Here is a 144,179-nt window from a genome sequence, read left to right on the forward strand (position 1 = left end):
ACATTTCCCACTGCGAGAGATGCTTTCTAAATAAAGACAGTGAAATGCTATAACTGGTGGTGATATATTAAAGAGCCGGGGGCTTCTACCTTTCTACTGCTACGGTATTGACTTCATTTACATGCATGCAGACTTGGACGCACCGTTGATTAGTGGAATTGGTTCAGCACCTCGGACAGCGCCGAGCATCGATACCTGCACTGAGGACGTCAGAGCAGAGGTGGGGCTGGGGTGGTGGTGGGGAAGAGCAGCTCCATAAACTTTATTGAGCGGGACTTTTCGTCGAGTCGCGCTCTGAGCAAGAGCGGGTTGGCGTTTCTCTTCGAGGAGCGCCATTATCGCCCGATTGGTCGATGCTGCTGGATGCCCAACGCCGCTCCTTCCACCCACACACCCTCCCAGTCACCGAACGTCAGCTACCGGAGAGCGGGCCACGGTGATTTAAACACGGACAGAGAGAGAAGGTGTTTGCGTGAGAGACAGGAGCGTCTCCGGAAAGAGTGCGAGTGCACACTGTAGACATCCACACGGTGGAGCAAAGCCTACAAACTTTATTCCTTTTCTTTCTTTCATTTCTTTTTTAAGATATATTCCTGTTTACGAACACTCCCCTCCCCCTGAACAAAGACAAAGTTTTGACATCCCCACCAAAAAAAGAGCAAAAACAACAACTATTTATCACCCCACTTGTCCGCTTGGCTCTACTTGACGTTTCTTTTTAAAGCAACAAGTGTTGTCGGCTACGGTTCTTTTTCCACACAGGAGGAAAAAAAGAAATACCGATGATATATTAGCTACCGTGGTCACTCGGTGTGGCACCGCAGTGACACCAGGACTGCCATGATCGTGTCCAACGTGAGCCTGAGCGGCTGCGCGGATTTCAACAGCGCTCTGTGTGCCGGAGCCGGGGAAGGGCACCTGGGGGGCGGATCATACCGGACCGCTCTCACCCCGACTGGGAACCTGGTAGTGGCTGTGTGCCTGGGCTTTATCGGCACTTTCGGACTTATTAACAACCTGCTGGTGCTTGTTCTTTTCTGCCGCTACAAGATGCTGCGGTCGCCCATCAACCTGCTCCTGATGAACATTTCCATCAGCGACCTGCTGGTGTGCGTACTGGGGACTCCGTTCAGCTTCGCGGCCAGCACGCAAGGAAGGTGGCTCATAGGGGAACGGGGCTGCGTGTGGTACGGCTTCGCCAACTCGCTCTGTGGTGAGTACAAATGCGGGATCAGTTAGGTGGTGCTATAGGTTTCTGTACTGTATACAGGCTCTATATTCTTTATTTCACACGAGGTCGTGAGTGTTGCTGCGCGGAATGCGTGGATCCTCTCCAGAGCACTGCGCTTTGTAGACTGGATCGTGGTATGCTTTATTCGTACAGACGAAATGATGATTTTGAAAAAGAAAACGTAAAAATGTCCAACTGTCTCTCGTGCACTGAGTCATGTGTGAAGCCATATCAAACTTTCACAGAAAAGCTTAAAAATCTTCGGACTCCTAATGAATTAAATCTGGAGATAATGAGCAATGCTCGTGTGCCACTCTGGAGACAATAAGAGCCTGTTATTACAGCTGTTTGTTCGTTCTGCATGACTCGTCGCTGCTGGAACAAGGCATTTTGTTTATTGCAAGCTTTCTCTCGTTCGTTTCGTGCATTTTGGGTGGGATCATCCTGCAGTCTCCTACGTCATTAAGGTCTTTCATTAAGGTATCGCTTAAAGTGGAGGTTATCTTATTACGTTTTATTGTTTTAAAAAACAAACAAACAAGCAAATAAAAAACTCATTCTGCACGAGTCAACTGGTTCATGAATCCAATCCGTGATTCGAGTTGCACATCTCCTCTCATAATCCCGATGAAGCTTTCACATAAAGATGGGCAGGTTTGGTCCAGGTGCGGTACTGGTCATTATATCTGTGGATGTGGTCTGGATGGAGCTCCGTGACAGACCGTACCGTACCGGTCCCTTCTGCAGCTGTGTGCATCATTTTGACATTCTCCTTGTCATAAGACAGCTCCACGGTTTCACGAAAGTAATTTAGTCATTTAGAAATCGTTTGTTCGAATTCCATTATGAACTCTGCAGCATGTCACAGTACTGTCGGCTGGTGATTTTTGTGTGCAACCTGCTATTAAATGGCCGCTAAATGCTTATTACCGTTTAGTTGAGAGGCTGTACCTGAGGCGAATCAAACCTCCTCACTGTGCACTGTTCATTTAGCTGCTCCTGCAGGTCTGTAGCGGGCTGTGGCGACGCTGACTGCCTCCATGGCAGGTACATCTGCAGCATTTGTTGCAGAATAAAACATTTCCAAGGGGGAAAGCTGTGTAATGAGAAAACGGGATGCTGCTATACCTTTGCTCAGCAGTGCTGACATAAATAAATTGGGTATAATGATGCACACAATAGAGAATAATGCTGGTACGCACTTGCTTGATACTGGGCCAGACTGGATTGCGGAATTAAAGTAGAGCGATCAGACCAGGTGTGCTCTATACCAGCAGCAAACAAGGAGTTTCAATTAGCATTAAACACAGACTTACATTAATTGTCCTCTAAGAGTTGTATTAATTAAAACCGTCAGTGCACACATCCGAGTCACTTGGATGAAGTTCTCTTTTTTGCAAGCCTTATTTCTGTATAAAAGATGAAAATGTTCTTCTGTCAGCAGGAGTCCTTGGCCCAGTGCCTGATTTAAAGTGTTTAATGAACAGAGTCACAGACACTGAAAGGCAGGATGTCCCATCTTGAATCTTTATCACTGCTGTATATTATACCAGTTCCCTCTTGCTTTTAAATCAGTTCATATTTTAGTTGCTTGACAGGTAACAAGTTGAAAAAGAAGAATTCCTAAAGTTCACTTTTCAGTTGAATCAAAACACACAAGTCACCTTTGGGAAGACTTAAAAAAAACATTAGATGAAAACCTGAAAAACTTTGAGCTTTTCAGTTACAGAGACCACAAATTCTTTGTGCAGCTGCGAACGGACCGAGTGTTCATGCTGGATGTCTGCGGTCAGCGGTGGCAGCCTTTCACTGATGAAGTTTGCAAGGGCTGATAAATCTTTTCTAAAACTTCTCTCACTCACTTCAACACATCTAATCTTCTGATGTTTAAAGGCCTGCTTTAAGCTGAGAAATGGCCACTGGAGCCAAACATTAGGTCCTCTGATACCTGCTGCAACTAAAGATTTCGGGCGTTTGATCTTATCTCGAATAGGATTACAGCTTGTTAGCCACCTATGTGAGAGTCCAGTTGCTGTGAAGCAAAAATCCCTCCGAGATAAAAGTCTGATTTCTACTTGAGAAACATTTGTGTTACATAATTTCCCATCCTTACTTTATGGTCATTCTGTGGCCCTGAGGTCGTCACGCTTCTTTGTGGTCACTTTGTGCATTATGTGAGCACCGAAACCTTCCTATCCAGGCGACAAAGGAAGAGGCTAAACACGGAGCAAACAAGTCCAGCAGGGGTTTTAATCCCCTGCTTTTATCAGCTCTTTCACACCTTGATCTCTGGCTAACATTTACCCGCAGTGCACACTAACTAAATTGCATTTTACTTTCCACAAGAGCCTCGTGAATCTGTCAGCCTTTTAAATTCAAAACAGGCTCTCGACTGGTACACTCGCTTCCTCTGGGATAAGTTGGCAATTTCCAAAACTTTATTTCTGTCTTATCATGGTGCAAAAAAGGCAAACTTCCAATCATTTTACAGTATCTGAGCGAGCTTTGATCGCATCCACCGTCTCGCTAACTCGAGTGTTAGACCAAGATTAAGCACCATGTGAAAATATGTAACACTGACCTCCACAAAGAGCCAATTTATTAAACATCTGACAAAAAAACTGGGCTTCGACAAACGTAAATATTGTAGGGAGACAGTGTGTGTGTGTGAGGGAGAGAGAGAGAGAGAGAGAAATATCTCACAGACATCATTAGAGCCTCCACTGGTTATGGATGAGTAATTCCTCAATGGCCTCATAAAACCAGAATGAAAGAGTGAGGGAGGGCCAGAGAAAGGAAAAGTGAAATTGATTGTTTGGGTGAATTATGCCGGGTGCCGCTTTGACAAAGCGACAGTCTCTGTATTCATCGAATCTCCGCGAAGCTTTTCTGAGTGATCGATGTTCCTTCAAATTAGAGGGCATCACTGTCAGTGACAGAAGACATTGTTAGCGTGGCGTTAGCACGTCGTATTCCTGCTCTCTCTTCACATCGATTTCTTCTTTCTGCTCACAGTCTTAGATGTTTGAATGACTGAACAATTGAAGATGTATTGCATTGACTTTTGTGCCAAGAGCACCCACTGAACACAATTTGTGGAGACGCATGCATGTGCATGTGTGTGTGTCTTTATCTGGACCTCCTCACCCACTGCCATCAGCCTCCTGGCATCCATTTAGCTGCTTCACCTCTTCTACCCGCCTCTTTGCATTTTCTTCTCTGTCTTGCTGAACTTTTAGTGTCTTCCATTATACTGAAGATGAACAGGACAGGATCTTTTTTTTTCTGTCTCTGACAGCTCGTCTATGTCTTCCTGCATGCCTCCTTCTTCAAGCAGGCTCTGCACACAGTCGCTGGATTAACCTTGCACTGCTGGGGGCCACTCACCACATATTGGAGTCAGATTGCTTTCCGCATACACTCACTCGCTGACCTGTGCACAGCAGCATCACCGAAATAGGCGGGCAAACTGATGAGCGTGCACGTGGGGGGAAAGGAAAATGCACGAATATGTGCATCATGTTGGTGCGCACAACTTTTGGCCTGAGTGATGTTAATTTGTCAGGACGCTACGCAGAATTCTCAGTAGGGAGAAAGAAAGCAGAACAATGCTGCCCTGCTGTAAAGGTCATAGCAAGCAAGCCGACTAATGAGGCACGGTAATAAATACTGAATTAAAGGTCTTGCATAGCAGAGACCCAAAAATATGTTTAGGACGTGATGTGTGTCTGGTGTTCAGCATTCATTAGTGTGAATGATCATGTCCGTATGCTCTGACTTCTTATCCAAAGCGGGGAAAATCGAATAAGAGGTACGCACGTTTGATGTCTCTTAGTAGACTCGGTGCGTATCGCGCTGGTTTCGCGGGATCTTCTGAATAAACACAGCTTTACTCAATCCTGTGTTTTTCATTCAAACTGTCTTTTCCTGGATATACGGTATCAAAGGAGTGATGCAGAAGCAGATGGTTTCTAACAGAAAAGCAAGACAGAAGTGGCGAGTGAATGTCACACAGGCAGGAGAACAAAGACTGTTCCTTTATACATATATATATATATATATATATATATATATATTTCAGATGTTATCACATCATAAGATGTTTCATTTTGGAATATTACATTCAGCTGATACATTTGATCCTGCCAGAGCAGTAAAAGATTGATGCAGGGTGATGTTTGATTTCAGATGCTATCAAAGTTATATCCAAAGATGTGTGGGTGTCTTTCATGATGATATTACATGGCCTCTAATAATGGATTTATTCATACAAAGAACCTTGCAAAGCAGAGACAGTGTTGTACTCATCGGGTAGGTGAAAGTTGTAGGGGATCTGCTGCTATAATCTAGTTTTCCCATTAAAAGCAATGAATTAAATCAACTACAACAGTTTCCATGAGCCTGAGACCAGAAGACTTCAGCAACATGATGCCAGTATTCAATTTTGGGTTAATTTTGAGCCGTGGAAGAGATTTGCTAATTAGTTTTTAGTAAATGTGAAGTTTGATTTATTGTGACAGTTCTTAAAAACTGCTTAAGGGATATTGGAGAAATTTATATTCAGCTGTTGTCTGGAAGATATACAATATGCACATGCTCACCAACCTGACCCGAGACTCATGACCACAGCCAATAAAGTATGTTGTTTAAGATGAAATGCTCTTCTCTTCAGCAGTATATTATTTTCCTCATGCTATTAGGGATGCATCAGTACTGTACTCTGGATCAGGTTACAGTTATACTTCAGTCAATGAGCTCGTCAATAGCTTCAATGCTAAAATGTTAAATGTAATGGACACTATTGCTCCCATTAAGGTGAAGGTTATCTCTGGAAGGAAGAAGTCTCCATGGAGAAACTCCACACTGGTGAAAAATGAAAAAAGAGAGCGTAGGAAAGCTGAGCGCAGATGGAGAAAAACAAACCTCCAGGTTCATTATGACATCTATAAAGAGAAACTTCACAATTCTAATTTACAACTGAGGAGTGCAAGGAGGTCCTACTTCTCTGACATCATCACCAAAAACAGTCATAATGCTCGAGTCTTATTTGCTACAGTTGACAGGCTAACAAACCCTCCTGTGTCAGTGGCAGCTGAACTTCATTCAACCATGGCCTGCAATGACTTTGCCAAATTCTTCAAAGACAAAATCCAAAAGATTAGACAAACAATTGGTACATCAACAGCAGATTCAGGATATGTACTGTGTCCACCAAAAAACAGTTTAAACACCATGAAACAGTTTCACCCTATGTGGGATACACCAGGCACAAATACACGCACACGCAGGTATGTACTGCCAACTTCCACATTTATTTGTCACTGTTAGTTTTGACAGCTGAATCAGTCGCACAGCCTGACAGCTCACGAGCCCAGCTGATCTCTCCTGGCCGCTCCTCCCCGTCTCACTATAAACACAGCGGAGGGAGACCATCATCAGTACATAAACACCATCAGCTGTTCTTACCGGCCTCGCGGCGCCGCCCTGTTGAGCCTTCTGCTCCACTCCTCCCCTGCAGCTGCGCCCGGGGCCACGCCTCCGCCACACACCCCCACCGCCCGTTCGAGGCCGGGGAGCCATCCGGCCAAGCCAACTCCCCCTCCCGCGAGCGAGAGAGGAAATCGGCCACCGCCATCTGCGCCCCCGGCCTATGGATCACCTTGAACTTAAAGGGCTGCAACGCCAGATACCACCGGGTGATCCGGGCGTTGGCATCCTTCATGCGGTGGAGCCACTGCAGCGGGGCATGGTCCGAACAGAGGGTGAATGAGCGTCCCAGGAGGCAATAGCGCAGGGAGCCGACCGCCCACCGGATGGCCAGGCACTCCTTCTCCACGGTGCTGTACCGGCGCTCGCGCTCCGCCAGCTTCTGGCTGATGTACAGGACAGGGCGGTCAGCCCCCCTCACCTGCTGAGACAAAACGGCTCCCAGCCCTCTGTCCGAGGTGTCAGTCTGCAGAACAAACGGGAGGGAAAAGTTAGGAGTGTGAAGCAGCGGCTCCCCACAGAGAGCATTTTTCACTCGCACAAACGCCGCCTGGCACGGCCCCGTCCACTGGACCAGATCCGGGGAACCCTTTCGAGTGAGATCGGTCAGGGGGCTGGTTAGCTGCGCACAGTGTTGGGAAGGTTACTTTTAAAATGTATTCCGTTACAGAATACAGAATACATGCCCCAAAATGTATTCTGTAACGTATTCCGTTACGTTACTCAATGAGAGTAACGTATTCTGAATACTTTGGATTACTTAATATATTATCGTGCTTTTTACAACAACGTGAATGTACTATTGCTGTGTGATTTATTACTATTACTGAAGGTCCGTGACTCCGAACTGTAGTAAAGGGACCTCTGACTAATACGGCGGGGTCCCTGTCGGCTCATAGCCGAAAAATAGCTTTACTTTGTTGTGTGGGTCAATTTTTCTTGCCAGAGACAGAGAGAGGCGTTGAAAGACTGCTCCAACGGAACTTATTGTTTTCGGAGGAAAACACGAACACGGTGTACAGTCGAGTCTTAATAGCTTACTTACAACTGGGCTCGTCAGGCACTCTTCTTGGCTGCAGTGGTTATTATTATATTTACATGCTTCCAGCTCCCGTTTTTCCACGACGACAACTCGTACCTTTCCACTCGCCTTTTTCTCCCTCCTCGCGCTCACAGACACATAACGTGTATGGCAGTGCATTCTCCCTGCAACACGGACTATACTGCCCATGATGCTACATTCTTTAGAGCTATGCTTGTAGCATTCTGCCTGTTAGCTTAGCACAACAACGAAAAGGCGCTCTCTCTCACCCAGGAAACACACAGTCGCAGAGAGAGAGAGCGTCGCCCTGTAACCATGGCAACCGTAACGCTGCCGCCTGGAACGAAAGAACGTAGCTGTCAAACAAAACCCAAACAGTTCTGACCCGCGACTAAATGAAACAGGAAAGTACCGCAGTGTAATCCATTTATTTCAACAAAGTAACTGTATTCTGAATACCACCTTTTAAAACGGTAACTGTAACGGAATACAGTTACTCATATTTTGTATTCTAAATACGTAACGGCGGTACATGTATTCCGTTACTCCCCAACACTGGCTGCGTAACCCGCCAACCCCAAGAACCGTCTCACCTCCTTTTTCGTCCTGGGGCGCGGGCAGGATGCGATAGCCGCCGTCTTCTCCACCTGTGGACGCACCTGCCCGCCCCCCAGGTGGTACCCCAGATACTGCACCTCCCTCCGTCCAACCGCGCACTTCCTCGGATTGGCCGTGAGCCCCGCCCCCCTCAGGGACTCCAGGACCGCGGCCACCCGCAGCACATGCTCCGCCCAGGTGTCGCTGTGGATGATCACGTCATCCAGGTAGGCGGCAGCATACGTCGCGTGCGGACGCAGCACCCGGTCCATGAGACGCTGGAAAGTGGCCGGGGCCCCGAACAGGCCGAACGGGAGTGTCACGAACTGGTACAAACCGTACGGAGTGGAGAAGGCCGTTTTCTCCCTGGCCTCGGCAGACAAGGGAATCTGCCAATAGCCCTTGGTTAAGTCCAGCGTCGTGAAAAAGCGGGCCGTGCCTAACCGGTCCAGGAGCTCGTCGACCCGAGGCATGGGGTAGGCATCAAAGCGTGACACTTCGTTCACCCTGCGATAGACCCATCCTTCTTCGCCACCAGAACGATGGGGCTACACCAGGCGCTGTGCGACTCTTCTATTACTCCCATCCTCAGCATTTCCGCTAATTCCCTCTGCACGATTTTTCGCTTATGCTCCGGGAGCCTGTAGGGCCGTGAACGCACCGTCACGCCGGGCTGCGTCTCGAAATGGTGCTCGATGAGGGACGTCCGGCCGGGCAGGGGGGGAGAACACGTCCGCAAAACGCTGTTGCAACGCGACAACATCCGCTCTCTGGGCCTGTGTGAGATGGTCATCACAAGGGAGGGAGGTTGGAATGATAGAATTTGGCACCTCAGGCCCCAACTCATCTCTCTCCTTCACCAGGCTCACCAGAGAAGCGGTTTCGACCTCTCGCCACTGTTTGAGGAGATTGAGGTGATAAATCTGTGTGGCTCCTCCCCTGTCCGACCGAGCGACCTCATAGTCCACGTCCCCGACTCGCCGTGTGACCACAAAGGGACCTTGCCACTTGGCGAGCAACTTCGAGCTGGAAGAAGGGAGTAACACAAGCACTTTATCTCCCGGTGAAAATTGCCTGAGTCTAGCCCCTCTGTCATACAGGCGTTGCTGACGCTGCTGAGCCTGGAGCAAATTCTCCCGTGACAACCTCCCCAAAGTGTGGAGTTTTGCTCTCAGGTCCAACACGTACTGAATCTCATTTTTGGCGGGGCTCGGACCGTCCTCCCAGCTTTCTTTAATCAGGTCGAGCACCCCACGTGGCTTCCTGCCAAACAGCAGTTCAAAGGGAGAAAATCCCGTGGAGGCCTGGGGCACCTCCCGCACTGCGAATAACAGAGGGTCTAGCCAGTGATCCCAATTGCGTTCATCCTCGTTAATGAACTTCCGAATCATGGACTTTAAGGTCTTATTCAGCCGCTCCACCAGCCCGTCAGTCTGAGGGTGGTAGACGCTGGTCCGAATAGATTTAATGCCCAGTAATTCGTACAGTTCCCGCAGTGTACGAGACATAAACAACGTGCCCTGGTCAGTCAGTATCTCTTTCGGGATTCCGACTCGGGAGATGACCTGAAACAGTGCCTGCGCCACACTCTTAGCCGAGATGGTGCGCAGCGGAACTGCTTCCGGGTACCGCGTTGCGTAATCCACCAGGACTAACACAAAGCGGTAACCGCGTGCACTCCGGTGAAACGGCCCGATGAGGTCCATGCCGATGCGCTCAAACGGGACCTCAATGAGGGGGAGAGGGCGCAGAGGCGCTCTCAGTATGGCCGGCTGGTTAACAAGCTGGCAGTCCGGGCAGGACGCGCACCAGCGGCGCACATCCGCTCGGATGCCCGGCCAATAAAATCGTGCCGTTATTCGCTCCAGAGTTTTCTCGTAGCCCATATGCCCTGCCATGGGGTTATAGTGGGCCGCCTGGAAAAGTGTTTCCCGGCGGCCCTGCGGCACCAACAACTGGGTGTGTGTTTCCTCAGTCTGAGTGTCACGACTCACTCGATATAATCGGTCATTTAATAAGACGAAACGCGGGTAGGTCTGCGCGGCCTCAGGGCGCACCACGTGACCATCAATAGCCATCACTTGGTCAAAGGCTGAGCGTAGGGTGCCGTCACGAGACTGCTCCAGTGGGAAATCACCCATGGGGGACACTTCCGGGGCCGGCGGGACGTCCCGTGAGGGACCCGCCGGCTCCTCCCCCCCGGAGTCGGTGTCGGACGACCCCGCGTCACCGCTGAATGCTGCGCACACGCTACACCCCGCTTCCGGTCGTGATCGCACCCCCGCGTACTGCCCCAGTAGCTGATGAAACCCCGGCCAATTGGTACCCAGAATCAGGGGGTGCGACAGGCGCGGGCTAACCGCCGCCGTTACCCTATGTGTATGGCCCTTGTATTTTAGCAGCAGCGGCACTATGAGGTACCGGTGCACATCACCATGAACACACCTCACCTCCACCCATTCTGCCTCCAATAATGCCCCGGGGCGAACCAAGCCTTGGTGCACGAGGGTCTGTGTGCAGCCCGTGTCCACCAACGCTTGGCGTATACCCCCTCGAGTCCTTACCGGAATACTGTATGTCCCTCCTGGACCGGGGGAGGGTGCTGGGGCGCCAACAACGCGGAACACCTGCCCCACTTCCATAAGCGGACACTCCCTCCTCAGGTGTCCCGGCTGCCCGCACTTCCAACACTCCGGCCCCGGCGTCTGTGCTGCCCTCCGTGGCTCGGGGGCGGCTCCACTCGGCTCGGTTCCCCTGGACGGCACCAATGCCGCGAAAGGGTTAGTGGGGCTCAGCGCCGGCGGCCGCTCTGCCTGCCCTGGTGCCGGCACACGGCGTCTCGGGGCCGGCACTGGGGCCTGTTTGTTCGGCCTCCGTCCGGCGTCCCCGGGCTCCCCTGCTCCAGCGGCAAGGTGGTCCTCCGCCAGCGTCACCGCTACCTCCAAGCTTGCGGGCCGGTGGCACCGGACCCATCTCGCCGTCTCCGCTGGCAATCCCTCCGTGAACTGCTCCAGCACCACCTTGTCCACCAGCCAGCGCACCGCCGCGTCGCGCAGCTGCCGGGCCCAGGCGAATGGTCGGTCCGTTGCAGCCAGCCGACAGGCCCGGAACCGCCGGCGATGGTCTTCGGCGGTGAGCCCCAGCCTGTCCACCACCGCCCGGCTCACATCCGGGAAGCTGCTCCTCGACGCCGGAGGCAGACTCAGGGCCGCTGTTTGTGCCTCCCCAGACAGCAGGGGGAGCAGCCGCAGAGCCCACTCCTCCCGTGGCCATTGGCAAGCCTCCACCATGGCACGGAAGGTCTCCAAAAAAACCTGTGGGTCGTCCCCGTCCCCCATCCGGGGCACCGCCACCGACAGTGGCGAGGGCTTCGGCGTGGCAGCGGCCCCGACCAGCCGCTCCAGAACTTGCGTCTGTCGGTCCATTTGCTCCCACAGCGCGGCCAGGTGGGCACGCTGGTCGGCCGCCTGATCCCGGCTCATCGTCGCCATCTCCGATAGCATCTGCGCCAAGAATTGCAGGGGCTGGGTGGGTGGCGCGGCCTGTGGGTCGGACATTCCCCCACCAGCACTTTCCTGGGTTTCGGCACCACTTGTGGGATACACCAGGCACAAATACACGCACACGCAGGTATGTACTGCCAACTTCCACATTTATTTGTCACTGTTAGTTTTGACAGCTGAATCAGTCGCACAGCCTGACAGCTCACGAGCCCAGCTGATCTCTCCTGGCCGCTCCTCCCCGTCTCACTATAAACACAGCGGAGGGAGACCATCATCAGTACATAAACACCATCAGCTGTTCTTACCGGCCTCGCGGCGCCGCCCTGTTGAGCCTTCTGCTCCACTCCTCCCCTGCAGCTGCGCCCGGGGCCACGCCTCCGCCACACCCTATTAACAGCAAAGACCTGGAGGACATCTTGGGTCAACTGAACTCCTCCTCTTGCTGTTTAGACGTCCTGCCAACAAGTTTTTTCAAAAAGGTCTCAAAGACTTTGGAGTCAGACCTGTTACAGATCATCAACCTTTCTTTAATGTCAGGTGTGTTTCCAGAACCACTAAAAACTGCTGTAATAAAACCTATACTGAAAAAGGACAATCTTGACAAGACACAAATGAACAACTACAGGCCGATCTCAAATCTCCCATTTTTAAGTAAGATCATTGAAAAAGCAGTTTCTCAACAGCTGAGTTACTTCTTAAAACAGAATAACTGCTATGATGCCTTCCAGTCAGGTTTTAGACAGAACCACAGCACTGAAACCGCTCTGACCAAAGTGTTCAATGACATATGTCTGAATACAGACAGTGGAAAAATGTCAGTCTTAGTTTTACTGGATCTCAGTGCAGCATTTGACACAGTTGACCACAATATATTACTCAAACGACTGGAGAACTGGGCAGGTCTTTCAGGAACTGTACTAAACTGGTTCAAAACATACTTAGAAAAAAGGAAATACTTTGTATCAATAGGTAACTTCACATCTGAGCAGACAAGTATCACATGTGGAGTTCCCCAAGGTTCCATCTTGGGACCCCTTCTGTTTAACATTTACATGCTCCCACTGGCACAGATTATAAAGAACAACAAAATAAACTACCACAGCTATGCAGATGACACACAAATATATATCACAATGTCACCAGGAGACCAAGGCCCTGTACAGGCTCTTGGTAAATGCATTGAGGAAATTAATGACTGGTTGTGCCACAATTTTCTCCAGCTAAACAAAAACAAAACTGAAGTAATAGTCTTTGGAGCCAAAGAAAAATGATTACAGGTCACCAGAGAACTTCAATATACCTAAAAACCACAAACCAGTAGTGGTGATGGATGCAGACCTAAACTTAGAAAAACACATTAAGACAATAACAAAATTAGCTTACTATCATCTCAAGAATATTTCAAGGATAAAAGATCTGATGTCTCAACAGGACCTGGAAAAACTAGTCCATGCATTCATCTTTAGTAGGCTTGATTACTGTAACAGCATCTTTACAGGTCTACCTAAAAAATCAGTCAGACAACTGCAGTCATTCAGAACTCTGCTGCTCGAGTCCTCACTAAGACCAAAAAAGTGGACCACATCAGTCCAGCTCTGAGGTCTTTACACTGGCTGCCTGTTCGTCAGAGGATAGACTTTAAAGTTCTGATGCTGGTCTATAAAGCTCTGAATGGTTTAGGACCAAAATACATCAGTGACCTCCTGACCCAGTATGAACCTTCCAGATCCCTCAGGTCATCTGGATCCGGTTTTTTATCTGTTCCCAGAGTCAGAACCAGACACGGAGAAGCTGCATTCAGCTTTTATGCTCCATATATCTGGAACAAACTCCCGGAAAGCCTCAGATCAGCTGAAACACTCAGTTTATTTAAATCCAGGTTGAAGACTCCCCTATTCTCGGCTGCATTTGAATAAAACACCAAATCCACACGTTTAAGCTTAAATTTCAAAATGTACTCTTTCTTTTTCATTTTAAATCATGGTTTTTATTTGTTTCTGTTTTTTAATGTCTCTGTAAAGCACTTTGAATCACCTTGCTGTTGATTGTGCTATATAAAGAAACTTGCCTTGCCTTATACTGCTACATCAGGCTGCCAGCTCAGCTTTTAGTCCTGCCGCAGTCTCAGGTACATTCAAAACTAAAGACATTTCTTAAAGGTGACCCATTCTGCTGATTTACATTTTCATATTATTACTGTCAGACTCTATTGTATTTTAAACTTCACAGTTTAAAATTATTAATCTCATACTGGGTCTTTGTGAAGCACGTCAGCTCATCTAGTTTATTTTTTCGTTTCTCTCCCTTTAAGCCAACTTTTTTCTAATTGGCTATCCTTCACTAATAGAAGGTTTGAACAGCAGATGGGCGGGGCTGCTGTTCCTGAGATGACTGTATTCATCACACCCCCTATCTTTGGCATCATACAGAGAAAAGAACAGAATAAAACCATTTAAAGCAGAGTGCTTAAAGACATCTGAAGCCTGCACATATGCTGCACCAAACTCTAGCGATGGTTATCCAACCATTAACCATCCAAAACTGTAATGCTGTTTCGTTGTGGCTGTTCTTCTGTCATCTGTTCCCTTTATGTGGGGTTGCCACAGTGGATCATCTGCCTCCATCTCATCCTCTCCCTAGCATTTGTCTGTCACACCAACCTTCTGCACGTCCTCCTTCACTACATCTAAGAATCTTCTCTGAGGTCTTTCTCTTTTCCTGCCGCTTGGTAGCTCCATTTTCAACATCCTTTTGCCAATTTATCCACTCCCCCTCCTCTGCACATGTCCAAACCAGCTTAACGTTGCCTTTCTCCACACTGATCAAACTGAGCTCTCCCTGTGATGCACTCATTTCCAATCATGTCCATCATGGTCACTCATAATGAAAATATTAATATGATCGACTCTGCCACCCCCCGTCTTTTGTCAGTGCCACCATTTTCAAATCTCATATCACAGCAGGTCTCACTGCCATCTTGTAAACTTTCCTGACACTCTCGCCCACTCACTCCACCCTGCCTGCGCACTCTTATTCACCCCTCTTGTGCAATGTCTGTTTTCTTGGGTGGTTGATTCCATGTATTTTGCTGCCTTTGCTTGTTGCAGCTTCACTGTTACACCTGCTTCTCTCTCATTCTACTTTCCTCTTTTCTCCAGTGCATATCTCACAACTGAGAATACGCTTTTTTTTTTAGCTGCATGGCCACCAGCTGGCAGAATTAAAAAGAAATTGCAATCTTGCTCAGTGAGAGTTTGTTTATTTGAAATAAACTCCTCTGCCGAAAATATGGAAGCCTTTACAATCACTATAATCACTATAATCACAAAAATTACATCTATTATATTGTTTCTCCTAAGCTGATGACTTGGTAGTCCGTGGTCCACAGCAGCAGAGAAAACACTATAACAGAATTTGATGTGCAAACAACAATAAAATGAACCACATGAGTTCAAAAAACTTTTGTATTATCAGATTCTGCTTAACTGAAGTATCTTCTTTGCACATTTCATGGTCACTAAAACACGAAGTTTCATCTTTTTTTCATTGCCTTAAATAACGAGAGATGTTTATTTTCTTATCAGCAGTGAGAAAATTATTTTTCTCACTGTCTTTAAAAATGTTTTGCACGTGATTATTACAAAAACACTCATCAGATATCACTATGATGTGTAATGCTTAAGATTTGGGAACTTTGCAGAGAATTCAGAAAATGCTTCCCTCTCATGTCACTGAATCATTCCTCACAGGAAAGGTCAAACATCTGAGGATGCCTGAGGAAAGACCGATTTAAACACATAATGGAGTAGAAAAGGAGTTTTTTGAAAGCGTTGCTACTGGATTACAGCAGATTTTACAGATCATACCCAGCTATAAACACGACCGCTTTAGATCTCAGCTGAAAAATGACAGTAGCCCGTCCACCTGCTGTGGGAGGACGGTGTTACCAGGCTTTCATGTCAAAACTCACAGAAAAAAAGGGGGAGAGAGAGTAACAGATTTGGCTTAAATTAAAAAAACAACTGGAATTTTTTTTTTAGGTTTGGTTCTTATGAGCCAGCCCAGATCAAACAGAAACATAAGTGGACTGTTGTAAAACTGTGTTGACTTTAGAATATTGCTGTAACAGAGCTCATAAAAGCCCTGAGCTAACAGTCTGTGCAGGACAAACCACATTGAGTTTAATATCTGGGGGTAAACAGACAAGCACAACACACTGTACCACAGAAACTGTGTAGTCAAGTCAATGTATTTGGATAAACAAGACAAAAATACTCAAGTTTTCAACTACAGAACTAAACTTTGTTTCTATTCTGCTGACTTAGTTTTCTCTACCTAACCTCATGCACAGTTTATTTTTTAAAATACAGTAAAATAACAATAATAATTAAAAGTGGTCATTAAGCATGGCCCAGTGAACAGGATGACAAGACTAAAATTATGTTGTGTATTGAACAGTTACATACATATATATGAAAATGGTTTCTGAGATTTCTGTCTTGTGCTGCACTGAGACGCCGTGGGTAGTGCCGCTGTTTATAATGTGCAGTGTGGGTTTGCTGCAGGCTCCAGACTATAAATATAAGATGATTTCTTTTGCTATAGTTTTCTACGCTATGATAAACTTTAAAGCTCACTTTAGCTGCACTTGTGATGCCAGGACGTCTTTGGGAGGCTTTATATCACAGTGACTGTGCATGTTTTTCTCACTAGAGAAGAAAAACATTTGGACAGGCGGTACATTTCAGTCTGTATTTTATGATCCCATTAAAGGTGAAATATTATATTCAAGCTTACAACAGGAGCACACTGAACAAGCAGTCTGTAGTCTTGCTGTATGTCTGTGCATGTGTCACACTTACGTTTCAGATCATGAAATATAATTTAATATTTGACAAATAGAAGATGAGTACGTACACTCGGAATACAGGAAATACCCTGCAGGAACGAGCAGGAAACAAACAAGCAGACTACACAGTACAACAAACAGAAGCAAACTGAAGATTTAAATACACAAGAGCTAATGAAGGAAAAGGAAAGAAGTCACTGCCGTCTATCAGTCTGGAAAGGGTTACAAAGCCATTTCTAAAATTTGGGACTCCATTGGACCACGGTCCACAAATGGAGAAAACTCAGAAAAGTACTGAACCTTCTGAACTTTCCCAACCTACCAAAAGTACTCCAAGAGTGCATCGACGACTCATCCATGAGGCCACAAAAGAATCCAGAACAACATCTAAACTTCTGTAGGGCTCACTTCACTCAGTTAAGGCCAGAGTTCATGATTCAACAAAAAGAAAGAGACTGGGCAAAAATGGCATCCATGGAGAGTTTAAAGGAGAAAACCACTGTTGACCAAAAAGGACACAAAGGCTCGTCTCACATTTGCACAAACGTCTTGATGATCCCCAAAACTTTCTGGAAAATATTCTGTGGACTGGGGAGAAAAAAGTTGAACTTTCACCATCTGGTGTAAAACTAGCACAGCATTTCATTAAAAAAAAAACACCATCTGAAAAGTCAAGCATGGTGATGCTAGTGTGATGGTCTGGGGCTGCTTCTGGGTGACTTGCTCTAAATGATGGGACCATGAATTCTGCTCACTGCAAAGAAATTCCGGATGGAGAATATCCAGCCATCGGTTCATTTCCTGAAGCTCAAGAGCAGTTGGTTTATACAGCAGAGTAATGATCCGAAACACAGCAGCAAGTCCACCTTTGAATGTCTCAAAAAAAGAAAAAGAGAAAACAAAGAACAAAAGCAAAATGAAGGTTGTGAAGTGGCCTTGTCAAAATCCCAACTCAAGTCAGATTCAGATGCTTATGGATGACCTTAAACACGCTGTTAAAAAAAGTCTCCAGTGTGGCTGAACCGAAGAACAGTGGATCAAAATTCTTCCACAGCGATGTGGAAGACTCACTCCCAGTTATCACAAACTCTTGATTGCAGTTCTTGCTGCCGTGGGTGGCACAACCATTTACTAGATTACGTTTCACACAGGGTCGGGTAGGATTGGAAACTTTTTCCCTTACTAAACGAAATCCTAATTTAAAAACTGCATTATATATTTACTCTGGTTATCTTTCTTTAATTAACATCAAACTAACTAAAAAGACTTTAATGATCTGAATAGTAAGGGGGAAATACCATATGTGTCTGTACCACATGTGCATATAATGCCTACCTTTGTATTTCTGTGCTCTAGGCATTGTGTCCCTCATCTCTCTGGCTGTCCTCTCCTATGAGCGCTACAGCACTATGATGGCTCCCACTGAGGCGGACTCCTCCAACTACCGTAAAATCTCCCTTGGCATCATCATGTCCTGGGCGTACTCACTTATCTGGACCCTGCCGCCGCTCTTCGGCTGGAGCCACTACGGCCCAGAGGGACCTGGGACCACCTGCTCTGTTGATTGGACAGCCAAGACAGCAAATAACATCTCTTACATCATCTGTCTGTTTATATTCTGCCTCATCGTGCCCTTCCTGGTGATTGTGTTCTGCTACGGAAAGCTACTGTCCGCCATCAGACAGGTGAGTCAATATGGGGATGGAGGAGACTTTCAGTCACCTTGCAGGACTTGCAGAGGAGAGCCTGTCCTTTCTGTGTGGGAAAATCCCCTCAGATCAGCTGCAATACTCAGACAGCCTCGCTGGCACCTGCAAACATACCATGTTCTGAATCACATATGATTGGCTGACTTAAATAAGCAAGCTGTTGAACAGCTGGACCTAATAAAGTGGCTGGTGGGTGTATATCAGCTGAACATTTAGGCGAATGTTTTTCTAACATATGTCAGTGTTGTGCTTGCAGCTTATAGAGTGGTAACATTACTCATATGTGACTCAGCAGATGCTCTCAGTGTAAAGAGTGAAATTAAATCCTGTCTACACCTCAAGACACTCAATATTCTAGTAAATCAAACAGGCAATGTGAAAAAGCACAAAGCAAAAACAGAGATTCAAAGTCTTCCCAGCTTTACTTAGAACAGCAAAATCACAGGTCACTGATTCAGAATCATTTCCAGAGCTGCATATATGCACATCAGAACTACTTTAACAGTGAATGAAAAAGAAAGAAAAAATCTTTGAAAACCATACAGAACAGTGATTCAACCATTTCTGTTTTCTGGCAGTTAAAGCAATAGTTTTCAGTTTGAATAACTTTCCTCCAGTGATGTGAACCAGTGAACCAAAACCTAAAGCTGGTTTATATACTCATTTCTATAGCAGAGCTAATTATGGTTTGGAACCTCAAACTGGTGAAACGTTACACTGAAATGACCATCGGTAAGTGCGTGTCTGTCTTTGGGCCACAGGACAGCTGCACACACACCAAACGTACACACACACATCTTTTAGTTTCCGCCGTTATCTGAATCAGCCTAAAAGCACAGAGACTTTTAAAGTAATGGTCTCTACACGGGGTTTGTGTATCACATTATTTTGCTTGTCTTTCCAGCTAGTTTGAATTAGCATCCTGAGTAATGTTTTCAGTTGCTGGTAGCAATAAAGAGCCTAATTTACATAACGTGAATTTACATAAGTGCTTAACAACTGAAAATAAGGTGTACAATGCTGCGGTAGCCCGAGCATAACAGATTAGTTATTACTATAAAATGACTTTAGGTGAACAATGTCTTTGAATGATAGCACGATCCGCTTGTTCCTGTTTGTTTTTGCTTCGTTTTGTCTGTGCTGAAGAAAGTCTCTGGGCCTCAGTCTTCGTTATTCTATGGAGACAAGTTGAAATGTTGTCTGACATGCGACAGGTAATCCTGCTCTTTCTACGACTACATACACTCATACTTGTATTGATTAGTGTCCCTGACACTGACAGTTTCTTAATGAAATCACAAGTGGTGATTGTGGACTAAGTGTTTTTCAGGAAGAAACATGTCCTTCCATGCAACAGGCCACTTCTTCACACTGCCCTCCCTTCTATAGATAGTCAATATCACTTTGCTGTGAATTACACTGGACATGTCTTTGGTCACCACATTTACACAGTGACACATCGCGAAAAGATGCTTGTAGTGGACCTGCTGGTGTCACACTGACACACACTTGTTAAGTGAATAGACTGTATATAAAAGATGGCCTTGGCTTAACTGCTCTGCATTGGGTTACCTGGTAGCCATTAGAAATGGTAATAATAATCATCATCATCATCATCATCATCATCTTACTCTAATAGTTATAGTGTATATACACGTGTCTATTCCTATTATTCATTCTGCATTAAACCAAACAAATGATTAATAAATAGATGTATTTATTTTATATATTAATTATTTTCTTTGGTGTTTATTAATGTACAGTCATATAATGATGATCGAAAGAATATGATAAATTAACATAAATGTCTTTCTTTTAATACATAAGTGAAGAACCACAGGTCTGACAAAAACCGCCCATAGGGTGTTTTTTTTGCAAGGAACACCACCACTACTACTAATAATAATAAAAAGAATGATAATACGTGTGAATGTGAGTGTGAATGGTTGCCTGTCTCTATGTGTTAGCCCTGCAACAGACTGGTGACCTGTCCAGGGTGTACTCTGCCTCTTGCCCCCCTCCTCCCTCGCGACCCTGACAAGGATAAGCAGAAGAGAAGAGAGGGGAAGAGAGAAGAGAATGGATGGATGAAGATAACAATGACAATGAAACCAAGAATGGCCACCAGGGGGCAACTCTTGCCCTTAGCACCATTGCACTAAGTTCATTGTAAAGTTTCTGTTTCCTTATTCTTTCTTATCATTTTCGGTTATAACACCAAGAATGAAATATGAAAATGCTTCACAAAATGAGTTTGTTCATCAGTTGGTGACATCACAGTGGCTATTTCCATCACATATTTTTTCAATATCCACTGATCAATGCCAGTCGGTTAAATCACTAAATGAAAGGAAATTTTACAAAATGAAACAAATCAGAATGAAAGCTGAACAAAACAAAGATCAAAACATAATACGCATGTAACTAAAATATGATCTCTGGCACCACCTTCTTGTGACACCAACCTCTTAACGTGGACTTTGCTCCTCTTTGAATCATTTTGCTATCATTGGTGCATCAAGGCTCACATTCCAAAGTCCATCCCACGCATAATTTGAAGAAGCCCGCAGCACCCTGGGATGGCAACATACTGAATTAGCCTACAAGCCCTGCTCTGTTGGGCAAGTTTCAACACAACAAGGAAATCTAAAATACTGGTATGAAAATTTGGTCCTGATCACAGTAATGAATATTTAACAGCAGTTCCCTGCTGTGGGCGTGAGAAGGACAACAGATGATCCAAACTTTCTGTGTTTTCTGGGATTTGCTCCTTTTTCTCCCCTCGGCTGAGAACTGTGATGTGAGCCAACCGACGTTTGCTTTTCCACATTCTGTTCCACGCTGACTGAATCAAACAGTATGTGCAGAGACAGTGTGGAAGGCAGCGCTTCCTCCTCTCACTCCAGGAAAGCCAAACAAGTGTGTCTGCACGCGTGCACGCACGCGTGCACACACGCGTGCACGCACGCACACACACACACACACACACACACACACACACACACACACACACACACACACACACACACAGAAACAGAGAGAGCAAGACAGAACAGCAAGAACAGGTCCCTGAGCAATTTTGTGTGTGTGTGTATCCTGATAAATTCCAGTGTGAGACAGAGACACACTGGTCACCTAAGATGCATAACAATGAATCTAATGGCAACAACTTGGTAGTTTTCCTCTATTTTTATGACTTTGCAGAATAAAAAAAGCATGCTTCTTTCCTTTTCAAGTGCACACAGTTCTTTGTATGAATGAAGAAGAGAAAGTAACAATATAAAGGTCCCTTTCTCAGTTTGTCTTTATCCCATTTCTCCTACTTTTCTTTCTTGCTCATATATCCATGTGCCAGCTGGAGCTTCTTTCTTTCTTTTCGTCACCCTCGTCTTTGGTGATCACATGTGCTTTCTTTATCTTTGCTTGTTTTAATGGCTGCTCTGAGTTCTTCTCCCACTGACGGTGCAATGTAAAACAAAGCTTCTCCCGTCACGGTCACTTGGGACAACTGTGACAGATAAAAGCAGCTAAGCCACTTCTTCAGCAAAAGCTAAAAGACCTGAACCTCCTCAATCTGATAATGTGGAGCTGGAGCAGTCAACGTGGAAAACATTGATTCAGCTTTGGGTTTAGTCCAGGTTGGTGTAAATCACCACCTGTAGACAGGGAGATTTTTCCAGCTTATGACTGAAAGACTAATTTTATGTATTGCAATATAGATCACACAGATCGGTCTTTGAGGCTGCCGGTTTTAATAGTGTTTACTTTTATAAACCAAACTGTAAATGGGCTCAAATATGTAAAGACAGATCTGAGATTTCCCATTAAGAATGAGAATTTCTGTTTTTTACAAGGTTTAGAATTTATGTTCATAGCATCCACACCGAGGGGCAGACACTCAGAAGAAAGGAGCATTTTAGTGGGCTGATTGGCTTGCAGAAGGCAGGGAAGAAAACGATTGGACCAGAGTGATGATAACAGAATTTCGCTTGACAGCGTGGAAACGAGGAAGTGATGTAAAGAGCCTGCAGCAGCCCGAGCAACCAGGAATGCAGGGGTTGGATCAGTGAAGGCTAATACAAGATGTCCTAATCAAATTTACTCATAAGATTCACTATGAAAGAAATAAGGATTGTTTGAATTGTGAACCAGGCAAAGCTTCTCTAGTTGGAAATGAACACAACAGGCCCCAGTAAAAAGGAAACTAAACTTCAAGGTTTCCATCAAATCCTCTCAAAATTTTAAGAAAAAAAAATGAAAACGGGCAGGCAGCCAAATGGGTGCAGCCTGTCTCTACTTGTTTGATCATAGCTGGCAGTGTTGCCATCTTTTTTTATTTCTCCTGCTCTCTTCTTATAATGTGAAACGGCGGTCTTTATCACTGCAGGAAACAGATGCTGTCTGTCCTTTCTCGGGTACTTGAGTGATAGAACATTGATTTTTAAATTTTAGCTTCAATTCTATGAGGTTCTGCCTGGAATATGATTCTAAGTAGTTTATATGATTTTCTACTTAATGTGAATTTCTGTGTATTTAAATGGTAACATATTTGCAACAAATGGCTGATTTATCACAGTTAATTTTGTATTATCGCAAAGAGATTGCATGTAATTGGCTGACTGATCACATTCAGTCACAACCTGTTTTACTGCTGTTTCATCTGCATCGAGACACACTGAGGTAACTTTGAACACAGCAGCTGACTAAGTGGTCACAGACCTGCTCCCTGACTACAATGTTTCAAAGGCACCAAGACTGAAAGTTCATTGTCCATGGTTACAAGGATTATGGCATAACTGATTATATTAGATTAACCGATTATAATCTTGTAATCACTTGCCCTTGTATCCTCTTAAGTAAAGGGCTGCATATCACAGAGTTGTAACCAAGCAATGCTTCCCTTTTTTATTGTGTTACCAAACGGTCCACCCTTGGCTCCCATCAGCCATTATATTTCCCAGTCCAAAGACTTTCTGACTTTTTGCCTTCCACGACAGGTAAACAACGCCAGAAAGCAAGAACAGCAGTTTCAACAGAGACACGTGAATGAACTTTATCTATGACAAATAGTTAGGTTTTTAATAGAACACACACACACACACACACACTAAGCGGTCTTTGGTTAGATAACCAGTTGTCTTCTCCCTTTTTTTTTTTTTTTTTTTTTTTTTTTAAAGGGATGTCAAATGCTGTCATTTTTCTGTAAAGCAAATTTACCTTGCCTTTAGGTATAAATAAAGTTACCTTACCTTACCTTACCTTATCTTTACCTTTGGTCTGAATTCATTATGTGTCCCTGTGGAAAAATACGTCTTAAGCTTTTTCTGGGCTGTATGGCACTGAGGTCACTTTGGAGATAGGCAAGGAAATGAAGATTTCAAGAGGAAGTGCAGGAGGAAGAGATGACGGAATAACAAGCAGTGCTGGTGGTGATTATGGTGGGGCGGCTCTCAGACTTTGACTACTGGGGTCCTAATTTTGTACTGGCCTACATCATGTAGTGACCTTGTGCGGATCGTGTGTTAATTCAATGGCCACGAGGAGAGTTTTTTCCCCGTACCTTAACCCAATTGGTAATTTTGTGACCTACTATTTCACAAAAACAGCCAGGCAGTGCACTACAGGGGAACGTCTGTGCAAATTAGCTGGTGAAGCTTCAATTGAGAAATTACACTCCACATCACACACAGCACTGGTATTGAGGGATCATGTGTATGTTGCACTAGTATAATGCATAAAAAGCTACAATGCAAACAGCATTTTTCATATTGTAAATAATAAAGTTGATCAACAGAGGGAAATGTTTTTATGTAGAATTCATATTTTGGCTCCCAACTTATCAAATGTCGGGTTTCTTTATTACTGTACATTAAATATATTTGGATATATTAGTCAGACAAAACTAGCTGCACCCTATTATTGTGAAGAGAATGGCAAAAGAGAAGCAGAGGGTTTCAGACAAGCTATATTGTCTTGTAATCACACTAGGCACAGTTATCTTACGAGGCCATGATTTGTCCCCACTCTCCTGCAGACCTGTGCTCTGCTGGGCTTAACCTTCTGGACCTGATTGGGCTTCACTTTATCTCCTTTGCTCCTCATAGTTTCACTCCATCACTTATCTCTCTGTCTTTTCTTTCTACCAAACCTAAAGGAGGATCTCAACTCCTTTTGGTCACTCTCTCACATAACACAGTTTTTTTGGGAAAAAAATAATACAGTGAAAGTCCTGTGAAAACCTATGTACACCCTGTGGTTAAACAGCTTTTTGAACCATATTTAGCAGCAATAACTTGCTTTCCATATGACTCTCTTAACAACATTGCTTCAGTCTATTGACATTTAATAACAGCTCTCTTAGGGTCCCATGTTTTCTTGTTCAGTCATTCTTTTGTAAATTTGCTGCTGCGCTTGGGATCATTGTCCTGTTGCATGACCTGGTTTGGACCAACCTTTATCTGCCAGGCAGACACCCTCACATTTGACTCTGTTGTAGTTTGGTATACAGAGGAATCCTTTGTTAACTCAATGACTGCAAGCTGCTCTGTGGCTGCAAAACAAGCCCAAATCATTAACCCTGCACCACCATGCCTGACACTTAGTATTAGGTGTTTGTGCTTTTATTTGTAGTTTGTCTGAGGATTGCATTTTCTGACCTTGGGGTGAATTTGCTTGGACTTCCACTCCTGGGAAGATTGTGGCATCGTATTAAAACACCTGAATGCTCCAGACCAGCAAACTGCTAAAACCTTTGCTATTTTATGCAGTCACATTTGCTGATGATCAGTTAATTAAGTGCATTTGATTAACAGCACTTAATTACCCTTAAACCTTAAATCCCGTGGAAGCAGTAGTAAGGGTGTACTTAGTTTCTCACAGACACAGACGACACAGATTCACGTTATTGGGACCCTTTTGTAAGTGGTGAATGCCAGTCTGTCACATTTCCTAGAGACTTATTAGTCATTTAGTCACACTGTTGAGATCATGTTGGAGTTCTGTGCTTGGTCAGCAAACACACCATATGTATACTTTAATCAGTGTTGGGACTAACGCGTTATTAAGTAACGTGTTACAGTAACTACGTTATTATTGTGGTAACGAGCACGGTAACTAGTTATTATGCCAAAATCAGGAACGCATTAGTCATTACTGGGATTTAGATAGGCTCGTTATTCGTTACTTCGTGTGGTGGCCATCACGGAGCTTCCACAGATTCAATAACATTAGCAAGTGTTGGAGGCCAGCAGGTGGATGAAGGAAAAGGGAGGCAAGAGGAGAGACCCGAAGCGGCCGCCGGTCCGAGAGTGTCAGGTGAACTGAACTTCAGGTAAGAAGTTATGACCTGCAGTCCATCTGGGTCAGACATAAACCAAGTTTAGGTGGAGTTTATTTTCGCTATGCTGACTTTTTCGTACTGCGTGCTAGCTAGCATGACGGAGTTTCTATACAGCTGGGTGGTGCTATGAAGTTAATGATGTTGAACTTTATTTTGTTCATAAGGTTAAGAGTTGCCAACCCTCCCGTAAAAAACGGAATCGTCTCGTATTCAGAGAAAATATTACGGGTTTCCTATTGAGCTGAAAAGGAACATTTTGTCCCGGACTTCAGCTACAATGAAAAAGACACAAAGCTGGAGTTATTCTGTGTTTACGCCGCACAGCTGCCTCTTCTTCTCTCATCCTCTCACCCCTCCCTCTCCTGTTTCTACTTCAATCATGAAACTGATCAGTGATCAGCTGATCGGCTTTTCTCTCTTGTTTGTTTATCGCCCACTTTGCGCCAGAAAGAGGAAACCAGCGGATGTCGCGCTAAACAACAGCAGCACGTTTAAGCTTGGTCAGCTGTTGTTAGAATTTATTTAATATTAATTTCAAGTATCAGCTGATGTTTGCTGGAGCCACAGCTGTAAACCTGCTGGTCATGATATGGTTTGGTTATCTGGTGAGAGGGAAACATGAAGATGAAACCAGGAGATGTCCTTACTGAATCATCAGAGCTGAACAGGTGATGGAGAAACAGGTTTACCTTTTAGGTGACATGAATGATTTGAAGGGAAGTTATGAACTGTTTCTGAGAGACAAATAACCCCAGGATCCTTTTCTAAGTAGCTGACAGCTGGTAACTGTGCAGGGGCGGGTCTAGCAAAGTGTTGCCAGGGGTCCATGTAGGGCATTAAAAGGGAAAGGGGGGCACAAGGAAATACTTTTCTTTCTTATTCTCATTTAAAGTGTCTCACTCAAAAAATAATTATCTGAGTCTTACAACAAACAATTGATAGATTGATGCATATATACCATCAGAACAGTGCACATCACTGTCACAACAGTGTTTATTTTCATTCAAAGGCTTTATGATTTTTCCTATAATGGTGGGCCAGTCTCTAGTCAAAATGCCCAGGACGATTTTCTGTCCCAGTCCAGCCCTGTATGCAGCTCATCTGCAGTCTGGTGTTGCCTACATCTTCCTATTCAGAAGGAAGAATTTCCGAGTTCTGAGTACAATCGAAAGCACCACGACTGCAGTTTTTGTGTTGGATGTAAAAAGCAGGCTAGAATCATGGCAGCAGTCAATGACGGTCCAGGTGTGGGATTTCTCTCGTGGAAATATGCACATTATCTTTTCCTTTCTATTGGTAGGTGGCACAGTGCACTTGCGGCAAGTAAGCAAGCTAGAAGACTGGCAGTCTTGCTGGGTATCCAGTTACGGAAGCAACACATTAACAAGAGAATTCTGAGTAAAACCAAAGTTACTTTCCCTAGTAACTAGGTACTCTGAAAGTAACGAGTAACTTGAAGTAACTGAGTTACTTTTGATAGAAGTAACTAGTAATGTAACTAAGTTACTAATTTAAAGTAACTTACCCAACACTGACTTTAATATACCAACACCACTAATGACTACTTTTTCTGTGTAAAGCAGGAAGATATAGGATCTTATATGCATGTTGCTGTATGTTGTGAAAAGCTTAACTTGAGAATCTAATTCCACAGTATTTGACAAGAAAGACTCAACAGTGAACAGCTGAGTGTTGTGTTATTTGCAAACACAACCTCCCCATTTTAGTGCCATTGAAGGTAACTCTCCCCAGGGTAACAGCATCAAAAAGTCAAAGGAAAACAGAAATCTGTTGGAATGAACAGACAAAATACAATTCATAACAAAACTTCAGGGACAGTTTAATGCCTGCTCCTCGTCTCTTCTCACGTTTCATAAAGAACATGCCGCTCATGTCCAAGTGTGCTTTGGGCACAAAACCCGTATCCGTGTTTACTTCTTTGGTTCATATTAGGACTCCTGATGTTTTTCACACTAAAAAATCACCATGTGTATAAACACAATACACTCAAACATCAGAAGGAGGAGACACAGCTGTGAAAATATTTCTTGGCAACACTCAGAAGGAAATTTGCTTCTGCTTGATATGAACTTTGTTTGGCAGAATACTTGACACTAGAATGCACAATTAAAACATACAATACTCCTGGATGTCCGATTGGATTAAACTTATGCTGTTTATGTGTGTGCTACAAGTGCCTTGTCTCAGTCTCGCTGGTCCCTTGTTTTTATTGCATGCTTTACCGGCAACCCCTCTGCTCTCTACGCATCCAACTTTAACCCAGTGTCTGCTCTGTTGGCATGTCTGGACTCTTATCTTAGTTGTGCGCTCTTCTTTCTTATTCTTATTTTCCACACATTCACACTCTGTGCATCTCAGCAACTTACATTTCCAATCTTTGCGCACACATATATCATATATAAGAGTGGCTCATTTCATCTTTTTGCAGTACCTACTTCAGTCTCTATTTTCTTGCTAGCTCTTTCACATTGTTTCTCCGTCTCCATGTGCCCTGCTCCTATATTCTTTCCCTTATTCTGTGCCATTATCATCCGTCTTCTTCACCTTGGTTGTCTCACTTGCCATTATTGTTTCCATTCAGTTCATACCACCTCGCCATAAAGCACCCCAAAAAGTGTTGTTTGTGTAACAATGGGCCAGATGTTAACGCCTGAAAGCAAAACTTGTAAAACAGAAGGTGGGAAGCCCGTGTTCTGAATGATGTGCATATGCCTGATGTTTTATTTTGCTTTGTTGTGTTCCCAGCTGATGCAAATACTGCATAAAATTTAATTTATTGACAAAAAAGTTACATGAATGCAAACAAACAAGAATAAATAGATGCTGTAAAGTTTGTCCTGTCAACAATTAAAAATACGCAGAACGTCATTGCATATGGGGCGATGATTTGGATCCATTCTATTGCAACTTTTAATTAAGCCACTAAGCGCTGTTACAAAGTGAAAACTACGATTAATTAAATGAAAGTGTAATGAACAGGACTCAGAGCATAAAGAGACTCACGAAGAAAGAACTTTTCCTACTACGGCTGAATGTTATCTCCAGTAATTCCTATAACTGTGAGATCTTCAGATTTTTATTTTTAACTTGTTAATTTGCTATTATGCTATTTAATGGTGTCATTAAACAAATAACACAAATGGATAGCTGGCTTTTCCATCTGATGGTGCAGCAGTTCTGAGGGGCATTTAGAGAGGAACAGCCACGCTCATAGGTGAGAAGACTGTCATTCAAAGCATCATTCACAAACACATTTATTGTTGCCAGACCAAGATGCTGTATAATATTTCAGATCTGAGATATTGACTCTCAAATTCTAGCGATGATCCAGGTAAATGTAATAAACTTTTCAGTCTCTCAGAATTTAAGGTTTGGTTTGATTTTTCTTTTCTTAACAAATCAAATACACTAAATGTCTTCTGGGAAACACTCTTACAGGAGGTTGGTTCTGTCTTTGCAGCTCTTGATGATGACAGTGGTCACTTTCTTTATAATGTATTTGTAATTTTTTTTAAAGGCTGTGTAAAGACTTCCTCTCCTTACACCCTTCCACAGTTTTAGTCTCAGTATAGCTGAGCACAACGGTTCAGTGATGATGCTGTGAATTAGGACCTTTATGGATTTGGCTTGTGATACATCTGCAAATAGGATCTGGGGAATTGGGAAGCTAAGTCAGTGCTATCTTGTTTGGGCCTTTCCTGGGTGCTTTTTGCAGTTTGATGGAGTTTATTTTATTCCTGGAGGAGCCCATCATGGAAAATCATCACCAGTAGTACTGGACTTGGTCTCAAACAATGTTTAGGTGATCAATAGCATTTACCTACCCATTATTTGGTTTACATGTGTCGGCTAATTGGTGTCAGTTCTTGACCATTAAAGACATTTAAGACATAGAAACTTGATAACCCAGTGCTGAAAATCTTAGGCTCAGAGAACTCTGGCTTCACTCATTACTGGAGGTGGAGCCAACAGTGGAAACAGGAACAGGACAGTGGTTCTAAACCGTCGGGGGATTATTGAGGGTCTTAGTCCTTCCATCCCAATGAACCCTTTGCGACAAAGGTGCCATTCTGTGTCGCTGTCCCAGCCTATACTCTGCCTCTGTTAGCCCCTCGGACAATTCAATTTCAAAATGTGGTGCAGTGGGCGGAGTTAGTGTCAGAGCTGTGGGCAAGGTTACAACTTAAATTGCATCAGTAATAAACCATAAGTCTTTATTTCATATCCCATGTCGACCTCCCTCATTACTTTTTAATGACGCCCTGTGAAATCTACATAATGAAAGAATATTAATAAGTGGCAATATTTAAGAATACTGTAATCATAATGCCATTCCCAGTGTCCTTAAGGCTTTTATTTAATTTAGCAATATAATTGTTTTAAACGTTAATTCATCCTTTGTTTAAGAAACTAATGTGAGATGTAGATTTAACTTGGATTCTAATATTATGTAAATTCTGTTAGTGTAAACTGTGCCATGATCTGAGTGAGCATCTGCTGTTTTTGTGCGTTTTTCCATGCTGGCTCTGGTACTCTGGTATCCACCTATGTGGGCTCATTTTCACACCGGCATCGTCCACCTGTGATCCATCAGTGGCAATCAGCAGACAAATTGGCCACACGGTGAAAGTTTCAACATGGAAAAAGCTACTTTATTGACCCACAAATCTCCAATGTCCACATTATTTGAACTGAAAGGATTTCCTGTGTGTATTACTGACCCAATAACTCAAACCAGTTGCACCACATGGGGAGAAAATTATTCAATTATTCATTCTTACTGCATTAATTATTGACACTTGCGCCATGGCCCTCTGTTAGGAGACAAGGTTCGGATGACTGTCACTAAAATACCAAATAGTGTAAACTTGCATCCTGATAATTCCCATTACGTTTGTCTCCAAACCAAACTGGGACAGGAAAATCTGTAAATATCAGCCCCAATTCTCCTTGTGCTGAAAGCTTTCAAGTTGGCATCCCAAAGAGGAAATCAGAACACAGGCAACAAAGTAAAACTGAAACACTGTAAATCTCAAGGCTCTTCCGTCATCGAATTAACTACAGTGCTTTACTTTCTAGACTCCCAGTCTTTACTGGTAAATGTAATTGGATGGTTCTGTGGGAAATATAATTAATGTTTATTGGCAACATGTGGAGGCATGGGTTGTTGCCCTATTATTCCTGAAAATGATTTAATTTGATTAGATCAAAACTTAATACTTAGTATATATTGTGGAGCTTCCAAGGCAAACCAAAGTGAACCACACTGTTGGTCTTTCTGAAATCACAGTCAGCTTTTTGTTTTGTCAGAACAGAAAGTCACACCCTGATGTGTCTTTGGCAGACTGACAGTCACATGCAGACAACTCTGTAATTCCTCAATGAGTGAATATTAAAAAACAAAATAAAACAAGCAGAGAAGCAAAAAGCGGAAAAAAATCAACAAATAAAAAACAACAACATTTCTTTTTGTGTATTTTTGTAGAACAAAAAAAGTGAGTGATGTACAATCTAAAAAACTATGAGGTTTACACAACAGCCGCCCTAAATTAAAACCATTAGTAATTACCAAAACGTGTTTTTTTTTTTAATTGTTAATCAGTCAGTTTTAAAAAGCTATCTAACTAAAATTATAGCTTGGATGGAAAAATATTATTGTTGTTATTATATTCATAAATTTTCAAATTTACAGTTTTACATATTTTTACTTTTTTGGGTGGAAATGCCAGATTACAGTTATTTACTAATATTTTGAAACAGAAAAAATACAAATAATAAAAGGTTAAAATTAATTAAGTATGAAATTTGCTTGTTTAATTTCTGACTTGATTAATTTCTGACTTTGAGCATGACTGTGCCGGCTCCAATTCAGTAGTTTGCCTTATAAATAGCAATGCAATTTTTATATTTACAAAGTTTTGACAGACTTCTAACATATTTGTGTTTCCTTGTTTTTGTGACAGGTGGTCTAATAAAGTTGTTAATCGCTGTACCTGTATGGCGTTTCACTCTCTGCCTGTCTTGACCTAGGAAGCTGTGTCCTAATTGAACTATTTGAATGTCAGGCAGCCTCTTCTGTGGTATTTCCAGCCTCTGCAGCCATCTGTCTGTACGATGTATCGTCATTTCATTTTTGGCTAAAACACACACCTGCACTCACACTTATTAACTCAACAATGCAGCCGAACTCAAATGGGCTCTTGGGAATTATAGCGGTGCTTTTTTGAAATATTTTTCGAGCTGCATGTTCATTGACGATGCCTGCCTGCTATTGTCACAGTGTGTGCTTGCCTGGCTCTGCTGTCTCTTCCTAAGGACAGACCTCTTGAGAATTCTGCATTGAAAATGGAACAGCGGCCAGACGTGTTATTGCTTTGATTGGGTCCTTCCTGACCTACATCTGTGTACTCTCTTATTCCCTGGCCTTCCTTCATAAGGTTGGTAAGCTTAAGGGAATGCTGAATTCTGTCATAGATTGATATTCCTAACTTGGCAATTATTCGTTTTTTTGTTGTTGTTTTTTTTGAAAATCAAGGTCTGTAATTGGATGCTCTATAATTCTCCTTCTGCTTTTCCAGCTTTTTGTAGATGTCCTCTTCTTCTATACAACACTTCAGTCTCCATTTGTAATGTGTTTCTTTTTTCTTTTAATGCCCTAACGTTCTTCACTGGCAATAGAACAATTAAGTTTTAGTGAACCGAGTTGCCTTTAAAGATTCCTACTCCAGAGCTTAACAGTGGAAAGAAACCATACTTTGTTGAAAGGAAGCTCTAACAACAATCCTTTTAGGCTTATTGTGGGATTATATAATGTTTACCTGCATCATTACTGGCTTTTATGTGTTTTCTGATTGGCTCCCTGCAGTCCGTCTTCTTTTTGCCTCAAATTAAATTTAAAATCTTGAAACACAATCTGCTTAAAGAAGCACTTCTTAGGACTGTCAGCATATCAGTTTTTCTATACATGGTTAAAAGAATTCACTTTAATGATTTTACTGGCTGAACTGATATAACTAAATAGAAAATGATATTGTAAATGGTGCCACATTTGTAAGGAAAATTATTTTGTGAGGAGTCACTGTGGAGGCTCTCTACAAATAACGCTGTAACTTGATTTTACTGTTACCATGTTAGAAGTTGCCTTACGGCTCAGGCCGTGTCCAGATCAGTTAAACATAGCAGGCTTGGAGCAGACGCCAACTAACCGCTGTAGCAGTGTCCATGCTCACATACCCGAGTACCAGCAGCTCAAAACAAGAGTCAGTAGCTGAACAAGCTGTATGGCACAGGCAGAGAAGATCTGACAAGGTTTTCATGGGAGCAACCCACACACTCAACTCTCCTACTCAACCCACAAACGCATTTTCCTTACAAATGTGAACCATCTAAGTGGAAATAAAGAGGCTTTCCAAAAGCATAAAATGTAATACCAAGAAGCATTGTTACAACAAAGACATAATGCACCAAACTCAAATTACCCGCTATAATACAAAGACTAACTATACTGTGTATTTTTTCTCCTTTCGGAAAACGAATTTCACTCAAAACATGAGTGAAGGGAGGTGGAGAACTTCAAAGAAAGAAAAAGTGAACCAGATTATGTACGTAGAAAGGTTTGGACTGTTAGACAAGTCTATTTAGGAACCTGAGCCTTCAGGAACACAACAATGTGAGCTCACACTGATGTGTTTTAAAGAGAAACGTAGAAGCTTTGACATGCAGAGTGAGATGAAACTTCCAAATTATTATCTTTATATTCAACCATCGAGTAACTGAAAACTTCATGCACACTTAAACTGATCCTAAGCTGCAACCATATAAAGAGAATAAGTGCATTTCTTTAGTGATTTTTCCTGACCTGCTACCCAGCTGGTACTGTGCTTCAGCATTTGGCTACATCTTTTTAAAAATTTGTTCCTCCTCTCTACCAACTTTCTATTGACAGGTACAATTGGACAGGTTGTTATGTGTGCATTGATGTTTGTCTTTGGGGTGCACACCTGCATGTTATGGACCCGATAGATGCTGTGGTGAGAGCATACAGTCTTTAAGTGAGTGTGACAGAGTTGCACCTGATGCATTTATTATGAGCCCTTCGTCAGCTCATTACGCATTTTATATTATAAATGACTCAACTTATGAAAGGCTGTCCACATTTTTTGCACTCATTGCAAGTTTGACCACATGACTGCCTCTGACCCATGATACATGTGACAGAAGAAGGATTGCTGCAATATGTGGGGTCAGGTTTGCAATAAACAGGGCATCAAACATACTAATGGAGCCTAAAAACACAGAAAACCTTTCTAGCCCTAAGCTCTGTAGTGTTGCACTTTCTAATTGCTTTTCCCTCCACTATAACAAATTGAATATTCATGTAGCTCATTAATTTTCTGCTTTCAGTTTTATGTCCCCCTGATGTATTAAACTGGAGCCTTACTGGGGCAATCTATAATTTTCATACTAAATGTGTTTAAAATCATACAGAGAGAAATCTTTCTGGCAAGGTGTTGGTGTGTGAGTGCACGTGTGTGCACGTGCTAGTTTTAGGCAGTTTCAGGACACACTGAGAGATGAGCTGTTAGCTCCCTGCTGGTAACTGATGAAACACAAGGACATAACACAGCCATTCTCTTTGACTATGACTGTATTTGTGTACACGTCAGTGAGCATGTCTGAGGGAGTAACACATAAAATTGCTTTCCATGGGGAACACTATTTGTTTAAAGGCTTTTTCCTGTCTTTTTAAAACTTAGGTCTGAGCCTTTTTTAAAGGGCCTGTGGCAAATGACCTGGAAAAAAAAGAAAGAAGAAATCGTAAGTTTATACAGCATCATATTTGGCCTAGTTCTAAACTGCAGTGATTAAGTATGTAGTCAAACCCTTTAGCATAGCAGACTGCTTCAGGTTTGACGGGATACTATTGTAGTTTTTAACTAATGCCTTATATACTCATTCAGATAGTCAAACTACTCCCTAGACCACAATTAAAATTTCCAGTTGGAATAACAAAACTGTTTCTTTTTATATATCTCGTGAAACAAACCAAATCTGCCAATTTTCTGTGTAACACATAATAGAAAAACTGTTCATTTGCTGTGAAAAACTTAACTTTAGAACTACTGTGATGGTGATGGCCACAAACTATGTAAAAACAATTAAGGTTTTTAGTCAAATTACTTACAATTTTCCTGCTGGAGGAACCCCAGATCATCTGGCTTCATCCTATGATGCTAATTCTAATCTTTAATTAAAGATGCTGTGCAATTGAACTATATAAATTGTGATGATAATATTCATTTTATGGACTACAGGTCAAGACATCTGCTTTAATTTTGGATTTTGTCTGTAGTACAAAGCAAAATTGCAGTAAATCCCCATCAGCATCCCTTATTGGTTCAAAAACTCATTGAAAGAGTCCAAAAAAAATTGGATAAGTAACCTTTTACTGTTTGAATATTATTGCCTTGATGCAGAAAACACATTATGTTTATTGCATAAATAAAGGGTGCGACCGCTGAAGTGAACTGGACTTCTTTAAAGATGTCTCTTTGAAATTTCAAACTTCCTGTTATGGCAAGGTACTGATGTGCATCTATAATATGTGACACTGGGAAAATGTGTCTGGATATAGATGTAACGAACTATTTCAGGCCCACACTAGTGAAGCCAGCCATGTCTATCACATGGTAGATTGTTGCCTTTCATTGTTATTCATTCATTTCATGCCACGGTTTGGTTTAGCCATTGCCAACAGCGATTGTTTGCCATCCTTCCAAATGTGGTTGCAAAGTTCTGAGTGAAGCAGTTTTAAACCTGTCTTTTTGTCAGTTACCGCTACACTTGGGAGTCAATTTGATTGAGCCAGCAAGCTATCGACACACAGACAGACCCGTCAAATGAGTTGGAATAAAACACTCGGTCTTTCACAATGCCTGTCACAAATAAAAGCCTTCAAGCGTCCAATTTAGTTCATTGAAGTGACAATTTCCCTGTAGACTTCCACCTTAAATCCAGTTCATTTTTTTCCTTTCTTCAATTTACAATGAGTTCTAAGCTAAAGATTTCAGGAGCTGGATTTAAGGCATTTTTAATGTCAAAATTGTAATTTGTGTTTGGCATGGAAGGCATGTGCATGAACTGCTATAAATGTGTCTTTGAAACCTTCCTCACTCCCAGCAGATATGAATCATTTCGTTTTCTGTAGCTAGTGAGCTCTATAAAGACTTTTGACATCAAGGAAGCATCAGTCACTCAATTCCCCCCCCACCTCCTCAATTTAAAGTCCATTTAGAGCTGCAGGAAACAGGACATGAGGCAGGATCTCCAGAAATTACCAAAAGCAATCTAACAGTGAGAAAAGCCCTTTAGGTATACAATTCAACAACTCAATTCTACATCTCTGGTACAGTGCTCTGCTCTCCTTATGGTTCTCAGAGTGTTATTACTCTGAATGAAAATGAATGGCCTCCACTTCAGCATACGCACGCTTGCAGCTCCCATCCATTTACCACATCTGAATTTCTGCAGCAGCCAGACAGAACGTCACCTTCAATGCGATTCTGATTTCTACGCTTAAAAAGTTGTTTGTCCGACAAAGCGGCTGGCGATGCTCGTTCCCCTACGCTCGACAGATTTACTCGACTCCCCCCGATTCAATTCAAGCTACAATCAGTCTTTTTTGCACGACCGTACAGACACCTCGATGTGACGGCTGAGGGGGGTGCGGGTGGAGGGATGAGAAAAGGCAGCAGCGAGTGTTTGTAAAGTGACTCAGTGGAGCGTTAGGGATTCTTGCTGAGAGAGACCCTTTGATGGGGCGACAGGCGGGCGCAGTGTTTGGCAGACCAGGAGACTGGTGGTGTACAGGACTAATACAGCAGACACAAATCCTGCGATCAATCATGTTTAGCAGCCAACAACTGTGTTGGCAGAACACCCGGGCAGACTCAGGAGCTGAAATGCTGAGGCAAAACAAGCCATTTGAAAGTGCTGCGCCTATGTCTTTTCCCCTCCTGGGTTTTGTCTACGTGTGTATATCTGTGTTTGTGTGTGCGTACAGTTTGGTATCTGCGACCAGGTGTGTGTTTAAATATAAAACTATATTTCAGATAGATCTGCTTTATATTTTTGTTTTCAAATGCTGGAACATCTTTGTGAAGTTCTTGAGGTTATATTTGCAGAGTACATACACGGATGATTCTGAGTGTATATTTTTGTACGTTATGTATGTACATCTGAGTGAGTGTAGAAGCCACACACACACACATGCACAGAAAAAAAAGAAATTGTCAGCATAAGACTGGAGTTATGCACAGCTGATTGGCTGCAAGAACCATTTCCCCTCTCTCGCCAACATCAAGCATTTGCTTTAAGAAGAGAAATGTCTCATACGATCACTGATGTGTTTTCATGTGACTCTCAGCATTAATTGCACGTCTTGTTTCAGTCACTGCTCTTTCCCTCCCCCCCCTCTGGCACATTGGGGATATGATGGAAGGGCGAAAAAGTGTGATTAGATTGGTGAGGATGTATCTTTCTGAAGTGTTCATGTTCTGGTGCCAGAATTTTGACTTTGCTTTGATATCCTGGTGCAGTTTTAACTGTCAGAATCCCGCCAACGGGGGCTGAACACAAGTCATACGAGGGAATTTTCCTAACAAGTACCGACAAGATTTAACTGTTTAATGTGTAGATTTTCAATATAACGATGGTGTCTGAACCCGGTGAGCCACTTTTATTACATTTGCAATCCCAGTTGGCCCTGATCATCCAGAAGTTGAGAGTTTTGGTAGTTACACGTGATACGCTTGCGTTTAATAAATGATACGATTGAAAGCTACGAGGAATCGCTGTGTTTGTGAGGGTGAGGTGAGCTGTGGCATTAGGGGTTCAAATTGCAACTCATTAAATGAACAGAAGAGGAACCCCTGCAACAAGCACGCATGTCTCCACATAACTGCACTGACACTCAAAAGTCGCGACATCAGTTTTTGACTTGCACCATTTCTTTTTTTCTTTTTTTTTAGAGTGGCTATTTTACAGACTTGAGAGTGTGAAAAAATGGTTTCTTTGAAAGACAGTAGGAGATGTGGTTGTAAAGCACTTCAGAAAATTGCTTCTAATCTTTCCTTCCTGGCTGAGGAGGTGTAGCTTCGCAAAGCTGTTCCAGCTCAACTCTCTCCTGAGTTTTCTTCCAGGTGTTGACAGTGCGTTCTGGGGTGCATTCAGGCATGTTAGACACTAATTATTTTGAGCAATCTGGCTTAGGTCTCAGTTTCCCAGAGGGTCTCTGAGGGTGTGCGCACTCAGAGAAGGGTCAGGGAGGGTTATTTGCGCCTGCGTGACAGCCACGTCTCTAAAGGTTGAGCACATGTTTGCGTAATCAGCGACTCAAACATGGTGCGGCCACAAATTTTTCTCTGGCTTGGTAGATCTTGGTAGATCTGGCACAATGCCAGCCCATAATGAGGACAGAAAGACGAGGGCAGCGGAGGGAAGCCTCATAAACGGCAGCACTTTAGTCTCTGCTAATTTGGCTTTAAAATTGGACTCACAGGAGGAGAACTCAGCTATAAATCTACCTGCATGCAGCTACGCCTTCTATCTCTTCATTTCAACCCCTCTGAGAAATTCACTGCTTTCTCATTTCTCCCTTCTGAACCCATCCACCCCCGGCCACAACCACCATACGTTTACCTCTCAAACAACCTCTCTCCAAGTTATCTCGCTCTATCCTCTTCGCCTCTTCTTCCTCTGCCTGTTTTCACCCCGATGTCTTGCTCACACTGCTTGCTTTCCATTGCTGCACCGCTTCCAATCTCCCAAGCTAATAGCTAGTGTCTGCTGCTGATTCTGCTGTGCTGGCGGGTGTGAAGGAAAGCAGCAGCAGCTGGGGAAGGCACAGGTGGTATAGTGGCTGTCTAGGGCCTCCCATGGCTTCAGAAGCCAGTCTGCCAACCACCTCCATCCGTGTGATCAAGTTAGCCAGCCAGAAGACTCCAAATTAACTGATTATGTGGATTAATTAAGAACATTTAGGGTATGCAAGTACTGTTGCATGTGTAGGGCGACAGAGGAGTTGGAAGCATCTGGTATAAGCGTGGGGAAATTCTCGGTCACCAGAAGTCATTATGAACAAGATTTTATTCTCTACTGGTAACTCTGTTAGTTAGGACACAATTGTAAATAGCAGTGAATGGAGAGAAAGAGAGAGACGAGGAATATCTGAACACAAGAAGTTGTGAGAAACAAAATTAAAGCGGAGAGCTGATAAGAAGCGTTAAATGCAATGACTCTTCTGTTCTTGTGTTGATTTATTTCTGCCTTCCTTGAGCACTGCGCCAAGATGATTATCAGATTCTCTCCTCCGTCCACCTGCAGACCAGTTTTATGTTTGTTTGGGACGTGCTGGAGGTGACTTACCCTAACGCCAGGGGCACACCGTCTCACCTGGCATCAGTCTTAACCTATACATGACCACCAAACTCCCAGTGTTTTAGCAATAAACCAGCGCAGCTGGTTAATTAAGAAAGCAACTGTGATCTCAGAGTCATCTTGGCTCATTTGTCTATTTGATTACAGTGCTGTAAAAAAAGCAGCTAATCCCATCAGTATAAGGCACAGAAATACACAAATGGCTGCCGTGCTTGAAGTTGCACCCTCCTTATTACATGCAAGCCCATAATTTTCAGAGTTTTTCATGCATGCTTTGAAATAACCTGCTGTTTGTTTTCCTTTTGCCACATGCCTCCAAATCGGGATTATCTGGTGCTGAAACCTGAAAAATTCATTTCTAAACCATGACAGGATATCGTGACAGAAATACAGATTTGGAAGTTAATTTGGCACAATGCGGGACTTTGTTGTCAAACTTCTGAATGCAGCTTTTTTGCTTTATTTTACTCTGAAGAAAATGTGCGCAATATAGCAGAGCTGACAGTCAGAAAACAAAGTGGGAGTTCTGAACGCTTCAGATGTGTGCACAGCACAGAAAGAAGCTCCAGTGTTTAAATGTTTGAAGTGTAAAATAAGATGTGTGAGGTGGAATCAGTGACAGCAGCTGATATATAATCAGTGAAAGGAGTTTAACTAATGGCTAAACCAATCAAGTGTCAAAGATGAGTGTAAAGTCTGACTCGGAAACAGAGTCATGAAAGAACGACATTGTGCAGACTTTTTATTTTATCTATAGAAGACAATATTTGAGTTTTAGATAAGATGTTTTTCTTTTAAATTAAAATATTTAATCTAATGACCTAACCTTTCCTCGTGTCAAGTTCAAGTGCTAATTTGTGGCCCAGTCTGCACAGCAACGGAAATATCCTATTGAGTCAACATGTCCTGGAAAATAAACGAATTTGCCTTGATTGAAAAAAAAAAACAACATACAATTATTTGGGAATAAAAATAAATGTGTGCTACTTGGGCACTGCTGAATGAAGCAAGAACAGAGGATAAATTTCCGCTTGTAAAGCATCCAAAGCTTTTAATATCTCCACATCAAGTTGTGCGTGCAGTGTATAAACTATACCGAAATAAGCAAACAACAGGTTGTGAAATATTCTCCTTGAAAACTAGCACTAAAAAATGGATAGGATGGAGTGTACCGAGCTTTTCCCCTCCAGACTCTTCCATCACCACTGACAGTACTATAATGACTCCTGTCTGAGCCCTGCAGGAGTCCTGACTTGCTTCTAGACAAGGAACTGTCATACAAAGCCCACATAGCAGCGGCAACTGGAGCATGGGGATGTCTCTCCCCAAAATCCATCAAATCTCCTCCATCTCTCCTCATCCCAGCTCTGCCCAGCTCTTTACTGAAACTTTAATCATCCTCCACCTTGACCACTGCAACACCTACTGGAGCCACGCTGCTGAAATATTGGTTTGAAATGAAAATCATCCCCAAGTTTTCCAAGCTCTGTATGTTCTACTACTTTCACCTTGAAATAGTAGAATATTAGACTAGTAGATGTTCATCCCCTCCAGCTTTATCAGGACAGCTTGATTTCAGAGTTGTCCCAAATATTTGATACCTTTGACGACATCCACCTCAAGGCTTAATCTGCCTCTGATATTATTTTTAAAGTGACACAGAAACTCTGGTCTATCGCTTATAATGCTCCAAATTTTAAATTGGCTGATTTTAATTGCACTGTAAAAAGTACTAGGTCTAGGCGATGTCTGCGATTCTCCAATCATAGATACATACACATATGTGACACCTTTTTCCTGTGTATGGATCTCAGCTGAGAGGAGGGAGACGAAGACGGAAAAAGAAGGTCGATGTCCTGAAGTGAGAACATGTCTTCTGCCCTTCAGCAATGTTTTAAGTGCTCTTCTTGTCAGTGTTTCAGCAGAACTCTGCTGATAACGAATGATACAACATCTTCCACACGAGTGTTTGTATGTTAAAAGGGAGTTTTTCCTTCCCACTGATGCAAAAGTGCTTGCTCATAGGGGGTCATATGATTGTTGGATTTTTCTCTGTATGTATTATTGTGGGGTCTACCGTACAATATGAAGCGCTTTTGGAAACTTTTGTTGTGATTTGGTGCTGTATAAATAAAACTGAAGTGAACTGAATTGAAAGTTGTGATAGCACACCTTTTTTAAAGAAGTAAATAACAACTTACCAAACACATTAAAGCTATGTTAATATAAACGTGCCTGAATAACAATGAAAAAAAATATTATTGAAAAAAATCAAGGTTGGCATGATGGCATCGTGGGTAACACTGTAACCTCACTGGGTTCAAAACCATCAGCTGACTGAGGCCTTTCAGTCATTTTGCATATCCTCCCTGTACCTGTGTAGACTCTCTCTCTGGGTACTCTGGATTTCTTTCTATCTGCTTTTCTGCCTCTCTGTGTTAGCCTTGTGATAGACTAGCAGCCTGTCAGGTTATACCTCACCACGGGGTACCTTGTACTGTATGGCAGCTGGGATAGGATTCAACCACCCCCTTACTCCGAATTGGAGTTCGGAGTAAGGGGGTGGTTGAGTTTAATTGGAGTTTAATTGTAGTCGTGAGTGATATAAAAGCGCCCCCACCCCCCAAAAAAACCCACAAGAGTCTAGGTCATACCAGCATCTGTGGCCAGGAACTGAAAAACTATGGAGAGCAGCTGTGTGATATCTTAAAGTATATTTTTGCACAATCCCTTAAGCTGCAGAGGGTCCCCGAGCTCTGGAAACATTCCATTATTGTCCCGAATGTCAAAAGTAATCTACTAAGTTGTTAAACAAGTTCAGGCCCTTAGCTTTGACATCCATCCATCAATTCATCCATTCATCCATTCATCTCATCCAGCTAGAACTGTTACAGTTTGCATCTTGAGGGCCACAAACCTTATTCCAGATTCTTACTTATTGATTTTTCTTCAGCGCTCAATACCACCCCAGTCATTGCTGCTCACAGAGAGCCTCAATTATTGCTTTGAACTTGGTTTTGATCTTACCTTAATTGGGTGGATAGCTGACTTTTTAACCACTTTTTAACCAGCAGGTTAGAGAGTGTGCGACTTAATGGTGTTCTCTACTTACCCACTGGTTGCCCTCAAGGTTGCTGTGTCTCCCTTGGTTATTATATCAGCACAAATCAGTGTTGCAGCAACCACCATGACAGAGCCATTAGAGAGTTTGCAGAAGATTTGATTTGGTTGTTGTGTCAGAAACAAAAGATCTGATCAATCATTTCAGAAAGTCGCCACCAAATTACTTTTAATGGGGTTTAAAACATTTTTTTTACCTCTTATATTTTAGATCTACAATTTTTTGTTTTGAGTTTTGAATCCCGTATTGATGATACCTCTGAATTGTCACATTTCTTTCTGTGGAAGATTCATTTTCGACTCCCTCTCGCAGAAGTTTTAATCATTTGGTTAGGAAACTTAAATATGTGTCATACCTGGACATTAAAAAGGCCTGTAAGATCTCAGTGAGGACTCAGGCAAACACTTGATCATTTCTTATTTGCGCTAACCCTAATCTACACTACAGGGAGCTCGAGCTTTTGACCTCAGGTCACCCATTTAAGGTGCTCGTAAGGAGGACTAAAATTTTCTATGTCTTTCTGATCTTGAGTTACACTCTTAAAAGCAGTTCACAAGGTTATTATCGTTAACGAAAACTAACAAAATAACGAAAACTAGAAGTGAAAAAACATTTTCGTTAACGGAAATAAAAATAAAAACAAAAAAAGGAAAACTAACTAAAACTGTAATGAGTGTTCACAAAACTAACTAAAATTAACTGAATTTATAGCAAAAATGTGTTTAGCTTTCGTAGATGTGTGTGTGTCATACAATAGTCAAGGGTGAAAATGAAGTTTAGTTTCCAGATTTTTTTCTTGCTGTCTCATTATGCCAGCAGGTGGTCAGTACATTAGTCGAGTCGTCTGTGTTGCTGATCTGTCCACGCGCAGAATCATGTCAGGAAAAGTCGGGAGAAAGCACCAGAGTCCAATTTGGGATTACTTTGAATATGACTGTGTTTTGGATAAAGCAAGTGTCTTGTAGTGGAAAGAGACAAATTATGAGGGACATTTCTAAAGGGAAAAAAATCCCACAAACCTTAAAGTGCACTTGAAAAGCTCACACAAGAAGGCTAACCTAGCTTACCTTGAGAAGGGAGCACACTCAACCCTCATCCCCAGAAAACAGAAGCTAACCCCAGGCAAGGCAGCGTGATGCATCCCGAGACAACAGGACTGGGATATCTACATAACTGTGTGAGTCAATTGCCTTCAAAAAGTTTATCAATTCACTTGAACCAAAATTACGAACACCCGGTGCTGGAAGAGTTAATAGTCTCATTGGGACCAAGATATACATTTTGTAGTTTCCTGGAATCAATGGTTGTTCATCTGCCTTTATTTATTTATTTAAAGAACCCATAGGTGGGAATGTGAGTTGTCTGTCTCTGCGTGTTAGCCCTGCGACAGACAGGCGACCTGTCCAGGGTGCAGGGTATGGTAGCTGGAATAGCAACATACCCAAGGATAAGCAGAAGAGCATGACTGATATGATGAAACTGGGATTTTGCTACACTTAATTATTGCAAACACAATTAAAACTATAACTGAAACTAATCAAAACTAAACTGAAACAAAAGATTTTGAAAAACAAAAAACTAAACTAAACTAGCAAACAATTGGTAAAAACTAATTAAAACTGATATAAAATTGAAAATCTGAAGTCAAAACTAAATAAAAATAAAAACTAATGAAAATTGCAAAACTATTAAAACCCTGGCAGTTCACATCCTGGCTACCTGGTTAACTTTCACTATGCTGACGCATTGGCATATTTGTACTTGGTATTGATTTCCATTTTCCTTCATTAGCTTGGTGATTTATTGTTGTTGTCTCTTTGGACTGATTGTTGTTATGACGATCACTGCCGCTAAACAATAGAAATATGCCTGAACCTTACAATGTCATGGTCTGGTTGGGCACCTGCAGGTCTCAGACAGCGGCTCCTCCTCCTTTAGGCGGAGTCCGGTTGCCCCTCCCTGGCTGACCACCTGTGAGCAATCGTGCCAGCGGTATATCAGACCTGCGCTCTCAACCACTCATCGCCTGAGTATCTGCTATTCCCATCGATAGCACCCGGAGTGGAGATCTTGTTCCCCTCGCTCCCGTCCTCCTGGACCTGGGCCGCCAGCTGCTCACACAACGTGGCCTGCCGACCCACTGCTCACCTGCCTGCCTCCCCACGCCTCGACCGCTTCCGGGTTTTCCGCTCCACCTGTCCCCTCCATCTGAAACCAATGCCCCGGCCCCTACCTAGTCCTGTTTCTACCTCCCCGCTGTTCAGCCGTCTCCTAGAGGTGTCTAGGTCGCCCTCATTATCACAGACGAATCCTACGCGCCACTAGTGTGGTGGCGTCGCTTTGTGTTTCACCTTTGTTTTCCTGTGGGCGGAAATAAATCATTTGTTTTCTGTCACCTCGCTTCCGGGTTGGTTTCTGCGCCTGTGTCCATCCCTGTTCCCTCGTGCCGTTGAGCCGTGACAGTATACTCAGGCCAGTTATATGGACACAGCGGACCCAGCCCGCGTAGCGATCAGTAAGCAGGGGGCTATTATCGGTAGCCACGAACAGACGCTGCAGTACCTACTGGCTCAAGTGCACACACTCACAGACGAGCAGGCTAAAATGCAATCCGACATTCAGTCCCTTCAACCCTCGGCGGAGTCGGAACCCGCCGCCGGTAGCTCAGCGCTGCCCGCCCCGACCGCGCCGTTGCCTCAGCCCGCAGCGGATCCCGAGCCCCAGCGGGGTCACCTGTTTCGCGACGCGGCCTCCCCGGAGCCGGAGCCGTATGCGGGTGACCCAGGGGCCTGTAGCGGTTTTCTGTTACAGTGCGAGCTGGCGTTCGGACGTTCGCCCCGCTCTTTCGTTTCGGACACGGTTCGAGTTTCTTATATAATCGGGAAACTGCGCGACCGAGCCCTGAATTGGGCCGAGGCTTACCTGAGCACACACCCGTTGCCGTCCTGTAGCTACGATGCTTTTCTCGGCGAATTCAAAAGGACTTTTGCCCACCCCGTCTCGGTGGGCAGTGTGGTTCGCCGGCTGTTAAATCTCCGCCAGGGCCGCCGTAGCATCGCGGACTACTTGATCGACTTCCGCACCGCCGCAGCGGCAGTCGGCTGGCCCGATAAAGCCCTTCAGGGAGTCTACTCGCAGTCGCTTAACGAGGACATGAAGGATCAGCTAGCGTCCCGTGACGAACCGGTTACCTTCGAGGAGTTAGCCACGCTCTCGCTTCGCATTGACAACAGACTGCGGGAGCGAGAGCGGGAGAGGAACTCCAGTACCCGTCGGCCAGTGCGGCGTGCGTCACCTGTTTACATTCCCCCGTCGCCGCTTCCGGTTCAGCCATCAGCCCCAGTCGCTGGGGAGAGGGCTGACCCGGAACCGGAACCCATGCAGCTCGGGCGATCCCGGTTGTCTCCGCAAGAGAGAGAGAGACGTCGCCGCGCTCGTTCGTGTTTTTACTGCGGTTCCGCGGAGCATTTCATTGCCGCCTGTCCGGAGAAGGGAAAAGGGGACGCCCGCCGGTAAGTCCGGGGATACGGGTGGGCGGTACCTATAGTGATTCTAAGCCCCGCTTCCTGTTGCCGGTCACGCTCTTGCTCGGCTCCGCAACCCACACGTCCCGGGCGTTAATCGATTCGGGCGCTGAGCAGAGTCTCATTGATATGAAACTAGCCAAGCAACTGAATATTCCCCTGTTCGAGTTGGAGTCTAGCCTCCCAGTTAAAGCACTGGATAACCAAGTTTTCTCCCACATCACTCACCGTATCGCTCCTGTTACTGTAGTCGCCTCAGGCAACCATAGGGAAAGGCTCCCCTTCCTGACGTTCCATTCCTCCAGCATCCCCATCGTCCTTGGTTTCACCTGGCTAAAGCTACATAACCCACATCTGGATTGGGCTGGGCAAAAAGTAATAAGTTGGAGCCCGTTTTGCCATGCCAATTGTCTCGTCTCAGCCCCGCCGTCAGCTGTTGCCGAGCCCGCACGTGACGCGAGTGCTGCCGTGGACCTTTCTGTCGTACCGTCAGTGTACCACGATTTGAGGGAGGTGTTTAACAAGGACAAAGCCCAAGCACTGCCCCCGCACAGGCCATATGACTGTTCCATTACGTTGTTACCGGGCTCCCCCCTACCCACGAGCCGCCTTTACAATCTGTCTCATCCTGAGAAGGCAGCCATGGAAAAGTACATAAAGGACTCCCTGGCGGCCGGCATCATCAGACCCTCCTCTTCGCCTGTCGGGGCCGGATTCTTCTTTGTCGGTAAGAAGGACGGCTCGCTCCGTCCCTGTATTGATTACAGGAGGCTTAATGACATAACAGTAAAAAACAAATACCCATTGCCGCTGATCAGTTCCGCCTTTGAGCCGCTTCACGGTGCCACCATTTTTACCAAGTTAGACCTCAGGAATGCATATCACCTCGTCAGAATCAGGGAGGGCGACGAGTGGAAAACCGCTTTTAACACTCACTTGGGGCACTTCGAATATTTAGTGATGCCCTTCGGTCTCACAAACGCCCCGGCGGTCTTTCAAAACCTGGTGAACGACGTCCTGCGAGATTTCCTGGACCGCTTCGTCTTCGTTTATCTCGACGATATTCTGATTTTTTCCAAAGACGTGGTGGAACATCGGGCGCACGTCAGAGCCGTGCTGCAGCGGTTGCTGGAAAACAAATTGTACGTAAAGGCGGAGAAATGCGTGTTCCACTCACCTTCCGTCTCCTTCCTGGGCTACGTCCTCGCGGGGGGGCAGGTGAAGACTGACCCGGCTAAGGTTACGGCAGTCGTGCAGTGGCCCGTACCTGCGTCCCGGCGGCATCTGCAGCGCTTCTTGGGCTTCGCAAACTTCTACCGGCGCTTCGTCAGGAACTACAGCCAGGTAGCAGCGCCGCTGACCCGGCTGACGTCACCGAAGCTCCCTTTTATTTGGAGCCAGGAGGCCGGAGCAGCGTTTACCAAGTTAAAGGCACTGTTTACCTCGGCGCCGGTTTTGGTTCACCCCGACCCCGGGAGACAGTTTATTCTCGAGGTGGATGCATCTGACATCGGGGTGGGGGCGGTGTTATCCCAGCGCTCCGGCACAGCGTCCAAGCTCCATCCGTGCGCCTTTTTCTCCCGTCGTTTATCACCTGCTGAGCGGAATTACGACGTGGGGGATAGGGAACTGTTGGCTGTGAAGCTGGCCTTGGAGGAGTGGCGGCACTATCTCGAGGGGGCGGAGCACCCATTCATAGTGTGGACAGATCACAAGAACTTGACGTACATTCGTGCAGCCAAGAGACTGAACTCACGTCAGGCACGCTGGTCCATGTTTTTCAGTCGCTTTAACTTTTCAATCTCTTACCGCCCAGGGTCCCGCAACGTGAAACCGGATGCCCTTTCCCGGCAGTTTGACGCCGCGGGGGAGTCGTCCGCCGTGCCCACCATCCTCCCTGCGAGCGTCAAGGTTGGTTCCCTCACGTGGGAGGTGGAGGAGGACATCCGTCGGGCACTGGAGACCGAGCCGGACCCCGGCACAGGGCCCCCTGACCGCCGCTTTGTCCCTAAGGCGGCCCGCTCCAAAGTGATCGACTGGGTCCACAAGGGGAGATTCTCCTGCCATCCAGGAGGCGCGCGGACGAGTGCCCTTATTAAAAGGTATTTCTGGTGGGGGTCTATTGATAAAGATGTCAAGGAGTATGTGGCCGCCTGCTGTGTTTGTGCTAGGGGCAAATCTAACACGCAACGCCCGGCTGGGTTGCTGCAGCCTCTCTCTATTCCACGGCGCCCCTGGTCGCATATTTCTTTGGATTTCGTTACTGGTCTACCTGTTTCTTCTGGCAAGACCGCGATCCTCACTGTGGTCGACAGGTTTTCCAAAGCAGCTCACTTTGTCGCCCTCGAGAGACTCCCCACATCCACTGAAACCGCTAATCTGCTAGTCGACCATGTGTTTAGGCTGCACGGGATACCCTCGGAGGTCGTCTCAGACAGGGGACCGCAATTTACATCGCAGGTCTGGAAGGCGTTCTGTACATCCCTGGGAGCGAAGCCATGTTTGAGCTCTGGACACCACCCTCAGACTAATGGTCAGACTGAACGCCTCAACCAGGAATTGGAGGCCACTCTCCGCTGCGTCGCTGCCTCCAACCCGGCTTCCTGGTCATCGTTATTGCCGTGGGCGGAGTACGCACACAACTCCCTCACCTCGTCAGCGACGGGTCTCTCGCCTTTTGAGGCCTCTCTCGGCTACCAGCCACCCCTTTTTCCGGAGCGCGAGACCGACCTTGAGGTCCCCTCCGTCCAGCACCATCTGCAACGCTGCCGACGGGTGTGGTCGCGCACCCGCCGGGCCTTGGGCCTGTCCGTCGCCCGCCAGCGCCGCTACGCGGATCGCCGCCGCAAGGCGGCACCTGCCTACGCCCGGGGACAGAAGGTGTGGCTATCCGCCAGAGACATTCCCCTCAGGACGGACTCCCGCAAGTTGGCCCCACGCTTCATCGGCCCTTTTGAGGTGGAGCGGGTGGTTGGCCGCTCCGCGGTCAGGCTAAAGTTGCCCTCCTCGTTACGGGTCCACCCGACCTTCCACGTCTCCCAAGTCAAGCCGGTTGTTGTGAGTCCGTTGTGCCCGCCTCCTGCTGCCCCGCCGCCCGCCCGGCTCATCGGTGGGCATCCTGCCTTCATGGTCCGCCGCATCCTGGATGTACGCCGCCGGGGAAGGGGCAGGCAGTTCCTGGTCGACTGGGAGGGGTACGGGCCGGAGGAGAGGTCCTGGGTTCCCCGGTCCCGGATTCTCGACCCCGCCTTGCTTTCGGCATTCTACAGAGGCCGGTCGCCGAGAGGCGACCCTTGAGGGGGGGGTGGTGTCATGGTCTGGTTGGGCACCTGCAGATCTCAGACAGCGGCTCCTCCTCCTTTAGGCGGAGTCCGGTTGCCCCTCCCTGGCTGACCACCTGTGAGCAATCGTGCCAGCGGTATATCAGACCTGCGCTCTCAACCACTCATCGCCTGAGTATCTCCTATTCCCATCGATAGCACCCGGAGTGGAGATCTTGTTCCCCTCGCTCCCGTCCTCCTGGACCTGGGCCGCCAGCTGCTCACACAACGTGGCCTGCCGACCCACTGCTCACCTGCCTGCCTCCCCACGCCTCGACCGCTTCCGGGTTTTCCGCTCCACCTGTCCCCTCCATCTGAAACCAATGCCCCGGCCCCTACCTAGTCCTGTTTCTACCTCCCCGCTGTTCAGCCGTCTCCTAGAGGTGTCTAGGTCGCCCTCATTATCACAGACGAATCCTACGCGCCACTAGTGTGGTGGCGTCGCTTTGTGTTTCACCTTTGTTTTCCTGTGGGCAGAAATAAATCATTTGTTTTCTGTCACCTCGCTTCCGGGTTGGTTTCTGCGCCTGTGTCCATCCCTGTTCCCTCGTGCCGTTGAGCCGTGACATACAAAGGCTAATGATTCGTGCTGCTGTGACACAACCTGGTCATCACTCCTCTTGCTTTGGAATGATCGCTACACTGAGCAGAAGAAAGAAGGTTATTTTTCTATGAAAGTACATCGTGTTCAGTATGTGTTCACTTGTTTTTGTGTTTTTGCCCAGTGGTTTATAATCACATGAGAAGGAACAGGTTCTACCATTCACTCATTTGAAGATCTTTTTGTGAACATGATGTGTGAATGGCTAAATGACAGTAAAGCATTAACTGTCATATATCACAAGTAACAATGTATTCAGCGTGTCTTCCTCACTTCGCACACCGTCTTCATCTTTTTGCATGTGGCACATTGATATTAGAATAGATCTCTTTGCCTACTGATGTCAGTGTGACCCAAAAGAGCGAATATCTTCCGCCACAGAAAAACAGAACATAGCTGAGACTGAAAACAGGTTCTAATGTCAACTAGGGCTGCCACAAACGATTATTTTGATAGTCGACTAGTCACCGATTATTTTTGCGATTAGTCGACTAATCAGATCATGCATCCATTGGACATAAAACGTACAGCTTCTTGCACCAGCAGCATCTGCTCTTATATAGCTATCATTAGCTTACAGCTTTAAGTGTTTAAGGTATGTGCTAACTAAAAATAAAGACAAGATGATAGTTTGTTAAATTTTAATGAAATTTTCAGATTGTTTCGGTGAAGTTTTCCTTGCTATCTAAAATATAACGGGACACCGGAGTATATTCTCCAGCATCTAACACTTCTGATAATCAGTTGTCTGCTTGACGTTTATTCAGCTGTGTAAAAACTATAACTTTTATCTCAGCCAAACCGATTTACTCAGGAACAAATAAAATACTAAAAAAAAAAAGCCAACAATAACATTTTGAAGTTATCTAAGTGACTTATATATGTTTAACCTGAGTAGCGAAAGACAGCGGTGGGTTTGAAAACGATTTTCCGAGAGTTCACGGGTTCTAGTGAGCCTTGCCCCCGGCTAGCTATCGAGCTAGAGGGTAACAGACGTCTCCGAAAACGTCAGAGCGCTTTTGAAAATATGTGGTGTCTTGATAAACTGAGCAGATATTTGAGGTTTACACGGTTACATTCTCGCCTGAAAATATGTTAAAAGTTTATTTTGTGATCCAGAAAGAATAATAAGAGCAATATTAAAACTAACTAGCTGCCGCCATTGTTGGAAACTGAGCAGGGCTGCGCTATGAATTCTGAGACACAGCTTCTTCTTCTTCAGGGTTTAACCGTCATGTCATCCTTTAACGGCAGCTGGCATCCTTGTACATGCAGTGCTGCCATCTTCTGTTTCAGTCCGTTATTACACTCTTAAATACTACTACTTATTCCTGCGTCTTTTGTGATCTTACAAAGCTTCAAACGACGCGTTGACTATTAAATCAGTAGTCGACGATTTTGATAGTCGATGTAATCGTGACTGGTCGACTAATCGTGGCAGCCCTAATGTCTACTTAGTTACTTAATTGACAAAATCTGTTCAGCAGAATGCACACATATGGATACATATGTAGAGGCAGGTAGGTATAATAAAGTTAATTCCACAAAACAGGTATTCTCTGTTGTGCATACTGCCATATTTACATATATGTATTCTAATATAAGTAACCGCAAATAGTAAACTCAAGTAGTAAGCAATGGAAGATAAAAAAAATAGCTTCTTTTTCTTTCTTTTTAAAAAAAAAAATTGCATGAAAGCACAGTAACATCTTGGTTAAAAGTAAAGCTTTTGTGTATAATGCCACTGTTAGGAATGGGATTTGTGTTTGTTTGTAAATGTTATCCAAACATGGTACAATACAGACACTTTTTCCTAACATACTACATATCGCACTGCTTTTTCATTGTCGGCAGCTTAACTGGCAGTGCACTGTTGTTTTCTTACTCTTAACAGTCTGTCTGAATCCATCTTCTAGGTGTGAATTTCTGAGTTTGTTGACTTTGGCCTTTTTATATTCAGTAGTTTGCATGCACACAACAGCTTCTTCTGCTGCTGAGCCCAGCTACAGCGATGCCAACACTTCTAATAATTTAGCATGTTTGTCTTCTCTGATCAAAAACCTTTCACTCTCTGAGAATTCAACAGAAAGAATTCAACAAGGACATCCCTGATTTTTGGCACACAATACACTGGGCTTCAAAGCCTCAGTGCTAATCATAACACAGATTTACTTTAGAAGATATTCGGTCATACAGCATCAATAGAGAGCACATGCAAGAAGTGAATCAAAATTTGGCAGATGAGTGAAAAGCTCTGATTAGAATGAAATGACTGTGTAAACAGCATTGTTGACTAAACAAAGGGCTTCAGATTGGGATGACTACACAAAAGGCCACATCTTATTTTTTGCATATAGTGTTAATATTTCTGTATTATCATATTATCATTTATATTGATGAGCTTAAGAAAGTTCCTCAACTGACCCAACAAATTACCATGTGTAGCTTACCAACATAGCCAGTATGAGTGTCGTCTAATCTGATCTAATCTTAGAAAAATTATCTCGAGTCTTTTCTTTTCTTTTCTTTTTAAATTTTGCTGTAAATTTGCTGCTGTGCTTGGGATCATTGTCCTGTTGTATGACCCAATTTCCTAAGAGAGAAGAGTTCAATTTCCTAAGGCAGACAGACCTTCGTAATTTGTCTACACACATAGTTTGAGATGTTCGAAATTTGTTCACAAAGTATGAACAAATTCAAACATGACAATATGGATGAATCACTCGTTTGTGCAGGGAATGTTCATATGCACAGTTTATGTGCAGCTTTGTAAAGAAGAGGTCTATTGTTCCAGAAGTCTTTGTTCAGACACAATTTCCCTTCTGAACTTTTTAAGACAGAAAAGACTTCCTCCTCGTAACCTTTCCAAACAAGCCATACTTCAAACTTAAACACTCTTTATCTAATTGTACTGTCATGAAATTTACCATTTAACATCCAAACTGAGGCCTGTAGATTCTGAAACGTAGCTCTTGCAGTTTCACAGTTCTGATCTCCTTGGAAGACGGGCAGCTGTCCTGAATATTGCCCACTTGTGAATAATCTTTCCCACTGCAGAGTTTCTTCAAATTGTTTGGAAATGGCCTTTCCTGGAGCAATCTCTTCTCAGAGATCATTGTTGATGTATTTCCTTCTTGGCATTGTGTCAACACACACCTGAATCCCCCAGACCAGTAAACTGACAAAACCTCTGCTTTCACGGAGGTGCTCACACATGATCAGTTCATCAAGAGCATTTGATTTTCAGCACCTGGCTGCTACCTACCCTCTTAATTCTTATAGAAACATTTCAGACATTGCGTCGACATTTTGTTCATTTTTGTTAAATAAATACAAATATCACGTGTTGATCACTCGGAGTTATATCTGTCTAATTTTAAATCCTGCTGAGGATCAGATCAGCATTGTTTATTATCAGTGTTGGTCAAGTTACTTGAAAAAAGTAATCAGTAACTAATTACTGATTACTTCCCCAAAAAAGTAATCCTGTTACTTTACTGATTACTTATTTTCAAAAGTAATTAATTACTTAGTTACTTAGTTACTTTTTAAAAACACGATTTACAACCTGAAGAGGTGATAAAGCGATAGATCTTTCAGCCCAATTCTACTTTTTCTACATAATCCATCATACAAAATGTAATCAAATGGAAAAGTCTCTTTTTAAAACTTGTTTTATTAGTTTTAATCTTTTAACTTTATGCATCAAGCAAAAATGTAATTATATGCAACATTCTCTGAGTTGAATAAATTAGTTTAACATTTAAAGCTATTTTCTACACATTCCAGCACATAAAATAAAATATTTTTTGTGTTTACACTCACTCTTTCAAATAGATGCAAGTAAAACACAGCAGAAAATAAATAAAGTCAAAGACTCAGCGGTCCTGTTGCTCTATTTTCACCTGTAAAGCAGGGGTTGGGTAGGCGGAGGTTTACCCTGGTGCAGGTGTGCCGCGGTCAGTGGAAGAATCTGCGACTTTCTCTGTGAATTTCCCATTACATCATAGCGCACTCGGTGCTTGCTTGGAAGTTTAGGGGGGTTTTTTCGCTGCAAAAAGAAGTTTTCTTCCCACGCATGATGGACACTAATGTTTTTGTCACTTTTTATGGAATCAAACTCAAAGTAAGGTCAGTACTTCCACGCTTTAAACACTGCACGCTCATACTCTCTCCCACAATCGATATGTGATCCATTGTTGATCTTCACACAGCTGTTGTCACTAACGGCGCACTCGCTTACGTCACTGTCGTGAGACATTCTCGCAAAAAATCACGGTTTTAGTAACGCAGTAACGCAGCATTCCTACGGGAAAGTAACGGTAATCTAATTACCGTTTTTGCAATAGTAATCCCTTACTTTACTCGTTACTCGAAAAAAGTAATCAGATTACAGTAACTAGGTAATTAATTACTTTTGAAAATGAGTAATCAGTAAAGTAACGGGATTACTTTTTTGGGGAAGTAATCAGTAATTAGTTACTGATTACTTTTTTCAAGTAACTTGACCAACACTGGAGACTGAATGCAAATAACAGTACTCGTTGACTCTATAGATGCTTTAAATAGTATCCACTCAAATGTTACACTTTGGCTTCATAATTGTATCCTGAGATGTCCTGTGTTTGTTATATTTTAGTTTTAAGTTGATAAGTTAAAAAAAAAAGGCATAAGGGAAATTATTTGTGCTAAAGTTTTTTTTTCTTTTTACAAAGATGATTTACAGATGATGAAAGCAAAAAGTTGTTTCATGCGCCCTGCAGTTCCTTTTAGTTAGAAACCTAGCATTAAAATCACAGCTCACTGGCCAGATGATTTGTGTGAATAAGCGACAGCCGCCAGGGACGCAAAAGGAGACAGCGCTCCTTCTGCCGTCACAGGGGAAAATTAGCCATGGGATATTTAATTAAGTTGACAAAGGCTGTAAAGATATTCTTTCTGGACAAGAATATCTCTCGTTTCTTTCCCACCTGTCTAACTATATGCTGTTAAATATCAATACCATACTGGACCGTTGCCATTAATCTACAGCTCTATTTCCAACTGTCATGATGCTGAGCGAAAAGGAGAGAAGCAAATGTTCTTGTTTCACTGACTGCCTTCTTATATCAACATCATGTTGTCCTTTGTCAGAATCATCTATTATTTTTGAGGCTCGTTATAAAGCTTGTACTTATCAACAATTTGACAAAAGGCTGTAACATTTGGGCCGTCACATGGACTCAAAATATAAATATTAATTCCACTGCTTTGGGGATCGCTGTTTAGCATATGAAACAGTTCTCTGTTGGGGCAGTCAATTTGTCAGTCAGCTTCTTTCAAAAGCCACTCAGCCTTTGATTGCAATCATTCTACACTTACTCTTCATTTCCTCAATTTGCCTGTGATCTCTGGCATTTCATTTATTTAATCAGAGCCAAGACTGAAGCTATTAGCCACCTATTCTGCAGCGCTGACAAAGTGGGAGCAGAGTGAAACTACAAGTAAAGCTGAAAAAACGTCCAGGGACCTTAAAAATACACAAGACGAGACAGTAAAAAAGCAAAAATGTGTGTGTTCAAGTAAGCAATGTGGCAAAATATGACCTATAACCTTTCCAAATCAAAACTACACAAGCAACAGTTTGACTCTAATGTAAGCACAGTAGTATAAAACAGGTGTGAACGGGTGTGCCTAATAAAATGAACAAGTTTATCATATAACAAGCAGGTTTAAGGCATAAATAAATTATAAATATAAAGTAAATAGAGAGTACTTTGTTTGCAAAGGAAGACTTCAGAACAAAACCATGATAGCTTCTTGTGGCTTAAGTATAATGGGCGTTATTACACTCAAAAAGCAACACAAATACAGACAATGTTATTAAATGATATCAACTGCAAGGCATCAGCTCCAAATCCCAACCAGTCTGTGAGCGTATACAGGCTTCAGGCGTACATGTCTGGGTGTGCTTGTATGCAAGAACAAAGGAAGAGAGAAATGAGCAGCCACAGACCGTCAGAAGTGGGAATGAAACAGTGCAGGTGTAAGTGGACGGGGTTTTAGAGCTAAGTGGAAAAGTTTGGATTCCTGTGAGACTGTTTTTTTATCTCCTTTCAACAAGAGTCAAAATACCAAAGCAGCGATCCATGACTTGTTAGTAAAAGGAAAGATAGACAAGCATACCAAATCTGATGTGAAACCACTTCACAGCGAGAAGAAAAGAAAACACTCAAAAGTTTGATTTAGACGCTAAATCGTTAATCAAAATTGCATTGAAGATACAATATTGAAAATCTAATAGCACAAAGTACTAATGCTCTTTTTCTCTATATGCCATGTCTTTGTTAGTTTTCACTTGATCAGGCTTTGAAAATACTATACTAAGCACTGATAAAAGTAATTAAAAGTACAGGTGTGGCAGTTTGGCAGTTTTGTAAGTAACAAAATAATTAGAAATACCCCAAATTAAAAGCTAATGTTCAACTCTATTTTTAATATATAGCGTCCTGTTTGTTTAAAAGAAAATCAGCCACACAGTGTTTTCCATCATCTTGCAGACCACAACTGTTCAAATCGGCTAGCGACTGGTGCCATATTGAACAGCAGCATTGACGTCTGTCTGCTGCAATAAAAATGCAAAACTTGTTTTCCCTTCTTTTTTTTCTTTTTTTTTCTTTTTGGCCTGTCCCGTTTGGCTCTTTTGCCATCAGAATTGTTGTCTAAAGGCAAAGAAAGATGCCCAACGGATTTACTTTACCAAATTGACCATCCCAGCCTTGCCATAATGGTCCATTTGATTCACCTTTTATTGTTTATTTTATTTTCACTTACTGAATATGGGACGGACTTGACTGGGGGAAAGAAGGGGAGAAAGAAAGAGGGAAAGAGAAACAGCTGAGAAGAGGGACGGGGGAGAAGGGCAAAAGACAAAAACCAACAGAACGGGCAGAGAAAAAAAAATGCATATATCAATCACCTGGATCACCTGCTGAGAAAGAAAAAAGAAAACAAGCAGAAGAGAACAAGAGTAATAGAATAAACAACATCACAATGATATATGGGAATATGACAGTAAATACTAAATGTTAAACATTATTGTGCAGCACATAAGATCAACAGAACAGTGTGCTTTGAGGTAGGAGCCAAAAAAAGGGTGTAGTTTGTGGGTGTGATCACCCGTGTGTACACCTGTGAGCATGGACGCATTTGTTTTTTGTTTTTTAAAAGGTTCCTTCATGTAATGATCTGCTAGAGGGTGTGGGGGGGCCACAGCCCCGTCCTCCAGGGCATGAAGCAGGTATGGAGGAGATCAAAACTCCAGACATCCAGAGGCCCCCAGAACACAAGAGACCAAGGAAGACCAACAGAGGGGCAGCCGCGCTACTGTCCCAGAAAGAGCTGAGGAGAGTCCCAGATGACGCGCCCGTGAGCTCCGCCGGCAGCCAGCCGTGCCTGAGTGACCGAGCCCCAGGCCGAGAGGCCGGGGGCACCCCACCTCCGAAGTGGCCGGAGCAAGCCCCAGGCTCCAGGCCCCGATAAGCGGCCGCCAAGGAGTGAGCCGGTGTGTACCTGGACGCCCATCCCCGGACACAAAGAACCACCAACGCACCGATGTCTGAGGGAGTCCGCCACTGGCAGGGGAAGTGGTGGTAGGGGGAGATAGGCCTCCATACCTTGGAGGGCCTAAGATGTCCTCAGAGAGGTGGCGCCTGACACCCAACCTGACATATAGACACAGACATACAGGCACACACAGACACAAACATCCATTCCCACCCTCATGCTCTCATATACACTTACTCCACACTCAACCAACGTGGAGACAGACATAAAGAGACGCTGTACACACGATCACACTCCCCAAGCGTACTCTAAGCCCCGGGTCTAGGTACCCTTGCCCCTGGAGGGGGGGAACTGCCCCCAGACCCAGGTGGTGTTACCCTTTTCCCTGCGGTGGGGGGAGGCAGACCGCCCCGACTCCGCAGCAGCAGGGAGGCCCCACACTCCAGACCGCAGTCGGACGGCCAACTCCTCCTCCTAGCCCCCCCGCTCCAGCAGGTCGCAGAGAATGGGGGTGAGAGAAGACTCCAAACCTCCCTCCACCCGCTCATTGTAGTGTTGATGCATGTGTGTTCTAAGGTGCATTTAAAACCCAGGAGGGCATGGAGCTACCTGCCAGAGAGCAGCAGGTAAGCGCATGGTCCCTCCTGCTGGCCCTCAATGTCTACGTGTATTTAACATTGAGAGGTGGGCAACGACGCCAGGGGTGGGGTGTACACCCTGATGGTACTTTGGATTCCGTGTATCGTGCCCACCCCCAAGATCCTATATGTATGTGTAATGAGAGTGTGAGTAATGTGAATGTCTAAGTTGTGGGATAAAATTGAGGCAGAGGCAGCCAGAAGGGGACAGAGGGGGGGGGGGGGGGGGGTAGCCTCCTCTGCACCCTGGTGACATACCCCTACTCCAAGGTCCTGCATGTGTGGGTGGTTGTGGTGGAGCGGGAAGAGGGAGGCAGCTGGAGATGGGGAGGGAAGGAAGGGAGGGGCAAGTGACCCCTCCCTGGGGCCAGCTCGTTTGTTTTCCAGCTTGTTTTCCCTTCTTAAAACTATCGACCCATTGTTTCACGAATTACAAAGCCTTTCTTTCAGGGAAATTGTGTTTTCGATGAAGACGGTCCAAACAGGCTTGTGTGAACACAGTTCCCCTTTGCACATTTGCAGCCGTCTCGTGGGGGTAAAGGTAACGAGACTGTCAGTCACTGGCTTGGCTTGATTAGATGTATAAGCACACCTGTCTGGTGAAAGCATACTGTACTTCTATACTGATGTGTATATATGAATACAAATGGCATATGAGCGGCGGCCCAGGGAGTCCACGAGACTGTGAGTTGACAGCCTGCCTGAATAATGCTAATCATGCTTCGCCATATTGTTTAAACCCTCACAGCATACATAAACATGTTCAGGCCGTACACCAAGAATAAAACACTGAGAATCAGCAGCAATGAAATTCATAGTAAAATAATATAGCTGCAAATCTGGAGTGAGGGTTAAAGGATATTAGAGTGATCAGATGTCACAATGGCGACGATGACTGATCACTGGGGTCAGGAAGTTTTGAATGTTTACATCATCTTTTTCTTTTCACTAGTGTGTGTATGTGTGTAAAAACAAAAAAACAAAAAAAAAATCCCAACACTGCTGGAGTCTTTCTTAAAAGAGGCTCCCTGCCAGAGTGCGTCTCCGCCGCCATGAAACTGAGTGACAGCAGCAGACATGTGGCCATTGGGTAGCAAAACAAATCTCGACAGTTTGGGTTTGGGGAGCGCGAAGATGCTTGTCAAGTGCGTGCATGTCCGTGCGGGAGGATGCATTATACTTGCTAGATTCAACCCGATACTTTGATATTTTAACAAACAAAAAACTTCAGTTTATTCAAACTTGATTCTTCTTTGTATTTCATTTATTTATTTTTATAATTTTCAGTTAATGTCTCACCAATGAACTTTCTGAAATCTGAGAAATATGCAAGATTTCTATCAAAGACTTTCATCAGGTCATAAAGATGTAGTCGTAAATGTAGTCAACACTTTCATTTATCTTTGCACAGAAATTACTAATTAACTCAAAGTTATCTGTCAGTTTTAGTAGTGTTTACATATTACAATTTGACATTTTTGGGACATGTGCTGATTGACCTTTTGCAGAAACTCAGACTATCCCCAGGATACAAACCAAGGCAGTCCAAAGAAAAAACAGAATATGCCTCCCAGAACTTCTTATGCTCACTTATAAGAATGATGCACTTGGTTTATTATTAAGCAGACAACTGTGCAGCTCCCAGCAAAGGGACTCTCTGCTACATAAGTTCAGTTAAACTTATCTCAGGGACTGCTGGCTATAATTATATTAACAAAGAGGCCTAAGAATAGTACTGACCTTCTAATTTAACTCTACGTAAAGACACTGGTAAGTTAATTTTCCCAAAATGTCAATCAATTGCTTTAACTTGCTGAGTGTAATGTTATTACAGATGGGAATGTAGGCTTATGTTACAAAAATGAAACCCAGAAGTAGATGTATTGACTATACAGTGAGCATTTTATCCCCCAGAATCCTCCTCTTCCAACAGCAAAAGGAGGGAAAATGTCCGACCACAATGTCTCATCACAGGAAATCGCCGGCTTATTAAGGTCTTTCTTTTCCACGTCTTTTCTCCCATTGTCTCCAGGTAAGCGGGATCAATGCGTCGATGAGCAGGAAACGTGAGCAGCGCGTGCTATTCATGGTGGTGATTATGGTGATGTGCTACCTAATATGCTGGCTGCCTTATGGCATCATGGCCCTACTGGCCACCTTCGGCCCACCGGGCCTGGTCACACCGGAGGCGAGCATCATCCCCTCAGTCCTTGCCAAAACGAGCACGGTCATCAACCCAGTCATCTACGTCTTCATGAATAAACAGGTAAGAGGAGGGAGGGCTGAGGCTGGGGTCAGTACCTTTTTCTATTTCGCTGTCAAAAAGTGGCAGCCGGAGGTCTTCCTGCCCACTGAGGCGAATGATTATTTCAAGGTGGATTAAAATAATAGAAATTACTCCTTGTTTTCTATTCCTGTCAGGTGAGTCAGTGGCTTCTTGACACTGAATAAACTAAATTATGTACTTGTGTGTGCATGGTGAATAAGAAGGTCTTTGAATCTACCTTTTTTTCTAACATATTTGACGAACTCTGCCAACTCGGCTTGTTCGTCTAAATAAATAACGTCTAAATAAATAATAGACATTGTGATGAGCTAATGAAAACCGAGTGCTTACATGTCTGTTTGTCACGTCAGAGGGGGGTATTTGCAGTGTCGTGCAAGTACCCGTTTTATCAGGTGTTCGTCATTAAAATTGTAAAAGATCTCATTTAATCTTGGCCCACGCTCACGTGAGGCAATATGATGAGACCCTTTGGGTGTTAACTGGGAGCAATTATTTGGAGCTTGCTGTCTTGGTCTTATTTGCTTTTATACTTTAATTACTGTTAAGTTGCCCGTGAGAAGAATTAATAAAGCTCACCTCAGGAGCCTACAGTGTGTCATATGACCCTCATAGCTCATTTCCTTTTACTGTGTTTTCTATTTGTGCTGCGCTAAAGTTCCAATCGGCTGTAACCTCTTCTATCCCGGCTTACTTTTTGCAAAGCAAGAAGTACATAATGCATGGAGACTACCCAACAAAATAACATTTTTAAACAGTCAATACCTGAGCTGGTCTGCTTCAGTGTGATTGTTCTGGTGTGATTTTGTCAACTTTTTGATGCAATATGAAAAATTTTGTTTTGACCAAAACAATAAATAAACTGTCAGCGATCAGTGGTGTGTGAAATTATAGAAAATCACTTAGTTCTAATGGCATCACTCCAAAGAACAAAAGAAAATTGGGAAATATATTCTAACCTAAATGTGTTTGTTTTTATTTTATTTTGTTTTATTTAGGATCCGATTACTGAGAGTAGAAAAACTGGCTGAGAAGCATTCAGGACCGTTACAGTTGTGGTCACATACAGTACATTTGTCAAATTTAAGTGGAAGCAGGAGAGCAAAACTCATAACTATTCATCTGTCAGGAACTGACAGGAATACAGAAACTTTGCCGGCGTCAGCGTGGGCTCTGCTCGTACTTTTTGACTGGAGGGCCAAAGACATAGGGGGAAAGGATGAAAGACAGAAGACACTGAGGACTGAGAAGAGAACCAAAGATCAGAAATGTTTGTTTTCCGTGTGTCAGTGGCCCAACATTCAGAGAATCTCTTCTGATTATAAACTAGCTGTACATATTCAATGATTAAATACTATGGCACACAAAGAAGTTTACATCCAAATAAATAATCAAAGTAAACCTTAAAAGTAGTTTCACATTTGTCATGCAGCTGTTGTTGTTTTGTGTTATTTAATTAAACCCACAGACCAACAGTAAATGCTTATGTTATTGTTGAGTGATGCAGTACTACTTTTTTATCGAGCAGTGTCATCCCGGGCATGACCGAGCTCAGAGCCCAGTGCAATAGTTGAACTGGATCTTAGATTCTTCTTCCTTAAGTGAAACTTTTTGACCAGTAGGAACCAATACTGACACAGTTTACCCCGACGAATGTGACTGGTGGGGATGTTTTTGTCAGCTGATCATTTCTGGGTGCTTGGCTTGGCCTTGTTTGCTGGTGTGTTCTATTGTTTGTGCTAAAATCACACTCAAGTTTTAAATGTTTAATTCATTGGTTGTATAAATGGTTGAGGCATAGAGCTATAGAGACATTCCAAAGCATCGCGATGGCTCACTTGTTCATAGTGTTGGTTAATCTAAATAACAATTTAGTTTTACCTCATTTTAATAAATTGGACACTGACAGATTGATTTGTGTTGCTCTTGGTAGATTACATGAGTCAATACTGAAATTAGCTGATTCTGACAGAGCTGTTTTAATGTGTACATTAATGGCAGGGTTAGTTCCATAAATAGTTGGACTATTTATGAAAACTTTTTGTAGTTTTGCCTCTGCATACCAGTACAGGGGGTTTTAAATCAAATAATTAATTACTAGCTATATTTTTAAAAGACTAACATTTTTGTAGTTTTAGAGTTAAACCTGGCAGTCTTCTTACCAAAGAACATTTGGATTGTTTGACAATCCACTGTGGTGGTGTACAGAGGCAAACTACAACAAACTACCAGCTATGGAACAATACTTTCCACAATCACTGGTGCATTTTTGCATTTGTGGTCTCTCCCTAATTTCCCCCGTTAGGTGAGCGGTCATGTCAAAGTAACATCCACACGAATAGATACGCCAGAATGCCTCGTATTTTTATTCACCTCACATTAGTTATATTTTTACTGTGCTCCCAAAGTTAACTCTAAATTTCAAGTTTACTTTATTCTCCACCTTCCTTATCAGGGTTCTCTCTCAACTCAAGCTCTCTGTGCAAACAATACATTTAAACTCAAGATTTAAGATGTTTTGTTCGTTTCTGAAACATAGTTCATCATCGTGAGCATAAATAGGAGAAGATAAGCGAGACTGTCTCACTGAAGCAGACTGATAAAACTTATTTTTCTTTCTAATCTTTATCATCTCATTCTGGTCTATTAAGTAAAGCTCAATGAAAAGCATTATGCTATGTAAGGCTTTAGCCCTCTCAGGATATCTATGTGCAGTAGATCCTGAGATGTACTATACAAAGAATTATATGCAGTGCAGTATATTGGAGAGCCTTTCAAAGTGCAATACTTTTTCTCAGGCTTAAACTTTCCTTACTGGAAAGTTACTGTGTTACTGCCAAGACTTATTTTACTGTGGAGTTGGAAATCTACTGAAAAAGCATACAAACTCAATATGCTGCTGTCATCTGGAGATACTGCATGCTTCTCCTTACATGTTACATCAGATGCTGAGGCCACCGCCACAGCTAACTGACCTTACAGGGACATTTTAGCCGACACGTCATCAACTTCAACTTCCCCTGGGAGGGAGCCAGTGGGAGAGAATGAAACCAAATGTCCTGTATGTCATTTTCAGTCTTCAATTCCTCCCAGCCCATTACTATGGAAACTGTGAGTTGAGGCGAGTTGAAGACTAAAAATGCTGTACAGATACAAGGATCAGCTGGTTTGTCCCGTCAACGATCAGCTCTGCTCACAGCCGAGACCCCCGGGGTGGTTTAAAAAACAGGGATTATGGGTAAGTTTAATCATCTGTTTATTTTTTAATCACTACTTGAAAATAAACTTGTGAATACTCGTGAATACACTGCTTTATATATAGACCAATCCAAAAATATCTGTATATTGTCACAATTGTCACGTTTTCAAAACTAAAACCTGAGTATGATTTTATTTGACTGACATAAAAATAAAAACTAGGCATTTTTAAAAAGTGAACTAATGACACCAGACTGTGTACTTGGAAAAATATACTAAAACAAAATAAAGATATACAGGAACTGTCACTTGTGTAGCATCTTGTACATGTTACAGCGCTTTAATGCAAAGAGAAAATACATACATTTTCAATGTTAAACATGAAAAACTGAAAAGATGGTGACTGAAACAACTAATAGATCATTGCAGTCTTTGAAGTCCTTACCTCATCTCTTAATCCAACAATAAGTTGTGTAAAGACCTAACCTTGTCATTGTAGACAGGGATTGCATGCATCCATCCATCCATTCGCTTCCGCTTATCCTTTTCAGGGTCACGGGGGGCGCTGGAGCCTATCCCAGCTGTCTGAGGGCGAGAGGCAGGGTACACCCTGGCCAGGTCGGCAGTCTGTCGCAGGGCTAATCATAGACACAAACAACCATTCGCACTCATAATCACTCACTATGGGAAATTTAGAGTTTCCAATTAACCTAACCCCACTAACAGCATGTCTTTGGACTGTGGGAGGAAGCCAGAGAACCCAGATAGAACCCACACAAACACAGGGAGAACATGCATGTATGTTAGGGTAAATTATATGTGTAATGGTGTTATTGCCTCAGTCCAGCCCCATAAGTACCAAGTCACACTTCTTGATGTTAATTTTAAAACAATCAAGAAAGACAACAAGGACCAACTAGGCTCAAAATTCAAAACAACTGTAGAGGTTTGTTTCCTGGTTATGAATATTTTGCTGATCTCCTGGGAAGAATTCATTCAGTGACGCTCTACACAAACTCTACACAAACTGATTTCCTGCAAAATTGAATTTGCAGGAAATCTAAAATGTTCCTACCTTTTCACCTCAGAGTGAGGATATGACTGATTTACAATATAAACCAAGATCAGCCTCTGCTGAATTGGTGATGTGCCAAAAATGTTTTCCCAAATATCATTCTATTCACAAGTTCTTATGTGAATGAATCATTGTTTTTCCAGCTCCAACCCTCTGATTTTTTAATACAATCTATGGTCTGCATTGTAATTCATAGCACTGGGGAGTTTCCTGGATTAAGTCAAGCAAATGTCAAATGAAGCAGAAGGTATCTGCTGATGGCTATCGAAGAAGCTTCCTGACATTCACTCACCTCATACAAGTCCCTTAAACTACAAGACTGTCTTCTGTAATGTAGAAGAATGACTGACTGCAGTTTAACTCTTCTGAAACTGTGGAGAGAGCACTGCAAATGTTTTGATGTATGTCATACAGAGAATTCAGTTAAAATCTATCTATTTGGGTCTATCCATTTTCCATCTAATCCTCCAATAAGAATGTCATTCAATACAAATGCCACATATTTTTGGAATGTGCTGGACCTTTACAAACACAGACAATAAAGATCTGTCCTTTAGGAAAAAACTACTCTCATGTACAGTCACAGCAAAACTGAATAACATTAAACCCAAGACAAAGTCTGATGTTTTTAAGAGAAAGTTGAGCTCCTCTTTCCATATAATATCCGCTCAGTTCACAGGGTTCATCATCATCCACACCTGCTCTAACCAGTCTGAGATGACTCTTCATAAATTCTCTGCAGCCCTTTCTCTCTGAAATATTCTGTCAGTGCATCTTGTTCCTTCAATCTCCCTGTCATGCTTTATCTAGTTATCTGTCATTATCTTCACCTTTCTCCTGACCTCAACCTTGATGCCTCTGTGCCCTAATTGACTTCATACTTTAGCATTTGTTTGTTGTCTCCATCTTTCTCTCTCCCGTCCTTCTAGCCCTCATCAGTGTGGTGTTTGGACAGCTGAGGGAAGTGGGGAGTGTGCATCAACATTACAGAGAGGTGCTGATCATCTTGTTTCTTTACATCTCCTTGCTAGCTTTCACTCTCCGATGACCTAAAGGTTACTGAAATACTGACAATAGGGAGAAAAAACATGTTGCTTATAGACGCAGTGCGTGAAAGATCTTTTTGGTTATGTCCTGGGGCATTTTGCTCTTCTTCTCCTCAGCATCTGTTCATGCCCAGCAAGGTTTTGAGACATAGTGTGCGTGAGAAGTTCAATGACGAGTCAAATGATTACAGGCTCTCATGAGATGAGGTCACAGTGTGGTAAAAAAGTTTGAGATATGTTTTTAAGTCGAAGAATAAAAAGTCTTAAAAGACAACACTTCGCAACTTTGCCAACCTGTAAGGGGCTTTAAATCAGGAGATTGTTGATTAAACTGAAGCAGGTGGAGTACACAAACTACTTATTTAATGTTGTATTTAAGGAAGAGCGAGGGCCTACGGTGCCCGCTAGAGATGTACAAACTCCAAAACAGAACGGAAGTGCTCCAGGACGCTAGGGGCAGTGTTGAGCTCAATTTGCAAAATAAACGGCAAGTTTGTTGCAAACATGGAGTTGGATACCGGCGGAAAACACCTGCAAGGATAGAACAACCACGCTTTATAAGAAAGGTAATGTGCAAACTGTTGTTTGTTTGATTTTTTTAAAATTGCTATGAATGCTTAGTTTATGGTGGAGTCAAATCCTACGTTAGCTAACAGTCAGTGTGGTTGGCTTAGAGAGAAGCCCAACACTGCCCCTAGCATCCTGGAACACTTCCGTTATGTTTTGGAGTTTGTACATATTTTGGAGTTTGTACGTGCTTTGTCTCTAGGGGCCACCATAAGGGCCCCAGTGCAGACTCGTAACTTAAAACAACCTTTCACTAGAGGTAAATCATAACACATCAAAGAATGCAATTATAGTAAGGCTCGCAGGGATATAAGGGATACCAGAACTATTAAATGAAAGAGTCGCGTCATCTCCATTCACTTCATTAGACCATTTTTTACAGGAATGGTGGAGCCTCACAATAGTTGTCAAAGTTAGCAAAATGTACTAGATGTGCCATAGAGATATAGAAGAACACACATTCCAACTGCCCACTAAGCGCTTGCTGGAACTATTTGAAGGCTACATTAGTGATGTAGGAGGACAGGGACAGGTGCTGCTAGGGCAAGACAGACGTCTCTCACGAGTCCTTTAGTGCTGCAGGCAGGCAAAGTGTTCAAATAGGCACAACTTCAGTTTTTTTATTTCTATATGATGAACCCTGCATTATTAAGTGATAAGAACAAGTAATCTGATGCCCTGTAATCATTATGACGCTATAATTTGAGATACAATAAATAAAATACATTTTTGTACAAAGTATCGGTATCGGATCAGTATCGTCGATACCACCCTGAATATTACTTGGTATCGGATCGGAAAGGAAATCAGTGGTATCGCACATCACTAGGCTACATGACCCTGAATTCTGAACTCCCACTGAATAGGATGACGTAACCAAAGGCCACAGCGAGACAAGAACTATAAACGCACACCCAGTAATCAGGGAGATTAGACAAACCAGGAAAACCCACTGGGGGAAATCAAGACTGGGAAAATTAAAACTGAACACTAAACACACAGGACAAGGATTAGCAAAATAAAACAGGAAACACTAAAGCGGAGACAAGGACTCAAATATATGAACTTGACACAGAAAGACAATCATGGAGACTAGCACAAAGACGAGCCTGAGGGAAAAGGAAGGAAATACAAAGCGGAACTTATAAACCTATGTTCATCAATAACTAACCAAAAGATAAAAGACAAAAATAATAAAACAGGAAACTAGTAACAGGGGTCAGAATATTAATAAAATATAACAATAAAAATCACAAACACATGGAAACACAAAACACTATAAACCAAATTTAGGAATAGAATCTGGTCTCCAAACCAAAAGAAACCCACAAAATGTCAAAACTGTGATATTTAAGTAAAACAGCCGTCTACGTGCTGCAGTTAGAGATGTTTCTCCAAACTAAAGTAGACATTTGGTTGGAAATAGTGGTGAAAATCATTGAGTAACACACAGTATAATGCTATCATGATAGTTCCACAAAGTAACAATATTAAAAAATACTGTCAGACTAGATATTCACATGTAGTGGTAGCCTATTAATATAACAGTGCCTCATCCAACGTAGGCTTCAGTCACACTAGAGTATAAATAGGATGGCAATTTCCATCTGGTGAAGAAAAGCCATTAGTTGGTGAGTCATTCAGTTTTTTGCTGTCTGGGGTAGATTGCAAGTAGTCACGGCAACCAACGAGCATGCAGCACCCTCAGCCCGGGTGACCACTTTTGTCACAATGCGATTGGTGGAAAGCAACTTGTCTCTGTCCAATCTCAATCTCAGTCAGATTGGTGAAGGTTTACAGACGGAGTACATTCACCATCTAGTTTATAAATACAGACAGACTGTCAACATGTTCTAATCAGAGTCAGTCTGTGCTGATTGGTGCAAACGATCTGCTCCATCAAATACTGAACCACACAAACCTGAGCTGCAAATGTCTGACAGTATATAATGTTTTGTTTTCTTCTGCACATCACACATGTCAGCTGCTACAAAATGAAGCTTTCAGGGTTGCATGAAATAATAGTTTTTAATACAGCAACTCTGGATAAATCCACTCCTTCATTCTTTGCTCAGTTGTAAGAACCACACACACTCCTCAGTAAATCTTAAGAGAAAAGTTCACCCTTGTATCATAAACATATTGATTCTTCTTCAGCATCCTTCAGAATCTTTATCTAAACTGCCATGCTCTTGTCAGAGAGAAACACAGCATTAAACCTGCACTTTCACTGTGTTATTTTGTTAGTGCGTTACTGGCATTCTCATTTTTGAGCTGCAAATTTGCAATGCTCTTAAAAGAATGCAGGTTATTAATGAAATTAACTACTTTCTATTTGCTATTAAATCATTCAGCTGTGGACCAGTCTATGGCTGAGGGTATCATGCTTGATGTGTGAATTCTGCACACAGGTGGCGAGTCCAGCTCTAAGGTACGGATTTGCAGATTTGAGATTAATCACAGTTAATTGTGATGTTATTGCAAACTGGTGGCATGTAAGTGCCGACTTTCGGTAGCACAGCAGTCTTCCCCAACTCTTTTCTCTAGTGTGACTGCAGCATAACTTTACACAGCACCTCTGTTGACAGGCCGGCACTCAGCAGCTGAATACATCGACATGAGTGAATGTTAACATCACTGAAGAGAGGTCAGCTCCAGTTTCAACATTGAGGTTTTTAACAGTTATCATGCACGTTAACATGGCCACCATTTAACTAAAACTAGAGCAATAGAAATTATTGTGACATATTTCAGAGTGACTCTTCTCCCAACGCTGCCCCACTACAACCAGTCTCGGGGTTCCAACACCTGCTGAATCTCACTTTAACCCGTGACTGTGAGTGGAGACAGTCACTCATCTACATCTACAATGTAAGCAACAGGAAACAGATATTTCTTTTACATTTACTTTGTTTTCCTCTGCTTGTATTCTGCAAAACAGATGTTCAAGTTGTGTCCATTCATTCAGAATTAGAATTTAATTTGAAATAAAGTTTCTATTCTCTTATATTAATATTATTCTATTATCCACACAAAATAGCTACTTTTTAATTTTATATGAGTGGTTTTATATATACCACACACACACCTACATATATACAGTCTAGTTTGGACACACCACTGCACATTTAATGGTTTTTCTTTATTTTTACTACTTTCTACATTGTAGATACAAATTGAAGGCATCAAATAGATGAAGCAAGATATGTGGAATTATGTAGCAAAGAAAAAAATGATAAAAAACTCTAAATATGTCTTATATTTTAGATTCCTCAAAGTAGCCACCCTTTGCTTTGTTGACAAACCCTTGGCCTTCTATCAATGGGCTTCATGACGTGGTCACCTGAGATGGTTTTCACTTCACAGGTGTGCCTTATCAGGGTTCATTTGTGGAATTTCTTGCCTTCTTAATGGGGTTGAGACCATCAGTTGTGTTGTGCAGAAGTCAGTTTGGTACACAGCTGACAGCACTATTTGACAACTGTTAGAATTCATATTATGGCAAGAACCGACCAGCTAAGTCCAGAGAAACGACAGTACATCATTACTTTAAGAACTGAAGGTCAGTCAGTCAATAGTAATGTGCAGTTGCAAAACCCATCAAGCACTACGACGAAACTGGCTCACAGTCACCTGACCTAAACCCAATCAAGATGGTTTGGGATGAGCTGGCAAAAGGGCCAACAAGTGCTCAGCATCTCTGGGAACTCCTTCAAGACTGTTGGAAAACCGTCTCAAGTGACAACCTCATGAAGGTCATCGAGAGAATGCCAAGAGTGTGCAACGCAGTAATCAAAACAAAGGGTGGCCATTTTGAAGAATCTAAAATATAAAACATATTTGGATTTATTTCACACTTTTTTGTTTACGACATATGTGTTCATTCATAATTTTGATGCCCTCAGTGAGAATCTACAATGTAAAAATAGTCATGAAAGTAAAGGAAAACGATTAAATGAGAAGGTGTGTCCAAGCTTTGATTGGCAGTTGTGTCTGTGTATGATTGAGTTACACTATTGTGGCAGTTCATCTTAGCCGCCCTTGAGTAAGCTTTCGCTCATTCTTTCACCGTTTCCCCTGTGTCTGAATTTCTTCTTCTTTTCTGTAAAATAGTTGTAAACATTGATTCACTGTCCTCTCATTTGAAAAAGCAAATATATAAGGAGACATAAAGTAATCAGATTAGTGAGGGGAATCTTTTTAGAGCATCCATATAAGAATGACTGTCTCACAAGAGAGTCACATGATATTGATATATTATCCACCCTTATTTGAAAGTACCAACAACCAAAGGGCAGAATATTTAAAATCAATTTCAAAACAAATAAATAAACAGACTGTGGTACCTGCGCTAATTGTACTGGAGAAGTGCAGAATTCCCATTGTGGTTTATTTTTTCTTCATTTTAAGCAGCAATAGAGGTTTAGTGGAATAAGCCATTGCGTTTTGGCTCCACAAATAACACTTAACAGAAGCCATTTTTTGGTCTCTAATGATCAGTGGTTAAAAAATGGTCAAGATACAATCTGTGATATTCTGTACACATGCTTTCAATTACACAAACACATGTCTGGGTCACATAACATGCTACTGTCGTGAATCTAATTCAATCAATAAATGACTTTTGAACTAATTATCTGTGTACACTCGACCTTTTTGTCTCTTTCCAAATGCCACATGTGCGATTTCACTGCTGTGATGCCTTAAATCTAAGCACATGCTGCGAAAAAGTTTCACTGTATTTTGCACCCATGAGAAAATGTAGTAGACTATAAGTATACATGAAACTCAGAAAGTATACTAAGTATACTACGTTTACTCAAGAGTGGCATCTTCAGAGTCCACATTAACACGAACTCAGGAGGAGGACTAAATTGGAGTTTAATGCCAGCCGTTGTGTTGAGAATATGTTACAGACATGGATAGAAATGCATAGAATTGAAAATAAACCTGTATACCTTGAATCCATTGTTACATTTTTAACTTGCTGCTGAGGCCTTTAATTATTCAGAATCTTTCTATCCATCTATGTGCAAGAAATACCCAGGTTTATGCTGGATAACACTTTATTTTTCTTTCTTTCTTTTTTTGTTAAGAGATTGATATAAAACAGCTAAATCTGCATGAAATCACAATCTCGAGACTTCCAGTTCTGTTTCTTGGATTTAAAAATGTATCCAGAGGTCCACTGACTATTTATTATACCCTGACAGAAGGTGTATACATTTCAATGCTTTCCCTCTTTACCTTGGAGACAGCCTGTCCTTTCTTTTCACAAACTGTGATGTATTCTGACTCTTGGTGCTTGTGAGAATACAGTATTTGTGGAAGTGTAGACCAGTAATGGTTCAGAAAGATAATGTTATCAGTTAAAAGAGTTCTGTTTACTTTAAGGCAGTTTGCTGTTTGTTAGTTTAAAGCTAGTCTTACAGAATTCGGTCCAAAGGTACTTAACCTAACTTTATCTTTATTCATTTTTGTATTCATCTTGCAGATAATACAATTTACTGCATGATGTTACTGTTGATGAAGAGGCCATGATCAACTATAAGATTAAAATGCTTTTATCCATTTAAGTTATAGCTGATTTATTTCCTGCTTATTTGATTGGATCCACCAAGTGATGTTTAGAGACCAGCTGATTTAACAAAAGCTTTATGTCTTTATTTTGATTACAGAGAAATGCAGTTATGATTGCTTTTATATTGTAAAGCTCTTCTGCAACTTCAATCATGCATCCAGCTTTTTGCACAGTGCGTGTCTTTCATTGCCCATTAAGCTAATATGCTGAGAAGCACTGGAATGTACTGGTGATAATTCCGAAGCGTGAGCTCAGGTGAAGCCCTGCAATCATCCCATTTACCTGTGAAGAGCAGTGACACTATAGTGCAGAACCTAACAGTGCAAAATCCATGATTATGTTAAACAGTACTTTTGTTATTATTTCCCACTCTGAGTAGTTACTGGGAAATGAATGAAGAACTGAGAGGTCCTTCAAAATGTCCTAATCAAGGACTATCTGTTAATTAATTAGACTGAACAACACTCTGCAAAAATATTTCACTGTTTCAATGTTTTATGTATCTGTGGAATCTTAGGATTATCACATTTTTCAATAACTTATAAGTTTTTACATCCCATGTTACAACCTTTAAAGTGACTTTACTATATAAGTGATTTAGAGTTCAAAATAAACCTTATTTATCTCATATTAGGCCTTGGTGCAGTCCTACAATTCATCCACAGTCTGAATCAAGCTGTTTTAGTTCTTCTTTAAGGTCTTCCCCTCTCTAAATTAAGCCTTTAAGTCTTCTGACTGGCTCCTCCTGGCATTATGCAGAAGAAAGAATAGAAGTACATGTCTAAAACGTCCACCATATAAAACATCTGATGAGCATGTTAATTCCAGTTTTCAATAGTGCAAGTCTGGATCTCTCACACTCATATAGAAAGGTAACACTCCATTACCTCTCAAACTAAAGATATAAATCCACTGTCTCCTACTGTCTTCTACTCTAGGGCAGTGTATGGCAGCGAATATATGATATACATCATCAAATATGGATTTAGGATATTAGGTTTGTGGAATAAGAACAACGATGCTTATAGCCTTCACAAACAAGATGCTGAACATCTAAACTGCCTTTCCGGTGAAGTTGCAGTAATGGAGCTGGTAATAACAGAGTACTGCAGGAGCTGCAAAATTAAGAGGCAAAGGTGCTGAGATCTTTGCCTCCCACCACTTCAGAGACATTTTCATTTTGTCACAGCTCACATCAAACACATCTCTGTCACAAAATAGAAGAAACTTCTGATTAAAGCAGGCCCAAAAAAGTGATAAATGTATGTTATTAGGGTCCACCAGGTGGACACAACCCTGTCGTCACCATGTCAGAGTTTGTTGGGAGTTTTTGCAGCATTTCCCCAATGATTGTTTTGTTTCTTTACTAGCCTTGCACCTACATGATGAGTACATAATTGTACCCCTTCCTAATGCTAAAGACCAGCCATCATTTCTCCAGCAGTGGGACTGTAATTTTCCTGGTACAAGGAGGGCTCGGGTGTGTTCTGCTATGCCTGAAGTCCTTGTTTTTCTGTAGCAGCACACAGTAGGGGATCACCTCTGTTTGTAGATCTGCAGGGCAGGTCTCAGCCTAGAGTCAGCCTTTTTCTGGAACTAAAGTGCAGTAGCTTACCAATAGCCCAGTGAACGCAGCATGAACCCTAGCTTTGTTTTCTGCTTCATTAATTTAACACCATTCATGTTCAGAGTTACAGAGTCAGCGTCCTCTTCCCTTACAGCCTATTTTGTTATACAGAGACCGAGCGACACCACAGGTCCTCAATTTCTCGTCTCCAGAGGGTTGTTATGTTTATCCAAAGCTGACTCTGCAGCATTAAGAACAATGGAGATAATGATTGTGGATGCCAGTGCTGCTCCAAAACCAATGGGACATTATTCCTACATCGAATAAGGTTAATGCAAAAAGTCAGTTATTCAGAGCAGCATGATATAATTTTATTTTCCCTAAAACAAAAACAAAAAAATCAAATTCATTCTATTTGCTACACATTCACATTTTCCTCATTACATCAAACAGCCAACGCTTTCAGAAATGCAAGACAATGCCACAGTTTTTAAGGTAAACCCCAAAGGCTGGTGAACGGAAGCTAGACCACAAACACAAATGTAAGTGGTAAAAGCAGAATAAACTTAACAATGTGATTATTTGTGTGTGTGTGTGTGTGTGTGTGTGTGTGTGTGTGTGTGTGTGTGTGTGTGTGTGTGTGTGTGTGTGTGTGTGTGTGTGAATCTGAAAAAGAGGGCATTGGCTTCAGGAAGAAATCCATGGTTTTGAAAGGCCACTTGAATGAAGCCTTGTGCTGAAGGTTTTCTTTTTCTTCTTGTTTTGTCTTTTAGCACCTTTTGCTTCCCCTGCTGTACAAACTTTTAATGAAATGATTAAACTTTTTGGATTTGGCATTTAGCAGATTTGGCTTCAGCATGGAGTGCACTTTCTGTTTTAACTGGCACAACTTTCATGTTGTTAAAAGTGCTAAATGATTTGTGGCACTGCACAAAACACATTGAGAACCTAATTGGGAACATTTGGAATAACCACGTATGAGAATACATATACAAAATAAGCCCATTTTCTCACCCCTTTTTTGTGTGTGTGAACAGTAAGCACTGAACTCACATTTAAATTTAAACATTTCTTTTAAAATACAACACACCCCTTTTATTTCTTCATAATTTGCTTCCAATCAACCAGACTGGAAGCCAGAAGCTCAAGTAATAGTTCTCCTGGCTTTCTAGAGAAGTAATTTACTAAGTTTTAATCTATGAAAAATGCTAAAGATGATAGAGTTTCACAGGAATAAAATAGTATTTTTGCACTAACAAGGTAATTCTCAAAGCCAGAATACAATAAATCTAATATAGTGTTATATATTAGAGGAGTTGAACAAGTGGGGTGAAAGAAGAAATGGTAGCCCTAAAAAAAGAAGGTGGAAGGGTAGCTGTCAAGCCATTCCTAAGTAAGGATGAGGTATGGCAAATGACACAATAACTTGTGTGAGAATCAGTGGCAACAGGACTTATGGAGTGATGAATCCAAATTTGAAATTGTTAATGTAAATAAACAGCCATAAGTAGAGGTCAGGAGAGAGATCCAGCAGTGACAGTCTACAGCCATCTGTAAAACACGGTGGAGGCTTTGTTGGGGATCTTGTCAAATTCGACAGAATTAAAATACCACCAGACTGTAATCCATCATGCAAAGCCATCTGGAGAGCATCTGATTGGCAATAAAGTAATTTTTCACAGCACAGCAGAGGTAACACAGTAGAACCTGGATACACTCTCCACTTGCCATCCTTTGCAAGGGCGTAATCCCCCCCCCCCCCCCACCCCCCCCACCCCCCGACAGCAGGAGGTGTATAATTTTTCCACCAACACGAAAGCGGTGTTTTTTGTTTTTTCATTTCTTGCTCATAAGCAGAGAGTGCTTGCTAGCGCTGTCCTTAGACAGCAAACGTGATGAAACTATTCAGGAAAAAAACGCCGCGTATATATTGTTTATCATGACTCTGGCTTTACGTGCCCTATCAGCACAATTTAAAAACTGGTATATATCACCTTGTTTCTTTGTCATCTCGACGTGGTCATGTGATTGGCTTACCACGACTACTTTATTCTTTCTCAGTCAAACAGCAGCAGTCATGCGTTTGTTTTGCCCCCTTAGCTCCAGGTGTTGTGCCAAAAAGTGATCGTCAGGCAGAAAGTGATTGCTGTCTGCAAGACCGCGCGCAGCTGCTTATAGCTGTAGCGCCCAGATTACTTACATAGACAGCTACTTCCATGCAACTGAAGGTGCGGTAAGCTGAAGACAGCTTCAACCGTCTGTTTGCTGAAAAATAGTAACGCGACCACATTTTCTTGTTAGTAACTGTAACGACGTTGTAATGATAGAAATAGTAATTAGTTAGATTACTAATTACCATTATTCCCATCACTGGTTATTACCAGTAAAATAGTTGCATGTTTCATCATCTGGGAATTTACCCAGATTTATTTACTTATTTAGACAGAGATCTTGACACCCCCCCTGTCATGGTTGGCTGTGTGGCAGGTGGGCAAGCAGGAGTGGTGGATCCAAAATGCAGGACTCAGACACAGAAGTTCAACTTAAAGTGCAGCTTTATTGCTGTAAAACCTCTTACTAACTAAACTCACCAAAAGACAAACAAAAACGCTGGTGGACTAAAACACTGAAGCAGAAATACTGAACTGAAACTAGAGCTGGAAACAAAACACTGGTAACACGGAGGCAAAACACACACAGCTTGTTGAGGGTACGACGCAACACTGACTCAGAGAAACACAGGGTCTAAATACACTGGGAAGTAACGAGGAGAATGAGACACAGAAGGAGAGCACAGCTGGGGGAAATTAGAACTGACGAGACAAGCAAAGCAGGACACATTCACATAAGACACGGACCTACAAAGTAAAACAGGAAGGATCACACAGAGACGCGAACTTGACACAGTGGAGACAGCAACTAAGAAACACAGAGATATAAACCATAAGGCAGAGGACTCTAAGAACCGAGAGACACAGAGGGGAACCCAAACATGCAGACACAGACTTACACAGAACAGAGGGGACAGAGAAACATGAAGACAAGGGATCAAAACTAGAAACCATAGAAACTCACACCAAGTACAATAATACAAAAATCACAAAGAACTAAAACGCTGGGTCAGGAGACCCAGGACCCTGATACCCCCAATGTTCAACACAAAGTTACACCGATGATCCTTTGCACAAATAACCTACATCAGTTGAAAATACAGTGATGGCTCACACTCATAATTAAGAGAGAGAAGAGTGAGACTAAGAAAATAAAGATTATGAGTCACTATAAACTTCCCTGTTGAAGAAGCAGCAACTTTGCTAAAAATGCATCAGGCTGGTATTGTCCTTAAAGCAATATTAGAAAAAGGTATAAAATGCAGCCTAGAAACATTAGAACTAAGTGTTTAGTTCATAAAGTTTTGTCCTCTGTGGTCTCTTGCATATAACTGTGTAGTTTAAAAGAAGCTTGACCATATGTTTGTGCTGTATGCTTGCCTCAGTTTTACAGGTGCTTCCAAGCCCTGCTGCAGTGTGAAGCTCCTCGAAGAGGCTCCAGCTTAAAGAGTTCCTCCAAGGTCCCCACCAAGGCCATGAGGGGAATAGCAGGAACTGGTCCCCGCCGTACTAACGAATTCCTATTTATGGTAGCCTCATTGGGTCAACCAGCTGCTACAGTCCCCCGACTGGGGCTCTCATGTGAACCTACTATCGATATCACAAAAGCCCCTTCTTCAGACAATAAACCTGTTGTAGTCTCACTAGTGGCTCACCGTGAATGCTGACAATTGGTTATATAATCATAAAACCCTAAGGTCCCCATCCAGGAGATCAGTGAAAAAGAAAGAGGTGGTTTTACTGAGACTTGGAAAGCGGCGGTCTGCCAGTCCAGGTGGATTCAACGTGACTCCAGCATTAACTCTGGCCTGCCTAGTACAGATGATAGATCAGTAAGAAAGGGCTGTCTCTGGAAAATGTGAGCAACTATCAGAGATGACAGTAAATCTACAGAAGCTGGGAGTTTGTATATTTTACTGAGAAAAGAAACACTCATGATCCTTTCTTAGAAAGCACATTTAAAGGATGCTCTTATCAGAGCTCTGGAGTCAGACTGTAATAAAAGAGGAATTATAAGGATAATTTTGTGCAATATCTCATTCTCTTAAAATGTCATAACAATAGCGTGCTCAGGAGTGCTGGGGAAGGGCTATGATTGGTCTGTACTGATTGTTACTGACAGCAGTTACAAAGTGAAGTGAAATTGAAGAACACCAGCCACTTATGACTGCAAGCTTTTTGAAGTCCTTCAGAATGAGAAAACTTTAATAATCTGTGCAAGGGGAATGCTTTTGCAGCACTTGCACAAATAAAAGAAAGTTGTAAAATTACACAGAAACACAAGAAAGTGTAATGCAATAAAAGTACCTGAGAAACGACAGAGGTGCAAACTTAAATGGAAGTGGTGATAACTTTACCACCATAGAGTGGCAAATTCTATAGAAAACTATAGAGTTAAGTCTTCAAACCAGCAATAGTAGCGGCCATAACAGTTACAAGAAAAAAATCAAACGAGTGCAATAAGTCAAGATGTTAAATTGGGTAAAGAGAAGGAGTAGCATTCACAATTAAATGTCTTAATAAAAAGTTAATTGTACATTTAACATTGCTAGTATGCCGGGGGTGTTTGGATTTTTTTCAGGGAGATAGACTTTGGAAAGAAATACTGTAACTGCAAGTTGGAAATCACTGTACAGCCCATTCAGTAATGGCTGTGAATGTGCAGTCTAATGTAAAGGAGTTTGATGAAATGCAGCATCTAGCAATGTTAAATATTTAGCACTTGTATACCTCGAATTTTATATTCATGCTGTGTTTTGTTAGAGTTTTAAATGTGTATTCAGAGGAAAGAGGTAACATCCTAAAATGTTAGTAGAAGATTCAGATAACTACGAGTTTAGTTTATTGTTCATAAGCATGCTGTCTGCAAAGTTTGGGCACAAATCAGCTTAGCTCATAATCTTCACAGTAGCTGATATATTTATTTTCTCAAGAGTCATTCTGCAGAGTTTTGCAGTTCAATAATCAGTATCACATCTGACAATGTGCTCCAAAGTGTCTCCAAAGCACTCCATTGCAAGCAACTCATATAAGTTAAATGGAAAGAATTTGCTTTATCATATCATGTTTTCCATGTATTTGTCAGCATCTTGGTTTTTGGGGGTTTTTTTGCTAAGAAATTAAAAATCTCTCCCTTCTTGAAATGCAAAGATTACAGTAGAGTTTCTGAATGCATCAAAGCTGTGTTGTCAGTAAATGTTTAAACTGTATATGATGTGGAGCCACTTTTGCTACTGCATACAGCATACACCTGTTGGCTACAACAAGGACAGCAATGGCAGGTGAGGTGAAAAACATTGATTATATTATTACCAATCTGTCAGTGTGTAGGAATTATTGGGCAGCAAAAATCAACATTTTTTTAAGTCCAGCCTGGAAATAACTTACAAACAAGAGAAAATGGTAAGTGTGCCCATTTTTCTTGGTCAGCTTCTGATGGTTGGACAACTGGACTACTAGCATTTCCAAAATAGTGATTGTTGTGAATTTTTCCCAAAAGCGAGCTAAAGAAGGAAAACAAGTAAACCAGCAACAGGGTCATGAGCACCCAAGACTCACTGATGCACGATGATTCCTTGAAGGAGGGTTGAAGGCTGAAGAACACATTTTCTTTTCTATTATGTTGACAGCTGAGTGTATGTGCATTATTTACAAGAGGAAGAGATGGCAGCAGGATGCACTACTGGAAGTAGTTAGGCAGACCAAGGTAGTGTAATACTATGGGAAATGTTCTGCTGGGAAAGCTTTCCCATATGGAAAAGAAATGGAAAAAACTTATAAAAGACTTGCATAAGATGTGGTCTACATCATATAATGAATCCTATAAAACTTATATGATTTACTCATGAAAGTGGTCACTTTCTCATTACTTTCATATATTGTTTTAGTAAATATTGAACCCTGATTCTTTTATTCTTCTACTGGACTAGAGAACACAGACTATCCAAACCATACAAGTTTCATTCATATAATTTTTCAAGGGATCTTATATGTGTTTTCACTCTTTTATGCTTTTCATACAAGTTTCACACAAGACAGATACAAACTTTATAAGATTAATATAAATCTTTTTCATATGGGTTGGTTTTGGAGTTCATGTGACACATTAAGAGGTATCACATAAATATTGTTGCTCACCATGTATGTTTCATGGCAGGGTATTCTGAAATGACAATGGGCTCTTTCAGCAAACTATGCTACAATATCAACTGCAATGTTCGGGAAAGTTGACTAATATAAGAAAAATTTGATGGTTTTGATGTGGTCATTAAATTCCCTTGATTTGTGATTTGGGATGTGCCAGTTTAAAGTAAAACAAAAAACCAAAACAACTGTTAATGTCTTCATGCCTGACAACCCAGGAGGTCTCGTGGCGTTCATTCATCGACTGCTCAGAGCTGTTTTAGCAAGAGGGGAGCACAAAATTACACACTGTTGTGGCTGAATGGTATAAGTTTGTATTGGCAATTTTTGTAAATCACTTTTACCACAAAAGCTGTTTTGAGTAAAAACAAAACAAAACAATTTTGGAGGTGCATTGTTCAATATTTTTTTTACATCTAAATATACCTGCAGTGTGATTTTGGTTTTTTGTTGGGTTTTTTTAGAAAAATCTTTCTAAAGCAGAACGGTCAAAGATTTTAGATGTTTGACTTCGATGTGTTATGGGAAATGCAGATGGACTCAGACAGCAGAACGCACGGAGGCACAGAGCTGCAATGAAGCAAATTTATTTACAGTGAAGGGCGAATTTTCATGGACAGTGTATTTACAACAGAATGTGAATGGGAACGTGGAGCCAGGACGTGCAGGTGAAGAAACACACACTGGTAGCGCACTCGATTTGGTACTGTTTGCCAAAACCTCCAGAAGGAAACGAACCAGACGAGGCGACCCGAAGAAACAGAGAGGCGAAATCCTGGGGAGGAAACAAAACCCTGTACTGTCACCAGCAAAAATAATCCACAGGCTCCAACAGTAACGCAGGTGTCACTGCCCCTTTACACACTGAGGAAAGTTTCTGTTAAAGTTTCAAAACTGACTCACCCATAGTTTTCCTGACAGTAAAAATGGGTCTGAGCTCTTATAGGTTAAAGAAGACGGACATCAGTAATGTCTCATGTATGTATATGTTAAGCAATGATTTGTCATTAGCTGTTCAGGGGATGTTATGGGTGCATATAGAGCTATTTAGTGTAGTTTGAGGGCTGGCGTCATTTTTTGTTACTAGATCAAAACCCATATTCAAATGAAAATGTTGACTGTGAGCTCTCAGTCTAAAAAGCATATTGCCTGCATAACCCTGAGCCTAGAGGAGCTACATTCATTTTGTGGTGAAGCTCTTAGAGCACCACCAATGTATAGACATTTAAAAAGAAAAAAGCTAACAAGAGATGTTAATTATAGCTGATAAAACCTTCGGCTGCTTTAAAAAGTGTTTAAACAGTGATTCAAGAGATTTCAACACTTTTGGAACATCTCTATTCCGAGGGTTTTTCAGTGTTTAAACTATAAAATGACGAGCATAGAAAGATCGATTTTTTACAATAAATTATTATTATCTATTCTTTCCAAGCTGCAAATGTTGATCAGTGTGTAGAAAGTATTTTCCAATGCATCTTGTGTTCATAGTGCATGAACACAAGTGGTTACACTACAGCCCAAGTTTGATTCTTCTCTTCTTTTCTCTTCCTGGCTCTCAGTATCAAAAGCACAAAGACCAAAAAAGTAAATCTTAAAAATGCATGCTGTTATTAATACTGAATTTCAGACTATGTGTGTCAGATAGCAGAAGATGTTTTTTCATTACTTGAGGTCCTGGGAACTACTTCCAAGGACCTTTAATATCTCAAATCTGGGTAGAGTCAGGAGACAATCTGTCTCTGACATTATGATGATGGACTTCATTAAACCTGAGTCTCGGGGCATAATGTCTGATTATTTAACTGAATAGTCTCAAGGCTAGACTGAAGATGGGGTGAGTAGTATCCTTTGTTCTTTGATCTTATTTCAACAGTGATTATAACTGAGTAATATTGCATTGTTCCAGAAGCTGTGAGTAATAATGTAAAACAAATATGTGCCTATGAGTCAAGGAGTCTCATCAAATTTTCCTGACTGTAAGTCAGATTTGACAAAATAACTGTCTAAGATGATGTTTTAGGAGGTTTTGTTACTTACAAGTGATTAAAATGATTGTATTTCACATTGTAAAGTTAAAATATATTTCTGAATTCACTAATAAATTGAGTAAGACAAAAATAAAGAACTTATTAAAAACTGAGCACTCACTGAGAAATAATGTCCTCTTTTTATCCCACGTACCCCATAATTCACAGCATGATGAATATGCCTACAGTGGAACCCCGACTTACGAAATTAATTTGTTCCCGAGAGTCTTCGTAAAACAAAAATTTTCGTAAGACGAAGCACCCATCGCGCGTTTTGACTGAGGCGATGCTGAACGACAGGTTATAGGCTAATTGCTATCTAGAACAACAACCAAGGGGTTGTCACATGATTCGGAAGGCATTGTGGGCATTGTAGGCTCAGCCAATCAGAGCCAGCGGATTTCATTACTCGGGCATTTTGCCGTAACACGGGCAAAATATTGCTGTTCAGTGCCTTCCTAACTTGAATTTTTCGTGAAACTGGGTATTCGTAAGTCGGGGTTCTACTGTATTTTAGGGTAAGTCTTGAAATATGAGATGATGGGTGTTATTTGAACAGTTATATGATTGTTAAAATGCCAAAGGGTGAAAATGACTCTGTTGTGGTCACTACCACAAATCAGTAACATTCTAATGCAAAATATTGCCATTTTACTTCCAGCAGGTTATCATATTAGTACCGATATTATTATACAATTACTAATTGGTTTTGCCTCATGGGCATGCTTGTTACCACATTACCACTCCAAGCCTTTGACCTGTAATTATCCAGTTAAACAAACTGTTCATAAAAGACAGTCACTTGGATATTACTTTGGTAATTAGGTGGTAATACCTTCCTATTTCCACAATATTATCTTCTTGTTATCACCCCATAATTACCACATTATTACTGAACTGTGGTGGTATCCATTCACCCACCTAAATCCATGCATTCAATCTTTCTCTTTATTACTTTTTTAGTACCTCTCCACGCATCTCAGCCAAGTGTTTTGCCAAGGGCTCCTTAAGTTATAGTGCAAAGAGAAAACAGGATTGGAAAAAAGTTTTGCACTGCTCAAACACAGATTTGTCCCTTAATGTAATAAAACCATATGGCTTTATCTTCAAAAATAAAGTATGTCTTATTTGCCTATTAAAGGAAGCATGAATGAGATAGTAATAGGATGCTGGTTGATTTTGATGCATTCACTTAATAGGGTTCCCATCTGGTATAGACAAAGGCGTAGATTTGGCATGGACGGAAGGGACATGTCCCCACTAATATCCAGCGATTAATGAATTGTCCCCACCAATAATTTGATCTCTTCAAGTAAAGAAAAACAAACCCGATAGAGAGAAAAAAACGATCTTTCAACGTCTCATTCACCCAGCGGTGCAGAAAGAGATAAATTACGTTCTCTACTGGAGTCCTACCTCATGTGACAAATATGGCCAATGTTATTGGCTGTGCCTTTCAGGGAGTTCTGTTTAGTTTTAGCAGCGGCAAGCCTGCGCTGGAGGATGGCAGCACAAAGGAAGAACCTGGATATAAGAAAGTATTTTTCAAAGAAACCTGCAAGTCACTTAAAGCCAAGTAAACCCATGAAATGTGTCCGTCACAATAACGTTACAGGCTATGCTAGGCTTTGGCCCACATCAGTCTAAAATTGTATGTAACCATGAATAACGTGTTTTGGAAACTAACTGCACAACAGGCAGCACTATTAGTTCTCTCAGTCTCAGAGCAGCATTTCTAATCTTGATTCAAACTGTCAGAGAAAACGGAGCCTCGAGTAAGCCAGGATATTAGTTTACAGAGGCTGTTAAAATTATATGTCTAACGTTAAAATGTTGGGCACACAATAATTTCATCCTAATGGCACTGACATATTCATAGGGTTAATTTTTGAGACAAAATATCATGAGGTAGTCATGATTTTGCAAATGTTCCACCTTGTAGTGCAGTTTGCACAAATTGTTTTAAAAATGCACTCACCCTACAAACATTACTGATGAGTCAAGATCTGCACAAAGTGACAGAAACACTGAAGCAGCTCCACATTTTATTCTTATTGTCATGTATGTCCTATTTGTCAGGTGACAGAAGAACCAACACAAAGCTCAGAGAGCAACGGTGATACAAGATCACAGGTGAAATTGGATGATGACTTGGTGGTTCAATGACCGTATTTGAAGCACATGTGTGACTGCATGTATTTGGAATGTCTCACTGTTATTCATCAGGTGACAGAGGCAGCTCTGCCATGTTGTAGCTCAGACAGAAGTGAAGAGGCGAGGTCACAGGTGACTGACTCATGATTTGGTGCTATTGATTAACTAGTATTTATTGTCATGACAACTGTTTGGCTGCTGATGTAATTTTACAAAGAATCTGAATTGACATGTCTCACTTTTTATATGGAATATGGCTGAAGAAAACTAAAGTCTAAAATACTTGGTCATTTGTTTAATAGTAATTTAACATTATATAATTCACATATAAAACTATGAATTGTAATTTTAAATGGTTTAAAAGCATGTAGAATAGCATATGTAGACAAGTATATTTCTCCTTTTCTTTAATCAAGAAGCAAAGACAAAAAGGAAAAAAAATAAGAAGCAGGGCAGGGTTCGGTGGTTGAATCATCCGTCCCCACCAATGTCAAAACCAAATCTACGCCCTTGGGTATAGAGCATAAACATGTCAACATGTATTAATCTGTAAGTTAAAATGTTTTATTGTGTTTTTATTCAAGCAACTGAGAGTAAAAATGGGTAACCCCTTATTTCCAGTCCACCCTGTGCCAGTAGCAGCTCTAACAGCAGATACTCAGTTCGTCCTTTTAGTCTGTTATTATTCTCTTTCTCACTTGCAGTGGACTTTGTGACTCTGTTGCTAACAACACTATTGCAGTCTGATTAAAAACAGAGCATGTCATTATTCAGAAGCCTAATGTTTTCCTGAGAAAACTCCAATGTTCAATTTAGCTTTGAGTATAAGAAAGACCCAGTTAGGGCTACAGTTACCAGGAGGAAATACAGCTGTGAAGTTCAAATTAAGCATCAGAATGAGGGAGGAAGGTGATTTAAGTAATTTTGAACATGGCATGGAGAAGACCACATCAGGTGCCTTGGGATTTTTTTCTATTTTCTATGTCTTTGTCTATTTCCTGTCAGCTAAAAACAGGACACTGGCTAACTAACAGATGATTGGAAAAATGCTGGCTGGTCCAATGCCTTCAGTTTCTGCTGCAACAGATTCAGTCAGAATTTGGCATCCAAAACGTTAAAGTATGGATCCATTCTGCCTTGTACAATCAGTTCAGGTTGCACCAAAGGACTCTGTCGACTGCACATTCATGATGCATTTTATCTTTGTTCTTGCTAAATAAATTATTAGAGGGGACATGAAATGCTACACACATAAAGGCTAATATACACCATGGAGCCCCGCTCTGATGTCCTGATGTCATGTAGTTGGTCGGTTGATTGCAGCTAATAGACTTACATTAGTTTATGTTAGCTAACTAATGACAGAATCGATAACTCAGAGGAAAATAACTACAATAAAACTAAAAATCAGTTGAAAGGGATCACATTTATTCTGCCCCTGGATGCAACAATGAGTTTTATGTTAAGAAACCGAGGCTATACTGTCCACTTTTACTATCTGTCTCTTTAGCAGTAAGTAGCTGATCGCTGTTTAGCTAGCTGCACTCAAACGGGATAATCCTGCTGTTAGCCGTAATGTTTGGGTCTGTAAAGCACTTTATAAATAAGAACAGTGTGGACGAGTCGACACTCCAGCTTTTCCAGTTGTTCCTGATGTTTGCAAGATGCTATCAGCACTTTTTTATGAAATAAAATATTCTCTCTTTTCCCCAAAAAATCCTTCACTTACATTTGGCCTTCACTTTTCCTCACTTCTAATATGAAGTAATCCAGTCAGTGAGATGATGTTAGGGAAAAACAAAAGGTCTCAAAAAAGTGTGGTACCTCTTTCTTGGAGCCGCTACTTTCTTTTGTTCTTCCTTCGCACACATGACCTATTTTCCCTGTAGATGGGATTCCCGATGGTGCTTCGGTAAGAAACTTAGTTATGTTTGTGGTGTGATGTGCACATAGTGGCCTGTTATATTGTAAACTGTCTGATACTAATGGTTCCTGAAACACATGGAGTGTTTATCTTTGAGTCCTGCCAAACTAGCCAGACTAAGGCAGTTGTAGTATCTGGCAGGCTGCCCGGTAACCGGTGGGCCCAGCCAGCTCTCTGATGATAAAACACACTGTAAATGAGCGCAGACAGCTCAGGCGGTTCTATGGATAATTGATTAATAAAGTCCACTGTCACATGAAACCACCCACCATGACGTTTCTCGCAGGCTCCCCAAATTATATGTTTGACCACCCACAGGACAGGCTTAGAGCTCAACCCAATAACATTTAGACAGTATCAAAGAATATCCTTGCAGATTGTTGCTGTGGCTGTGAGGGTTTTGTTATGTTTTACCTGCTTGTAAATGATTATTTAAATAATTTATTCATTTTACAGCTTGATTGCCATTTAGCTTTAGATATTGTCACCTTGATTTTCTTTTATTTGATTTGTTAATACGTTTCATTGCATCTGCCAAGTTACACACATATTGTTACAGAGATGATTTCATATTTAATTTTTTCCCCATTTAGCTTTGTTATTTACATGTAACTGTATCTTGCGACATACTGCAGCATTTGGTCTATAACAAGCTGCTACAAACAAATTGCCCTTGAGATTAATGAAATAATTTGTACTGCATTGTATTCCATTGTTCTGTACTGTATTGTTTCCTTGCTGCAGTGGCCCCAATAGGAAAGAGTTAGCTCTCTTGCAAAAAATGTAATGCAGTATGTGTTGCATATACAGTGGCTGCCTCCTTCAAATTGCTTGTGCTACTGAGTGCATCATCCTTGGAATAGCAACTTTGTATAATGCAAGGTTATACTCAGTACATGCTGCATTTGGAGACTATACAGGTCGAGTGTTCAACAAGCCAGTGACTGAGGCTCGAAGATGATAGGAAAACAACAGGTTTCTATAAATAATCATATAAGCACCACTTCTTCCCAACTTTTCCTCTTTCTGAGAATCTCACTGAACCAGCCTTGGTCTTTCTAAAAGGTTCCCAATTAATTTCTGTCACAACCCCCACGACAGTTCCTTATTGGTTTGCTGTTCTTCTCCTGTTGATCCATGACCTCTGGATGCAAAGATTTATTGCATCTGGTGGTTCTGTATACTTAGTGAATGTAGGTAGGTTTTGTTCCCTGGCGCCTGTTCTTTTAGTTACAGGGTTTGTAGTATAGAAACCTTTGCAGTGATGTCACAAAGACAATCTTTGGAATCTCATTTTGCTGCACTTTTAACTGAAGATGCAAATTATTTAAAAATCAGCTAAATTACAAGCACGTTTTAAAATCTGGTGGTCTGCTCAACTCTGAATGCACCACTCTGCTTGGTGAGAATTTTCGACCCGACTTTGTCAAGGTTAATTAGTGTATTCAGCTTTAAAACTCGTTTGACAGTTTGGTCAAAATGAGATTCATTAATACAATAAAATATTTACCGATGGGGAATTTCTCTGCCAAAGTGGCTCACAATGGAAGCCCGTCTGGCAATAGAGTGCAAAAGGAAACAGTGGTAGGCGCTGGATTGATACACTTCATGGCAGATCACTGACTGTTTGGGGGATCTTGGGAGCATCAGATACACTGATTATTATTAAATGTTGGCATCACTGCAATGGCGGGCATGACAAACATGCCTATACATATTTTAAGCACCTAACAAAAAACCGAGGATGCCAGTGATTATTTTTTATAATTATTCATATAGTTAATACCCTGTTGCTAGCCACAGATCTTGTTCGCCCACTTTGTAAAGTGCTCTCAAGGCAAAGCTTAGTAAAAGTCTGTTGCTCTCTTATTCATCACTGAGACATTTTCCACTACATCTCCTGCAAACTTGAGAGATAATTTTTCTTTCATGTCCTTTTATAGCTGGTGGGTGTAACCTGAAGCAGTTCTTGGTTCTTGCTGCTATTGATAAGGGCCTATTCACTTTCCCATGATGGCTCAAACTGTCACTTCTTGCCAAAAGCTTTATTCAGAGAACATTTAAGCTTTTTGGAGCCTCCCATTCAGTTGTGCTTCAAGGTCATGAGCAAACATCCTCTTTTCGCTTTGTTGAGTTCTGCTTTATTAAAGACTCAATAAGTTATAGTGGGTAATTTATGAAAAGAGACCACTGCTTTATGAGACTAAGTCAAAAAAACACAGCCTACATTTATTTGATGCCTTAATTTCATGTATGTTTTGGGGGTTTTCAGAATAAAATTCACGTTTTGGGTGCACTGTGTTGACTCTTCTGCCCGGAGAAAGTAATTAACTGAAGGGTGAAATACAAACCGTCTGCTGAACAATGGGCACTCAACCAAGAAAAATCTGAACTCACAACATTAGATATTAAATCTCTGATCCCCTGTGGTGGTATAAGAACCACAGAAAATTATGTAGATGGCTAGTCATGCCTTTTACTGCAATATTAGATGATTTTCCACTTCAAACATGCAAAATGACATTTCAGTCCCTCATCCTGCTTAAAGTCCAAATCTTTAAGACTTTTAATACAATCAAAAATAATATTAGTTATTAAAAATAATAATAGCAATAACTGATGGGAAACATTACTGTTTCACCATAAAAGCATGACATAGAGCCCACTGCATGCCTCCCATCGTGCACATAGCTTTCAACAAGTCATGTGACATTAAAGAGCTGCTGTATGCTGCTAGTTTGACACACTTAAGCCCAATCATAAGGTTTTAATTGGAGCCTTGGGAGTCAGTAAGGAGGCCAAGTGGACAGTATCAGGTCATCTTTTCTGTGAAGTCAATGAGGACCATCTACAAATAGATCCACTCTGAGGTCTCTGATGTGAAAGAAATACTCAGTGTATAAAGAAACATATGCACATTGTTGTTTTGTTTGCTGTAATATAAACAGATGGGGAGGTGGACTTGACTAATGAATGTGCTTGTCTGAATTCAAAATCTTTGATTAAAGGGATCATTTGCTTCATATCACATTTTTGTGCATATCGAGCTTAGAATAGAATAGAATTCAACTTTATTGTCATTGCACATGCACAGGTACAGGGCAACGAAATGCAGTTTCCATCCATCCAGAAGTGCTTTAGTGATATAGATATATTACAATATCGAGCTTGCCATTGTTTTCATTTCCTCTCACACAACGGTAAACTTGTCTAGAGAAACAATTGCTCAGGCACTTGAAAGCAGTGAAAAATGTGTGTGCGCGGCCTTTCTATGCATGTCACAGTGATTTATGTTAGGGTTGCACTGTCTTTGTAATCATCCATCCAAGTGGAGACCACGCATGCGATTGAATTTAATTACTCAGTGACTAATACCAATTAACTGAGGAAAAGTGTCAACAATGTAAGGTTATTACACATAACCCTGCTGAAAATTTGCATACTGTGTTATAGAAATCCACAAGAACATGAGGGGAGAAAAATCCCAGAAATTGCAGATGGATAGGCACAAATCTTAGTGTGAAGACAGAAAAAACTAGAGCAGCACAAAAATGTATTTCTCACAAAGTAAGAAAATGAGGGGTTTTTTTCCCCTTGACCACAGATTTTTAGATATGACTTTTAGAATTTTATGAGTACACATCTAAAAATCAGACTCGACCAATGTGAGCTTTCATTAAAAAGCAAGCATTTTTGTGTTCTTTTGCTTTTATTATACAAACAATAAAATGTTAGACTCAAGCAACCACGTGCAATCAAATCTCCCAAAAAGTTGTCATTTTAAAAAATGTAAGTAAAAATAAATTATTTAGCTTTTTCATGATTTGTCAAACATTAGTCACCCTCGATCAGCTACAAACAATCTTTATGAAGCCATGCTGTTAGAAAGTAATCATACTTTTCTTAAAAGTACTGCAGTATGTTTTTTAATTACCCACTAGAGCAGAGGTGTCAAACTCAAATACACAGTGGGCCAAAATTAAAAACTGGAACAAAGTCGCGGGCTAACATTAATATTTATTGAAAAAAAAAATCTTCCTCTAGATATAAGAAGGAATCTTTTCTTATGGACTCAAATAAGTTTTGCTGAAAAACTGAATATGGAACAAGCAAAGCTTAATACTAAACAATATATATATTAGCTGTATAATACCAGTAGGCCAGCTCTAACAGTAATTTGTTATGGCTTCGCAGGCCAAATTTGGCCCGTGGGCCAGAGTTTGACACCTATGCACTAGAGGAAGTAATTTGTTACACTAGTCATTACATTACCTTCTCATTACTCTATAAAATGACCTGAAACACCTTACATAAATACCAGTTAACAATATAAACCTATAGTCTACGCTTTATCATTGCTCTTTTGCTCTTTTGTGCAATAAAAAGTTATTTCCATACCTTGGCTTCTGAAAATTTGTAGAAACTCCACCATCTCCCACCTCCTGCACACTAACTGAAATCAGCTGACTGGCACAAGAAGAAAGCATGTGTGTGTGTTTTTTTTTGTTTGTTTGTTTGTTTGGGGGTTTTTTTTTACCATCAACATAATTGTAATGTAATTACTGAATTTAGTACATTAAATAGATGCATTACTGCACTACTGAAAAATGTAATGTGACTACAGTAACGCATAACACCTGTTATGTAATACATACAAAGGGCGTTGTGGCATTGTCTTGCTGAAACAACAAGGCCTTCTGCAAAACAGATGTAATGCACATCAGCTGCATGCTGTTGTAAAGCTTGTACTTAAACTGCAATTTGATAGTACGCTTAACCTTCCTGCCTTCTTGGGACCTTTTTGTGCCACTGCTATGTGTTAAATGGCTGCCATTTCCACTGTGTTCAGTGGAATATAACCAAACTTGCCACAGGATAGTTTTTACCTGTCAATGTTAATATTCCAGTGTGAATTCCTTAAATCAGCCTAAAATGGCTGAGCAGCAGAAATCCCCACACCCATCACCCTGGGGACCATTTTCTGCCCATTGACTTCCATTATAAACGCTATTTTTCAACCCCAAATTATCATCATATGATTTTATTTTTTCTTCTTTTCTTGGATGTCAATGAAGACTCAGGGCCTTGAAGTTTTAATTTTTAAATTGCAAAAAAAATGCAAAAAAAATAATGGCAGGTCAAAATGTATGTTGGTGCCAATCTTTGGTCCATCTAAAGGCCTACTTATAATGACAATCACATATTACTTCAACTGGTTTTTTGTGGAAATATTTAGTTTCGTTTTTTGGTTTTTGGGGCTTATAACACAGGGCGCTCATGTAATAACACTGGGATTTGAAGGGTTAAAACAACGAAAATATAATTAAAACTTTACATGAATATTTCAGGGAGAAGTAGTTTTACAAGGTTGGCTAATTTAAAGTGGAATAAAATATGGATATATGGTCTTTTTATGGCGTGGCTGAGAATGGTCCCTAGGGTGATGGGTGTGAGTTTTTTAAAGGATGGCAGGAGGTCCCTCTCCTCTTTGCCAAAAGGATGCAGTGATTTCTAAAGTGCTGCTTATGTGCCAGTATCACAGTCTGGCTGAGGCAGATTATATGGAGTGAAGAAGGTGGACCCAAGGGCGGACACGCAAAATAACAAGACTTTATATTAACTGAAAACGAGCCGTTTATTGAAGGCTGATAGCAATAACAAACAAAAGCAAATACAAAACTAAATCATAACCTAAACTGGGTGAGCTAAACATAACAAAAGCCTGGCACATGGACAAAGACATAGACCTGGCATGAACGCATAATCTTGGAGACGAGGTGGGATAACAGACGCTCGGGCAAGGAATGAATGAACACACACAGACTAAGAGCACACAGGAGGTGATCAGGGGAAATGGAAACACATGGGGAAACAGCTGACACAAAGGAACATAATGACGTCACAGTGGAAGAGTAAAACTAAACACATGAACACATGACCTCTTCAAAATAAAAGGAAACATAATGAGACAGACATGGCAACATGAACTTGACAACAAATGACGTGCAGACATGAAACACATAAAGGAGAGGGGAGACTTAGCACAGGGGTTGAAAACACAAGGGGAAACTAATAAACAAAGAACTATAATGACAACCTAGGCATGACAGAAATGAACTTAGAAAACCTAAAGGACTTAAACATAAAAACAAACTAAAACTCAAAACGCTTGGTCGAAATGGCCCAGGATCATGACAGCCAGAAGATTAACCAGTCAATATATGTTAGTCCTTGTCCCGTGGTACGACAAATCCTGCCAGAACCTCTGAACATTTCATTTATATTATGCACTGTTGGTCGTTAAGCTCCAACATTTTTTGTATTTTTAAGTAGCATTAATCAGCTTCTCCACACTGGTACTGGTACTGGTACTAAAACAATAGTAGCACAATAGGACCAATACTTACTTAATGTCCTGTAAATTCAGTATGTGACCCAAAAATAGCAGTGATTTAGAATTGTGATTCAAATTTGCACATTTTGATGAGTCATCTCACAATCCACCCCTCACAACTCATCAGGAAACTGACAGACCTGGGCATCAGTTCCCTCATCTGCAAATGGTTACTGGACTTCCTGACCAACCGCCCCCAACATGTCCGGCTGGATAACCGCTGCTCATCTACAATCACAATGAACACCGGTGTACCACAAGGCTGTGTGATGAGCCTTTCCTCTACTTCCTCTACTCCCTCTTCACCCACGACTGCAGACCTGCTGATGGTTCCAACACCATCATTAAGTTTGCAGATGACACCACGGTGATTGGCCTCATCAGTGACAACGATGAGGCTGCCTACAGGGAGGAGGTGGATCGTCTGGCTGAGTGGTGCGACACAAACAACCTGCTGCTTAACACCGAGAAGACCAAGGAGCTCATCGTGGACTACAGGAGGAATGCTGACCCACATCCACCCATCCACATTAAAGTGACGGCTCTGGAGCGTGTGAGCAGCTTCAAGTTTCTGGGAGTCCACATCTCCGAGGATCTCACCTGGACGACCAACTGCTCCAAGCTGGTCAAGAAGGCTCACCAGCGCCTCTTCTTCTTGAGGACTCTGAGGAAGAACCACCTGTCCTCAGACATCCTGGTGAACTTCTATCGTTGCACCATCGAGAGCATCCTGACCAACTGTATAACAGTCTGGTACGGGAACTGCTCTGCCTCGGACTGGAAGGCGTTGCAGAGGGTCGTGAAAACTGCCCAGCGCATCGCCGGAGCACCACTTCCTGTCATAAAAGACATCTACAGGAAGCGGTGTCTGAAAAGGGCTGGGAAAATCATCAAAGACCCCAGTCACCCATCACATGGACTCTTCACCCTCCTGCCCTCTGGGAGGCGCTACAGGAGCCTCCGGACTAAGACCACCAGGTACCGGAACAGCTTCTTCCCCACAGCTGTCAGACTCCTGAACTCTGCCTCCTGACATCTGACCCACGTTAACACATGGACTGAACACACACACACACACACAATGGACAACTGTACCCTCAAACACACAATAATAACATGGACTGAACCACCACTCACAACCACCAGCACTTTATATAGCCTCTGTAGAAATCATCCACATATCTCACTTATCTTAACTGCACTACTGTATAGCTCTGTAAATAATCATTCTGCACACGATAATTTTTAATCCTACAACTGTTTACAACTTGCATAGTTCCCATTTCTGTATAACTGTATATCTCAGATTTCTGTAAAGTTATTTATTTCATATTCTGTATAGTTTTTCATATTTATATCCTGTTCATATCCTGTACATAGCTTGTACTCACTACAGCCTGTACATACTTATAGTTATAGAATATTCACAACATACTTCATACCGTGTACATTATAACATACCATAATAGACCCATTTCTGTAATATACTCACATATCTATATTATTGCTAATATATATTGTAATATATCTATATCACTAAAGCACTTCTGGATGGATGCAAACTGCATTTCGTTGCCCTGTACCTGTGCATGTGCAATGACAATAAAGTTGAATTCTATTCTATTCTATAAATTAGGTGTCACTGCTCTCCACTACATGAGCTGCCTTTATAAGTTACAGTGGGGCAAAAAAGTATTTAGTCAGCCACCGATTGTGCAAGTTCCCCCACTTAAAATGATGACAGAGGTCAGTAATTTGCACCAGAGGTACACTTCAACTGTGAGAGACAGAATGTGAAAAAAAAATATCCATGAATTCACATGGTAGGATTTGTAAAGAATTTATACGTAAATTAGGGTGGAAAATAAGTATTTGGTCATCTCAAACAAGGAAAATCTCTGGCTCTCACAGACCTGTAACGTCTTCTGTAAGAAGCTTTTCTGTCCCCCACTCGTTACCTGTATGAATGGCACCTGTTTGAACTCATCATCTGTATAAAAGACACCTGTCCACAGCCTCAAACAGTCAGACTCCAAACTCCGCCATGGCCAAGACCAAAGAGCTTTCGAAGGACACCAGGAAAAGTATTGTAGACCTGCACCAGACTGGGAAGAGTGAATCTACAATAGGCAAGCAGCTTGGTGTGAAAAAATCAACTGTGGGAGCAATCATCAGAAAATGGAAGACATACAAGACCACTGATAACCTCCCTCGATCTGGGGCTCCACGCAAGATCTCATCCCGTGGGGTCAAAATGATCATGAGAACGGTGAGCAAAGATCCCAGAACCACACGGGGGGACCTGGTGAATGACCTGCAGAGAGCTGGGACCAAAGTAACAAAGGTCACCATCAGTAACACACTACAACGGCAGGGAATCAAATCCCGCAGTGCCAGACGTGTTCCGCTGCTGAAGCCAGTGCATGTCCAGGCCCGTCTGAAGTTTGCCAGAGAGCACATGGATGATACAGCAGAGGATTGGGAGAATGTCATGTGGTCAGATGAAACCAAAGTAGAACTTTTTGGTATAAACTCAACTCGTCGTGTTTGGAGGAAGAAGAATACTGAGTTGCATCCCAAGAACACCATACCTACTGTGAAGCATGGGGGTGGAAACATCATGCTATGGGGCTGTTTTTCTGCCAAGGGGACAGGACGACTGATCCGTGTTAAGGACAGAATGAATGGGGCCATGTATCGTGAGATTTTGAGCCAAAACCTCCTTCCATCAGTGAGAACTTTGAAGATGAAACGAGGCTGGGTCTTCCAACATGACAATGATCCAAAACACACCGCCCGGGCAACAAAGGAGTGGCTCCGTAAGAAGCATTTGAAAGTCCTGGAGTGGCCTAGCCAGTCTCCAGACCTCAACCCCATAGAAAATCTGTGGCGGGAGTTGAAAGTCCGTGTTGCTCGGCGACAGCCCCAAAACATCACTGCTCTCGAGAAGATCTGCATGGAGGACTGGGCCAAAATACCAGCTACTGTGTGTGCAAACCTGGTAAAGACCTATAGTAAACGTTTGACCTCTGTTATTGCCAACAAAGGTTATGTTACAAAGTATTGAGTTGTATTTTTGTTATTGACCAAATACTTATTTTCCACCCTGATTTACGAATAAATTCTTTACAAATCCTACCATGTGAATTCATGGATTTTTTTTTTTCACATTCTGTCTCTCACAGTTGAAGTGTACCTCTGGTGCAAATTACTGACCTCTGTCATCATTTTAGGTGGGGGAACTTGCACAATCGGTGGCTGACTAAATACTTTTTTGCCCCACTGTATATGTATCAGGATCAGTACTGGTATCAGCAATACTGGCCCTGTATTTACTTGGTATTCAATCATTATCATAGAGCACTACTACTAAGTTTTCCTCTTTGCATTAAGTGAGCTACTAAAATAAAGGGTTGCTCTGTCTTTCTTAATTGGCTTGTGTGGCCACACCTTAACCCTATATGCTCGCTCAAGCTCAAATAGTAATGATGTGTTTTTTTAAAACATGTTACTGGGATTGCAAACTCTCCTCTCTCCACATGTCCAGTGTACATACTGGACATAAGCTTTAAGTCAGCTATACAGAAATAAAGGAAACAGGATGAAAGCTAGAACACAACCTTAAAAACCTCAGATCAGCTTGTGCAAAGTATATACAGGCAGGATGAGCAGAGTGCCTTCGGTGTCAGCTGGTGAGATCAGAAGCATTGAACGCACTGCTTCTGAAGTCTGATAGAGGTATGAAGACCTCGATGTCTTCAGTGTCATAATATCAACCTGTGAGGAAATCTGAGTCTAGCCGTACCCTGTTTAAACTGTGAGTTCTTGCCGGAAGGTAAGATTGTGAAGGAGAACACTCGCACTTCAAGCAAGGCCATCAATTAAAATTGCTTTTATTTTTTGTTATATATATTAATTTTCTTTCTCTAACACTTGCAGGGCCTTTCCACCTGCCTATCACACACGACAGTCAATCAAATAGCAATCATGAATAAAAACAACTAGATCTTGGATACCTTACAAAAAACATCATGCTTTGCATATTAACAACCATAAACCGATAGTAGACTCAGAAATGTAACCACATTTATAAAAGTCGTATCTTTCTTAGACTGTAGATGCAAAGCAGGAGACAAAAAGGAGAGACAATTTCTCAAGATGTACAATTGGATCAATGAGCTCAACACACGCTAGGACAGTTCACACTGCAGTAAATAGTCAGTGATATAGGTGTTTACAGTTCATAACAAAACTGTAGTAAATAATTTAAGTCATACACAAATTCTATTGAGCAGGTCTATAACTGATGCTGTACACACCACCTTGATTGATGTTATCTGCTTACATTTACATGACTTCTCCTTCCCAATGACTTTGTGAAAGATGGCAAGCATGTCTGACAGACAAAAATATTCATTTACCAGTTTGAGTGTGACATAAGATCTAATACTGCGTGAATACAAAAGCACCAAACACAAGCATACAAATAGCTAATATAGTATGTATTTTGTTTGGATGACACTGATGACGATGCCGATGCCACGAGGAGATTGCCTCCAGCAGCCACTCAGTGTCTGCAATCCAAATTGTTCTCAGAGTGCACTCCTCCACAATAAAATCAGTGAAGCTGGTCTGAGTGCAAACTCCCCTGCCTCTCTGCGTGAGAAACTACTGACACACACAGTCACATTCTACGAATCAATACATGTTGCCTCTGCACAAGGCGGAACAAGTGTCAAAGTAAGAAGCACTGCAGACCAATTGGGAGAATGTATGTGGGACTAACTGCATGGCTTCACACATTCTGTAAACTTTACAGAAGATCAGATGGAACCATTAACAGGATCTCCCAGCAATAAACAGATGGGCAACTGCAGGTACCGTATTTAATATTTTCAGTTAGGCTATTTATATAATCTAGATCTGTTCTACACTGGCAATTACTTTTGATGGAAAATGCAGCTCAAGATAGTTAATTTATGTAATCTTCTAATCATTCAGCTATAATAACTGTGGTTAGTGGTTGCATCAGGTCTCCTGCAAAGTCAGAATGTGGGTAGCCATGCCGTTAGTCCCACATATATTCTGTTGATTGGTCTGCGGTGTTTCTTACCTTGACTCAATGTGCAATGATTTGTAGAATCTTACTGTGTGATAATAGTTTCTTGCACAAAGAGGCATTAAAACAGCTATGATTCTGTCATGGACATCGCTGCATGGGCTTATTTTAAATGAACCGAGATCAAGTGAAAAAGTGTTCTGTGGTCAGATCGCATACTGCAGCTGTTACTACAGCATGGCTTCAGAGTAGAACAGTAGAACTGGCGTACCTGCAGTGCAGACCTTTTCACCAATGGAAAACATTTGTCCCATCATAAAATGAAAAACAAAGTTCCAGGACTGTTGAACTGAATCCTGTAACAGACAAGAATGGAACAACATTCCTATGCCAAAACACGGCTTGAAGTAAAAATGAGTGACAAAGGACGAGTGAATCAGACTGCAGAGTAAACTTGCTGTATACTATACAAGCTGTAATCAGTACTGCTCAAACTGTTATTAGTTTTTCATTAAAATCTCATTACACTGATGAAAAATTTTGTAGATCGCAGTTAAACGATTAATGAAATCATTCATCATTATTCAAGGTTTTTTAATGACTCTTCAATGCAGGTGCACAGAGAACATCACAGCATTTGCTGTTCCAATCACATATTCAGGTTTACCATGTGAAAGAGCTAATGGATCGGTGAATAATCACTTTTCCACAAAAAGCTGAGAACTGTGTGATTAGGGAACCAGTAAATTAAGCTAGTTGGAGGATTGAGGACCACCCTTTAAATTATAGTTTGAAAATGTCCAAAAAAGCAGAACTTGCTTCCGAGACTGAAAGAAAATCGCCACACTGAGCTAAATGTTACCAGCAAAACAGCCACAATGTACAGCACCACAATACAAGGCAAGTATTGTTTTGCCTTGATATAATGCAGAGGAAAAATGTACTTAGTCACTGGGACGTGTACACAAGATAAAAAACAGTTATTTGTTATTAAAGAACAATTGAAATGCTAGATTCACAGCAAACTCTACTGGGACAATATTTAGGTTTTAGGTGATAGTGTGTAAATAAAAAATAAAAAATGAAACTTGATTCTGGACCTTAAAGTTGCAGTGCACACAGTAAACGTAGTTATTTTTTATTTTTTAAAAATCAAACTTTTCAAACCACAAAATCAATACTCCCTACTGAAGTGTAGTGAAGAAATAATAGAAATAATAATAGAAATTATAGTGTCCCAGTTCACTGCTCCAAAAATCCCCCTGGTTTGCCAATGGCAGCATTCTTAAGAGCTTCTCTTTTTTAAGCCATGTCCCTCAACCTTGTTTACTTACAGTTCATCAAGTATCCATCTATTCCTCAGTGCATACTTCAGTCCATTTTTATCACCCCACTCTTTCTGCCAATTTCCATCAATTTCTCATTAGCTGCCACAACTTTACTCCGGTATCCCCAGTCAGCAGTAAACTGGGCCACCCCAAATTAGTGAATTCTCCGGGAAAGGTACATTGGAATACAAGAAGCTCAAATGCTCTGGAAGTATTGGGAGGGTAATCTCTGAACATAGAGAGGTGAATTTCCTAGGGGAAACAAATATTTCATTAATCACTAGCTTGTGTGACAGCTAGACTTAATTGAAAAGGCAGGCATATTGAGCCAATCTCTTCTTTTCTTGTGTAAACCTTGAAATGTCATTTATATATATATATATATATTATATTTTTCCTCATCTCAGTCTCACTTCTCCACATTTTTTGTCACATCCCACGCACACTTTGTTCTTGCTGTCCTTCCACGCAGCAGGTATGATAGAGCCAAATAATGAAAAACATCTAACCATATGGCTATAATGCACACATGAAAGAGGAAACTCACAAATTACATTTTGCATGTCATTTTTCTTGTGTGTAATTGTGTGTGTGTGTGTGTGTGTGTGTGTGTGTGTGTGTGTGTGTGTGTGTGTGTGTGTGTGTGTGTGTGTGTGTGTGTGTGTGTGTACCATGTTTACATATTTTTGTGAGAACCAAAAATTGGAATGTTACTATACTTGTGGGGACCCACAGCCCTGATGGGGACAAAATGCCCGGTTAGAAGGCATTTTTGAGACTCAAAATGTAGTTTTAGTGTCAGTGTTATGGTTGTGTTTAGGCTAAGGGTTAGAGTTAGGCATTCATTTTTGATGGTTAGGGTAAGCGGCTAGGGAAAGCATTATGTCAGTTACATGTCCCACTAAGACACACATGGCTGTGTGTGTGTGCGTGCCATATTTTGTTAAAATAAATACAGGAGTGAAGAGTATCCAACCTCCAGCGGCTTAATGGGCAGCACATTCATATGCAATGTCAGCAGTAATAGTGAAAGTGAAGAATAAAAATAGAGGAAGAAAAATACATAGTCAACAATACAAAGTCAGACTGTAAAAATACTAATAATGCTAGAGCTGAGAACATGTCTACAATCTTCAAAGCTTCTCTGTGTCATGAACCGAAGTTCAGCGCACAAGCTGGACCCAGAAGCAGAGCCAACACACACAGGAGCACGAGAAAATAAACTTTATTTTAACTGAAGGTGTCCCGGGAGGGTAGAAGGAAAACACGCGTGAAACTCGAGAAACCAAGGGACCGGAAGATGAGTCGCGCAGGACCGCCGAAAACGGGACTGCAACAGAAAAAGGACAAGAATGATTGGGGCGCGGGGAAATAGCAGCATACGTGGGGGAAGAGTATGAGTCTTACGGTGACAGCGGGGCCGTGGGAGCCGGAGGGAGGGTTGAGGGTCCGCGGGGGAGCTCCAGGAAAGTCGAGATGGCGAGTAGGGGATACCGGGGATAGTTGTAACGTGGGTCAGTTGTAACACTTCCAATTTCTCCAATCAGGGCTAAGTTTCAAATGATGTGACTCATCCTGTGCATGCCCAATTCAGTTCTGCTATCACATGTGAAAAATCAGCACATTTTGTCAAATACAGACAATTTAGCACGAAAAAAAAGTAATTTGTATGCCAAAAAGTAAGTTTTTCTACTTTATTTCAATTTCTAATAGCATTATCTGCTTTGCAGTTAAACTCATCAAACTTAAATTATGTTATTTGTATGTCTATGGGGATATATTCTGTGTAGGTCTTTAGAGCTAGTGTTTTAGCCGTTGGCTGTAATGTTAGCTAGTTCATGGCTATAGGAGTCTGGGTCAGTTGTAACAGCAACAGTCTGGGTCAGTTGTAACAATAATGCAGATGTTACAACTTGCCACACTATTACTTTAACTTATATTAAACAAGTTGGGGCAACGACATCAGCAGAGAGAGGTTCACTGGTCGCTTTTGTATATGTGGTTAATGCCATTGGCAACACAATTCCTCCACTGTTTGTGTTCCCACACATACATTATGCAGACCACTGTGTCAGAGATGGACCAGTAAGAAGTATTGGTAGTGGAAATAAATCAACATCTGGATTCATCCACACACCCCTACTTCTTAACTAAAATAGGTGTACAAATTTCCAGCAGAGGACAATATTGGCCCATTACACTAATAACAGATCCCACAGTGTTATCACAGTTTGTTGTGCAGTTTGAGCCACAAACCCCATCGCTCAAAATGCTCTTCTGTACATGCCCCAGATTATGCATCATAGATGAAGAGACGGTAGTTTAAAATCAAGAACAACAGCAGATGTATCAATGTCAATCTTTTTTCGTGGTGTCATTATCAGCCCCAGAATTTCAGTATTGGTCAGATTCTTGTCTCCAGCATGAAAGTTCTGGCTTTTGACAGAATACATCAGGGCATTCGGGCGACCATTGAACTTGAGCTCCTCTGTAGCCTTTTCCCACTTGTACCTACTCAGCTCGACTCATTTTCAGTGATTTTCCATTACACCTAATGTGCATGGGCTCGTTATTGTAATGCTGCAGAAAGTCCCGTAACATCAACCGTGGAGGACGCTGAACCAATGGTATACCTGCTGCTCAGTGTGTGGCTTTTTGTCAGACTAGGGGATCATTGTGTTGTTTTTTGTGTAGCCATTTCACTCATTATTGGGTTTCTACCAGTACCTGGTACCAGGTACTAAAAAAGCACTTGGTACTAGGTACTGAGAAATGGGAAAAATAACTACCACAAGGAAAACCCTCGGCTGGAGTCGAGCTGAACAGAGCTGATTAGATACTAGTGGAAAATCGCTAATGGAGATGAGTACTCTTGAAGAGACCCAAGGAATTTCATTACCAGCAAGTGTTGTCAGTCTTTTGATGATGATAATGGTGATGCCTCTGCTGATTATTATAGTTGTATTCTTTCTTTTGGTACAGCATTGTTTCTTAAGTAATACAAGGATTGTGTATTAAATCTAAAAAGTTTACCAGCAAATCATTTACATTACTGAATAATAGCAGTGAAGAAAGACTGGATTTCAGTCCAGGTACAAAATAGAACCTAACCCATAACCGCTGGAGGATATTGTCTACTAGGTAGAGTACTAATGTTTAAAATGCATGAATTACATGAAAGACAGAGCTGTTATTATGTGACAGAACCAAATAAAACTAATTAAACATCATATGTTATCAGAAACATTTACAACTCTTGTGTAAATAAAGATTTAATTAAATATTAACCAATATAGAGAACAAATGAGGGTGGAAACAATCATTTAATTAAGATCATACACTCAGAATCTGCTGATTGTTTTTCCTTTCTGTCATTTGTGAGCTACCATTTATATTCATGGGTCTTCCACTGTCATGTCACGGTACATTACACATGACAACAAAGAGCAATAGAAAGACAGACAAGGTTTGCCTCCATCTCCCAATGCCTCGCAGCAGACAAGGGAAGTGAGACTCTCAGGAGACCGGGTCAAAGATCCATCCATCCTGACGAGGAATGAAGGGCGGACACGTACATACGTACAATTACTTCAAGGTGCTTTTGAGGTCACTGTGAGTCAATTAGGAAAACAAACGGTTATTTTAATGGGCTTTTTACCCCTGAATCGGGACGTGCGTGTTGCTGCTGTGGGGCTGTTGTGGGGCTGCAGCAAGTTGTTCATCATTTATTTTAGTGAGAAAAGATCAAAATGACAAATTATTAGGAATTAAATGAATTTCAAATTAAGTATGCACAAATTTTTATGTTGCTAGCAGCGTCATTCAAACCCGAAGCTTATTCATGCTGTAAGTAACGATTAAACATTTAATAGGAAAAAAGGTGCTTTGACTTGCAGTCCCAGACTAAAAAATATTCTTATTCATGTTTTGGCAACAGGAAAATGAAGAAAAAGATTAACATCTGTAGAGCACAGAAGGAAGAGCCAACTATTTATTTTGATAAATTACAGAAGTGTGGCTGGTGTATTTTCTTTCGGTAAATTAACCGATTAACTGAGGGGCGATGTTTGTTATTTAAATTAACTTTATTTAAACATTGTTTAGATAAGCGCTTCAGCAATATTAACCCTTCATGTATCTGAGCTCAGCCCTCTGTCTGTCTGTGTGTGTGTGTGTGAGAGAGAGAGTGCTTGAATTCTCCTGCCAATTCCTCAAGGTTTCTCTTAATCTGGCATTTGTCGCACTGTCAACAGCGAGTGTCATGCCAGCAGACAGAAAGTCACTGTCTGCAGTAGATATAGGAAGGATGATTACTCGCTTCTAAAGCGCTGAGTTGTTTCTGCTGCTTAATAACCGCAAAGCAGCCGTCAGTCTGTCAGGCTGCCGTGACAGATGGTTAAAACTGTCCCTAATTGCAACAGATCTGCAAAATATTCTGCGTGGTGATCATAGGTGCTCAACTTAGCCCAGAGACAGGAGAAAAAAAAGATTAGTCAGATGGATGAGGCTGGAGTTGTAATTTTTTCCCATCTCCAGAATCAAACATATTAACCTATAAACTCATGTAAAGAGAAGCAGTACACCGTCAGACTGCCACACGTCCCCTCCATGTCATTGTGACTGAGCGGTGTGTGTGCTTTGGAGGTCACGTTCTACCCCAACCCCCACTGCATTTCGTTGCCCTGTACCTGTGCATGTGCAATGACAATAAAGTTGAATTCTATTCTATTCTATTCTATTCACACTCACTGCCCAAGATCACCATCATGTGGAACCTAAGACGCAAACCAGGCCGTACAACATGGCGGAGGACTTTCATCGATGATTTATGCACCTTAGACATTGCATAAGGCCGAAGCAGCCACAGCTGATCGAGTATGCTGGCGGACATTTGCCGTCCAATGCGCCAAACGGCACAGGAGGACCTAAGTCTAAGTAAGTGAGTAAGAGAAGCAGTGGGCTTCTAAACACCACATTGTGCCATAAAATGTGACTCAGCAACAATGGCACCCTAATGCAGTAAAAATGAACAGTTGGCAAGGATCCAGTAACTGACCTGACCTGACCTGACCTGAGTCATGACCTAATAGTCTGATATATTCAACTGTGTTCGCTTGCACATGATTTGGTAGACATGTTTGCATGATTGCACTGTGCTGCACTCTGACACAGCACTGCAGAACCCACAGGCTGCAGACTGATTAATATATTATATGTACCTTGCTGCTTTCCAATGGGATTCAATGAGCTCAAGCACACACTTTTTATGCAACATAAAGCAGCTGTGGAGAACAAGCACTGTTTGAATCCCTCATTCCAGCTATAGATCAATACAGACTGATTTACTGAGATTCCAGTGTCAAACACAGAAACCATTGGTTTTGATTTGTTTTTTTCGATTTAAAAATATGCTGTGGTGAGATTAATAAATGTTTTACAATGTGTGTCGTAACCATTTTTCTGCCATTTGCTCTGAGCGTTTAATTGACTGTTGTTGAAAAATCAAGTAGAATTTCCACATTCCCTCAAAAACACAAACAATGAAGTCCTTCATTTGATACAACTTCCTAACTGCTTGCAAGTCACATATATGCCATGCAATGTTGACTGAATGTGCCTGATCCCACCAAAAGACAAACCCACACAAATGAGTGAAACAACTTTGAACGTCTGGGATTAACCAAAATTACGGATGTTTGCATACTTGTTGACCCAGGATTTGCTGGCTGCATATCCATGAGGTGAATCTGAGATCTGGTGACTGTGGAGGCCATGTGAGTGTTATGTTCAAAAAGACAGCTTGAGATGATTTGAGCTTTGTTATGTGGTGCATTTTCCTGCTGGAAGCAACCATCAGAAGACGGCTACACTGTAGCTACGAAGAGATGAACATAGTCAGAAACGATGCTCAGTCGGTACTAAGAGGCCCAAACTGTGCCAATAAAATATCCTCCACAGCATTACACCACCACCACCAACCTGATGCATTCATTTGCTTCAAGGGTGAGTGTGTTTTGCGGTCAGAGATGCTCTTCTGTATACCTTCATTGTAACCAGTGGTTATTTGTGTTACTATCAGCTCAAAGCAATCTGACCAGTCTCCCTCAACCACTGGCACTATTTTCTCATTCTGGTTATGTGTGAAAATCCCAGCAGTTTCTGCTAGATCAGCCCGCTCGATTTGAAAATCGTTGGGTCGTGTTGACCATGCCTGCATGTCTAAATGCACTGAGTTACCACCATATGATTGGCTAAATCAATATCTGTGTTAAATCCGTTTATTTAGTTTAATATAATTAATTGCATAGGTATTAGTGTTTTATATTTTATATAAAATGTATAGTCTTTAATTCAGGCATAGTATCAGAAAAGGACAGAACTAGTAAAAACTGCCTGTTGGTATGCTAATGATGTCCCTGTAGGACGCTTTTTCACTGAGTGACCTTCCTCTCTGAACTGTACACATCTAACAAAATGCAGAGCAGGAAGAGGAGGGGACTGCCAAGGGAACTGAGCAGAAAGTTAATGAACAGCCTTCACAACTGACAGGGGATGTTTATAGGCACACGGATGCACAATCATGCCTCTGCTAGACAGATCAGCAAACCACCCACATGATTTCGCACACGTGCACCACCATCACTGCTGGTATTTCTACGGCCTCTCGAGCCATCCCATTCATTTCTCCACTTTATCCTCCCAATTCACAGAGAAAAAGAATCCAAAGAAGGCTGAGAGAATGAAACAGCAGGGAAATCAATTTGCTGTCTCTAGGGCCCTGAGAAAAAATGTCTTGAGCTGTCATAAGTGGGAGAAGGAGAGCTTGTCATTTTCAGACATTTAATTAATTTCCCATGTACCCACAGCCGTCAGCTGTGGGATTTAGAGTAAGGGCGGCTCTGAAAAAGGGAAGGAGTGAACCTTGTGCACCTTGGTTGAAGGTCTAATGTCATAACGGTCATTTCCTGGTTTAAACTGTCTACACAGTAAAATTGCAAACTTTTTGTTTGCAGTGTTATGTAATGTTGCTGATTCTAACAATTCTTTGCAAAAACTATTTTTGGAAAACAAGAACATTTCTGTCCAGTGATCTGACAAACAAAACCATAATCTCATTAGTGGATGGCTGAGAAAGGGAAGACTTTTTTTCTCTTTTGTGTTGCACCTGACTCTTCAACAAAAATAGCCAACAGGATTTTACAACAGGCTTTTGAATGTAAAAAGTAAACTCTGTGGGAAATAAAAGCTTGCAACACTTGGATGTTTTTTAAACAGTTTCATAAATTTTGAAGCATAAACTCAACTGTTAGAAGTTAAATTCTACTGTAGTAGAATTTAACTTCTAACAGTTGAGTTATAACTACCGTCTTCTCATCATTTCGGCAGCACCATTAATGCCCTGTATGCAAAGTGATGATGTTGAAATTATAACAATAAGGTACATGTTTTTTTATACTGTAGAATCATGACCGCACATTTATTTCAGGCATCTAGCAAAAAAACAAAAAAAACCCCACTGACTTTAATGTGAGGGAACCAGAAGTGTAAAACATAAACTCACATCTGAGCTGTAAAGCTCATTCACACTATTTCCAGTATTTCTTTCATCTTGGTAAAGGTCTTTAAGTGCAAAGGCTTCAGATTAATTAGACTCATACTCACAGTAATGACACAATGACATTGAAACTGCTGTCCAGTGTCTTTCTAATTAGACATTGGAAGCATGAATGCTAACTAAGTATGTGGCAGTCTGAAGAAAATGCTGAAAATATGATCATAAAACATGGCCAGAGATCAATAATCCATTTACATACTGATCAATAAATAATGATAAGCTCTAGCTTTCTCCTTCCACAAAGCTGTAAGTCATTCTCCCTCGCAAGGACCCCTAGTTGTCCTGCCACAACCATGCTGATTCCCCATGTTATCTAAACACATGTTAATAAAAAGCTATGATTTGAAATATTATTTGTTATAATGAATCATTCTCATGATGGAAGCATGTAACTTTTGTTCTAGAGGATATGCAGCAGGTTAATTGTCTTGCCTGTTACCTGGCTATCTATCTAGTTTTATGGAGTACTCCCTTGTTTCCTGCAGGAGGCTGAATGAGTGGCACTGAGAGTGTTATGAATGGGATGAGAAATTGGAAGTAAATAAAAGCTGTGTGCCTGCCATACCTCTGTTCTGTAACCCTGCAGAGTGGAAGGTGGATGCCTGCAGAGCTGAAATATGGAGCTGTCAGGAAGAGGCACATAGCAGCAAAGAGAGGTCACTGTGACCCAACCAGGGAGTGTGGTGGAGATGTGCCTGGACTTGTTTGGAGTACCTTATGCCTGATATGTCACTGGTACTCTCCCAGCCTGCATAAAAGAGAACCTTAATTGCTTTCAGTAATAAAGAGCCACCACGACAGAACAAGCAAAGATACTAACACTATACACCACTCCATTGACAGGTCCAAGGAAGACTCTGCGCTCTGAGAACTGAGGCAATGCTGTGTCCAAACACTGACTACACCCCATAACTGATGAATTTCTCAAAGTTAATATGATTAGTGGTGCTTCTATTGTAACTAAACCTTAAACTGAACCTAAGCTGAATTAATGTGCTGTGACTGTATGTCCCCACATTCAACTTTCTCATCTTGCACTCACACAGACTAGATGATGAGCGCCTAGAAATGTCTTAGGAAAGCAAATGAGATTTGGCAACTCTAAAGATGACTGTTGATTACAATCATTGAATCATCAACATTGTAATGTGGGGTCTAAAGAAAAGGGGAAGACCACAAACACTAAAGGAAAAAACTAAATCAATCAGAGAATCTTCACCAACTTGTCATCAGAACAAATTTGTTTATCTTTCTCTTACTATTCCTAAGACACAGTTCTCTAAACCAGTCCTCTTCTCAAAAATCAAAACAAAAGGAAAGAATTTTTAAAAGAAATTCACAAAACTTCTTAGTGTTCTAGCAAAAACCCACAAGTGCATCAAAACAATTTTGTCTTTTTATCATCATAATGTCTTCAGATAGTGAAGTAAGACTACAGAGCATTCATTACATGCACAGAAAAAAAACTAGGAAATGATGTTCATTACACAGAACTCAAGTCTTTCCATCTCTATTTGAGTCTCTCGCAATTCTAAGAAAGATTCAAACATATGGGGTAAAAACAAAGATCATGCAAAGTAATGATAAAAAAAAAGAGGATCTGCTGAGTTGTTCACTTTACCTTTCCTCTTCAAATCACATGTGAAAAAGAATAAGAAAAAGCACGGAATAAATCTTTGTTTTCATATATTGTCTACAAAGACTTGAAGTCATATAATTTGTTGTAGATTTGCTGCAGCGCTTCGGAGCATCATCCTGTTGTCAGACTGTCAGACAGATGGCCTCACATTTGAATCTAGAATACTATACAGAGAAGTTCATGGTTGACTCAGTGACAGCAAGGTGCCAAAGCCCTGTGGCTGCAAAATAAAAATGCAAAGTGTATTGGTATTTAATGTGCCTCTACTGTAAGTGTAATGTTTAACCCTTTACTTGGCAAGTGAGAGGTCACTGGTTCAATTCCAGATGGGAACTCAACTAACCCTTGGGGCTTTGTCAGGAAGAGCACCTGGTGTAAAACTACTAAATGAAACATGTGATGCTGCCTGCTGTGGCGATCCCTTGTGACAAGGATGCAGCTAAAAGTAGGTTACTGTCACAAACTTTAACAGTTAACATCTTAACTAAGGTCTGTTGGGTCTGAGTTGGAGCTCTTGGGGGTTTTGCAGTTTCTTTGAGCATTGCACAGTTTGACCTTGAGGTGAACTGGAACATCCAAGACAATGACATGTTATGTTAATACACACTTGAATGCTCCAAACCAGTAAACCGACACAACATCTGCCTTTATTGACGTGCTCACACTTTTTAATGACTGCAGAATTCCAGGTGACCTGTACTAGGAAGATTTTGCAGTAAGAAAAATCTTACAAAGAAAAGGCCATGGATGCTAATTATGCCAGATATTGTGTTGATCACATAAACTAATACACTGAGCTACTGAGGAAGTAGCCCTACCTGATCAACGAATCATGGGTGGTGATCAACCTTTCCTTTAAGGTGTCTGATGTTAAGACCTAAACCACCGATTGATTCCAGACATCACTGATGATAAATCCAGAATTATCAAGACTGTATGAAAACCCAGTGTCATACTGTTTCAGAATTTTTAACCGTAACATAGATATTGGTTATTTGTAATGTATATAAATTACATTCAGCACAATCTGAAAACATCGTATATACATAGCCTTTAATGCATAATAATATATCATATTCAAATTACTTATATAAAATGATAAAGGTGGCATGCTTGAGTTACGAAAGTTTTTTTGTCGTCGTCACGCAAGGTGGTGTGTCCAAATTTAATTCAGTTTTATGTTCTGTGCATCAACTGCCTTCAGATAAATTATTTGCATTCACATTGGATTCAGAAAAAAATAATAATCCTGACAATTTCAAACACTAAATCTGCCCAAAAGATGCCCTAATCTCAGCAAACTGTTATACTAAATATTAACTACCATGAATATTGAAGAATGTAGATCAATCGTATACAAAATCCTTATTCATTTGGCTAACAACGGTCCACACAGAGGATGCTTTGTATAGGTTCTGCTTGTGTAAAGGCAAAAACTACAGGTAATGCAGAACCAGTGGCCATTACAATAATTAACTTGATAGAAATCTCCATGTTATCTTAATGAGAACATCAAAGCATGATTTACACACATAATGAAGCCTGTTTGCAGTTTTAGCATGCACCGAGCCAAGGCAGCACGAAAGGGATTTAAATGGATGATGAGAGGAGAACCTTAAGTGTGTCTAATTCATCTACTCATCAGAGTAATGCTTTAATCAATGTATTGAGCAACTGAAATCAGGTAATGGAACAGTCCTATCCAGTGCAACCAACACAGGGATTAATCAGCACTGAGGCCCAGTGAATCAATGATAGCATTAGCATGCATGTGTGTGTGTTCATGTTTGTGTATGTGTGGAAACTGCCTACTTCTTTGATAAAGATCTGTATGTTTCTGCGCCTACTGGCCTGAGACTGTTTTTAGGTTGAATAATCACTCTTTTTGAATTGCACAGGATGTTGAAATGTTGAGACAGGAATTAAAGGAAGCAAGATTTATTGAGCAGAGGGGGTGTCAGCAGTGCTGAACAGGCAATAGAGACGTGAATTTGTGATTGTGTGCCCATATGTGCATGTGTGGCGGTATGTGTGTGTGAAACAATGCATGCATGTGTGTGTGTGTGTGTGTGTGTGTGTGTGTGTGTGTGTGTGTGTGTGTGTGTGTGTGTGTGTGTGCACATAAGGAGTAGAAGGCACAGGGGCACGTTGTGGCCATGCGATAACAGCGATGAATGGCCCCGCCAAGTATTTAATGAAGCATTAGTGACAGAGTGAGGGAGGATGCTCTTCGCCTCCACTGTAGCCAGCGCACTCTTTCCCATTCTTCATGCACCATGTGGAGGGATGGACCCAAGATAAAGGGATAAATGGAGGTGTACAGAATAGTGTGGAGGAGACGTTCACGATGAGTGCTCCCCTTAAGGCAGTGGGATGTCAGCTCAGCAAAAGCACAAAAAGGCAGCATCTCATTTATTACATTTGTTAGCTGAGAACACTTGCTGAATATGCAAAATCTGAAATTTCTCTATGCATCAGGATTGACATTATTGGGTGGTGCCTGAGTAGAAGAACCCAGGTTATTGAAAAAGCATGTGAGGATGCCACCAGCTGGTATGGCAGTAATGAACTACTAAAAATAGGTCTGCTCCGGCACACAGAAGGAGGAGGGAGCTGCAAGGGAGCACCAAGTGTGTGGAAAGTACTTTTATTACTGTCACAGTGCGGCCGTGTTGTCATGATGGAGAAAACACTTGCCATCATGCCAGATTAGGTTATTTGCACCTGAGATGCCTCATGACTGCCACATACAAGTTAGCATTGAAAGTCCGACCCTTGGGTCAAATTCAATGACCTGACTTGATGATCTTTGGTCTCTGCTGTTTGGACATATGGATGAAGCAATACATCTAGCTTTCATCATCTAACTCAAAGGAAGATTCTGCTCTGTGTTATATCTGCAAAATAAATTTGATATATGACATATGGTGGCACATGTTGCCCCATAGCTTGCCAACAGGCTGTAAACACTAACCTCTCCTGTGCTTTTAAAACAAAACACCACTGGGAGTCAGTAAAGCTGAATAAGAAGGGCACGAGTTTGGAGACAAAAAGGTCAAGAAACTGGCAGAAGGTTCTTAAACTGAGCTGCACTTTCCAAACTCAGTCTGAACATTGTTATATTAAAGATGTGATCATTATACCATCAAGTTTTCGAGGAGGACCACATAACGGAACCAAGTTCTTAAAAAATAAGTTTAACTCCAGGATTTATGTCCCTCCTGCATCACCCAGGCGATGTTATGATACCACAATCACACAATCTTACTATTAGCACTTTAATCATTTTACCTACCTCTTAGGCTAAACTGACCAATTTGAATTTAATTCAGTAAATTTGATTTAAACCATTAAATTTGCTCTCCTCGGTGTCCTCCTCCTGTCTGTAGCAGTGCAGCGTGAAAATGTGCTCACAGCAAAGATGCTCTTCTTCTGATTGCAAACATTGCTTTTCTTTCACATCACTTAATATATAAGCAACAGTTTTATTGAAGCTGTTATTTACAGCTACACTGAGAAATATAAATAAGTAAATAATTAAATAAATAACAACAAAATCCGATTTTTTTCTCAGTGTGATTCTAATCTCAGTACGTGCAGTCATGTGAGGGGGGAAAGCAAAAAGACATAGACAGGAAAAGGTCATGGCAACTGATGGAAAGTTATGTATGTATGTATAACTGACAGGAAATGATACCGATTTTTGAAAATGTCACCTTTCAAGAGCTCAGAGTGTTGGCTGTGCTTTGGAGATGCTTCTCCCCTCAAAATTCAATCCACATTTGTCTCAAAGATGTAACTCTGCTCTTCAGCAGAATTGACCTTTGGGTTTGTCAAAGAAATCAGTAAAAAGCATCGACTCTGACGGTGCAGGTGGTGGTGTTTGCCAGGGGTCAGTTTAAAGAAATGATGGATTCAAGGGAATCATTCCAGTTTTAGATAGATGTCACAATTAGACTAGCTTTTGCTGGTCTTCATTATACCCCCTGGCCTCATCTAATTAGATGGGCCCACATTATGAAGGGATTTCCATTACTCACCTTCTCAGTATTTAACACACTTGATCATTAGGCCAGTCTCCATCCCTTTCAGGCTTTTCATGTGGGGATATAGATTTTTTGCTGAGTGGGTGGAAATTCAAAAAAATAAAACTGTGTGTATTGTCATTTTTTTTTTTGACAATCTCTTTCTCTACCTGTTCCTCGTTCCCCAACACCTGGACCTCAGTTTCTCCTTCAGAATACTGACCAGTCAGTTCAAATGAATACATCCTGGCCATTTCTGCTAGATCAACATACAATTCATCCATCATTTCACTGACAGCTTTCCTACACATCCTCCAGAGAAAGGGCCTCACTTACCCAAATGCACAAAACACATGCGTACATGCTCAATTCAGACTCCTCTGAATCCCTTAATAATTCCCATCAGCCGATTTGAGCTTCCCTGGGAGCGATGGCAAAAGACGAATCTCTACTCTGTTTTTGTTTGATGTTACAGTGGTAGCGAATCAGATCGAGCTACACTATTTCCTCTGTTTGTGCTTGGAAAGAAAATGTAAATTCCTCTCTATGAGTTGGCTCGAAAAGTTCGGCTGAGATGTCACCAGAATTACCAAATGGCAAAAGATGTTAGACGTTTGGCAGAGGTTTGTTCTGCTAGAAAACTTCCTTAAAGACAATCATTCTGGAAGATAAGCTTGACCCACCCTTACATCACCATGTGTTTCCCATAATGCCTTTGGCACTCTTCAACTGATTTTCAAAAACCATGAACGCAGATTTCTACTAGTATTTGGCACTCTAATCCCCTTGTCAGAAAACTCAGTACCAGTGCGGTTGCAGAGGAGGGTTTTATCCCCCTCAGGAAGTTAAACTATGTTGATTTTTCCACTTTATATGTTTGCCAGCCATCTCAACAACGTCTAGCAAGAGACATTTTAGTCTGACTGTGATTTCTCTCTCACTTTAACTTTAAAGAGAATCTGCCGAACACCTGAAGGCGTTCTTGTCTTCAGTGTTTCAGTCGCTCCCTCAAGCCATTTCACCAATTTTAGGCTACAACTAGGTGTGACATGGGAGAAGTAATTCAGTTCAATAGCCTACAATTCTGTGCAGCCCCGATCTCATTCACTTTTAATTTGTGTGGTTCTACCTCTCTTTAAAGTATAATAGATCATACATCTACCTAGGGACTCAAAGAAAAAATATCCATCCTGGGCTCACCCCTTGCACCTCTGCTACATTTAAATGATTCATCAATAGTGGCAACTTTAGTGTATAAGGTTAGGTTGCAGTGATCGGGAGACACTTAAACCACTTAAATATCTCAAAGTGGTCATTCAGAATGCATTCTTCAGCAAAATGAATTGTAATTGCTCAGACTGGAAAAACATGATAAAAAAAAAATCTTTAAACACCACTTAACTATAGTTACATCATCAACTCTCCTCAGGTGAAATGAATTGACCTTCAAAATTTTTGTGGAGCTATCAAATTTGTGTTTGCAATTTGGCGATGAAGGCCTATTGTCAATATAAATGACTAATCTTCTTATTGAGCTGATAGAAAACACATTTAGGTGTGTATCGAAACACATTTCAGTTACAGCGTAGAATGTCTATTGATAATATAGAATGAGACTTCTGCCTTTAGTTTAGTCTTCTGCATGTGATGTAAAGGATCAGGTTTAGGTTGTGCAACTGAGTTTCTTTACCTTCAGTATACAGTATCCTTTGTGTGTTGTTTTGATCTGTAGGCTAAGTGGGTCAAATGAGCTGAATTTGAAACTACAGTGGGGCAAAAAAGTATTTAGTCAGCCACCGATTGTGCAAGTTCCCCCACTTAAAATGATGACAGAGGTCAGTAATTTGCACCAGAGGTACACTTCAACTGTGAGAGACAGAATGTGAAAAAAAATCCATGAATCCACATGGTAGGATTTGTAAAGAATTTATTCGTAAATTAGGGTGGAAAATAAGTATTTGGTCACCTCAAACAAGGAAAATCTCTGGCTCTCACAGACCTGTATAGTCTTCTGTGAGACGCTTTTCTGTCCCCCACTCGTTACCTGTATGAATGGCACCTGTTTGAACTCATCATCTGTATAAAAGACACCTGTCCACAGCCTCAAACAGTCAGACTCCAAACTCCGCCATGGCCAAGACCAAAGAGCTTTCGAAGGACACCAGGAAAAGTATTGTAGACCTGCACCAGACTGGGAAGAGTGAATCTACAATAGGCAAGCAGCTTGGTGTGAAAAAATCAACTGTGGGAGCAATCATCAGAAAATGGAAGACATACAAGACCACTGATAATCTCCCTCGATCTGGGGCTCCACGCAAGATCTCATCCCGTGGGGTCAAAATGATCATGAGAACGGTGAGCAAAGATCCCAGAACCACACGGGGGGACCTGGTGAATGACCTGCAGAGAGCTGGGACCAAAGTAACAAAGGTCACCATCAGTAACACACTACAACGGCAGGGAATCAAATCCCGCAGTGCCAGACGTGTTCCGCTGCTGAAGCCAGTGCATGTCCAGGCCCGTCTGAAGTTTGCCAGAGAGCACATGGATGATACAGCAGAGGATTGGGAGAATGTCATGTGGTCAGATGAAACCAAAGTAGAACTTTTTGGTATAAACTCAACTCGTCGTGTTTGGAGGAAGAAGAATACTGAGTTGCATCCCAAGAACACCATACCTACTGTGAAGCATGGGGGTGGAAACATCATGCTATGGGGCTGTTTTTCTGCCAAGGGGACAGGACGACTGATCCGTGTTAAGGACAGAATGAATGGGGCCATGTATCGTGAGATTTTGAGCCAAAACCTCCTTCCATCAGTGAGAACTTTGAAGATGAAACGAGGCTGGGTCTTCCAACATGACAATGATCCAAAACACACCGCCCGGGCAACAAAGGAGTGGCTCCGTAAGAAGCATTTGAAAGTCCTGGAGTGGCCTAGCCAGTCTCCAGACCTCAACCCCATAGAAAATCTGTGGCGGGAGTTGAAAGTCCGTGTTGCTCGGCGACAGCCCCAAAACATCACTGCTCTCGAGAAGATCTGCATGGAGGAATGGGCCAAAATACCAGCTACTGTGTGTGCAAACCTGGTAAAGACCTATAGTAAACGTTTGACCTCTGTTATTGCCAACAAAGGTTATGTTACAAAGTATTGAGTTGTATTTTTGTTATTGACCAAATACTTATTTTCCACCCTGATTTACCAATAAATTCTTTACAAATCCTACCATGTGGATTCATGGATTTTTTTTTTTCACATTCTGTCTCTCACAGTTGAAGTGTACCTCTGGTGCAAATTACTGACCTCTGTCATCATTTTAGGTGGGGGAACTTGCACAATCGGTGGCTGACTAAATACTTTTTTGCCCCACTGTATATTTAGTCAGAACTCATACAGTTGTTTCTCTGTAACTAGCAACCCAGTGCCACTGGAAACACAATGTAACTTTACATGGTGGAAGTTTTCTTTCCATGGAAACAATCCTGCGATCATCCACAACTCTAGGTGATGTTATGTTGCCAAGTTCACCAGCGTTATGTTTGTTTTGCTTTGTTTTACCAGAATGTAAGAAAAAGTTCTTTTGGACATTACTCATGTTGCAGGTATCTCTCTGGTTTTGGTTTTGTTTGGTTGATTTTTTGTATTATTTGTATTTGCACAGTGTAAAGAAGACTTTCAGCTACACTACATAGCATATGTTAAACCCTATGTACTTAGAAATGATTTATTAAGAATGGGATGACATTTAAATTCATATATTTGTGAAGGCAGATTCAATTCAATTCAATTCAATTTTATTTATATAGCACCAAATCACAACAAAAGTCGCCTCAAGGCGCTTCATAGATACAGAGAAAAACCCAACAATCATATAACATATAACTCATATAACATGAGCTAATAATGAATAATAATAATGAATTGCAGTAGTCCAGCCTGGAAGTAATAAATGCATGAACTAGTTTTTCAGCGTCACTCTGAGACAGGATATTTCTAACTTTAGACATGTTGCGCAAATGGAAGAAAGCAGTCTTACATATTTGTTTAATATGTGCGTTGAAGGACATGTCCTCGTCAAAAATGACTCCAAGGTTCCTCACAGTATAACTGGAGGCCAAGGTAATGCCATCCGGAGTAAGAATCTGGTTAGATACCATATTTCTAAGCTTTTCAGGGCCGAGTACAATAACCTCAGTTTTATCTGAATTAAGAAGCAGAAAGTTAGCGGCCATCCAGGTCTTTATGGCTTTAAGACATTCCTGCAGTTTAACTAATTGGTGTGTGTTATCTGGCTTCATAGATAGATAGAGCTGGGTGTCATCTGCATAGCAGTGAAAATTTATGCTATGTCTTCTAATGATGCTGCCTAAGGGAAACATGTATAATGTAAACAGAATTGGTCCTAGCACTGAACCCTGTGGAACTCCATAATTGACCTCAGTGTGTGAAGAGGACTCTCCATTTACATAAACAAATTGGAGTCTATTAGATAGATATGATACAAACCACTGCAGCACAGTACCTGTAATACCTACAGCATGCTCTAATCGCTCTAATAGGATATTATGGTCGACAGTATCGAACGCTGCACTAAGGTCTAGCAGGACAAGCACAGAGATGAGTCCACTGTCAGAGGCCATAAGAAGATCATTTGTAACCTTCACTAAAGCTGTTTCTGTGCTGTGCTGAGCTCTGAAACCTGACTGAAACTCTTCAAATAAACCATTCCTCTGCAGATGATCTGTTAGCTGTTTGACAACTACTCTTTCAAGGATTTTTGATATGAAAGGAAGGTTGGAGATTGGCCTATAATTAGCTAAGACAGCTGGGTCTAGAGATGGCTTTTTGAGTAAAGGTTTAACTACAGCCAGCTTGAAGGCCTGTGGTACATAGCCGATTATTAGAGATAGGTTGATCATATTTAAGATCGAAGAATTAATTAATGGCAGGACTTCTTTGAGCAGTTTTGTAGGAATGGGGTCTAAAAGACACGTTGATGGTTTGGAGGAAGTAATTATTGAAGTTAACTCAGAAAGATCAATTGGAGAAAAAGAGTCTAACTTAACATGAGATGAGTGAATACATTTGGAATTATGGTGTAACCTTATCTAGGTAATTATTAGTATGTGCAGGCTCAGCACTACCACTTTCTTACAGCTCTGTGACCAGTTGCTTGTTCACACTGCCAGATTCAGGCAACTGAGAATGGTTGTAAAAAGTAAAAGCAAAAAAAATTATAAATAAATTAGAGGCACAAGGTGAAACTCTGAAGTAATCTCTCTGCACTCCACTCTAAATGATGTATCAGTCACTTCAGCGCATTACAGATTTGACTCAAAGCCACAGGGGCGTGTACTGCAATAACTGCAGGGAATCCCATGTGCTGGTTTTGATAGACAGAATATTGGCAGCAGCTTAGAGCAGCAAAAGCTCAGAAGACCGCAATCACACCTGTATGGGGAGATGATTATTTGTCCAGACTGCACAATATTTTGGTGGATTTTGTTAAAGGACAATGCTGTCAGTCTATGCTTCTTTTTTGCCTTGAGAGAAAATATGGGGCCTTGAGCTGATGCTGTGAACATAATGTCAGCAAGTAAAAGAAAGAGAGGATGTTTGGGTGTTGTGCATTAACCCAGTAGTGGATTGTAAAAGGTTGTTTTCCCCTGATGACCCACAATTTTACCTACTCTCAATTGGTTATCTATGCAGTCTTTACCACCAATCAAATACAGTTATACTACACACGGTGCTGTAATTATAATTTGCATTAAGGTTACGAAACTAACCAATCCTCCTAGACTTCTACCTGCCTACAGGTTTGCTGTGTGTTTACTAGTCTGTGTTAATGAGAAGATACAGTATTTTGAGACCATAATCCATTTTGGTGGCATGGTCGTAAACATATCCTTTTCCCCAGGTACGCTCAAGCAGCCGGGGCTGCATCTCAAGGTGGTTCCAGGACTGCTGTGATGTGTAATTCCTCATTCTTTTGGGGGTCAATCTTGTGGCTTACAAGTTAATGGATGAGCATTTCCAACATGGAAATATTCCAAATCACCTTAGGTCCACGACTCCATTTGATGCAAAGGATTAGAATTTTCACCCAGGGCTCCTTTCAGTCAGAAATAACTTTCCTTTCAGAAAGAAATAACTACCAGTATGTGCACTCTCATAACTTAGCCATTTTCCAAGCATACTGGTCATTTCAAAGTTTTCAAAGGCTGATAGGCAATGAAATATAGAATGAAACAGGCAAAGCTTCTTCTTTAATGCAATATTTTCTTCCCAACACCATCCATCCATTCCGCTTATCCTTTTCAGGGTCGCTAGCATCATATAGACAAAACAAAATGACCAATACTGTACAAAAAATGGTGACACAGCTAACTATAATCAAGTCAGAATTTACCTACGTTTTGGACAGAAATGGGGACAAAGCTTTTATTCCAGTTATACACAAATATTAAGAACATTTAAATAAAAATCAATACAATATTAAGACTAAGTTTCATAGTATAAATTCTGTTTCAACACCAGGTAGAAACCCTTCAACTCATGGCCCAGAAAATGTCAGTTAATTTCTTTTGTTTTAGTTGTGCAAATTCCTGAACAACTTTGAACTAAAATACACAAAAGCAGAATTGACCAAATTGCCCTGGGTATCTGAAGAAAATGTTTCCCAGTTTGTCTGTCAGGTAATGGTGTTTCTGTTCAAAGAGAGGTAAAGATTTTGTGTAAGAATACCCCAAATATTCAGCTGGATCATTATTTTAAATGGTCATTGAATGTTTTCACAAAGCAGTCAAGAATGCTTTATTTTATTTCTCTATCCTCTGATTCGGGAACACCAGCCACAGCTTTAGTCATCAATACATTTTTTACATTACACTTCTCAAACTTCTCTTTGTTCAGGTGGATTTGGAGTAATTAGAAAATCAACAGAGGTAAATGTTGGACCCAGCAGCTTAGCATGAACATAACTGCCAGTATTGAGCAGAAATCCTTTCTGTGACAGAAAGGACGAGCTGGAGCTACACTGTCAATGTGCATCTTTAGAGAATAGGAGAGTGTGTTACTCATCTAGACTGCTTCACAAACTCCCCTCTGTGAGTCTGACAGGTGACACATGAGATTAATGGAGTCCTTTTACTCTCAAAAAAGTCACTGAAGGCCGCAATTGGAAAGAGACTCAAGGTCACAGGGTGTTTTCATATGTCGAAGATCCAATACCGTTTGGAATTAAAAGCACAAAAATGAATTCGAAATGGAATTTAAAATGTGGAGATTTACAGTACATATACACTGCAACAGATTTCAGGGCATGGCCAAGAGTCTAACAGAGAATACGATAATTAACACCTCACAGTGTGGGGGTCTATTCTTAGCAGCTCCTATGCATTCCTACAGGGAGTGCAGAATTATTAGGCAAATGAGTATTTTGTCCACATCAACCTCTTCATGCATGTTGTCTTACTCCAAGCTGTATAGGCTTGAAAGCCTACTACCAATTAAGCATATTAGGTGATGTGCATCTCTGTAATGAGAAGGGGTGTGGTCTAATGACATCAACACCCTATATCAGGTGTGCATAATTATTAGGCAACGTCCTAATCCTTTGGCAAAATGGGTTAAAAGAAGGACTTGACAGGCTCAGAAAAGTCAAAAATAGTGAGATATCTTGCAGAGGGATGCAGCAGTCTCAAAATTGCAAAGCTTCTGAAGCATGATCATCGAACAATCAAGCGTTTCATTCGAAAATAGTCAACAGGGTCGCAAGAAGCGTGTGGAAAAACCAAGGCACAAAATAACTGCCCATGAACTGAGAAAAGTCAAGCGTGCAGCTGCCAAGATGCCACTTGCCACCAGTTTGGCCATATTTCAGAGCTGCAACATCACTGGAGTGCCCAAAAGCACAAGGTGTGCAATACTCAGAGACATGGCCAAGGTAAGAAAGGCTGAAAGACGACCACCACTGAACAAGACACACAAGCTGAAACGTCAAGACTGGGCCAAGAAATATCTCAAGACTGATTTTTCTAAGGTTTTATGGACTGATGAAATGAGAGTGAGTCTTGATGGGCCAGATGGATGGGCCCGTGGCTGGATTGGTAAAGGGCAGAGAGCTCCAGTCCGACTCAGACGCCAGCAAGGTGGAGGTGGAGTACTGGTTTGGGCTGGTATCATCAAACATGAGCTTGTGGGGCCTTTTCGGGTTGAGGATGGAGTCAAGCTCAACTCCCAGTCCTACTGCCAGTTTCTGGAAGACACCTTCTTCAAGCAGTGGTACAGGAAGAAGTCTGCATCCTTCATGACAATGCCCGGCCGTATGTGTTAGGATTATGCAGGCAGATCTTTGAGGATAAAGGAATTGATACCATTGAGACCCAGGTCGCCTGACCTAAATCCAACGGAACACCTTTGGGACGTCGTTATGTTTTCGTCCATCCGACGCTCAGATTGTCCAGGGGCTCAGTGATGCCCTGGTCCATATATGGGAGTAGATACCTCATGACACCATCCATGATCTCATTAGGAGAATGACTTGATGCTGTAGGGCATGCTTACAAGCATGCAGAGGCCATGCAAACTACTGAGTACCATTAGGAGACACTGCAATGACATTTTAGTTAAATGGACTAGCCTGCCGCATCATCTTTTCACTTTGACTTTCTCTGTGTCTTTCTTTGAACAGTATATAGATAGAGCACATTTGTCTTTTAACCAACAACCTCGTGCTCTATTGATTAAAATGACCTCTACACAGAAGTTAAAGCTTAAATATGCATAATGCAGTACATAAGTAGAACTAGTTCATGCATATTTCCACTTGTGTAATGTGATAAACACACATCTTCAGAGAGTTTTTGAAAGAATACATAGACCTGCCGAAACTTAGGAGTGCCGGCAAAGTCTTACAGCCTCAAACGTTCAATACCCCCAGGTCCTTAGGTAGGTACGTGGAATATGTGGTTAATATAATGTATTTGACCCCAGTGGGTGAGCTGAAAAGTGATGGTAAAGAAGATCAGCCTCAGAAGTCTGACCATGCAGTCCTGAACACGACAGGGAGCCAAAGAGAAAGACATAAACAGAGGGTGATATGAGACTGTTTGTTTGACCTTGTGTGCAGTCTGGCAGCAGCATTCTGAAACACTCCAAGCGGTCGAGGGCTGACTTACTAAGTGCTACAAGAAAAGAGGAAATAGTGTAGGAGCTGTAGCTCTGCTCCACTCTCACTTGACTAGTATTTATCTGATAGAAAAAAAAGATCTGTGAAAAAGAACCCCCTTGGATAGGAAGGAAGGAGGTCGTGGAGACCAAGAAACTGAACATTGGCTGAACAACAACTGAACAGCTAAAGGAACATATATTGAAGTGAGCAAAACAAAATATGCCTCAGCTAAGTTAGCTATTAAGGCCATTACAAAACTACAAAAGAACCTGAGTGACAGTCTGATTCAACAGCCAGCTCCCATCAGAGCCCCACTGCCCTTGAAATGCATCCCTCGCCAGGTGGAATTGGCTGTTAGTGAAGGCCCCTCTTGATGTGTGAAGCTCATAGATCCTGCAGCTGATCAGCACATAGATGTCAGGAGAAGGCAGTTTCATGGGATTTATATGCCGGCTGCCTGGCAGATGAGGGCTAGCTGAGCCTGGGTGAGGATGGCGCTGTTGTTTCTGATGTCACACCTGTTTGTTCTCACAGGTTCAAGACATGAATTACACGTCTTTCTGCTGACTGCCTCAAACAGAGGTTGATAGGCCACGAATTCTCTCACATGCATACACCTCCTATCTATTGGAGACTATAGTGTTTTCAACGAGGATGTTGGTGACACCGAGTTAAACCACAAATGAAGACCCTGGAGTTTAGTTGCAGCTTGTTTAATTGTCTCCATGAACATGTGGTGAAAACTGAAATGACAGAAAATAAACTCCATCTCAACAGGCAGAAGCATGTTTACATCAATAAAGTGCATTACTCTCACTAAAACATTCATGTTAGCAAATACACATTAATATCCAAAGTTATCTGTACAAACTGTCATATAAAGTAACTTACGGCGTTCCGGCCTGATAATTCGGAGTAGATGGCATTTGATTACATCTCCATACTGCCTTTAGCATGAGCCTGTTTCTCAGCAAAACAGAGCGCTTGACCCAAACCGGAAGTGCTCGACCGGAACCGGAAGTGCCCCGCCAGAACGGGAAATACATTTTAGCGATATTTTCCTTTTAACTAAAACGTATGTAAAGCATGAATTATTCATTTTAACAACACATTAATTTTTTAATGGCAAATCTTTTTAGAATTATTTATTTCAAATTTATGAACCTATTTATTCAGAGAAACGCCTTAAGGGCAACACACTCCCCGCCTGGCCTCTCGAGGCCACTATGCTAAACGAACATTATGCATTCAGTCCTTTGGCATGAGGAGGATAACTTCTGTAACTGGTCGCATAAATGTCTTTATGCACCCTTCAGTACATATCTTTACCTCAATTTTCCTTACTCGATCGTCCTTGCTTGGGAATGTGGCAGTGACCCTGGCCATGGGCCAGCTGTTTCGTGCAACCTGCTTGTCCTTGAGCAGAACCAGGTCACCAACTTGGAGGTTTCTGCGCGACCCGGTCCATTTCTGCCTTTGCTGCAATGTGGGTAGATACTCTCGCCTCCAGCGTGTCCAGAACTGGTTGGAAAGGGCTTGGACCCGTCTCCATTGTTTGTTGTAGAGGTCTTTATCCGAAAAGTCTCCAGGTGGGGATAGGAGGCAAGATTTCTGCGTAAGGAGCATTGAAGGGGATAGGACGAAGGGGTTCTCTGGATCAGAGGATACTGGGACGAGCGGCCTTGCATTTATTATGGCTGTAACCTCAGCCATGAGTGTGCATAACACGTCGTGAGTCAGTTGAACCTTATTTTGTAGTAGCATGGAGTCCAGGATTCTGCGGGCGACTCCGATCATGCGCTCCCAAGAGCCTCCCATGTGGGATGCGTGTGGTGGATTAAACTCCCAACTGCAGCCTTGGACAGTTAGGCACTGTTGGAGTGATTTATCCATTCCAAGTTCCTTTGAAGTGCTAATAAAATTGGTGCCACGGTCAGATAGCAGCTGTTTGGCGGGGCCTCTCAGGGCGAAGAAGCGGCGGAGGGCGTTTATGCAGCTGGATGTGTCCAGAGATTCGATTACCTCAATATGCACAGCTCTCGAACTCATGCAGGTAAACATGATGGCCCACCGCTTACTTTCAGCTACTCCGCCCCTGGTACGCCTGGTTGTTATGGACCACGGTCCAAAGACATCAAGGCCGACGTAGGTGAAAGGAGGACAAGTTTTTAGGCGTTCAGGTGGTAGGTCCGCCATGAGTTGCTGTTCTTGTTTTCCACGTAGTTTGCGGCAGGTTAAACATTTGTGGATTACTGAATTGACTAGTTTTTTGCCGCCTAAAACCCACAGCCCAGCAGCTCTGATTGCTCCTTCCGTCAGATGACGACCTTGGTGCCTTGTTAGCTCGTGATAATGGCGAGTGAGCAGAAGGGAGATGTGACTGTTTTTTGGAAGAATTACTGGGCTCTTTTCAACACTCTCAATTTCTGCATGTTTGAGTCGGCCTCCAACAGAAATGAGACTGTCCTGTAACATTGGGCTGAGCTTCTTGAGGGGGCTCTGTTTTGAGATTGGCTTGCCAGCATCAAGGGCAGAAAGTTCCTTCTCAAAGTATGCCTTCTGTGTCTCTTTGAAGATGACAGTTTTTGCTTGAGCAATCACCTCTGGAGTTTGAGGCAGATGACATTTGTGCCAGCCTTTGCATTTTTTGTTTGGATTAGTCCCATTGAAGGACTTTGCAATGTGGATAAGATTTGCTATGGCTCTGACTAAAGACTGAAAAGTAGAAAAGTGCTCAAAACGCTTACAGATGAGTACTTGGAGGTGAGTGACGTAAGTTTTTACTTCTGGTCTTATTTCTGAGTCTTTATCTGGTTCAATCAGGTCAAACCTTCCACTCAGTTGTGTTGTCTCTGCGGCAGGACGGTGGATGAAGGGTGGTCCGGTGAACCAGGTGGACTTTTTTAGTTGGAATGCCGACAGTGACCTAGACGCATGGTCTGCTGGGTTTTCCTCTGTGCGCACATAATGCCACTGTTCTGGCTTTGATGACTGGCGAATGCGCTGTACTCTGTTGTGAACGTATGTGTAAAACCTTTTTGACTCATTACAGATGTAGCCAAGCACTACTTTACTGTCCGTATAGAAATGCACTGCATCAAAGTCTAAGTCTAACTCATCTTGGATGAGGTCAGCCATTTCTGCTGCCAAGACGGCTGCACATAGTTCAAGTCTTGGTATTGTAGGTTCTGACAGGGGGGCTAGTTTTGCTTTGCCCATTATGAACCCAACCTCGACCTTCCCATCTGTTTGAACTGCCTTTAAGTAGGCCACAGCTCCTATGGCCTTAGTAGATGCATCTGAGAACAAACACAGTTCCTTTCGCTTTGCTCGACTTAGTGAGGTGGATGTGTAGGTTCTGGGAACATGTAGTTCTCTTAGATCCTGAAGGGAATTTCTCCATGTTTCCCATCTGCTTCGTTTGTCCTCTGGAAGGGGTACGTCCCAATCTGAACATTCTGAAGTAAGCTCTCTGAGTAGGGCCCTTCCTTGGATTGTAATGGATGCCAATAGGCCCAGGGGATCGAAGACGCTATTGACAGAGGACAATACGCCACGGCGAGTGAATGGCTTGCTTGAGGTGGCCACTGAGTAAGTGAATGTGTCTCTTGTTATTTCCCAAATGAGTCCAAGGCTTCGCTGGGATTGTGTCTCTTCACCACTTAAATCTAAGTTTTTAATGACAGGAGCACAATCTTCTGGGCAGAAGGCCTGCATAACTGCCTGAGAGTTGGAAACGAACTTATGCAGGTGTAGGTTGGATTCAGCGAGTGAGGCTTGTGTTCTTTGAAGCAAGTCTATAGCCTCAGCAGGAGAGGGGACAGAGATCAAGCCGTCATCTACGTAAAAGTGCCTCTCCACGAACTTTACTGTATCTGCACCATAGTCTTTCGAACCTGCTCTGATGGCCTTGCGTAGTCCATAAATGGCAACAGCGGGGGATGTTGAGTTGCCAAACACGTGGACTTTCATCCGGTACTCGACAACTTCGTTGTTTGGGTTGTTGTCCCTATGCCACAGAAAACGGAGGAAGTTGCGGTGATCTTCGCGTACCATAAAACAGTGAAACATTTGCTGTATATCTGCCATGATTGCAACACTTTCTGTCCGGAAGCGGAGAAGAACTCCGACAAGTGTGTTGTTTAAATCAGGGCCAGTAAGGAGGACACTGTTAAGAGAGACACCCAAGTACTGGGCGCTAGAATCGAAGACAACCCTGATCTGATTGGGTTTTTGGGGGTGGTAGACTCCAAATGTTGGAAGATACCAACACTCTTCTCCCTTTTCCAGTGGGGGGGCCACCTCAGCGTGACCATTGGAGAGGATTTTTTCCATGAAGGCCACATAATGCTCCCGCATTTCAGGTTTCCTATTAAGGGTGCGTTTTAAGGAGGAGAACCTCGTGGCTGCCTGCTGTCTGTTGTTTGGTAATTGCTGGCGGGGTTCCTTAAATGGAAGTGGGGCGACCCAACTGTTGTCCACGTCTCTGTACATAGTATTGTCCATCATTTTTAGAAAGAGAGTGTCCTGTATTGAGTGAGCTGGTTTGTTGTCGTTATCTGTCCGGTTAAAAACTGTTTGACCCAGAGTTTGTTCGGGCGCTTTACCTGGCCTGTTTGTGTGTGGCATTTCTTTGAGTTGCAGGAGGCTACTGCATGGTTTGAAAACTGTAGGGCGGCCATTTTCCAGAACGACTGTCTTCAGGGTGCTGACTGTAGGCCTATGGACATTACCCAGACAGACCTCCCCAACTACAACCCACCCTAGGTCTAGGCGCTGGGCGAAGGGGGCATTATGGGGGCCGTTAATTCTCTGCCTGACCTTGTGTGCCTGTAAAATGTCTCTCCCTAGTAGCAGGAGTATTTCGGCTTTAGGGTCTAGCTCTGGGATGTACTTTGCTATGGTACGGAGGTGCGGCTGGTGTAGCACTGCGCTGGGAGTTGGGATTTCATTCCTATTGTTAGGGATGTCCTGACACTCTATGAGCGATGGTAGAGGGATCACCACTGACCTATCCAGTGACTCGATATGGAAGCCTTCAGCTATTTTACCCCATGTTTCTACAACACCAGAGCATGTTCTAAGATTGTAGGAGAAAGGTTCACTTTTAATGTCAAAAAGTTCGAAGAACTCAGGCTTGGCTAAAGAACGATTGCTCTGATCGTCTAGTATTACATATGCCTTAACAGCTCTGTCTTTGTCACCTTTAGGGTACACCCATGTGAGACATATCTTGGAACATGAACGTCCCCACTGACCTGGACCGCACACGTCTGTGCAGCTTGTTGTGACATCAACCATGTCATGACTGTTTTCTCTCTCCCCGCCATTCTCTTGTGCCGGAGGTGGAGCCTTGTTGGTCTGTGGTGGAGGACCGGGATGCATGGCTGCATCGTGACTTGTGCTGTCACATTCAGAACACTTTACTGAAGATTTGCATTCCTTCGCAAGATGAGTATCTGAAGAACAGCATCTGAAGCACAATCCTTTCTCTTTGAGGAAGGCCTTCCTTTCGTCCAGTGCTTTATTTCTAAATGTTCTGCATCTTTTGAGTGGGTGTGGCTTGTTATGTAGTGGGCAGTTCCGGTTAAAGTCCTTGTTAGGGGGAGAAATATAGGTTTTGTGTACAGTAATTGGCTTGCTGGAATTTAAGTTTTTTGCAAAAGGTTTTTCTGGTTTTAAGTTTTGCTGTTGGAAACTTGGATCATTGCGTTTCTTTGCCTCTTTACATATGAATTCACAGAAGTACTCAAAAGGTGGGAAACAGCCTTGGTTGTTCTCTTTATATTGAGAGCCGTGTGACATCCACCTCTCCTGAAGTCCATATGGGAGTTTGTCTACGATTGGGCTGATTCCACGAGAAGTGTCCAGATAGAGTAGACCAGGCAGATGGCCGTCTTCCTTAGCGCCTTGAATCTCTTGCAGTAAATCTCCTAGTTCACGAAGCTTGACATGATCTTTGACTGTTATTTTGGGGAAACTGTCCAACCGTTGGAAAAGTGACCTTTCGATTATTTCTGATGCTGCATAACATTCATTCAGTCTTTCCCATGCTTTGCATAGAGCTAATGTGGGGTTGTTGACATATACTGAACGTATGCGTTTCACCTGATCACGTGACTCTCTCCCTAACCACTTTGTCATGAGATCTAGCTCTTGAATGGGGGTGAGTTGGACTTCAGCTGTTGCACTGGTAAATGAAGAGCACCATGCTCTGTAGTTCTCTGGCCTATTGTCGAACTGGTAAAGGCCTGAGATTATTAAATCTCGACGTGCCATGTATTGGGCAAAGGGCTCTGCTGGATTTAAAATGCTGGCCGTGGTGTTATAGTTATGCTGAGGTACGAATGGTGAGCCGCATGGGTTGAGAGAGGTATTTTGTTTCTCCACTTTAGGTTTTGTTTCACCTTTCAGCTGGCTGGGCTTATTTAGAGCAGCAATATTATCTTTGGTAAGTCTTGTTTCAAAGTTGATGGGTTGTGGCTCTAAATTGCCTTCTTCAGAGGGATGCCACGTTACAAATGTGTTGGGTGAACTTGCTTGGGGGCAAGAAGTGGTTGGTAATTTTTGTGGACTGGGAGATAGCTTGGTCTCCATTTGAGATCGTACATATTCGTTTGTACGTTCTAATTTTACGCTTTCTGATGGAGATTTTCTACTCTCAGATTCTTCTTGTATAGCTTCAGCTTCCTCTAGCACTTCTGCTTCAGCTACAGCAGCATCAGCTTCCCTCTGTAATGTTAACACTTCTAATTCTGCATCTATTTTTGCCTTTTCCAGTTCGCTTTGAGCTTTTTCAACCTTCAACTGTGCTTCTTTTGTTGCATAGCATGCTCTCACCTTGGCAGCCTCTGCTTTAGCTCGAGCATGGGCAGCGCTTACTGCTGATCCAGATGAGCGGCTGGTCCTTAAACTGCGTGCAGACTTGTTACTGGATGCCATTTTGACCGTGATGAATCACCAGTAGCCGCCTTTTCACTGTAGTGTTTTCAACGAGGATGTTGGTGACACCGAGTTAAACCACAAATGAAGACCCTGGAGTTTAGTTGCAGCTTGTTTAATTGTCTCCATGAACATGTGGTGAAAACTGAAATGACAGAAAATAAACTCCATCTCAACAGGCAGAAGCATGTTTACATCAATAAAGTGCATTACTCTCACTAAAACATTCATGTTAGCAAATACACATTAATATCCAAAGTTATCTGTACAAACTGTCATATAAAGTAACTTACGGCGTTCCGGCCTGATAATTCGGAGTAGATGGCATTTGATTACATCTCCATACTGCCTTTAGCATGAGCCTGTTTCTCAGCAAAACCGAGCGCTTGACCCAAACCGGAAGTGCTCGACCGGAACCGGAAGTGCCCCGCCAGAACGGGAAATACATTTTAGCGATATTTTCCTTTTAACTAAAACGTATGTAAAGCATGAATTATTCATTTTAACAACACATTAATTTTTTAATGGCAAATCTTTTTAGAATTATTTATTTCAAATTTATGAACCTATTTATTCAGAGAAACGCCTTAAGGGCAACACAGAGACTTTTCGTGTGCTGCATTACACAGCTGCAGTAAAATGCGCTTTTGTGACATGTTTTACCACGTCAGTATTTCAATGACATGCCAAACACATTTTCTAAATGTTCTTGTCTCTCTCAGCTGCTTGGGGTGTTTTTACAATCACTTCGTGGTTGATAGAATGAGCTGTGAAGCCACCTAAATCTATTAAAAGGTTATACTAAAGTGTAAATTAATTTTCTGTGATTTCATCTTTACCTCATCAACAAATAACCACTGACATTTCATCTGATAATGAACAAACATTCTTCTCTATCTCTGTAGATAGTAAAACAATCTCTGATAACTAACACAACAAAAAGAAGCCGCATTGCTTTTTTTTGTCTAACGCCTAAAAATTCAGGTTAGTTTCTCTACGCAAATGACCTCTGACAACAAATGAGGTACATCAAACACAGCTTTTCACATTATATTTCAAATTATAACTACCCAAATGATGATAACATGATAACATAATTCAGAGAATTTACCAGAAGTCAGTCATTGTAGAACAAAGTCTAAATGAGTGAGGAAAGACTCTTTATTTATTTCAGTGGTCACCAGGGCATAACAATAGTGTGCATCAGTGTAAATAAAATCTCAAATCTAAAAAGAATAAAATCCCCCCAAACTTATACTTCTACCATCATAGTGTAAAAACCCAGCATGCTAACTTGATCTGCAACTCTGGCCCAACTCAGCTGGTCCAGTACAAAACCAGCTATATGGAGGCATATAGTGTGTAAACATCACTAACATTCACCAAACTCAATAACTGCCAAACATCTTCTGGCATTAACATCAGCACAAAAACTGTGCACCAGGAGCTTAATGGCATGACCGAGCAGCTCGAGTAGGTGTAATGTGAAGAAGGCTCAGTGTTTGCCCATTTAGTGTATCTTCAACTGACACATTCAACTAATTTACCAAAATTATTCAATTCAGCTTATTAGATTATTTAAGTATAGCATCAACAACAACTGTCTCAACGTGCTTCGATAACACAACGTTCAGCATGTGTATATAATCACATCAAATTAATTCAGCAGATAACACACATCAATTGTGTTATACAGGGAGTGCAGAATTATTAGGCAAATGAGTATTTTGTCCACATCATCCTCTTCATGCATGTTGTCTTACTCCAAGCTGTATAGGCTCGAAAGCCTACTACCAATTAAGCATATTAGGTGATGTGCAACTCTGTAATGACATGGGGTGTGGTCTAATGACATCAACACCCTATATCAGGTGTGCATAATTATTAGGCAACGTCCTTTCCTTTGGCGAAATGGGTCAGAAGAAGGACTTGACAGGCTCAGAAAAGTCAAAAATAGTGAGATATCTTGCAGAGGGATGCAGCAGTCTCAAAATTGCAAAGCTTCTGAAGCGTGATCATCGAACAATCAAGCGTTTCATTCAAAATAGTCAACAGGGTTGCAAGAAGCGTGTGGAAAAACCAAGGCGCAAAATAACTGCCCATGAACTGAGAAAAGTCAAGCGTGCAGCTGCCAAGATGCCACTTGCCACCAGTTTGGCCATATTTCAGAGCTGCAACATCACTGGAGTGCCCAAAAGCACAAGGTGTGCAATACTCAGAGACATGGCCAAGGTAAGAAAGGCTGAAAGACGACCACCACTGAACAAGACACACAAGCTGAAACGTCAAGACTGGGCCAAGAAATATCTCAAGACTGGTTTTTCTAAGGTTTTATGGACTGATGACATGAGAGTGAGTCTTGATGGGCCAGATGGATGGGCCCGTGGCTGGATTGGTAAAGGGCAGAGAGCTCCAGTCCGACTCAGACGCCAGCAAGGTGGAGGTGGAGTACTGGTTTGGGCTGGTATCATCAAAGATGAGCTTGTGGGGCCTTTTCGGGTTGAGGATGGAGTCGAGCTCAACTCCCAGTCCTACTGCCAGTTTCTGGAAGACACCTTCTTCAAGCAGTGGTACAGGAAGAAGTCTGCATCCTTCAAGAAAAACATGATTTTCATGCAGGACAATGCTCCATCACACGCGTCCAAGTACTCCACAGCGTGGCTGGCAAGAAAGGGTATAAAAGAAGAAAAACTAATGACATGGCCTCCTTGTTCACCTGATCTGAACCCCATTGAGAACCTGTGGTCCATCATCAAATGTGAGATTTACAAGGAGGGAAAACAGTACACCTCTCTGAACAGTGTCTGGGAGGCTGTGGTTGCTGCTGCACGCAATGTTGATGGTGAACAGATCAAAACACTGACAGAATCCATGGATGGCAGGCTTTTGAGTGTCCTTGCAAATAAAGGTGGCTATATTGGTCGCTGATTTGCTTTTGTTTTGTTTTTGAATGTCAGAAATGTATATTTGTGAATGTGGAGATGTTATATTGGTTTCACTGGTAAAAATAAATAATTGAAATGGGTATATATTTGTTTTTTGTTAAGTTGCCTAATAATTATGCACAGTAATAGTCACCTGCACACACAGATATCCCCCTAAAATAGCTAAAACTAAAAACAAACTAAAAACTACTTCCAAAAACATTCAGCTTTGATATTAATGAGTTTTTTGGGTTCATTGAGAACATGGTTGTTGTTCAATAATAAAATTATTCCTCAAAAATACAACTTGCCTAATAATTCTGCACTCCCTGTACTTGCGTTTACAATATTCAACTTGCACTGTGATAAATTTAAGTGCACTTATATTAGATCACAATTTATCACTATTTTGGAAAAGAAAAGAAAAACTCTTGTGGGACTGAAACTGACGTGATGCCAGATTTGAGCAGCAGACTGTGAGCTCAGTATAGAACCACTAATCCTGTAAAGTGTGACTTTTGGTGATGTAGTGATTTCAGAGCAAGTCTTTGTGTTTGAAACGTTGATGATTTCATGATTTGACTTTTTTTTTGACAGAAGCATCAGTCATAAAGTCACCTTTATTCACAATACAGCTCGTAACAGTCTCTTGTGTGTAGCAACCTTGTACATCACACCAAAGCTGCCTTTTGTCAGGAACTACGATACCCTACTCGGTCATGTAGTTTTTCAACACGACTTTATGAAGAGCAAAGGAAGGATGTTCGCTTTTCCAAGCCTCTGAAGTAGCTGTGAAAAACAACTTTGCTGTACAGTTCTTTACTTGGGCTACACATACACATAAATGCATCATGTTGAATTCGTTTAGCAAGGATGTACCCATATGGAAAAGATATATATAAATCTTATAAAGTTTGTATCTGTCTTGTGTGAAACTTGTATGAAAAGCATACAAGAGTGAAAACAGATATAAGATCCCTTGAAAAATTATATAATGAAACTTGTATGTTTTGGATACTTACTAAAACAATGTATGAAAGTAATGAGAACGTGGCCACTTTCATGAGTAATCACATATAAGTTTTTACTATTTCTTTTCCATATGGGTATGCTCAGGGCAACTGTTATAAGGGACAAGTGGTAGTCTCTTATTAGCTCATTAACATGTTTTGTAAAATCTTGAGGGTCAGATTTGGCTCTTTATTACTTTTTTTTAATGTTCTCAAACAAATTTCCTCTTTAAATAGAAAAGACTCATTGCCAGTTATCACAAATGCTTGATTGCAGTTGTTGCTGCTAAGGGTGGCCCAACCAGTTATTAGGTTTAGGGGGCACTCACTTTTTTCCCTTAGTAATAAATACCTTCGCTTAGAAACAGCAAACACTTTTCACACTGATGTATTTCTATCATACACTATAGCTGTGGCCTACAGTTAAAAATTCTAAAATACAAATTCAACACTTTGAATCAACTTAGATATTACGTCTGCTTCATTTGTCATAAAGTAACACAGAAACAGAGACAAGCTCGGGCTGTGCAACGCTCTGAGCAGTTGCAGAAAACCCAGGAGCTGCATGTCAGACTCTACAGGGCTCAGTGAGCATGTTAAATGTTAAAGATCATGGCAGTACAATAAGAAAAAGGCTTGTTTGGAAGGGTTACCAGAATAAAGCCTCTTCTCTCTGAATGAAATATAAAATGTTTTACAAGCTACTCAAGTTACTATGAGGTGTGGATGCCTTTTCACAGGACTTCATAGGGTGGTAGAATAGTGCTGTAATGAAAGAATACTAAAGCATTATTACAACAGAGCAAATCAGACCTTAAACACTGCAAAGACATCAGTGTTCTGTTTTAAAATATGAGCTCCTTCAGGAGGCAAGTTCTAGAGTTGTTACAGAAATAATAGGCTCGTGCATATTCTTGAACCAAGAATAAAAAACTCTGGAATTTTAATTGGATTTTAATCTTTTCCTTTCAACGTGCCCCATGTGAGTCTCCCAGCTATACAGGATAGCAGGAGTGAATTTTTAACATGTTCAAACTTTTGTAGACTGTGTGATTATGAGCACTGCGGTGGAAAAAGTAATGTTTTTTTTAAATTAAAAATCTCTCTCCTAATTTGGCAGCTTCAATGTTCTGATAGCAGTAATGAGATTTGTGCAGGACCCTGTGATGTTGGAGTGACAACGAAACAACGAAATGAGGATCCCAAATGACAGACACCATAACAATTTCAACTGTCAAGGTCTGACAGTCATCTCCATCTCCAAGGACTCAGTGTACCTCACATTTATTTGGTTTAGCATCAAGTTTTAACGCCATTGCAACTTTACTAAACAAAGCGAAGTTGAGAAGAAAACCTCTAAGTGTTAGGTTGTTAGATTGATGTACAATCATTATGTTAAATGGTCCATTCAAGGCTCATTTTCATTGAAATTTCAGAAACACTCTTCCCCTTTAGACTTAGAGTGCAACACGTGCGTAAGCCAGCGATTTCATATGTGCACACCAAGTGTTTAAAAGTGCTTGTGAGGATGCTCAAGATATCTCTAGGGTAAGCTGATGTTAGGCCTTGAAAATCGGTGTGATGTGGATAAATTTCCCCTGGGTGATGTGGTGGAGTGCTGCTCATCGAGTAACTAACCACCAGACTGGGCCAAAGCAATACCCCAGAATTATTTGGAGAAAATGAGAGCTCCTCCAACTGCGTACACTGGCCAAATGTGAACTGTATGAGTCAAATGAAGGTTAGGCAAATTGGGTAAATTCTGAGGTATAGTTGTTGAGTCTTTTGAAGACAATGGCACCTTACTCATGTGTCTCTGCCAAGTAATCCACACTGGTGCTGCAAAAGATCGCACTTTAAGTGTATACTGTAGGTATTTCAGATTGTCCAGTGTCCACCAGCAATTTCTCTCTTGTTGAGTGACTCTCTCTTTTTCCCTGCTCTCCCTTCCCTTCTTGTCCTGTCTGTCCGGTCTGTACTTTATGAATGAAAGCCCATCAACAAGATATCAAGATAAACATAAAAGTGGTGTGAGCCTGACAAGAAAATAAGAGTCATCCATCAAAGGGGTTGGCTACTTACACAACATGTCAGAGGGACCCCAGGGTTCTCAGCACACTGTCTGGCTCACTTTAATTTAGGACACTGAACCGGATCACCACATCAGAGATGCCAGAGCACAAAAGTGGAAACAGTGACCAAAAAGTCCTAAATGTGATATTTGTTGGTTTTTTTCTTAAACACTTTTCTGTTGGCCAGTTAGGCAATGTAGCACGTTTCAGAGCGATGGCAGAGGAGAAGGAGAAAGTCTTCATATCAGGCTTGATATCTAAGCCTCTGGAATCGGCACCATCCTTCTTTCTACAGGTTTCCCCTGACATATCTAAAGTCAGAGTTTGTTAGGTTTGTTGTGACCACATCAGTTCTTGTCAGTCCATTTGCTATAGATAAGGCAGTGCTTATACAGTTTTGCCCTCGTTGCTAATGTACATCGGCATCCTTATAAATGTAATATGAATGAAGCCTGATCCACAGCTTAATCTCACCTTTTACCTGGTTATAAATCATCCATTGCAGTGGACCACGCAACCACATGGTTCATGCTGTCGCAAGAGTACTCACCGGACATCGATAAAATATATATACATAAAAGTGTCTATTTGCATGCAAATGTTAGAGATTGCTAAAGACTCCAAGACACCACTAATAAATGATTCTGCTAATTTAAATGTACAAGATCAGCACCATCGGGGACTGAGATGAATTTGACTTCCTGATTAAATTAAATGTTAGTGCGAGTAAAGTGTAGCACATTTTCTGCTGTTGCTGCAGTCGGCTGTTATTTTCAGACTAAATAAAAAATATCTTAATCTGCAGAGGACTGTCAACAGTTCTTGGGAACAAATTACATCTGGCTTTGAATTAAAAGCACCTACAAAATGAAGTATTTTAATGCAGACCACAGTTTGGCTCAATTTGCACAATGTGCAGACATGAAGGAAATTTGAATATGTTGTGTTCAGAAAATACAGGGGTTTAAAATATAAAACTGCACATATGTCTGTACTGTTCAGAGTATAATTAACCCAAAGAAATGGTGATAATCAACAAAGCAGCCTCTTGTGTCACAGCATTTGGAACCAAATCCAGTGAGAATGACTGCATTGTTTTCAGAGACTCACATTGTTTCGCCTTTATTGTAAATTTCATCATTGTTTCTGGACAGTCCATTTTCTCTGATGACCACAGTAGTGCCATCTGTGGCTACTTTGATGTTTTGTAATTTATGCCAAATTGTAAGATTCTCTCTCCTTTATTTCCTTTAGACAAAAAAAAGAAAAGAAATTTTCTTGCTCTTTGTGCTCAGTCTCAGGGATCATTATAAAGTATGCACATGTTTTACCAGCAAAGTGACACTGCAAATACTGTATGTAGCAGTACAGAAACCTTTGACTGTCACAAGATAAGGTCAGATGAATGAATATATGCAGTGTGCCTTATCTTGTGGGCATGCTGTATGCTGGATACAGTGGTAGATGAACTATTCAGTCCCGCATTTAAATGCCAATTTATGATTAGATCATTATCATATATGCACTATACAGTTTGTTAAATACTGTGAAAGTCGCCAGGCAGGTAAAGATACTTTCAGCCCCTCGCCATTATTTATTCGCAGTTGAGCAACTACACACATAAAAAGCATACGAGATTTAGCTCTGTAGGACTAGCTATGAATTCTTGCTACAGTTAGGTTATTTCTTGGAAGTCCTGTTCTCACTAGTTTTGCTCTACTTGCTCTTTTAAAATTCCTCAGATTTACAGCAGATCAATTCAAGGTGTGCAACCTTGTTTAAAACAAAAAGGGCTCAAATCGTCAATTCAGTGAAGCTCACTTCTGTCCAATGACAGAGATACAAAGTGGTAATACTAGCAAAGTGAAGAGGCTTGGAGGGATAGGAGTTACAGTCAAAGAAAAAGGAGTTAACAGGTTCAAAATGTTGGGTAAATAGCCACTATTTTCATTTGTGAGGAGCTGCAAGAGTCAGTCCTGGAAATGTTTCTGGGAAAGTCTCAAGTCTTTACTTACTACACCACTGATTCCTCTAAAGATATCCCTTGCATTTCATTTACTTCTTTGCTGATATCCTTTTCTATTTCTCCGGGGAACAGCTATCAAATATAGAAGTTTATGGTAACTGCAACAAAAAGGATCATTCTCTAATTGGACTACTTATGGTTGCAAATCCTAAGACAAGTGGACAGGTGGGGATAATGAGCCAAAATAAAAAGAAGAGACAGTGCAAGGTTATTTGCATCCAGACTCTTTGGCACACACATTAAGAGGGATCTTGCCAGGGATACACAGTCACCTTTGACTTACTCTGTGTTAAACTAAATCTTAACTGTAAAGTGCTCTTTTCTTCTTATCCACTAAAATACACTTAAAACTCTGTTCTGGCATCATAACACACATAACACTGATCTCTGATGATAATAAAACTGCCTTTGGCTGACAAAGCAGGAATCCTACTACCAATCAGTCATGTGAAGATAACCTGGCTTCCTGCCATGTTTGCCCGTAACATCACACAGGACTTAGTACAAGCCTCAAGGACTGCATGGGGTTTAATAGCCGAGCACGTGCTTGAATACAGCTCAGTTCACTTTATCCCTGTGATTTTCTAACTGTACTATGATAATCCTGGAACTGCTGGTGCCTCCAGCACCATTTATCACTGCCAGGTTGTAAGCCACAAGGCATTAGTTAGAAACCATCTGTCCACACCAATACTCACCCTGAAAAGAACGCAAGCATAAGACCATTTTAGCGGACAATTGTGTAAAGTTGCAGGGGTATCATTGTCGTGGTTTGTGCTTCATTCTGGTCAAAAAGCACAGTTTGCAGCTCCTTTTCACAGATTGCTTGACTACATCTACCAGGAGAAACAACTGATTGTTGAGCCAGTCATGTGTGCATGTGTAATTAAATCTCCAACATAACTAGTTAAGTGGCGGGTTAAATTTGTCAGGGTCAATAAATCAACCCTTCCTTTTATTTGTCTGTTTGCAACAACACAGATTTTGGCCTGTAAGCTCATTCAGCAAAGCTTTCCTATTTATTTTGCTGTCAGAGTGAAAAAGTAGCTTACAAAGAATGAAGATGTATTGCTTTTATTAGCTGTTGTGATTCGAGGCAATACATTAAAAAAGGAATAAAGATGGGTCAAAGGTGACACTGTGTAATTACACCAATCGTTAAATGAGGTGGAAGATGCACTTCTTTTTCTTCTCAGCAGTGTGAGCAGTGATCCCTGCATCACCCAGAAAAAGGAAGTGGGAAAAAAAACTGCATGGTGTCTTTTTTTTTACTTTATATCCATTCAGTTTCCATTAATTAACTTCAGCAAATCAGGTAGATTATCATGCTTGAGACCGACACAGTGGTTTGAGATATTCTTGTCTGTCTGTAGCTGCAATCTCAAGGTCTTTCAGCTGTAACAGTGCTGACTAAAAAGAACCCAACTAATAAGCAAAATGACAAAAACTAAAAACTGATATGCTGACACCGTCTTGCTCACATTTATATGCACGCAGCACACACAAACATACACACACATATCTACAATGTAAATTTAAATCAGAGCTCAGAGTGTGTTTTCGCAGCAGTGCAGTTAACTTGATTAAGCATGAAGAAAAATGAATCTCACTGGAACCTACAGATATAAATCCTATAAATTGTGTCGTTAAATTGAAAATGAGTATGTGGCTTGGCATGAGTATGTGTGCATCTTTGCAGATGCGTGCAGCATGTTATGCATCACTTAGACTTGTTTAAAGGCTGTGAGTGCAACACAGAGACTGTATGTTAAAAACAGATGTAGCCACCATCATGAGCCGCAGCCATTCGGCACTGAAGCCCCACCGTGAAGCCTCGAGCATCACCGTCTTGATGTTGAAACTCAACCTGACAAGTGAGGGGTGTAAGGGAGGCAAAGTGAGTCAATCCGTTCCTCCTTTTGGTTTCTCAGTGAGCTCCTACTCATGCAGTGCAAAAATAACTTCCAAGACACAAGTTAAACCAACTCTCAAGCATAATTTAGACTGTTTTTTACTCTAATGGGAACCATAACTTAGTTGATGAGCATCTAGTTAGTTAATAAGAAGTGAGACTAGAGAGCGATATTAATGAACTCATCAGGAAGGCGTTTAATGAGGTCAAAATCAAGTGAGAAATAATGCCATTTTTTATTAAATTCTATGCAGCCTGACTTTGAAACCAGCAGGGGAGACTCTGCCATTAAAAGGGTGTGACTTTAAATCGCTTTCATGTTGGCTTCATTTTTCTGACTCGGAGCTTTACATACTGTACATGCTAGCCTATACAGCCAATGATCGTATAGAGTGTTGACGACTTTTACCATCTGTGGTGTCAGTGAATAAAAACATGTTTGTGTTGTTGCATCTAAAAACAGTCTGGAATAGAAATGTGATGTGGCAACCCGTATTCAGACGCAGACACATTTTGAGCCAATGACTGACTTTTTTCTGGTTGAAGAGCAGAGCTGCACCTGAAATAAAGGGAAGAAATCCACCGTACAGCGTACCAGATGGGATTTTTTTTTTTGGTAGGAAAGGATTGAAGATTTTCCAGAAGACATCTGCCAAAATGCCCAAAGTGTATCAAAAGACCTGACAAGGCTAGTCTGGCAGGCTTAGTAAGATTTCTGTTTTTTCACTGTATATCTAACACAATCGTCACTGTGTTTGATTAACTATATATGTTTGTTGAAGCTGTATAGACAGTAGTAAGAAAACTAGAAATTATTACAAATTAATGATTAATGATCAATTAGATTACAGTGGGGCAAAAAAGTATTTAGTCAGCCACCGATTGTGCAAGTTCCCCCACCTAAAATGATGACAGAGGTCAGTAATTTGCACCAGAGGTACACTTCAACTGTGAGAGACAGAATGTGAAAAAAAAATCCATGAATCCACATGGTAGGATTTGTAAAGAATTTATTCGTAAATCAGGGTGGAAAATAAGTATTTGGTCAATAATAAAAATACAACTCAATACTTTGTAACATAACCTTTGTTGGCAACAACAGAGGTCAAACGTTTACTATAGGTCTTTACCAGGTTTGCACACACAGTAGCTGGTATTTTGGCCCAGTCCTCCATGCAGATCTTCTCGAGAGCAGTGATGTTTTGGGGCTGTCGCCGAGCAACACGGACTTTCAACTCCCGCCACAGATTTTCTATGGGGTTGAGGTCTGGAGACTGGCTAGGCCACTCCAGGACTTACAAATGCTTCTTACGGAGCCACTCCTTTGTTGCCCGGGCGGTGTGTTTTGGATCATTGTCATGTTGGAAGACCCAGCCTCGTTTCATCTTCAAAGTTCTCACTGATGGAAGGAGGTTTTGGCTCAAAATCTCACGATACATGGCCCCATTCATTCTGTCCTTAACACGGATCAGTCGTCCTGTCCCCTTGGCAGAAAAACAGCCCCATAGCATGATGTTTCCACCCCCATGCTTCACAGTAGGTATGGTGTTCTTGGGATGCAACTCAGTATTCTTCTTCCTCCAAACACGACGAGTTGAGTTTATACCAAAAAGTTCTACTTTGGTTTCATCTGACCACATGACATTCTCCCAATCCTCTGCTGTATCATCCATGTGCTCTCTGGCAAACTTCAGACGGGCCTGGACATGCACTGGCTTCAGCAGCGGAACACGTCTGGCACTGCGGGATTTGATTCCCTGCCGTTGTAGTGTGTTACTGATGGTGACCTTTGTTACTTTGGTCCCAGCTCTCTGCAGGTCATTCACCAGGTCCCCCCGTGTGGTTCTGGGATCTTTGCTCACCGTTCTCATGATCATTTTGACCCCACGGGATGAGATCTTGCGTGGAGCCCCAGATCGAGGGAGATTATCAGTGGTCTTGTATGTCTTCCATTTTCTGATGATTGCTCCCACAGTTGATTTTTTCACACCAAGCTGCTTGCCTATTGTAGATTCACTCTTCCCAGTCTGGTGCAGGTCTACAATACTTTTCCTGGTGTCCTTCGAAAGCTCTTTGGTCTTGGCCATGGCGGAGTTTGGAGTCTGACTGTTTGAGGCTGTGGACAGGTGTCTTTTATACAGATGATGAGTTCAAACAGGTGCCATTCATACAGGTAACGAGTGGGGGACAGAAAAGCTTCTTACAGAAGACGTTACAGGTCTGTGAGAGCCAGAGATTTTCCTTGTTTGAGGTGACCAAATACTTATTTTCCACCCTAATTTACGAATAAATTCTTTACAAATCCTACCATGTGAATTCATGGATTTTTTTTCACATTCTGTCTCTCACAGTTGAAGTGTACCTCTGGTGCAAATTACTGACCTCTGTCATCATTTTAAGTGGGGGAACTTGCACAATCGGTGGCTGACTAAATACTTTTTTGCCCCACTGTAATTTTTATAGGTCTGTTAACTTATCTGTTCTTATTGGAAAGTTAGAGCTCATCCTATTTTTTGAGGTTGTGAAACCATCTTAGTCCCTTGGACTATCTTAGTCTGTGGTATATTTTCAATAGATTAGTCTTTACAGAACCACTTAGTCAGGTTTTCTGTAAGCAAGTCTCAAAATGTCTCAACTGGTAGAGCGGGAAACCCATATGCTGAAAGGCTGCAGGGGCCTGGGTTTGATGCTACCCGGACGATGTCCTGTGTGCCTTCCCATTAGTCTGCTTTATCAAATCAAATCAATTTTATTTATATAACACTTTTAAAAACAACAACTGTTGACCAACGTACTGCACAATAGAATAATCAGATCAAATTTAAAAGGAACGTAAAATCAAAGATAAGAAAATAATAAGAATAAAATAATGACAGACTCATACAGAATTAAAATGGGTTTTTAGATGAGTTTTAAAAGTATCCAGTGTTGAAGAGGTCCTGATATGTAAAGGCAGTTTATTCGACAGTTTCAAAGCAGTCCCAGCAAAAGCCCGATCTCCTCTGTGTTTTAATCTAGACCTAGGGACAACTAGAAGAATTTGGTCCACAGACCTCAAAGCTCTTCTCGGAGTATGCCAACTTAAAATTTTAAATTATTAATAAAGTAAAAAAATAAAATTTCCTAAATATGTAGAACAAAAACTTAATATTTACTTTTTATATTTGAATTTTTTTTTAATGTTGACAAACTGAGGGATTCTTTAAAGGACTCAATACGATTTGTAGATTTCATGGCTAACCCTATTAACATGCCAAACAAGCATTCAGCAGTTAGTAATTATATTATTATATAGTATTAAATATATATTACCACACAAAAAGATTTGCACATTGGATGTGTTGCATAGAGTTTGCACTTTAAATTTTCTTTCTGTGAGCATAAGTTGGTCAAAATCAACAGACTTCAGTCTATCCAGTCTTTAAGTCATGAATGCTTACAAACTATTCTGCCTTTATTAAGACTCTTATGTTTTTAACATGTTTTAATGCTTTGTATTTTGTTCTATTTAATCTGAACAAGCCCCTAAAAGAATTCTGTAATCGCTGTCCGGCTCTCAGTTTTTATTACCACTATTCATCAGCACGTTTTGAAGCTCAGTTTTTAAAACCTTACGATGTAACTTCAGCCCAGCACATGCAGCAGTAAATTAACGACTAACCTTGTACTGTGGATGTATTATCTCAGTTGTTCTCTTCACTGAAGTTTGGTTCGTTTATAGCATCCTGCCATGCAATTGCATTTGTCCCTAATTATCGGAGCACAACAGGGATTGTCATGACCACCCAAGCACAGGATTTTCTATTATTTTTTTTTTAAACACCTATATAATAAATGTTGGAGAGTTAGACAGAGACATTCCTTCTTTACTGTGATGCCCTTTTTAGTTATTCAGCACCGGAGGCTGAGGAGATGAGCTCTAAGTCTCCCCGGGAGCACATGCTCTTTATTTCAGCGTTGTACAATCGTGGGACTTAACCATAGATTTTATGAGGTTGTACTCAGTTTGTATGTCAGTGCGGCCGTTCCTATATTACACAAAAATTGTAAGGGTGGATCCTGCTGTCCACATATTGAAAGCATCTATTATGGTTCCCAATTTCCATTTGTTGTTATTGGGGCTTCTATCAAATGCACACATGAAGCTGCAGGATCCGGCATCTGAGGCAGAAGATGATTGGATCTTGAGTAAGTCCCACCCAATTGACCCACCGATTGTGTGCTCTGTACCCTTTGATGCCATACTGTAGATTTAAAACCATACTAGTCGGCGTTTGCCTTGAGCTCCTGATCAAATTTCATGTGTTTGTCACATGAGATCAAGGCCAAATTAAACCAGACTTCGTTGTTGGGCCAGATTAATTTTACTCTCCAGCTTCTAAAATCACAAGGAGATTTATGATTTTTTTTTTCAAGTCAGTAAAGTGATTATAGGGACATAACAACACAAATGTTTTTGTTGGCTTTCAAATAGCTGGCATCCACAGCTTCAACTCAGTTCAGCAGTAAAGTATCAGCTAAATGAAGGGAAATAGAAAGGAAAGCTAACCTTAAAAGAAGCTACTGCTATCAACTTCTTCTTGTTCACACGTGTACATTTGTTGGGCTCCAGGCTCCGGGGAAATCAATACTTAATTTAGTTCATTCAAATATCGGTGAGAGTACAAACATCACTTGATAATCCATTATCATTACACCACTTCAGCTCCTTCAGGTTAAAGTACACCTGCAGAGAACTTTTTCTTTCTTTCTTTCGTTTTTTAATATGCTGTATTTTTTATAGTCATGTGCCAATCATGCTTGTATTCTTTGCTTCTGTGCATCCCATAGACTGTACATAAAAGGCAGATGTCCACTGTGATGTCAACCACTTAGTGGTTTGTGGATTACCACTATGAAGCCTCGTGTTTTGTCATTTTTCTTTGGTTGGTTTTTGTTTTCACCAGATTTAGATGAGAGGGTACAGCAGCAGAGTTTCCAGAGTGCTGTGTGGTTAGTTTGGTTGGCAAGACCCATTGGTAATGTACTGTAACATCAAAGAAGAAGCTCACTTAAAAACAACAACAACAACAAAAAATCATTAAAATTTTATTATAGTTGGTGTGTCTAAAGTCAGGGGATTCTTCCTCCAAGGGACATTGCCTACATAGGCTGCGTCAGTCGAAGCCTGCGAAGACCAAGAAGGCTTTAAGTGAGCGGCTGTTAAACTAGACAGTTTAGGCTACAACGCGCTGCTCCTGTCACAGAGTAATCATGACAGTAGCAGCTGCAGAAATGGTGAATAACATTGTTTGACAGAAGTAGAGGACAAAACTTTATTTCTTACTTTTTATTTTACTTTTGCTGAGAAAATTGTGTTTGATGTATCTGAGGCTCAAGGCCATGAGCTGAGTCCCTTTAGCCAAGAGTCATTTGAACTTTAGCGACCTTGAATCGCTACCTTATTGTGGTGGAGGGGTTTGTGTGTCACAGGGATCCCAGGGGCTATGTTGTCTGGGGGCTTTTGCCCCCTGGTAGGGTCTCCCATGGCAAATTGTCCCTGGGTGAGGGACCAGACAAAGAGCGATTCATAAGACCCTTATGAAAAGGACACCGAGGGAACAATTTACCCTGCCCGGGATAGGGTTACCGGGGCCTTGCCCTGGAGCCAGGCCCGGGGAGGGTGCCCGAGGGCGAGCGTCTGGTGGCCGGGCCTTAGTCCATGGGGCCCGGCCGGGCACAGCCCGAAGAGGAGACATGGGCCCATCCTCCCGCAGGCCCACCACCCGCAGGAGGCGCCATAGGGGTCGGGTGCATTGTGTGCCGGGTGGCGGCCAGGAGCGGAGGCCCTGGCGGACTGACCCCCGGCTGCCAAGACTGGCAATAGGGACATGGAATGTCACCTCTCTGGTGGGGAAGGAGCCTGAGTTAGTGCGTGAGGTTGAGAGGTACCGGCTAGATATAGTCGGGCTCACCTCTACACATGGCTTGGGCTCTGGAACCAGTCTCCTGGAGAGGGGCTGGACTCTGTCTCAGTCTGGAGTTGCCCCTGGTGGGAGGCGGCGGGCTGGGGTGGGTATCCTAATATCCCCTCGGCTTGCTGCCGGTACGTTGGGGTTTTTCCCGGTGGACGAGAGGGTTTGTTCCCTGCGCCTTAGGGTCGGGGAACGGGTCCTGACTGTCATCTGCGCTTATGCGCCGAGTGGCAGTTCAGAGTACCCAGCCTTCTTAGAGTCCCTGGGGGGGGTGCTGGAGGGTGCTCCACCTGGAGACTCTGTTGTCCTGCTGGGAGACTTCAATGCTCACGTGGGTAACGATAGCGAGACCTGGAGGGGTGTGATTGGGAGGAACGGCCTCCCTGATCTGAACCCGAGCGGTGCTCTGTTATTGGACTTCTGTGCTAATCACAGTTTGGCCATAACGAACACCCTGTTCGAAC

At 41.8% G+C, this 144,179-nt stretch overlaps 2 protein-coding genes across 4 annotated transcripts; one reads left to right on the top strand and one right to left on the bottom strand.

Annotated features, from left to right (window-relative positions):
• The first annotated feature begins 281 nt into the window (after positions 1–281).
• On the top strand, positions 282–79,367 carry LOC113009971 (vertebrate ancient opsin-like). Of its 3 annotated transcripts, none has more exons than XM_026148692.1 (4): positions 282–1,213; positions 18,066–18,394; positions 59,997–60,230; positions 76,779–79,367. In XM_026148692.1, exons 1-4 carry the CDS (start codon positions 841–843, stop codon positions 77,058–77,060), a joined length of 1,218 nt encoding a protein of 405 aa, XP_026004477.1. In that variant the 5' UTR covers positions 282–840; the 3' UTR covers positions 77,061–79,367. The 3 variants fall into 3 exon arrangements, 1 of the variants encoding a protein (XP_026004477.1); XR_003270270.1 differs by lacking the exons at positions 282–1,213; positions 18,066–18,394; positions 59,997–60,230 and adding exons at positions 63,366–63,486; positions 65,451–65,515; positions 68,489–69,005 and having other exon boundaries at positions 76,779–76,833; XR_003270271.1 differs by lacking the exons at positions 282–1,213; positions 18,066–18,394; positions 59,997–60,230 and adding exons at positions 64,199–65,515; positions 68,489–68,565; positions 68,723–69,005 and having other exon boundaries at positions 76,779–76,833.
• Positions 79,368–121,521: 42,154 nt separating this feature from the next.
• LOC113009970 (uncharacterized) lies at positions 121,522–126,982 on the bottom strand. The gene is made up of 2 exons (XM_026148691.1): positions 121,767–126,982; positions 121,522–121,618 (listed from the first exon to the last, which is right to left on the bottom strand). The coding sequence occupies exon 1, from the start codon at positions 126,678–126,680 to the stop codon at positions 122,124–122,126; it is 4,557 nt and encodes a 1,518-aa protein (XP_026004476.1). The 5' UTR covers positions 126,681–126,982; the 3' UTR covers positions 121,522–121,618; positions 121,767–122,123.
• Between the last annotated feature and the right edge of the window lie 17,197 nt (positions 126,983–144,179).

Source organism: Astatotilapia calliptera, chromosome 18 (assembly GCF_900246225.1).
Source record: "Astatotilapia calliptera chromosome 18, fAstCal1.2, whole genome shotgun sequence".
In the NCBI taxonomy this organism is placed as follows: Eukaryota; Metazoa; Chordata; class Actinopteri; order Cichliformes; family Cichlidae; genus Astatotilapia; species Astatotilapia calliptera.

Bases quoted from the DNA above. Each gene is read 5' to 3' on its own strand.
- LOC113009970 (XM_026148691.1), bottom strand. From the start codon at position 126,680: ATGTCACACGGCTCTCAATATAAAGAGAACAACCAAGGCTGTTTCCCA.
- LOC113009971 (XM_026148692.1), top strand. From the start codon at position 841: ATGATCGTGTCCAACGTGAGCCTGAGCGGCTGCGCGGATTTCAACAGC. The intron at 1,214-18,065 runs GTGAGTACAAAT...TCTGTGCTCTAG, and splicing joins CTTCGCCAACTCGCTCTGTG to GCATTGTGTCCCTCATCTCT. The intron at 18,395-59,996 runs GTGAGTCAATAT...CATTGTCTCCAG, and splicing joins TACTGTCCGCCATCAGACAG to GTAAGCGGGATCAATGCGTC.